This window comes from Neopsephotus bourkii, unplaced genomic scaffold (genome assembly GCF_033783945.1).
Source record: "Neopsephotus bourkii isolate Nb327-2 ecotype Australia unplaced genomic scaffold, CSIRO-AGI_Nbou_v1 NB_1287, whole genome shotgun sequence".
Taxonomy (NCBI): domain Eukaryota; kingdom Metazoa; phylum Chordata; class Aves; order Psittaciformes; family Psittacidae; genus Neopsephotus; species Neopsephotus bourkii.
In genome coordinates, this window is record NW_026901771.1 from 4,832,530 (window position 1) to 4,958,099 (window position 125,570).

Below are 125,570 nucleotides of genomic sequence, written 5' to 3' on the forward strand. Positions count from 1 at the left end.
AATCAGTGCTGTGTGCCCATGGCGTCAAAATACTATCTACTTATTTCTCCCTCCAGCTGCATTTTTCCTGCCAGCATGCGTTCTCCCAAGCTGTTCTTAAAAGTTGGTTCCATTTCCAAGTTGCACATACTTCATATCATTACCAAAAATTGTAGCTCAGACCACTGGATTCTTCCCAGCATCTCTTAAACTTGCCAGAGAACAGTCTGTATGTGGCAATCAGTGGAGTTAAGGGCGTGACACTGGCACTGGGGGGTACATGTGCTTCCCCTATTCTCCTTGGAGATTTATACCCCTCTTCTCAGTCAGGATGAACAGATGCCTTTGTGGTTTGGGCAGATGTGTTTTAGCTGATGTTTCTCTTGCCTTAAATTTTGCTCTGATTCTGGTACTCAGCACCTTTCTTCCCTGGCTGGAAATGTTGACATCTATTATTTTGGAGGGTTTTGTTGCAAGCTCTGACTTATGGGCCTAAAGGAAAACCCAAAACAGATCTAACCAAAGGATGTTCCTGGAATATCCCTCAGGGATACACTTCCTTTTCTGGCGATGGAGGGTTTGGCTCTGGAGGCCAAAAGAAGTAACAGAGTTGGATGCAAAACTGCAATCTCCAGGCTCTCATCATTTAGGCTGCTGTGGATCAGGCAGACCCCTCTGTCTTTAAGAAATCTGTTTATTCCCAGTTCTCCCTGTTGGCTTTTTGTTTGTGTGGTTGGATTTTTGTTTTCCCCTCCTCCTCTGTTTTTCCCTTTAGCTCCATTTGTGTTAAACAAGGAAAAGGAATCTTAATGCAGTCCCTCCTCTGCACACCATTAGGGCTGGGGTTCTCCTTCTACACTGCTGATGTTGTAGAAAGTGGTAGCCAAACACCACAAAAGCACAGCAAAGAAACACGGGGTGAGTGAGAAGGGCATCTGACCGCACCTGCAACCCTATATGTACATGAGCAACTTCTACTACAATCATTGTAGATAGCAAAGGCTTTCCAGGAACAACCTGCTGCTAAAACACGCTCTGGCAGGAATACAGGATTAGGGGTGAGGGAGAACAGAGAGCAGATCTTACATTGCTCCTTGCCACCCTGATCTGTTGCCTGTTGGCATTGCCTCCATGTCTTCTGACACCTCTTCAATGACAGTCCCTGGGGCAGGGCCATGCCACAGGGCTCTGAGCATGGGGAAAAAGCCCAAGCTGGAGGTTGAAGCAGGAGGGACAATTGCTTCCCATTTCCCAGTACAGTACATTACAAGGGGCCGTTGCAGAGCTTGGCTGCCTGACAGCTTCATTTGCAAGAGCATTGGCCCCTTTCCAAGCAATTCTTTCAGGTCTCATTGTTTGGTAGGAAACAAACAAGGGGAACAGCGCTGGGTGGGCACACCAGAAGAGGGTCTAAATATAGCAGGGCAGCATTAGGGAGCCAGGCTTCTTAGGCGAAGCTTACTCTAAAGATAACAAAACCCCTCTGCTAGTCTAGAGAAAAGGCACCATTTCTGCTACAGGCACCCCAGTTACTCAGGAGAGGGCTCCCTACATGTCCCAGTCATATTGGCCAGCTACAACGATGCTACATTAGCCATAAGAAGTTGAAAGCAGCCCATTAGGCTGTTTTAAATCAAAGCACAGAGAGAATATTATTCATTCCAGCCTGAAGTCTTCTGGGTACTTTGTGCTGTAATTCACACCCAGTATAACTTCATCCTGAGTCAGGAAATAATCTGAACTACAGATTTAGACATCGAGGTGTCAGAGTGAAGCCAAGCCAAGCCCTTTTGGCCTGTGATGGAAAGAAGATAACTTGGTGCCACCTCTGTCTGGAGGTGCTGAGACTCAGTAGGATTCAAACTAAGTAATGTTTCTGACAGCAGTGCAGGGCTGGTGACATTTCTGAAAGCAGAGAAAAAGAGAAAGCAAGCGTGCCAAAGAAGTCTAAAAACATCCTTCACAGCCTGGCACATCCCCATAGAAAACACCCCCTGCCAGAACAGCCAGGGCACAGGTAAGGAAATGTTAAAGGAGAAATGTGGCTTTCCCTGGGGAAGTATACAGAGAGCTTTAATATTATACATCCTGAGAGAGAGAGCACTCAAATGCCAGGCAGAAGGAGTCTCTGCATATAGCTGATTTCCCTGCTTCAGCATTTGGGAGCACAGTCAAAAGGCAAGTTGTTTTTCCACTTAACCAAGGCACTGTGAAGAGGGATGTGGTGCAAGGCAGGAAAAGTAAGCCTAGAAGAAAGGGGGGATATGGTCAGCATTGCAGAGAAGACAATAGGAAACCATTAGTACAGACCCACCAGTGCTTTTCCTATGGGGATTTGGCTCAGTGAGTAGAAATAAACAACAAATGTGCTGGAGCCTGCCACTTGCAAGAACACCCGGCCTTGCCTGCCACAGCTGCTAGCACTCTGCCCATCACAGCTCACAGCCTGCTTGTAGAGGTGGTTGCAAAGGGAACATGTGGCTTTTGCAATCTTCTGTTTTCTCTCTTCCCCCTTCCTGACACCAAATCATTCTTTGCTTTGCTAGAGACAGAGAGAAAGGGTAAGGCAGTAGTCTGTCCTCGCTGCAGACCAACATCATAGCTGGTGAGTCTTCATAGGAGCTCCTTCTTGTGGTGCTAGACTTTCTTACACGACAAAAGGAGTCTTAGTTGAAAGCTCATGCTAAAATAAGACATAACTCTCTCATAGAAAAGATGAGTCTCATAAGTGATCAAGAGAAGACCTCAGAATAAAAGAAGCCAGGTTTTAAGTGACTTCTAAATATAACATAAAACAGGCTAGCTTTTATCCCTAAAAAAAGGAGCATCCCCTGAGCAATTTGGTTTTTGGGGGTTTTGTTTTGTTTTGTTTTGTTGGTTTTGATTTTGTTTTTTTTCCAACAAATAAGGTTATTACAAAACAGACCTGGTCTTCTACACAAAGTGATCAAAATAGACGATAGCTGGAGTGAACCCCTAAACTCCCTTCCAGCTTAGTCATTCCTTACAATAGAGATTCTTTCTCAGTTCTTAGCCATTAAATAATGGAAATGCAATAGACTGCTGGGTTTATGCAGGCAGGTTAACCCACAACTTCCTTCTCCCATGGCAACGTGATTAGCATAATGGATGATAAAAGAAGGACATCTGAAGGTGGGAATACAGGAAAGTGGGTTTTGGTGTCAGTGATCTCTGAGTGGTGGTGAGCTGAGCTATTCAGAAATCACACACGTAGTGTCCTTTATGGTAGACTACCTATGATGATATTTGGCAAAATTGAGAGCAGAAGAGACTAAACAGTTTCTGTTTTCACGTTATAGACCTCTGGCTCAATAGAGTTCTCATTTCTACTAGAACAGCTGTTATAGAATAAAGGGTGGATGAAACATCTACAAAACCAGTGGGGTGCAAATGTGGAGGAACAGATACTGGAAGTCCGCTCTCCCTTAGGCAGCGCTAGTGTAGCTGCTGGACACAGTGGTGTCAGCAATGGGTGTCTGAAGTGATAGATAGATCTCCTCAGGATTTTCTTCCCTGATTGAGTTTTCTCACATCCTAGAGATCATGGCTGTGCTTGAGAATCCTGGTTATCACTTGTGTTCACAGGCTAGTAAAACCTGAGAAGAGATGGGCTTATGGTTGAAGCATCTCTCAAGTTCATAGGTGACACTGATTTGGCTTTTTGCTTTGCTATGAAGTCATAGTGTAGTTTTAAGCAGATTGTTTCAATTCTGTAGGTCTCCGGTTACCTGATGAGGAGGAGAAAAGCAAGCAAAACCATTTCCTGGTTTGGTGGGAATCCTTATTGTTATTTGCAGTGGGGCAATATGTTGAAGAAATCACCTCCCTCTCTGACATACTGTCTTGATTGTACTCAGCACAGTGCTCCCAGCTGCCTCTTCCATGTAATCCAAACAGCTGCTGGCAGGATGCTATTGAAAACACCTGTGTGAATTTAGGAGGGCTCCATGGGGTGAGGTTTTCGGCTTTCCTGCCTCACCAAATGGGGTCACCTCGTTGGTAAGATGCTTCCAGAAGGTTCAGAACATGCTTCTGAGATGAAGGAAGCTTTTGCTGGCTGTGTGGCTTGTCTGGTAGAGTTTGTCTCTGGATGTTTGTTTTATAATGGTATTGTATATTAGTGCACTATCAATAGAGTTTTACACTGGGAGACATAAAACCTTTCTGTAACGGTCTTTATATGGTTTAAATAAAGAACAATTGGAGTCCCCAGTCAAGAATTAGAGTTCCTGTGTGTTAGATGCTGTACAAACACAAGATTGAACAGCCATCACTGGTCAGGCAAGTCTGTGCTCTGAGTAAGGGAACTGAGATACATTCCTCATCTCTTTTCTGTACTGAAAACCTGACACTTCTGAAATGACTGTCAACAATGGGAGAAGGCAATCTGGCTAAGAGCACTGCTGCATGTTTTGTGGTTATGGTGTGTGTCATTAGTAACAGAACATCATTAGCTACTTACGTACCTCAGTCTTCATTGCATCTGGAACAATACTCAAGGAGGTGGAATGGGCAGGCATATATGTCTGCTCCTGATAAGTCAGTGACTATATCTCATCCCCCAGCCATAGATCCTCACCCGATGCCCTAACCAGCAAAATGGGAACAAACCCCTTCTATCTGATTCTAGTCCGGTTCCTTCTAGCACATCCCTGTGATGACATCAAATCATCATGCAGGCTCACAACTAGAGCCTTCTGGGTGTAGGTTTGTGGTACCTCCTGGTTACACCAGCGTGTTGTGCATAGTCAGCCAGCAGTAAGGAAACTTGGTAGTGTGCAAGTGATAGGTACCTGTTTCATTTGTAGCTGAAGTGCTGGGATCAGAGAAGTAGCTATTAGAAAGGTTGCATGGGGCAGATGGACACAGAAGAGAGCATGTCATGATGTGGACAAGAGGGTCCTCTGGAATGCAGAAAAGGAGGTTAGAGCTGGGAGAGACAGGGCTTGTAGCTGGGAATGTGTGGAATTAGGAACCAAGAGTGGTGGGTGCCCTGTGCCAAGGGAAGCTGAAGGGTAGCCCCGTAAACTCATCTGATATGTACCCAGAGGAACAAAAGCCTCAATGCCAAGCTTTAGGCTTCACAATACACTCCAGCTTTGACCATGGAGGTGGGAGTAGACAGGAAACCGGGCTGGAGAGGGCAGGAGAGGAAAGAGTATGTGGAGGGGTGGGGAGGGAGAGTGAACTGGCGTGTCAGGGTCTAACAATGAACTGTCTGTGTCAGGAAGAGAGTTGTACTTGGCAGGGCTATTTTTAGGGGTTCAGAGCTCCCCCTCCCCGGGTCTTCCACTCCCCAGCCCTCCCTGCTCTTTTGTGCTGAGTGGCGCCTGGCAGATCGGTGGAGATTTTAAAGCCATGGATAGGAAAGAGCTCAAACACAATGAAGGAAATGCAGTCAGGAGGGGAGAGATGGATGCCCAGAAATAGCCTGTGTGACACCTCTGCTGCGGCCCCCGGCTCTTAGAAGGGGAAGAAACACTTAGTCCTAATGGCCAAAGCTGTTCCCCAGGCTCTCTGACTGCTTCTGGAGTCACTGGCACCTTGTCTGTGAGAACGGATAGAACTGCAAAGTCATTATCCATCCCATGTTCATTCACACACAAACACAAGCTTCCCATATCCACCCTCAAGCCAAAGGCGAGGCACTGCAGTTCAGCAGTGATGGTGTTCCCCCTTCCTGCATGAACCTGTGGCCCTCTCTGACAGGTCCAACTGCAAATCCTGACCTGCTTTAGCAGGTTCAAAGGGAAGGAATTAAAGCATCGTGGGCCATAGCTTCCTGACTTGAGCTGTGGTACTGTGGGGCAGCTGGCCATCATGTTTGTATGGTGGTGGGAACTGGGAAGTAATCTCTATAAGAGCTCTGGCTTGGCTTGGTGTTGCTCTTTTTCTGCACACTCACTTTTTTCTTCTTCTGTTTTCCCTTAGGAGGGAGAGAAATTCCCCCTTCTTTTCCAGCTGCTCCGGCTTTGAACTCCTTTTTGCTTTCCACGCTTCTGGCCTGAGCTCTTTCCCTGTCCAGCTTTGCTGCTTGCCTGTGAAAGCTTTTCCAGGAGAGACCTGGCTTACTCCTTGGGCCCTGCTGCTCACCCTCGCTATTGCAGAGCCATGCCCTGCCTCCCAGGCTGCGCAAATCCAGGCTTCTTATTTTTAATTCCAAGGAGGAGAACATCCCTCCTTTCCCTCAGAAAAAATCCCCTGGCTCAGCACTGATTTCAGCCTCCGATAGGAAAGTGCTTTGTTTGTAAAGCCTCCCTTGTTTGCTGCCCGCTCACCTTGCCTGACCTCCTCCTCCTCCTCCTCCTGGCCCTGGGCTCCCTAAGCAATCCTGCAGCAACCTCCCCTCTGTCCTCTTGCTGAACCTCGTCCTGGCATGGGGAAAGCCAGCCCCATAGCCCAGCCTGCCTGGCAAACAGCTCTAATGGAGCTCCTCACGCCTTCATTCGCTCTGCCTGCCACACCATTTACTTTCTCTGGATCCCTCTTCCCTCCATGGAGTTATTGGCACAGGGCAGCAAACTGCAACCAACACCTGAAAGAGCCTCTATGAATAAAGTCAAAATCCTCCCTGTTGTGCTTCTAGCTCCAATTCCCTGCTCTTTTGCTTCAAATACTGTTTTTTCTTGGCATGGTGGTGGCAGTCTCTCTCCATCCCCTACCATGACACTCAGCTGGCAATGGCTGATCGTGGTCCTGTGTCCCAGCCCTGGACAGGCATCACCCACCCATAGCCTGGTTGGGGTAAGGGCAGCACAGCAAAGCCCCTCAGATAATCAAAATCAGATGGCAGCGCTCCATTTCTGCTTGGAGCCATGGCTTCCAGCGATGGCACCTCCTCAGCAGCTACAGGGAACTGCCACTGAAAGCAATAAGAAATAGTGCTTTCAGCTGAAAATGCCTACTAGGCCAATAGTAAGGAATATTGAGAGGGTGATGAGCTGACCCAGCAGCGCTGCTGAGTCCCCATTCTCTGGGCTCATGGACCACCAAGGCCCCTTAGAGCAGTGCTTTGCAAGGTGTGTGTGGGGTCCCATTCTGCATAGTGGCCATGGCAGGGTGCTCCCTCACTGGTGACATGAGGAAGCTGTATACATAGAATCATAGAATGGTTTGGGTTGGAAGGAACCTTCAGAGCTCATCTAGTTCAACCCCCCTGCAATGAGCAGGGACATCTCCAACTAGATCAGGTTGTGCAGAACCACATCCAGCCTGGCCTTGAATGTCTCCAGGGATGGGGCATCCACCACCTCTCTGGGCAACCTGTGACAGTGTTTTACCACCCTCAGGACCTAGCAGAAGATGGTGTGGTTTCTTGCCATGGTGAACCTGGAGGAGGCTGGCATGTGCAGGAGGACGTGCCTCCTCCCTAAGGGGGCAAGGAAAAGGCTTTCTCTTCCTACAGAAGGCAGGGCAGAAGGAGGATGCCCTGCCGAGACATCCAGCTCTCAGCGTCCTGTTGTCTGTCTGGCCCGTTTGAAGTCTGCCCCTTGGCAGGCAGGCAGGATGCACCGCTGCACGCGATGGGTTTGGCGGGATCCCATGTGCTGACTTGGCATCAGGGTGCTTGAGAAGCCCGTATTAAAGCCAAGGAAGTTTTAAGAGTTTCATGAGCACTGAGGGTCTCTGAGAACAACCATAGATCCGGTGGTGAGAGCTCAGGTCTACCCTTCAGCCTGGCAGCACTTTGCCCCATTTTCTGGCCAGTTTTCCTCCAAAGTAAAACTCCTCTACTTGTCTTTGATGTGACTTTTGGTGCAAAGCTGCAATTTCCTGTTTTTCATTTGTTTGTTTGTTTTCCACCCAGACCCATACATTTATATTTGGCACGAAGCAAGAGGGGGCAGTGAAGCCTTAGCAGAGTTCAGTTTGCCTGCTTAGGTGAAACGTGCAGCCCACCAGCATACCCAGCCCTGTAAAGAGGTCTGAATTTCTGGGACAAAAAGTGTGGAGTTAAGTGCAAGTGACTGCTCTTACAAGCAGAGATATGCATGTACTGAAAGGAAGAGTAGAAAGGTGTTGGGGGCGGAAGGGAGCAAGACTCAAGGCTTGAGGGCAGACCCGGGCCATCTCCCTTCTTGCCTCTACTGTGAGTTTTCTGTTCCTTATCTCTAAACCCCTTCCTTGGTTAAGGGGAGCCTACGTGAATTTAGATGCTCGGACAGCATCTGTTTCTGCTTGTCGGGGAGGAGAGAGCTGAAGGTTTCCCTCCTCCTCCCTTCTTTAGTTTCCCAACTTTCTGCCCCGCTCTTGCCCTTCGGTAGCTCCATCCTGTGCCCCTGTAGAGGAAGGCAAACCCTGCACTGACAGCGTCACGTTCGAGGGCAGGAAGGAGCCTTGCAACAGAGGACTAGATGAAGAGGCAGAGATTTACTGGTCTCTCTCCTCCTCACCGGCCCCTCCTTGGGCCTTTTCAGTGCTAAGCACTGGTAGCACAGGAAGCGTCTGACCGCCCCGCTCGGCTTGCACTGATTCCGTCTCAGGCAGTCCGTTATCTGTCGACTCTCAGGACAGGCTTTCCCCCTTCCTTCCCTCCCCGTCCCCATCCCAGTCCCCCAACTCCCCTCCCTGCCTTCCCTCTCTCTCTCACACACACACACACATGCACTTTATTGCCAAACCTTGTCCTCCGCCCCCCTCCTCAGCTAACTTCCTTCCAGCATTTTTTTGAGCTGGATAATCCTAGGATTTGTAAAACGGGGGGAAAGGAGCGAGCAGGCGAGCGGGAGTCAGGGCAGGAAGCTGGTTTCTCATTCCTCTAACTGTCCAAAGGCAGGAGGAGGGGAAGGGGGGGGAGCCAAAGAGGAGCCTTGTGCAGACTCTTCCCCCGGTCCCTTTTCATTAGTCCGTTTGAACTTCCAGTCTCCTCCGAAAGCCGAGAGAAGGACAAACCACATTGGGACGCTTTCTGCTGCTGGAAGTGTCGACAGTGCGGCTGATGAAACCCAGAAGGTGGCCGTGGAGGGTCCCGGGACCGTGCTGAGGGACTTAGCACCCCCCCCTTCACCATCGCCTGCCCCCAAGTTGCCAACTCCGATGCGGGCACCCGTCCACCACCCACTTCCATCTGATGAGAACCCTTCCGGGCTCAGGCTATGATCGCTGCTGCTGCTGGCTGGGCAGCCTCCTCTCGCCCTGACCGTCCTTTGCCACAGGAGCAGCCCAACATCTGGTGGGGATTCATGTTTACTTCTCTGGCTGGACGCTGCTCGGGACCCCCGATGTTGCTCCTTGGGGTCGGGGCACGAGCGGTGGTCTAAGGAGAAGAGCGAGATTCTTATCGCCCAGCGTGAGGCTGGGGGGGTGGGGGGCAAGGCAGGAGGGGGGAGAACCTCTTTTGGGACTAACCTCATGAAGAACAAGGGAGCCAAACAGAAACTCAAGAGGAAGGGAGCCGCGAGCGCGTTCGGCTGCGACCTGACGGAGTATCTGGAGAGCTCTGGGCAGGATGGTAAATGTCTCTTTATTCTCACTCTGGTTGCGAATGAACAGGGTGTTCTCCCCCTTCCCCCCCCCTTTTTTAACAGTAGGACTACAAACCAGACCTTTCCCAAGGGCTAGACAACCTGGGGCTGGTTATCCCTGGGAAATGGAGTCATTGCCTTGTTACTCACAATGAATGAACAATCGGAAGATTGCTCTGGTGACGCGTCTGCATGACCCTTGCATGAGTAGTGCTGTATGTGGGGAAAGGACTGGGCTAAGGCTCTCGGGATGCTTAAGTGTGGACAGAGGTGGTCAGCCATATGTTGGGATGCCCTCTCCCATCTGCCTGGCAGTGGAAGGGAGTAGCAGGCATTTAGGGGCTAGGTTTGGAAATCAAGCCTGCGCTCAGTATTGCTTCCCCCTGGACTTTGAAATCCTCCTGAAGTCCATGAGTGTTGCAGGGCTGTAGGGAGGAACTGGGAATGTCCCATCTGCCCCTCCTGGACAGCAGCACCGTTCCCATATTGTCCTTTCAGTGCTGGCTGGAGACAAGACAGAGACAGGGGGCTGGAGCAGGTTTGAGTGTGAGGTGTAAGGGGGAAGCTGAGCTAATGTTTTCACTACTGTGCCTGTTATCTCTCCTCCTCTAACTGACTTCCATGCCCCCAACGTGTTGGGTGAGAACATGATAGCTCAGACAAGAGGTAACTCCAATAGGAGAGGGTCCTGAGCTTGGTCAGCCCTTGTTGAGAAAAGGAGCAGAAGGATTCTTCTTGAAGAGGGTTGGATGATGAGAGAAGCAGTTGTGAGCCTGGCATAAAGAAAGACTTGCAGTTTAGCCAGGGGAAAAAGAAATACATGCCTGTGACCATCCCTGATGTTAGCCTTATGTGCCAGGTTTAGCATTATGTTCCAGTTGGAGTTAACTAACTTTTACCAGTGTCAGGCTACTCCAAGCAAATAAGAAGGCTTCTAGCAGCAATGTCAGTTTTACACAGGGAGGGCTGTACAATCAGGTCTTTCATTTGCTGAAGAGCATGGCTGATGAAGTACAGGGTGGAACTGCACTGGCAGAGGGATGGACTACATAACAGTTGTCTTTTCCATTGCACAGTGAAGGGGGCAGTAAATACATCACTAAGATAAAACGTTATATGTGTGCCTTTACTTAGAGGCGGGGGAAATCAGGCATTTGATTGCACTGTGAGTTGTCTATAACAGTTATTGTATCTTTTAACTTATATAGACCTTAACAGCTATTGAATTGAACTAGAAAAAAAACCCCAGGCTTAATGAATTGATACCACTTTGCCAGCATGAGGTACAGATAGATAAATTCCATCCAGTGCTAGCATGAGCTGCCACTGTGGAGGGACTATTTACAGCTGTTTACAGGAACACTGAAAAACAGCTCCGGGAAGGCAGGCACAGGCAGTATATTCAGCTGAAGCAGCAAGAGAGATTTTAAAGGGAGAAACATAATTACTGCAGTTGAAATTAAACCAGAACAGCAACATTTATTACCTGAAATCCCATCGTTTTTTCAAATTGTTTTTTTTTGGGGGCACAAGAAAGAAGAACATTGTCCCAAGTCTCATTTGTGGAATGGTTCACAGTTCCAACCTACTTAGCTCTCTGTGCTAAGGAAAAGTGGGGAAGAATATGAAGTTCCTCTGCCTTTATTTGTTGAATAGCACATCCCATTGCCCAGTGCTGTGGGATCCAGAAATAAAAGCTTCAATCGTTACAGGTTTATTGGGAAGGGTGTAGGTTAGATTGGTACAATTAAATTCTTCAGGACAGGGGGAGAAGAAATGAGGGTATTAGAGCGAGTAAGTTCATTGCTAGTAGGGCTCTCAGAATCAGTAGGAATGTGACTAAGTACTGCCAAAGTGATGTCTTGGGAAGAAATGAAGGTTCAGATGTCATCAGACATTACAAACTTACAACCTGTAATTATGAAACAAAATTAGAGAGCATTTAGGTGATTGATTTGGGACTAGTTGAATTGTCCTGCTAAGAACTATTTCCAGTGATAAGCCAGTGTTCCTGCAAGCAGGGGTTTTGATAGAGATGTAAAACAGTACTTTCTCTCTATTTAGGATGGTACTATGTGTTCAAATGGTGGAACACAGGCTCTGGTTGTTCCCTACTTGGAAGCAATGAAGATGTAAGTTCGTGCTACCTCTGAGTGATGAGGAGCGGGAGAGCACTTTGGCTGCTGTATAGAAAATGGTTTGTTGAGGACCTTTGTGAAAGTGGGTTTTCAAATGCACCCATAAGGGTTAGCTGGAGAAGAAGAAGAGGCTGTAGGAGCACAAGTCAGACTGGTTGTGCTTTCATGCTCAGGTCTTCTTTACACCATTCTGCAGTGCTGATTTGTCTGGCTGCTCCTGCAAACTCACACAAGTGAAGGGAAGCAGAGACCTGCTTTGCTGGTGCTGGGAATGGCAAAGGGAGCACAGGGCACGGCCAAGGCTAGTGTAGAGAATTCAGCTTGGCATTTTTCCCTCTGGAATAGCACAAGACCGTTACAGTTAGGGGGTGCTGCACTACTTGTGTGATGCTTTGTGGAGGAGATGCACTACTTGAGCCCCTGCATGCTTGTGGTTGTTGAAGAGCAGCTTGTGCTTTCTGCAAAGACCTTAGTCCCTGTGTCCTTGCCAAATTCCAGTGGAGAGAATTATATTCTGCTTAAGGTATCAGCATTTCCTCTCCTGTCATTTAACTGTTTAAGAACTTGCTATGGCCTGCTTCAGAGATGGCTGTGCTTCAGTGTAAGGGTGAAAAGATCCCGCTCTCTCCCTTAGCAGACAGATGTACCTAAGCCTCTGTTATAAAGAGCTTTGTGATAATACAACAAAAGCTGCAGCAGAACTACAAAGCATTTAAGAGGAGTGTAGATGTAGCGGGTACAGTGGGGTAGCTCAGGAGACTGAAAATGTGGTACAAAGCCTTTAGCCCTGAGTTGATTCTTCAGATCTGACCCAGGTCAGTGATGACGGACAGATGTTGCTGTCTGCTCGCTGGTTTGAAGCTCAGATGTGTTGAATTTACTGCATTTCGAGTCAGTTCCTGTCACTACTGCATTTGACCCTACTTGGCCTTTTGCTGCTGGCAGACTCTACACATGCTCCTTATGGGGGCAGACTGCTATCAGTGCTCCCAAGCATTTAAAATTGTGACTCAGGCCACAGACATCATGAGATAAAATGAAAATCAGTGTGGGTTCTTTTTCTGCTGTTTTCTGAAGCTGCAGTGTACATCTGAGTTATGTTTTCAAGTCTTTCTCCTGGCAAGAGGGCTAGAAACTTGTGGGGAAATTAGCTTTTCTTCCTTCCCACTAACATTCTCAAACAATGACTTTAATAGCAGTGGATTTGAGGGAAAGCTCACATAAAACATGAAAGAATGGTGGCTGGCAATGCCAGTGAGTAGAAGTAATCTGATTTCACATAGTCCCTCTTCTGTTGCTGCCAGCATTGAATCCACACACAGAGGCAAGTGATCTTTTGGAGTGTCAAAGCTTCACTAGAAAGCAGTGTGAGCCCACATGGATAGGTACCATGCAGGAGGAATTTAGTGCTAATGCCCTTTACTAAAATACTTTCCTGTGTCAAACCTTAATGAAATGTTGTATGGGTGCAATGAAGGTAACAGATACTAGGTATGAAGGATTAACATTAGAGCCGTGCTTTTTCCTCCTGGTTTCCAAAGGAGAGTAGCACATCGTGCCTCTACTGAAGTCAATGGGAGCTGCACGTCAGGCCCCGAGTTCCTGTAATAACAACAATATAGTGTTCTAGTCATGGATGAGCCAGCAGAGAAGACAAGATGCAAGGCTGTGCACAAACCTTAGTTGGGGCAGGACAGTCTGAACTGCTTCAGACAGTCACAAAGAGTAGTCTTGCTTCTGATTATAACAGAGAAGGTTTGGGAGAGTGGGCTGAAAAGGTCAAAGCTGTTAAAGTAAGAGGGTCTAAGTCCAAATAGAGTTTAATATCCCCAGTGCTTCTGACTGTGGGAGTTCAGGTACACAGCCAGGTACAACTTCCACGTTTTAAAATGGAAATTCATCTACAGCAATTGGATTCTGCTGGTAAATGGTAATCCAGTCTTTTTCATAGGAACTGCCACTGATTCAGACCTGACTTTGCTTCCTCTGCTTAGAGCCAGGTAGGACTTGGATAAAAGCTGAATCATTTACTTCATCTTTAGTATTATGGTGTCTAAATGTTGGGATAGGATGTGCTACTAGGACTGCAGAAAGCCAAATCTCAGATTAGACACCTTGTTCTTAGGATATAGGTCAGCTCTGTGGATCTGAGCTTCCCCTATTTGCTGCAGAGTTAATTCAGCTGTTGCTGTACCCGTCTGTGGTTCCTTGAACATCTGTTTCCTGCCTGATGTTGTCTTGTTGGGATGCAGTGAGCTCAGCTTTTCCCCTTAACCCCCTCCCACACTCCTCACATCTCCCTCAATGGCTCTCATCCCGGGTCTCTAGCACCCAAAGCCCTTCCTCTTTGTGCAGGGGTGCTTATTGGCTTTGTTATTTGCTGTAGAAATAGGGCTGCTTTATTTGAGGAGCTTTGAAGCCACCAACTCTGTTGTGCTCTCCTCTTGAGGCTCTTTCTTGCTGTGGCAGAGAGCAGGGATGGCCAGCAGCACCCCTTGAGGCCAGGGAGGCAGAAGGGGCTGTTATCTGCAACCATAGCACAGGGAGACAGTTTTAAGCCCCTGGATACTAAAATGGGGAAGGAGACAACAGTATAGGTAACCTATGTGATATTCTTCTACACCGTGTGGCTGTGCCATGACTTCTTTTGCCTTGCCACAATTGCATTTGAATGAAAGCGTGAGGAAAGCATTAGCAGTGTTAGTAGTCCTAGAACATGGTAGCTCAGGCTTGCACTGGCTCCCCAAGCAAGGTCTTAACCACTTTGGAGAGCTGCAGCAGCTCAAGACTTCACTGTAAGATTGGCAAGTATTTCTGAGGGAAAACAGTGACAATAATTCAGTAGTAATACACTTTGTACAAAGGAAAGGTGGCTTTGGACACTGTCTTGGCACAGGCCCTTAGGATGCTATCTTCTGCCTGATCCTGATGTTATGTGTTTCATTGTGAAGCTACCACACTCAGGTGGATGAGGAGACCTGTTGCTCAGGAAGAAAGTAGTTTGCTTTGAGAACAGACTCCCTTCAGAGCCAGACATTGAACCTGCCACTCGGATGTGAAGCAGCTTTTCTGGGTTGTGTGCCTTTCCTTCCTCACACTTGCCTGTCAGAAAAGGTGTGTGTGAGGGTGCATGCAAGTCCATAGCACATGTAAAAATGTACCACATAAAGATGCATTTGTGTTCACATAGTTTTAGGGTTTCTTAAGCTGTTTTTTCCCATGTTGATGTTTTGAAGTGAATGCATGCCCATAGTTTTGGGAAGGTGCTTTTGGTTAGCGATGCATGCAGAAAGTCCTGGGAAAACTGCTGATCATTCATGGCAATGTGGAGGAAAAAGACAAGGCTTTTTTTTTTCTCTTCTTTTTTGTTTTAGTCCCCTTGGAAAAATGCCACATGCTTGTTTAATGTGCTGCAGGAGAATGAGGAATGCATTCATCCCACTCTCAGAATTAGAAATTGTGGCACTGGGGATTTCTGTCTCAGGAACTGATTGAGCCTGGAAAGAAACCTTTTTCTCTTTCTGTAGCCAAAACTGCTTTCAGTTCAGGTCTCTTCTCTGACCTACCTCACTCTGAGGCTATGCAAACACTTGTCTCCCTGCAAGGAAGGAAATGGCAGGGACTAGGAGGAGAACAAGACAAGAACAGCCTCTTGGGCTGTCTTGCAGTGTTTAGTCCTCTTTTTTTTTTGTCTGCTGTGTTACTGCAGTCTGCTTTACATTTTCACACTGCTGATACACTAAGAAGCCCCATAAACCCTCCGAGGGGTCTATCCTTGGCTGTAGCCATGCAGCCTCTGTGGATGCTTAAGGCTGCATCCCCTCATTGTTGTGATGGGAGCATAAGGGACAGTTGGGCTCTGAAGTTTGAGGGCAGAAGGGGGACTGTATTACTATGCAGTGGAGGAGAGCTGTGGCAGAGGAGCCTGAGGGCTGAACATAAGAATTGGCAGGTGGAGCAGCAGGGCTGGGGCTGGGGGGAAAACAGCAGTTTGGCCTTTCAGAGTCTGCTAAGGCATGTCCAGTGGCAGAAGCTCTGCTGCCAAAATAGATGGTGTGGGGGAATTATTAATGACGTAAAGCTTGCTTATTCTCCACCTGCTCTTGCATGCGGAGCATCACGTTATGAGACCCAGATATCAGCCTCTATGGCAACAAAGCGAGAGCAAAAAGACAACGGGAACAAACAGGAGCAGAAGCCATCTGCCTGCTTCTGTTACTCCGCTGTTGCTCCTTGTTTTGGATGATGTTTGTGTTACTTCCTCAATCTGTTTCTGGTTCTTGGGAGCTGGATTTCTGTGTCTCTGCGGCACAGTGTTACTGCAGTTAAACATTTGTGTTGCGAGCTCAGCTCCTTGTTCTGTGCTGACTTTCCATTGCTAGCGCTGTGTCATTAGCAGAGAGCTCTTCCATGCTGTCTCCTGCTTTCCATTTCCCTCACCCATCACTGCAGGAGGCACACGTGTTGTTTGCATGCACTAAGCCCCACTTTGATCCTGCCTTCTCCCCCACCCCCTGTGAACAGCATGGATCACGTCTTGCCTGCAGATTCTTGATTAGAAAATGTATTTTGATTTAGCAAATGTTTTCTCTGCTGGCAACAGTTGATTTCATCCGATCCTGGGAAACCAAGGAGTTTGGGTGCTTGTGCTATCGCAGCTCTCAAAGCTTTGAGGAAATAACTGCAGTGGATGAGATACTGGCACTGCACGGGGTGGATGTACAACACAGCCTGGTGTACACATGGTGAACAAGTACTCTGGGAGAGCCCACATTGACTGCAGTGCTTGGAGCACAAGTTTTGTTGTAGGCCTGGTTCTAGTTTGGAGAGCTCGTGACATGGGCGCCGTAGTAGAAAGCTTGCATCTGTAGCTTAGGCTTTGCATATATGACGCAGTTCTACAGCAGCAGCGTTTGCTGGCAGTCAGGCTTGTGCCAGAGGTTTATGTTGCAATGTTTCTCCTTTAGCGGTAATAGGGGAAATGAAAACAGCCTGTCAGTAACGGCATACCCAGTCCTGCTCTGAAGGGCCTGGGGTGGGGGGCTGTCAGGCTGACTGCTCATATCACAGCTTGGACTGGATCTCTGATCTGCACGGGATGCAGTTCCCCTAAGTGTGAAATATAGAGGGTGATTAAAGGATGGGGCACCACTAAGAGGGTGCCAGACGCACAGAACTTTGACATGGAAACCTACAGATACCTTATACCAATACAAAGGCTGCTAATTGGCTTCAGTGCTGGTTGTTTTAAGGGCAACAAGTGTAAGTTGTGGACTAGTGTCTACTTTCCATACATTCCCAGAGCCTCAAGCCCCAGCTGTCCTTTGTTCCTATGCCAGAGCCTTCAGCTTCTTTGCTGATCACTTCACTGGATGTGTTTTGCATCATCAACAGCAAAAAAACCTGCAGCATGTTTACGATGGACACAGAGACCAGTGTAGCATAAATTGAATTTAGAGTTAAATTAAATAATGTGGGGCAACTGTGCTGACTGTTATTAACTTTCGTACTTAATTCAATAATGTAATCTTCTGTTTTCCATACTTATCTGAAACCACAAGCAGACTTTCTGGTCTGCACCAGTGTGATTGCAGATATGAAAGTACTTAGCATGGGTGTAAGATCTAGCTTGTTGTCAAATATTTAGGCCCATGATAACTAATGAAGTTACAGATACCAGTACAAAACTTAGCCCTCACTCAAGTGCCAGATCAATGCTATCACTGTGTGTGAGAGTGAGGAGTTCAGTTCCTAGTGCTACAAGTCTTTTGGCAAACACTGCATAAAGAAACAGGGAAGTCCCAGTCCTTTTCTGTCTCACCCTCCTGCCTTGAGCACGAGCATGCAGCTGGGTTAGAGTCCCCATTTTCAGCCTGGTGGAGGCACTTTTGATCATAACAGTGCACCAGAAAGCATAGAGCAAACCTCATGCTTTTTGCTCTTGCCTTCAGTTCCTCGTCTTCAGTTGCTGCCCTCCCACTTGGGAACAACAGCTTGACCTAAGCTCAAATCAGCCTACCTCCATCCTGGTGCCAGCAGCTGATGCTGTGTGACAGCCCCAGTTCCAGGCAATGCCGGATTGGCTGGATGCTTCAACTTAGTGTTTTAATTTCCATATAGGAAGAATTACTTTAACAGCAGTAGAAAATGTTACAGAATCACAGAATTACTGAGACGAGCAGGGACTTCTTGAGATCATCTAGACCAAAGCCAGCTGCCCAGGACTGTGATCTGAGTATCTCCACAGATGGAGACTCTACAATCTCTGTGAGCAGTCTGATCCAGCCTTTGACTAACATCACAGTAAAAAGTATTGTGTTCAGATAGGATCTCACAGGGTTTAACTTGTTCTTGTCCTCTCAGTAGGCACCACTGAGAAGAGTGTGGCTCCGTTCTCTTCATTCCCTCCCATCACGTATTTGTTCACAACAGTAAGATCCCTCCTGATCCTTCTCTTACCCAGGCTGAACAATCACAGCTTCTCATATGAGAGACGCTCCAGCCCTTTAAACATCTTTATGGCCATGAGCTGGGCTTGCTCCAGTAAGTCTGCCTTGTACTGAGGAGCCCAAAGCTGGACACACGACTCCCAGTGTGGGCTCACCAGTGTTGAGCAGAGGGTAAAGATCACCTCCCTCAACTTGCTGGCAATGCTTTTACTGAATCTTCATACATGCTTGGTAATGTATACCTTTCCTATTAGGAATTGGCCTTGGTCTCCCAGCCTAGGCTGGCAATTTCAGTCAAGAACTTACAAGCAAATGGGACAGCGTAAAGGATTCTTTCTGCCCCGGTTAATGCTGAAAATGAATTATCTTTTCACAAAGGGCCCCTATTCTTTAATGGTTTCTGCAGTCTTGCTGCTGGCCAGCTCAAACGAGTTAATGTATGCTTTATATAATACACTGATATGCTGAGCCTTACAAAAGCTGTGCAAACCCTTGGCTCGATAGAAAGCCTACAAATAATGCTGAGAAGTAGCTCATCTTTGTGGTTGTACAGCCTCCCACCAAGGCACTGTGCACTGGAGTGGGGGCTTGTGAATGGACTTGTTTCTTTCATGGTGGCTGTGTTACATGCCCTTCTTCTTGCAGGCACTGGGCAATGAGAAGGAAATGTGCTTCCCCATGCAGGATTCTCAGCTGTGGCTGCTGCTCTCGGAAATATGCCCTGAGCAGCTGAGCTGGATTCAGAGGCATTCATCTCCAGCTCCTCTCTCTGCCCTTTTCTACACTCCAGGCTCAACTAACTAAATGCCTTTGGAAATGCTATTATCTCCTGTGCTCTCCAGGGCCAGGAGCAGCTATAAGATTTATCATCTGGAACAGGATGCTTTGTTTGGTGCTGTAAAGCACAGAACAGTTAAAGGAAGAACAAAACCTAAACCCCAAACCAAATGCAAAGCTCTCTTTACATCTCATGTCCTTTCTTTGCTCTCTCTCATTTGGGAATGTGTGTGTGTTTGGTTTTGTAATGCCGTTAGATGTGATAGTTCACATGGTGGAATGGTTAAAGGAGATGTACCTGCATCTCTACAATAGGGATTGAACATCCAAAGGGCAGGAGACATTCCTGCTATAACTAAACTGTGTGATTTGTTTCCTAAAGAGTGTTAGACGGGAGATCAGTCAGGTTCTGCGGTACAAACTTCATTTAAAGGATGCTGGAGAGGGATTCTTCATCAGGGACTGTAGCAATAGGACAAGGGGTGATGGGTTCAGCCTTAAACAGGAGAGGTTCAGGTTAGATGTAATGAAGTTCTTCACTTTGAGATTGGTGAGGCACTGGAACAGGTTGCCCAGAGAAGTGGTAAATGCTCCATCCCTGGCAGTGTTCAAGGCCAAGCTGGACGGAGCCTTGGGTGACATGGTCTAGTGTGAAGCATCCCTGCCTATGGCAGGGGGTTGGAACTGGATGATCTTAAGGTCCTTTCCAACCCAAACCATTCTATGATTCTATGATACCACTACTGGTTTTCACCAAACACAGCAGCATTGGTACTGCCCTTCTTTCTGAAAGGTGCTGACATGCTTGCAGACTTTGTACATGTGGAATGTAGGACTGCGAATCAAGGCTAGATCTGTGCCTGATCTCACTGGCTCGTCAAAAACTGCTGATCAGCAAACCCAGAACACTGGGAGAAAAGGGGTGTGTGTGTGTGTTTATCTGAATATTTCACTTGGGGTATTTTTGTTGCTGTTGTATTTGTCATCTCAGCAGTGAATGTGGCTGTCAGTCCTGTTACAGACAGGCAGCTTGGCAGCACAACAGGGCCAACCAGCACATGGAGAACTCTTTGCTTCATGTGCAACTGGTGCTTGTTTTTCTATTCATCTCTCAATATGGTGCTGCTGGTGGTGATGGCAGTCATACCTCGGGAGGTTCGGAGGTGTGATCGGGCAGGATGAGTCTCCTTCTGGATCCCTTGTGTGTGAAGTAAGCTGTTGGCAGGACTAAATTTTACCCTTTCCTTAAGCAAAATCATAGATTTGTTGTTTAAGTTGGAAAACACCTTTCAGATCACTGAGAGAGGGGAAGAGCTTCACCATTTTGCTCTTTCTCTTTTCACCTTCCTGGTATGCTCTGCTTGGCATTGCATTTTTCTTACCCTTGCTCTGGTCAGGTAGTTGCAGATACACGAGAAGCTAAATGGGAACAAACTCTCTCGTGAGATTTATTGCATCTTCTGCTTCTAATCAAGCCAGAAAAATAGAGCAACAGACTTCCTTCTATAATCCTGTTCTCTCCCTTTCAGTCCCAGCTGGAAACCAGAAGTACAACAAGATAGAGGAATGCAGCAAAAAAAAGTTAAAACAAATGTCCTGGCATCTCTAAAAGGAGCGTGGGGTTTGGCCTGAGGCAATGGCTCGGGGTTACAGTGGGGGCGTGCGGGATTCTCCCCTCCCTCAAGTGTTTTCAGTTATCTTTACTTATTTGTTTGGGGTTTTTTATTCCTCCTGCCCCTGTTTCAATGACTTTATTGTCAGGATGGCAGTATGCATGTGTTGTCAAAGTCAATACATCAAGCGTCTGTACCTAAGGCAGGCTTAGGAGCGGTAAATGGGAAGAGCTGGTTTTGATCTATTGAGTCCATTATTCTTCCTTCATGTCTTGATAGCGAGCACTAGTCACATACTGCTGCCCAAGGTTTGCTGTGTAAAGACAAATGGGTACTGAGTCAGGAAATTCAGTTCCAGATCCCAGTTGAGGGACTTTTTATCAGGGACTGTAGTGATAGGACAAGGGGTGATGGGTTCAGACTTAAACAGGGGAGGTTCAGGTTAGATATAAGGAAGAACTTCTTTACTGTGAAGGTGGGGGGGCGCTGGCACAGGTTGCCAAAGGAGGTTGTGAATGCTCCATCCCTGGCAGTGTTCAAGGCCAGGTTAGACAGGGCTTGGAGCAACCTGCTATATAATGTGAGGCATCCCTGCCCATGGCAGGGGGTTAGAACTGAATGATCTTAAGGTCCTTTCCAACCCAGACTATTCTGTGATTTTATGATTCCATGAGTTTAGGGTCCCCCTCGAGACTTGTCAGAACCTGGATGAGGATGACATCCTTCTACAACCCCATCTCTAGGGCAGCCAGGCAGAAGTAACCCAGTACCTGCTGTCCTTGGGGTTGCAGGCAGAGCACAGTGCTGGAGGCACCCCCCTGGCACTGCTTGTAAACATGCTTCAGAGGCACGGAAGGAACCAGTGTAATAAATACAAAGAAGAGCTACGAGTTCTAATTAGTCCTAATTTCTAGCCTGCTAAAATACCCATCTGTCACTCTGCTGCAGTAATGAGATTGGAGAAGATTAACTGGATACTACTTAGGCTCCTGAACATGGCAGCTCAGTAAGCGTGCTGCTGTTCAGCCCTAAGCTGTGCTTGCAGCAATTACACCCTAAGCAGGTTTATGTCTGGTTAGCGTTTGCATGGGAGTTGCCCAATAAATCCTGCTGCAGGAATGGAGTGAATGATTCAGAAGATGGCAAGCTCAGTCCAATCAAGTTGCTGCCTTGACATCATTTAGGGGAACGTTGCCATTTGGGCACAGGGTAAAACAACGGCCCCAATCCTTCAGAAAAAGCTCTGTTTTATCTATTTTCCTAGGGGATAAGGGCTTATTTACGTGTGTATGTGCGGCATTTCTTCCTTTCCAGAAGCAATTTCAGCTGGAGTCATTGTTTGCTTTATTGCTCAGTGTCCTAAACTAACATATCGCTGCTCTGCCCAGCTCAAAAGCTGCCACCTTCCAGCATACAAGTAGGTGGAGTGAGCCTTGGTTTTGCAGGTTGTGAAGCATTTCAGGATGCAAGGTGCTCGTTGAATTATTGATCTTAGCTCTTGGGCATTAAAGACAGGCATGAACTGCATCTCTGCATCCTAACAGCTTTGGAGTCTTATCCCTGCCTTAATAATGGTTCCCTGCTTGGGATTTTTCACGCAGCTCTTACTACAGATTTGAACTCACTTCAGGATGGAGGAAGGATTTAGTAGATGAGCAAAGGGTGACAGCGAGACTTTTCTTTGCGACATTATATACCTATGCAGTATATGTAAGTGAGCGTTGATGAAAAAAGGGGAAAGAGACATGCGTGTTCTCTTTGGAAGAATGGGAAAAATCATGAAAATGTGCTCCTTCCTCTTGACGTGTGAATATTTGCAGGATCTGGAAAGATATTGTACAGTGGTGATTCAGGGGACAGTGCAGGTGCAACTGACAGCAATTCTTGTGCTCAAGGGAAGATATTTTAGCTTGGAAAGTGCTTTACTTCTATCCCTTTCCCTACTTCTGCATCCCTGAAAAGAGGCTGATAGCAATAGTGCTACTTGCTTTACCTCACGGTGAAGCCAGTGTGTAGGCTAAGATATTCAGTGCCGTCCTCTCTCTGCAGTGCTATCAGCTCTTTGGTTGGGTTGTGGTGATGAAAAGTGGAACCTTGGACAATGCAGGACTAGGAAGAAAGGCAGCAAGTGTGGCACAGCATGCTGCTGGGATCTCTGGGTGGCACTGGGGACCATCTGGAAACAAAAACCTGGTATAGCAGGAAAACCCCCTCCCATGCTTGACCAATGGTCTCATATTTAGGTTTGAATGAGAAGTGCTCAAGGGGCTTCTCCCTTCCCATCACTTTTCCTGCCTCATTCTCCCCTCTGTGCTTTGGGGTGTTGGGATTGCATGCAAACCTCCTGTTTGTTACGGGGCAGAGGATGGGGTGAGGTCTATATCTGACCCCTTCCTTCCCTTGGCAGTTTGCATATTTAATAGGTTATCCCTACGAGACAAGCCCTCAGCCCAACAGAGCTGTGATTCAGCAGTGGAACAATATCCCATTATCTTGGCCCGAGGAGCAAGAGGCTGGTCCCTGGCATGTGGACTCCATGTCCCTGGCCAGATGGCTCCTTGAACTCACTTGGCTGGGCCAGTAACGCTGCTGGGGGGATTTGACACATGTCAGAGTTTGTGGCTCAGTGCTTTTGTGAGCTACCAGTGGCACCAGTTGTTTGAACTATTGGGAAATGCTGCCCTCTCCATGTCCCACGCGAGGGTGGTATCGCTGGCTAAATGGAAGCATGGATGTTCACATGTGAACACCCTCAGCTTGGCTTCTTTTAGCCTGCACCCTGTTTGATGACCTGGTGGAGATGTAAGCAGCTTATAAGCACACCTTCTGCTTTTCCCTTTATATCCTGGTGTTTGTACATGACTGAAGGGTGAGTTGCTCAGGTTGGAGCCTGAATTGCATAAAGCAAAGGAGGTGGTAGGGGTCACATCAGTGGTGTGCCACAGGCTATGGAAAGCTCTGCTCTTGGTACTGCTTGACTCAGTGAGAGACCTTATTTTTCCACATCCTACTCCCCTCAGTGGTTAAATGATGCTGTTATCACCTTCTTTTTGGTGCAAAGTCCTCAGTATTATTACTGGGATTATTATTATTATCAAATGTGGAGGGTCTCAGCTCTTATACCTGTGGGATTGTCACACTGGATGACAGTGAAGGCAGAAAAGGATGGTGATCACCCAGCTTGCCTGTCTCAGGCAGGTCCCATACCAAGATCCTCAAAGGGATATGTAGGAACACCAATGTGGCATTATATACCTAGAGAGCAAGGTTGCTAGGGCTTCCCTCTGAGTTGGCGAGGTCTTTGCCTTGATACGTGATGTTTTAGCTTTGAAGGGAACATGACAGCCAGTTACCACCTAACCTCTGGGTCTAGGAAATGGAAAAACAATGCTGCATCTATCTGAAATAGCAGAAGAGATTATCCTAAACTGGAATTTGGCCAGGATGCTGTCTTTAGTTCTGTTAATCTTGCAAAAATAAAACAAGAGCTGGGGGGGGGGGAAGAAGGGCAATAAAAGTGCTGCAAAGATTTTCTGTAAGACTGCAATCTTCATTTTATAGTTCCTGGTTTAGAAGGGAGAATATGCAACAACACAGCTTTCTCTTTGAACACCATAGGATATGGCTCATTACCGGCTGATAGAAAGGAGCCCCTTACAAGTCACCAGCCACAGTTCGATTGATTCTTGCTTTTGGACCAGGCCCAACCTTAGGTTATGGATAGAAGCTAGTGATAACGCATCCAAAGTAACAGCTGGAAGGGAAAAGTGTGGCAGAGAAGTGAAAAGAGACCAGAAAGGAACAAATGGGCAAAGGGAATAAGGGCAAAGGTGGAGTGGAGAAAGCATGTAAGCAGATTCCAATATGCTTGAAACAGAGGAGGGGAAGGTTGGAAAAACTGGTCTGAGAGCAAAACTGACTGTATTGGAACAGCTGGAGGCTGCCAATTGGTAGGAGAGAGAATGGTATAGGAGAGAGGACTGTGAGTGGGACTACAGTTCAAAACCCTGGCAGCTTTGCTTGTAGGGGTAGAGTAGATGAAGAGATGCTTTTCTGCGTACAGAAAACCAGAGGACAGACAAGAACAGTGCTCATCACAAACAGTGGAGTGTAAAGGAAGATGGCCACAGTGACAACAACTCATGTTATCCAAAGCTCCTCTTCCAGATTTTTATCCAAAACTGAGCCAGGGTGAGAGGTGAGGAAATTCTGCCTCATTTCAGCCCTTGAGCCAAGCTTGGTTTTGGAAAGTGCAAGGAGATGCCATTGAGTTACTGCATTACGATGCGTTTTTCATCAGCTAATTCCTTTTTTAATTCCCCCTTTGGTGCCTAACTGATGTTAAAATGAGCTTCAGTCTCTGATCAGTTCCAGAGTCTATGGGTGTGAGCAAGAGCAGCTTTGTCTCGCTTGAATAAGCTTCCAATACTTAACATTCAAATGTGCTCAGCTTCATTGCCTGCTGAAGGCATGCAGTGCCTCAGCTTCTTTTTCTTTGGAAGCAAAACTTCTCTGATTTTACAGTCTCCAGTAAATTCCTGCTTTTAAATCATGTAGTTTGTTCCCCTTTGAGATAGACCTGTGCAAGGAGACGAACTCAGCTTGCCTTTTTTATTCTCTGAAACCCGTCAGCCATGTACTGACATCAGGATACGGATCTTGGCGTGAAGTGTGTGGCTCAGCTGTGTTGGCTGCAGAGAGTTGCAAAGGCAAAGAGATGGTTGACTTATACAGCAGTGCTGCAGCTATCAAAATGTAAGGAAGTTTGATTAAGCATGATCTCAACGCCCTTTTCCTGCAACACCCCTCCTTGTGTTAGCAGTGTGTTTGTTAGTGTGTCAAACCCCTTAGTACAGCAAGATCCAGGAGTCAGAAACACAAAAGAAACACATCCCAGAAACCCAGCTCCTTGGCATTTGCCTTTGAAACATAGTGCATTAAAGGATTTTTGTTGTTGTTGTTGCTTCCTCTTTTCTTGCTTCCCCAATCTTTGTTGTTCCCAGCAACGACCATATTTACTTACTTGCCTCTTCCCAAACCACTGGACAGACAGAAGCTTCACCAGGGAGTGGTTTAGCAGGACCGCTGGAGTGGGCAAAACAATGGGGCTTTAATCAGGGCGCCTCCAGCAGCCACTGCTGGCCAGAGGTTTCTCTGAATTCCCAACATGGAACAGTCGCCTCTTTCATGAAGTGCCTGTGGGATGAGCACAGGATTGCTACACCCAAAGCATTTTCATGCAGCAACAGCTCTCTGAAAGGAAATGCTGCCGAGGAGACCGCCTGCAACGCCCCAAGCTACTGGGGTGTCCAGTGTGAGAGCCTCTGTCTTCCAGGCCTGGGCTGTGTTTGCCTTGCACATTGCAATCTGTGAATAGCTCAAGTCTGGAAAGCGTTTAGGAAAGCATCTAACTTTTCTCTTAAAGGAGGGGAAAAAAAATCCCCGTCAGGGGTAGTGAAATAGTTTCCAATGACTTGATGCAGTGTGGCCAAACCATTTGTAACAATTTCCTTTAAATTCCTTTTCTATAGAAAGAATTAAATATGAAATCATGAATCAGGAAGCAGTCATCCTGCCAGCCAGTGACATGTACAGGGAGATCAGAGCATAGTGAGAAAGACACAGAACAGCAGGAGGCTAGCAAAAACCTTTTTTAGCCCTCTCTTTTTCTTCCTCTTTTTGTTTAGTGTACACGTCCATGTAGTGCTAACATTTCTTACCCAAAAGAAGCTGGGGGAATCTCCTGCTGTTCCTTGTCTCTCCAATGGCAGCCCTGAACCTTCCTGTCTTGATGTGTCTCATCTGTCTGTGTTTCCTGATGGATTTTGCAGTCCCCAGATGTTTGGATACCTGATTCAGCTCAAAGACTGTGAAACATTAAGCATTTGAAAATACACAGCTTTATAATTGCTTTGTTTAACTTTGCAACATTCCAAACTCATATAATGCCAATAATAAAAATCACTGCTGTTTCCTTTCAAAGGATTTCACTGTTGCTGCCTCTAAATTGGTTTTTGCCTTTGCGCTAGCAAGGTCATAACATTCTTTTTTCCCCAATTCACACTTTTCCTATTCTCTTTTACTAACCTCCTCTATGAAGACTCCTGTCAGGAGTGACCAGGCTCCCTGTAAAAGAGGACTGAGTGCTACCAAATTGAAGTAGTTTCCCAAACAAAAGCTGAAATCAGAAGAAAAAACCCTTGTGTCTGTTGTTCACAAAGGTGAACAGGTCCACAAAGCTGACCTGAGTTAAGTTCTCAATATCTCAAGAGCCAGCTTGGATTATATTCTGGAGGTCCGGCTCTGGCTTCTGCTGTCTCCTGCCCAAAGTGGGAGATGAAGATGCCCTTTGAAACTCGCTTTGAACTGATTCTTGTCTGATTGCTCTGAAGTACAGATGCCTGAGTTCACTTTCCCTGTTGAGTGTTCATCTGCAGGGTTTTTATCTGAGTCTGTCTTCAGCCTGGCTCCAAGGGAAGGGAGAGTAAAATACTACAGGCCAGGAGACTACAGATGCAAAAAATTATAGGCTTTAAAATGTCACCAGCTGAGTGTATAATGGATATTCTTCACATTTTAAGATTAGCTGTTGTGTGCTGTTGGCCAGTGCTGCCTTCCTGATGCAATTTATAATAAAGTCTCAGGTCATGGTTGGACAAGCCAGATCCAAAAGCAGATTCCCTGGGATTGCTGCTCTCTTTTGCAATGCTTCCTTTGTTTCTTCTGATCAGGACAAACTTGCTGATGTACACCCGAGTGTGACTCCCACTTACTTTGCCATCTTCCCCTCCAGCCCCACAACTCATTATCCACCCAAATATCTGCTTGCATACTGCAAACCCAAGGTAGTTATGAACCAGGCTGAGCTGCTAAGTCATGCTGTTGTGACCAGCATTTCAGGTCAAGGGCAGTGCATTATGCCTGGTATTCATACAACTGACTCCCAGCTCTATCCAGAGACATCCTGAAACCTGGGATGGCCCAAGCGTTGCATGTGAAACTAGTCTATAATCCCATTTGGGAGCAGCTGTGCCCAGGGCACATGAACATAGGTCTGTACTCCATGACTGCTATATCTGCACTTCATGGACTTGTGTTGATGTGTCTCCCTCCTTTCCTGTTCTGCTCAGGTAGGTCAGAGGCAAAACTGGCCTGACTGGATGTCCCACACCCAACTCCCTGTATGAAGCTGTGGGGTAGAAGGGAAAGTACAGGGCTGTGTGGAAAAGTTGGATGAAGCAGAGCTGTCCAAGCCAAGGGATCCAGTTAGGAACACTGGACCACAGACCTTTCCTAGCATGTTGCTCTTGGCACCCCATGTGTCCTTTCAAGTGGTGGACGCATGTCCCTGCTCACAGTGGGACACAAGAAGTATAAGGGATTCACATGCTGGCAGAGAAAGGGTGTCTTCATTTTGTTACTATGGCTCTGAGAAGTTTTTGCAGTACCTTGTAGCACCCTGACACCTTGCCTCCATTTCAGCATCCTGCCTCTTACCATTGAGTTCCTCCAGAAGCGCAGGCTGCATGGCGTTGGTCCAGCCTCTGACTTAAGTGATACTAGTAATAAATCTGGGATGCTGCAGCCAACTAGTGTGGAAGTACTTCAAATCTGCATATACAGCAAGTATTCCCAGCTGTGAAGAGGCTTATGATGAAATAGCAGAACAAAAGCAACGTCTACATGACACGGGCACTTGAGAATCAGCCCTGTGTCAAAGTGCTTCCACAATATCCACGCTTCCCCTTTTACCAGCAGTGAGCCATGAATGAGTTCCAGGGAAGTCCAAGGAAGGCACCAGAACACAACTGGTCTAAAGAGTGAAAAACACCCCCAAAGAACCAAATTTTAGGTGTATTTGTCAACAGCAGGTAGCACTGTTATCATTTGCTGCATTGAAGATGGTGGCAGCAGCAACTCCAACAGAAGTAGTTTGTGTTGGCCCAAATCTTTTGAAGGACAGACTGCTGAGGAAGTATCGGTGAGGTGGGATACGTGTCAGAGGAGCGCTCAAGTTGAAAGCTTCGATGACAGTGCCTGCATGTGAGGTTCTGGAGACCTGGAGACAAGGCATTGTTTGTTTTGAGAGTGCTTGGCCACGGAATGACCTTCCTTAAATGAAGCCAAGCTGCAGACAAATAGAATCTTTTTTGAGACATGCTGCAAAATTCCTCTTTGGCCAGGCCCTTGTCTTCTGTAATTGGAGAAAATGAATTAATAATAAACAGTGGGGAAAAGCACTGTGGTAGGAAAGGATCAACTGAACCTGAGATGTGCAGAGCGCAGAGCAGGAAGAGCCTCAGCTCATTCCTAAGTACGATCACATCCTTAACATCGTATCTGCCAGGGAGGTGCAGTAGAGCAGCTCTACTCAGGCTTTTTAGGCTGGAGCCAAACACAATTTCAGAACAGCAGACAGGCCAGGACGAGCGTCCTGAAATCCCTGAGGATCACCCTTGATGCAAACACTTCAGGTGGGCAGAGGAGTGATGACGCTAAGGCAACCCATGCTGGGCAGTACGGGCTAAAAGCGGTTCCTGTGTTGGGACAGAGACATATGGCCTGTGGTTAGTAGTTGACTCACAGCCTGTCTTTATCCCCATCCCTCGTGTGATGCTGTGACAGCAGGCAGACACATTGTGTGGGTACTTCCCACAGTACATACAGTGCTCCTATAACCTTGCAGGGGACACTGGTCAGCATGGCCAGCAGTGCTGTGTGCCGCTACCCTGCAGTGCAGCCAGTGCTGACCGAGGAACAGCCAGTATCCAGGGACATCCCGGGTCATCTCAAGTGCAGCCCCAAGGTGACAGGAGGTGTCTGTGGACGGACATGCCTGTATCCCCCATTTGGACTTGAGAGAAACCATCTCCACTTGGAAGTGAGCAGAGAGCTAGAGCAGCCATGAGGGCTGTGTGCTTTGACAGCCCTGCAGTCTGTTGGCTCAGGAGGCAGCAGCAACGCAGATGTTTTGAGCCTTCCTCCAGACAAAGAGAGGAATGTCTGAAGGGGTGGATATCCATCCCAATATCCGAGGAGAGCACTGAGTTCTCAGCATGGTTTCCTGTCCCCCTGGCAGCGTCAGCAGCTGCTGGTTTGAAACAAACAGCCTGCGTGTCCCTGTGTGAGCCAGGGCAGCTGGAGGTGGATTTGTTTTCTGTTGATTTCATGGCAGCGTTGCTGCTCCAGGCCACTGCCTTGGTGTGAGGAACAACATCCTAGAGGAGACACCCAGTGAACTGCTGACTGCTCCACGGCTACCCAATCTGCATGGCCAGCGTGGGCAGCAGGCAGACCACCCTGACGGCATCAACAAAGCCAGCGTGTTTGCTGACATTTCAAGGGAGCAGAGAAGGGAACAAAAGCTGGGTACAAAAGCTAGGAACAAAAGTCTTTGATCCCATTTAGAGCTGCAGTTGGAAGATAGGTGCCTGAATCATAAATGCCATATCCCAGTGCCTTTTTGCTGGGGAGGGTTTTTAAACCGCTGTCTAGGTCCCAATTTGGTCTCTATGGGAAGAAAATGATGCTGAAAATAGAGTGCCCTGTGAAATGAAAATGAAAGGTAAAGCAAGAAACCAATGGATGGCTGAGGAGATTCAAGAAGTCAGAAAAGTTGTACCAAGCACAACTTGTACAGTGGACAGACAGGACATCTTTTCCAGTGCATTCAAGCCTCTCTTCTGACCCCCTACCAACCTCTCTTCCCTGAAATGATCAGAAATAATGCAGTTTCTCCCCAGATGGCCTCTGGGTAGCTTCTTTCCATTATTGTGGTATTTAGTTATGAGAGAACCATTCAAGAGGAAAAAGAAAAGAATTAGAAGTGAGACCAAGCCACAAAGCATGGATCCAGTTCCAAACATTCCCAGGCACAGGGGCACTGAAGCCTGCTCTTTTCCTACAAAGCTAATTTTTAGGACAACCAACCCAAAAGGTTGCTCCAAGAGTCTGGTTGGTGATCTATGAGTCAAATGTCTTTCTATGGTTTAAGTCCATGTGCCCAGATTTTGGCTAGAAGTTTGGGTAGGGAGGGTCTTGGTAGGAGCTTTGGAAGAAGGGAGTCTCTCCCAGTAAAGCACATGTGTGTGAAAGTTTCACCTCGCCTTCCTGGGTCAGTGACTATTGCAATCTGTGTGTGTGCTTTACCAACTTCTGAGCTTCTGGAGGAAAGCTTCTATTTGCCAGGAGTTCAGATACAAGAAAACTGGCTGCGTGGTTTAGTTAGAATGGGAACCAGAGCCATGGGCTCTAACCTTAGCTCTTCCCCTAACTAACTCCATGACCTCAAGCTGCCAACCCCTTTCTGTTTCTCATTTTTTGCACCTACAGGACAAGAACCATAGTTATCCTCTGTTAATTCATGACTCCTTGCCAAGGGCTTAGATTTTTGCTGACGGAAGCAAAGCACATTCTGTGAGACTGTGCTGGGTTTTTATCCTAACAATGGGAGACGTGAGATACAAGCAAGATTTAAATGAGGGTTTTCTTGTGTCCTAAGGTTGAACAGCAAACCCTAAGACACTCAGCTCCTTTTTATCTTGCTCATTGACAAGGAACATGCTGTTTTCTGCATTTCAGCTTGCAAGGAACAGTGTTGCCATCCTCAGAAGTGTACAGAGAGGAGCAAACACTAGCCAGTCACTGATGATATCACTTGATACGCATCAGATCCAGTTCCTGTTTTGCACTGTGCTCCATCTTCCCCTACCACAAGGCTTCCTTTTATCAGGAATCAGAAAAAAGAAGTAGAAACTTCTCATAAATACAAATTCCCCCAAAGGTTATATTACATTGAAAATAATGAAATGGAAGTGAACACATTTCACCTTCTAGAAACAATACATTTGAGTGTTTCTTTGGTTAACAAATTGAACTGAATCCCTGAGTTTCAGCGAAGCATTTTGACCCTGTGAAATGCACAGCTCCCCACTGGAAAATCATTCTGCTGGAAGATTTTCAAGGAGCCTTTCTTCCTGCATGCTTTAGGATCCAATTTAAACTCCAGCTGCTGGTTGCGGTTGTCCCTTGTTGTAGTGAGCACTGGCACTACATGCTTTCCTTTGTAATGAGCAGAGCAAGGTCTTCCAGGGGATCTCCCTGTGGCATCGCCTGATAGTGACATGGGAAGGCCAGTGAGATTGTTTTGACCTTGTCACAGGGGCCTGTGGAAGACTATTCCCTTCAGGGTAATCTCCTGCCTGATTTTAAATGCCCAGGCAGCATGGCTCCCACTCCATCCCTTGAGAAGGCAATTCAACATGATGCTACGTCTTGCTCTTAGGAGGTTTTTCCTACCGTTCAACCTAAATTTCCCCTCATCATTTAATTCAGTCACTCCTAGTTACCACCCCTTGATCATCCAGAATTCCCCCAGTGGTATTTATACCCTGTGCAGACCACTATGGTGCATTTGTTCCTCTCCCTGTAATGTAGGCCAGCTGTGCCTATTTGCCACCGCCACTTTGTTCTTCCTTGAGAGTCAATCCCTGTAGATCATTAGAGGTTCTGCTCCTTTTCTCTTCCTCCTCCCCACATGCAGCTTGGTATCCTGTTTTCCTTGTAACTGTAGCCACGCTGCAGGGCTAAAAGATTCAAGGATTTTTCCATTAATAACCCCACACCCTTTTCCTGGTCAGTGCGTTGCTTAAGAGGGATTGAGGTAATTCATTCACGAACAGCAAGCTGTACTAAAGGAGAGTGCGACAGGAAAATGTGAGCTCTGTGGAGCCTGTTTCTCTTGCGTGTTCCATCATCAAAGAGTGGTTTTGCTCCCAAAACGCCCTTGGAAATGGGGTCCCAACAAAGCATTCACAGGTTTTAGCTGGTGCTGTCAGGCACCTTCCAGGAAAGCCACTAGTGCTCTATAGGCTGGAGCTCCTTAAAAAGCACATGGAATTCGCCTCTCCCGGTCCCCTATCCCACACTCATGTGGGAGCAGTGGCACCGCTCCAGCTGAGCTTAGCTATGCAGGGCGCATCTTCTGCATCCAGGAATGCTTATCTGAATATGAGCACTGTGTATTTCAGCAGCCCTGGATAACTTCTGCTGTGAGAACATAGGTGGGCTTTTTTCCCTCGGCATCTCAAACCCGCACACAGCCATCCATGTTTTGCAATTGGACCTTGAGTAAGAATTTCTTCTTGTGAGGAAAACTAAGCCCCAGTTCCCTTGCAACTCCAACAGCTCTTGGCTAGACTTGAGGCCACATCTGCTGCTGGCTGCAGTTGCATAAAGCTGGAGTAATTTTGTATGTCCTGAAATTGGAAGTGTAACCCTTTGCTTAGTTCCTAGAGCGACACAGGAAGGTGACCAAGAAACTGCTAGGAAAAGAAGGGGAAAACCACATTGTAAAAATATATTTTATTGAAATATACATGAAATTCATTCCAGAGAACCATTAGGAGCAGTAGTTGAGACTTTAAGGAACATGTTCTGCTTATTGCTAGGGATGCCTTCCCCATCCCACCCTCTTGGCCATAGTTCTAGATGTGGTATAGAAAATGCTGGGGAACTGTATTTTCCCAGTCATGGTAAACCTCAGAGGAACAGGTCCCAAGGCAAGCCAGCTCCTTGCCCTGGTGTGAGCTTGTGGTACCCATTTGGCTGAAACACCGCAGAGGGTAAGCAATACCACTGCCATGTCTGGCTGTGCTCTTTGTGCTCTGCCCTCTTGTGTGTCCCCACCATGACAGAGCCTGGAATCACACATTCCCGGCTGCTTCTTCCACTGTGCAGTGAATTGATAACCTCCTGGTGGGAGCTGGGATGAGCCCATCAGCTTCCCTAATGGGAGAAATGCAAACCTTGAACACCATGGACCAGGGGAGGTGCGAAATGGTGTCTGGTTTTCTCTTCTCTGGTAGGGCAATGGCTTATTCAATGGCAGTCTTCAACTTGGTGTAAACTGTGTTCTGCAGTCATCATCCAGTTTCTCCACTGTTGATTAAACAGTGCTGGCAGTGGTAGGCTCCTCCATTTGAAAGAGGACAAATGAAGGCAATGGTTTGGTGTAAAGGTCTTGGCATCTCCCACAGCTTATGACAGTGCCGCTGGAGCAAAGGGGCTGTGGCTGTAGCTTTTCCTTTGTGAGCTTACATTCCTTAGCAGTGGGAAATCGGCAGCTGTAATTAGTCTCTGATGTTGTCTGTTAATAAGTGATTTCTCTGGTGCTTGCAAATACCAGCATCCCTTAGACGCAGCTCTATTGTTTTGACCTCTTATCTCTTCTCCCTCCTCCTCATTGAGAGGCTGCCCAGATGTTCTTCAACACCAGCAGGAGGAAAGCCATCCACCCCTGCTCCCCTCCATTATATCCCTGTCTCCACCACCTTCCCCCTCTATCCCCCCCACAGCCGCTGTGTAGGAAAATGGCTCCAGCTAGTCCTCATGGAAAAGGACACAGATGCGGGCAGGAAGCCCATTTGCTTTGGGAGGAAGAGGGGCCTGACATCAACAGGAAGCAGAGCTGCTCCTGCCTCCAAGCAAGGGGGGCCTTGAAAACAATGTCAGCTTGCAGTGTAGGACTCGGAGGCAGGAAACGCATGCACGCTGGTGTTTGCTGTGCAGAGGAAATGATAAGCACTACCTGGCCTGACTTGGAGCAGAGATAGCATGGTGGTGGGGTGAAAAGGTTGTTTTTCTTCACACTGGTTCAGAGCCTGTCCTTTGACAAATGGAAAACAAAGAGCAAAATGTGGAATATATCAGGAATCCATTGCAGGGCTTGGAAACCAAGGAGTGATTGCAAAGTGACCAGATTTACTACTTCAGTAACAGCTGGATATTGCTATTTTTCCACTGTTAGCACTGAGAATGACCCTCAGGTTGATAATCCCTGGCATGTGTATTTATTGAAAGATGAAGGGAGGGAGAGGCCTGTATCCCATGTGGAACTGGGGGGATTTTCTGCTGGGGAAGAAAGCCATGGGAACAACTGCTCTCACCGAGGGCAGGAGGGCCTTGTGAATATAAAGAAGAGTTGTGTCTAGAATCATAGAATCACAGAATGGTTTGGGTTGGAAGGGACCTTAAAGCTCATCCAATTCCAAATCCCTGTCACAGGCAGGGACACCTTCCACTAGACCCGGTTGCTCCAAGCCCTGTCCAACATGGCCTTGAACACTGCCAGGGATGGGGCAGCCATAGCTTCCCTGGGCACCCTGTGCCAGCACCTCAGCACCCTCACAGGGAAGAGCTTCTTCCTTATAGCTAGCCTGAACTTCCCTTGTTTCAGCTTGAACCCATCACCTCTTGTTCTGTCAAGAGCAGATGTAGATAGATATCTATAGATATTTTTCTATAGGTATAGGTAGATATCTCTCCTGACTTGTCCCTGCTAGTTGAGGGGTTACAAGCCTTTTTGGGAAGTAAGAAGATAACATCCTGCTGTAATACTTTATTCACCTTTATTTCTTTTCTCCTGTAAAAGCCATATGGCGTCTCCTTTCATCTCTGAGCCGACAGAACCAGTTTGTTTCTGATGCCCTTAACCCCTCTGGCAGGCAGTCACAGAGGTCCAGTCCCTGCAGGTCAGCCTTGGAGAAACCATGCTGTACGCTCTGGGAGCATCTCAGTAGTTACGTGCCAACATCCTGGGGTGGAGGCAGACACAAACAGCATGGCAGGAAATGTTTTCTTCTAAACAATCCCAGCCCAGCATCAGCCTCCAGAAGGCTGGGAGGCTGTGTGACACCATCTGCAAATGCTGTTCTGCCTCCTCTGCTGTCCTTGATGGTTCTCACAGGCTTTCCAGAGCAGGGGAGCTGCCCTCTTGCAGCATATGTGAAGTGCTGATCTGCCACAAGGCTGGCAGATGGAGCAGTGCTGTGTGTCCTGCTGTTTCTGAAAGAAGCCCTGAAGGTGCAGCAGCACATCCAGATGTTGGAGCCAGGCTGCTCAGCAGCCTCATTTTGAGCTCTTTACCCTCCCTGGTGTATGGAAAAGCAAAATACAGTCCCTGGAGACAAGGCTATAATGGACACTTTAGAGGACTTTACCCTCTGGAGATGAAAAGGCGTAGACAAAATGACCCCCACTTTTAGCTACCAAGTGAGACCAGTCCAAGGAGGCGGGTTCTGGATTTGCTGATGTAGAAATCCATGCGTGCTCGAAGGATCCATCCCAAAACAACAGCTTCCCTTGGCAGAGAGTAAGTACTTCACCCAGAAATGCCTTCAGCACAGTAACAACACACAGGGCAATGCAGGAGCTAAATGCACTTTGCCTGGGGCAGGAGAGCAGAGAGTGTCTGTACCAATGTCTTATTCATGACTGGCAGAGCAAGCTTCAGCAAGCACGAGCACCAGCGTGTACTGATGTATCCCCCAGATATATGACACCAGACTTGTTCAGCTTTTGACTCTGTAAGTGCCACCTTTAGGTATTAGGCTTTGATTGACACCTTATAAAAAGCTATTTCTCTAAGAAGAGCCACCTGGTAATGCACATGAAACCTCTTACACATGCATAGATACATAGATAAATGAATATAGTTGTAGATGTAAAAATACATATGTGTAAAAATACATATATGTAAAAATGTGTTTTTATGCATGTAAAAATACATGTGTATATGTATGTATTTCTCCGTAGATACATATGCACACACATATATACGCTATATATACATTTATTTATATACAGAGGTTTGTGTGTCTGACCAAGGTGCTGCTTCTGGCAGAATTTTCTCCATGCTGCTGGGACACAGAGGCTGTGGTGCTCGTATGCCATGGGCATTACTTAAGATGGGTAGAGCAGCACCTTGTTTCACCAGACAAATACCAGCAATCCAAGCCACCCATAGCTTAATCCTCTGCAAATAAAGACTGACCTGTATTCAGCCTCCTCTGAGCAGGGCTGGGAGGAGCATTTCAAGGTGACCTTCTGCTGCTAGCAGCAGTCTTAGTTCTCTACTCTGTGTTGAGCCTCAAACCAGCCCCTGTAAAGCTGGTGAGGATGCTCCTATTGTTCCTGCACCTAGTATTTGCATGCCACTGGTAAGGTAACAGAGAGCAGGACAGATTCATTTCTTCTTTCTCTTGTGGAAAATCCTGCTGAATTCAATGAGTTTTTTTGTATGAGTGCAATTCTTTGGGTCAGGCCCAGACAGCCTTGTAGTGAAAACACTGGGATTAAATACATGCTCAGCAATTGAGGAAAGATGGAATGGATTTTGTTCTGTTTGGCTTCAAATTATAGTGACTGATTATTTCTAGTGCCTTTGCGTGTTTGTTTTCAATTGGATTGACATCATAAAGGCTTATTTACTTTTTCTCAAAAGTCTGTTTTCATTTGCCTTTCACTTCTCATTTGCAGTTTTTACGGGGTTTTGTTTAGGTTCCTCATCTGTCTGTGATACATAACGATCCTTAGCAATTCTCCTGCTCTTTGCCCTAAGTTGTTGGCTATCCATAAACCAGCCCATTTGGGATAACCTTTGGAAATTGTTGTACCACTCTCAAATAGGAAAGCTCTAGAGGCAAGATCAGAGAGAGGCCTGAGTGGAAGAACATTGCTGCATAACCTAGTGTCAGTCTGCATCAGCCCATCAGTGCAAAATAAAACTAACGGAAGAGATGCAAATGTGTGCTCTGAGGTTCAGCCATGCAATTTGTCATCCATATAGGAACTTGGTCCAGGACAAGCTTCTCAGTTAATTCATACCTTGCTGCTGAGCATTAACCTGAGCTCTCAGTGGGGTGACTGGCCCCTGCTCTCCTTTTCACACACCTAAGCTCACTGGCACTGTCATTCTGCAATAGCTGGCACATCTGGATGTATGCTTTTGGGAATGGCTGTTATATATGCTTGTAAATTACTTGCTAATGCAGCAAGCATGGAAAGAGAATCACAAGTGCTGATGGGCCGCCAGCCTATCCTTGCACCTCCGAAAGGTCAATAGAGATTTCCTGGGCAAGAATGGCAGAGGGAACTGCAGAGCAGCTCACTTTGCTGCAGCACCAGAGCTCTTGAGACAACTTCCCATCTCCTTGCTTCACCCTGTCCCTTCACCAGCAGCAGCATTTTTCCCGAAGCCTCGCAAGAATATGTGTGAGCCAGTTGCTTTGTCACCAGCATGCCATCGCTATGGAAATGGGCGAAGGATCTGTCTAATGGTGACAACGTGACAGAGCAGCACGGAAACCACAGACAGACTCTGTATCCTATAGAAATTGCTATAGATTTCAGTGTATGGAGGTGGTGTTTGTGAAAGGCACAGTACAAAGGACTTCAAAACTGTTCAATCTGGTGTTTTTCAGGTGCATGTCAGGATCTAAGCACCCAGAATTTCTTTCTAACAGCCCCAAAAAGGCTTCCTTATAAAGAGAAATATGGAATCCCTATTGCCTGAAACACTAAACCAGAGTTAAGAAGGAATAAGGAGCAAAGTAACACTGACAGCCAGGTAGGGAGCGTGCATTGATCCACTTGAATTGCCTTTCTCCAGGTTCTGGGATCCCAAGAATCCTATGTAAGAGCTCCCACGTATCAAGGGAGATGTTGGTTTCTACACTCTTTTTACAGTCAAGAAATGGGTGTAATAGTTTACAAGTCACCTCTAGAGTAATTTTGGGATTCTAAGAAACTGAGCAAGTCTGCCTCAGCTAGCAGGATCAGGAGACTGAGAACTGTTTTGCTTTCTAACTTGTTTCTGAAGCCCTTGTAAATGAAAACATAGGTCAAAATCCATTGAGAAGAGAAAAAAAAAACCCTTATGAAGTCCATATATTTTCCTTGCTTTGTTGCCAGCAGTTAAGTAGGTTAGCATGGCTTACATTGGTGTCCATGCTTATGAAGTAAGCAGGGAAAGGAAAGAAAACATCATACAGTGTGACATCTGCAGTTCATAAGCTTGTTTATTGAACTGGATGAAAGAAAGCAGCCAGTCCAAAGACTACAAATGGAGCCTACATCATTGGATGTCCATCCCAGTGCTCAACGTTCAGTCACATTTAGCCACACTCTTTCCTTGCAGATTGCTTCCCTTGTGCTGCAACATTGCCATTGCCATGCTTATTCTTGTACTTTATCAGCGCTGATTAAGACTTTGGATTCTGTAGTGGGTTTTGTATGTGGCATCAGAAATGAGGTTAGCAGCAGAATTCCTGTCTCACAGCCTGCTTATCCTCATAGTATCTCGTCATTTACCAAGACAGAGGTCAATATATGTAGATCCAAAACTATTCTGATCCAAGTCCCCCTTCTGAGACAGCATAAATTGTCCTATTTCTCCTACCTCCAGAAAGAATTACCCCAATTGCTTGTGCTGTGGTGAACAAGATGCTGTACAAAATGCTGTGGATGAGAGCTGTTAGGATTCAAATGGTTAGCTGAGGACGTGAACAGCTCATTGCCTGCAGAACCAAAGTCACTCTTTTCTGTGGTACCTGTACCAGAGTTATAAATGTTAGGAGTGGAAATATCCTGTTCAGTTATCTGGTCTTTTTTTGCAGGAAACCCACAGCAGGATGTTTTCCTAACAAAACTATTCTCTTATTTAGTACAACTTCTTCCCAAAAGTGCCTGCATGACAGAATTTACCAGCAATGTCAAGGTACTCGTGAGGTTTCAGAGGGGCATGATGACCACTGGGGTTGAGAATCAGCATTCAATGCCTGCTTGTGCAGTGCTTTCTCTTAGGTCTGCGATGGGCTCTTTTGTTTCTCCCTGGAACTTCACAGTTGCCAGATCTGCTTTGGAAAATGGGGTGTTCCTATATGTTTTATTTAGGTATGTGTGATGTAAGCTGGGTATCATGTCAATGGGAAATAAACCCCTTGATAGTGGTGCCATTGACTTCATTCAAACTCGGGCTGGGCTTGCAGGCTGTGCTGAAATGCATCAGTGTACCACATCCCAGTGTGCTCAGCATTTCCTCTTCCCACCCAGGCCATGGAGAGTGATGGCTCAGAGCATCTGACGGACCTGAAATCCATTTTTCCTATGCCTTTGCCTACCAGGATCACAATGCGTTCAGGACAGTGCTTTCATCGCAGGGAATGGCACTGTTGTGCTAACCTTTGTGACACTGCAGAGACTTTTCCCACAGAAGCAGAGGGGAAAGCAAATATGAAGTGTATGACTTACATGGTGATTCAGTTGTGCTGTCCATGCAGACAGGATCACCTTGGTGCCGGCTGTTCCTCTCTTTTTAACTGTATTTATGGCAGCTAAGGGGGATGAGGTGAGGAGGATTTGTTTGTAAGCCTGTTTGGTATTGTTTAGCCATCTTATGCTACTCAAACACAGGTGTGTGTGTGTGTGTGTGCATAGGGGGTTGTGGTAGCTCAATGCTAACAGCCAAACTAAACACTGGAATCTGGTGTTGGGACAGTTTATTTTTTCTTACTCTATGAAATGAATTTAGTGCTGGTGAAAAGTTTGTGTGGACATCCTGGAGACTGAAGCCCTCTCTTTGTCCTTTTGTAGCAGTTACATCCAGGCAGGGCAAACCCTCCTCTTCCCCACCTCCGCCAACTTCATCTCTGAGCAGTTGATTCTGGATGCTGTGGTCCCTTCTATCTCTGGCCACAGCTGAAAAGGAGGAGATGGAAGGCAATGGACATGAGAACAAGGGGCAAGGGAGGATTTACCCTTAGCTTCCATGGGTTAAGGCTATGCGCTGGGAGGCAAACTGGAATTCTGACTGCTGCATGGAGGAGAGCACAGTTTGATCTTCTCTGGAATCTTTCTCCGCCAACCTTTGGCTTAAAAATCAGACAAGATCAGCAAAAATAAATAATAAATCTAATGAATCAGCATCAAAGCTCGTGATTTAAAGTAGGAAGCATCAGGAAATACAGAAAAATGTCATATCAGAGATGCTGACTCTCAAGTATGTTGCCATTCGTACAATGCTTTTCCTTTCCTGTGATTAGAAGGCCAAGTCGATCTGTGAGTATGCTCCATAATGTGTACTGTTTTGTTGGTTTTGTTTGTACAAAATAACAGCTCCTGCTTGGTACAGACTGAAACACTTCTTTTTTTAGGAAGAAGTATTTCCTAATTTAGTCATTTAAATTGAAACAAGGGACTGGTTTGACCTTTATTGTCATGCTATTGACATAGCGTGAGAGGAAGCATGCACTGCTATTGAGGGCAATGGAAGACGGTTTAAAAAATACTAATATGCAACAAAACCAAACGTTCACTTACTTTTTTATGGCACAGGATTCATATTTTTTTTGAGAAATAAGAAAATCCAACCAACAACCAAACTATTTCCTGCAAGTGAAACATCAAAAAGCTGGTATTTCAGGTGAAATGGAAAGTCTGCTTTTATCCTCCCTTCACTTGATCTAAAATTAAAACAAAATTAGACAGGGCATGAAATATCCTCCATGTGGCCTAAACCAACCACTAAGGAGGACCTGAGTAGCTCTGTCACTCTTTTTTACCCTTGCAAGGAGCCCTCTGGGAGAACAACAGAAGGATAAAGTAAACCAAACTGAACCTGCTGCTATTGAGTCCAATTCAGTACAATGCACCCTGAAGACATGACCCAGTCCAGGTTAGCTAACTTTAAGCTCAGTCTTACTAGGCAGTATTCACATTGACTAGTTATGGTAGCTGATTTAGCAACGCCCTCCCTAGGTTCCTTCTGTAGCCCATGGAGACTCAGTTTCCTCTAGAAGGCGGCACTAAAATCTGTAGGGCATTGCTTGCATCTCCTGTTGGAGCAGGGTCTTTCTCACTCTTTGATGCTTTGGTGGGAGGCCCAGATGGCATCCTCACACTGGTTGTTAGATGAGGGGACTCCCTCCTACTTGGGTTCTTGGTGGTTTAGTTAGGTACATGCTTAAAGCTGCAATCCAAAACGCTCAGTCTTGTGCCAGATGAAGCCTTTGTCAGTCAGGCAAACAGTGAGCTCCTTGCTTGCTGATGGGGAGGTCTGCTGGGTGGTAGCACCATGGCTGGGAAGGACAGGAGAAGGGAGAGCGCTCCCGCTTCATCCCATAATGCTGGGAGGAGAGATGCTCAGTGCCATTGGTGACACTGGAAGCTGGGGGAATTGGTAAGAGGAATGAGTCATAGTCACAATACCTGACCTAGCAGGATCAGCACATGTGTAAAGGAGGTGGCATAAGCTGTGGTCATGGAAAAGACTCTGGGGAGGGTGAATGTCTGCGTACACCGAGGTGCTATCCAGTGAGAGTGGAACGAGTTACTGTGACTGCCCTTGTGGTTTATTTTTGTCTAGGGGAAGAGTATTGTCTTTTGTGCGCAGTGTGTTTATAACTCAATTTCCCTTCTGACTGATGCCTTGCTCCGTGCTCTCTCCTCCTCCTCCATCTGGTTTCTATTGTATTTTTAAACGAGGACAGTTTGGCTGTCTGGCAGAACAAGCGGGGTCTGTGTGACACCAGCTGCCTCTTCCAACTCCTAAGCCTCCAGCACAGTTTTAATTATAGAAGTGTTAAGATTGGACATCCCCCGACCCACCCCTTTCTGTGCCTGCATGGACACACACAACACCCCTTGCTATAACCCCCATTCGTGCCCAATCTTAGTTCAGGAGAGACCCAGCTCTGTGATTTATGTGTGTAACTGATAGAATCCCATTGTAAAGTACATGCTAGAGTCTGTACATCCCCACATTCAGGGTTGATCCCAGCCTTTGTTCTGGCTCATCAGGAACCATGTCTGAAATAACCAACCCACCTCAGAAACCCCCTGGAAATGGAAGGGAGCTGCTCACTGCTGCTCTGACCTCAGCTTCCCCCAAGTACCCGAAAGACTCAGCTTTGCAGGAGATCAGAGCTGCTCAGGAATTTCAGGTCCTGCTCAAAGAAAACATTTATTGTGCTCCAGTTTCACACAAGTTCTGCATTTAGGGGCTCGCTTTGGAGGAAGCCAATAGAGTCCCTTCACCTCCAGGGATCTGAGGTCAAAGCCTGTGATTTTCGGTTCCAAGTGAAATGTGTCCTATGTGGGGTTTGGTTTTGACATCACAAAACCACCACGCATTTTGGTGTATCTGGCTCTGTGTCTCTGTGTGTGATGAGTGAAGAGTACTGGCAGAGATAGGTGAGAAACTCAGGGCTGAAAAGCAGGGAAAACTGCAGGGCTGGAGTGACAGATGCTGTCAGAGCTCAGTGCATATCTGCAGTCTATAGGTTGTCTGTACTGTGGAGTCTTCACCCACTCTTAAAAATGGGATGAATCTTACACATTTGTGACAGATTATTCCCCTCACGCCCCTTATTTTTTCTCACCAGTCCTCAACAGATGGATCTACCCTTCTCTGCTTTGTGTGGAAGAGGTTTGCTTACCTGCCTGAGGCCTCTTCACCTCATTTATCCCAAGGAAACTTCAAACTCAGCAAAAAACCCAGTGTGATTTAATAGGTCTTACTTTCAGGAGGTTAATTCAGTCACAACAAACATCAGTCCATATAGTTTTAGATGGTGTGCTTATTCTTAACATGGAGGTTTCCACCTAATAAAGGGCGCTGTGAGCATGGACCCCATTTTTATAACAGCTAGGCACCATCGTATGAAGTTTGTCCATAGAAAGATTGTTTAATTTTTCAACAAACCTTTTCATGGGGCTGCCCTGATCAAATAGGTTTCCTGTTCAATTATATTTTCTTTTCCGAGGCAGCATAGTGCATTTCACCCATTCTCCCACCCAAATAGATCTGAAGTGAACTTGGCTCTGCCTAGCTTTCTTTTATGCTGTTTGCATTAGATTTATTCCCAGAGACCCCTACCAAGAAAGAAATCTTAACATGCCATGTATGCATAGCTCCTGCCACAAAGATGGTACAGCCTGACCACCCAGAATTGAAGATGCCTGAGGCCATTTGCCTATTTTCTTTATGTATTTTATTTCTAGTATGTTCATCATCATATGATCTGAGTTCCCTACTGCAGTTACAGATAATCAGGTCTTTCTCAGAAATAGGAAGGTCCTTTTGCTTGGTGTGTCACTTGGGCTTTTCTTGGAAGGATTTTAAGGAAATGCCATACTTTTATTTTACTCTGTCTCCTTCCACATTGTCTAGTCCTCTTAGGAAGTAGGTGCTCTAGGCACTGAAAGGAATGCTCCCCATGTTTCTTCTGGAAGGCATTGATGTGCCTTCTCAAATGTCCTTGAAGATCATATAGCTCTATGACTGCTGTGGACAAAGCTCTGACTGTGTAGACTTCACTTGTTCTCTTGGTGATTTCATGAGCATTGTTGTTGTAGGCTGGGTCCTGTTAGTCTTAGAGCAACAACTTGAGGGTCTTAAAAATCAGCCCAAGGCTTTGGCTGTGACCCATCACGACTAATGTACCTGCATTATGAGTCCCTGTTCAAAAACCATAAAGTCAAAATTTCCCTGTTGTTTTGGGGGGGCTGCTTTATCTGAGGATTATGAGTCTGTTTGCATCATTCAGGCTCCCAAGTAATCTCTGTCATTTCATGTATCCTTGACAAAAGAGAAGGGACACATAAGAAGGACCTCTTTACTTCCCTTGGTAAGAGTCAGGAGCAGAAGGGTAGCACTCCCCTGACTCACTAGGCTCAATAATAGTGTGTCAATAGGTAGGCACCTGCCTGGGAGCTCTCCTCACCAGAGCCTATGCCCTGGGCTGCTTAGCAGGGACAAGTCCACTTTTGAGCTGGCTCTGGCCTCAGTGGTATCCATGAGAAATACAATCATGTACCAGCTGTTTTTTGTTCAGGCTGTCCTTGGAGTGTTGTCTGTGGATGCCACCTCATGAAACACATGTTAATATGTATGATCCTGAACTTCGAGCAGAAGAGCTCAGGGAAGGTCCAGGCAGGGGCATTATCTTTGTGCTGTCACAAAGATGTAGCAATTGCTGTGCCTGGCTTTCCAAATGTATGGCTTAGCCTGTTTTCTTCCATACAGCTTTCCAAATGCACAGAGCAGCAGAGTCAGCATTACAGCAGGGAACTTTAACTATTGCACTTACTGACTTTTGTGCTTATGGCTGTGTGAAGCATTGCATTAAATACACAGTAGTTTCTAGCACCTAATAAGGAAGGGCTCTCTTACTGTTATTGTTACAGCAAGGGTTGTTATAGTAGTGGGGACAGGGAGGCTTGGTCTGACCAAGAGAAGAGGGTTTCCTATACCTATATAATAGGGAAAAAATAAACATACTTTGGGTCCAGGCCTGGATGTAAATGTTGTGCCTCAGGTTCCTCTTGGCTTTAAGACTGGTTAAGTCTTTGACTGGTTATGTTGATGAAGTTCGTTTGAAGCTAATGTCAGATCTTGTCAGTGTGCAGATCTCATCAATATTTGAACTCTGTACCCCCTCTGTGAGGGTTTATGAGCACTGAACTGTGGGTTTGTAGGCTTATATGGAAGTGTGAATGCTTCTCTGAGTTTTATCCAAGCCCATCAGACCTTTTGGCACAATTCAGCGAGGCTGGAACTCTATCTTGGGGAGGGGGGAGGTTCCCAGGACCTCAGGCTTTACCTCATGCTTTCAATTAGAATGAAACTACTTCTTTTTCTGGAAGAAAAAGGAAAACTGAGAGCGAGAAACCCTACCTTTCTTCTGACAGGTTTCTGTGACTTCAGGGTTAGTCATTGTCATATGCCAATGAGTGTGGCAAGGCACAACCGTAGCATATCCTTACTTTGCAAATTGGTTATGGCCAGTTTGTGGGGGTTATTTTTCGTTTGCCCTGTACTTCTCCCATTGCAGAGGACCTCTGCTGTTGTTCCATCAAACTGCCTCATCGGTGGTGACTCGTGGAGGTTCTCAGTGTGTATTTATTGGGAGTCTTGACTTGCTTTCCCCTCCTAGTCCCCTACGTGTTGAAGAGCTGTGCGGAGTTCATTGAGACTCATGGCATTGTGGATGGGATCTACCGCCTCTCAGGAGTGACATCCAACATACAAAAGCTGAGGTAAGGGCAACCTGTCTGCGTGCCAGAAGGATTCAGTCACATTGCATGGTACATTTCCACATGGTATGTAGTTGCCAGCTGGATTTAAACCATGACGTAGTCCCCCAGGCATACACCGAGGCCAACAGAGCTCTGTGCTGATGCAGAAGATGAACTGCCTCTGAACCTGGTAACACAGAAATATGTTTCAGTTATTAATTCATGACACAGGAAAAATATCTCCCCTTGCATGGGAAAGGCATGGAGGGTCTCGGCACAAATGCTGAGTTGTTCTCTCTCACTTCAAGACAAAGCAGTGTCTTTATATCATTTGGGGACTACTCATGGGACTATGTTAGTGAAACCAGAGACTAGTTGAAACCTCAGGACCTAGGAGACAACCTGGGCCAGGCTGCAGAAACATCTCGGCTTTCCATATTGTGTTTTCATTCTACCTGCAAAAAAGGACTTAGGGTGGAACAGTGGGATGCTACAGCTCTTACTGCTTACATTGTTATGTTTCTGTATTGTTTCAGACAAGAGTTTGTTTCTGATCAATGCCCGGATCTGACAAGGGAAGTTTACCTCCAGGACATCCACTGCGTGGGGTCACTCTGCAAGCTGTACTTCAGGGAACTGCCCAACCCTCTCCTCACTTATGAGCTCTACAAGAAATTCACGGTGAGACCCTTTTGCTGTTCTTATTCCTCTCCAGCAGTGTGGATGTGCTGCAGGTTCCTCCATGATAGCTGTTTGGGGTTCACTCCAGTGTCCTGGCTTCTTGTGCATCTGTATAAACACTTCTCAGTGCTCTTCCCTTCTTGTCTTGTACTGGCTCTCTTTCCCCATCCTTGTTTCTTTCCAGCATTACATGTTTATTTCTCAGTTTCTCTGCTGTTTCCTCTACTTCATCTTGCTCATTTTTCCACTGCATCGCTTCCCTGCTGTTACTCTTTCTCCCCACTGTACACCTCCTCCCAGAATTACTCATTCTCTTTTTCTCATTACTGTCCATCACTGAGAGGCTTCTGGATCACCTGGGGCTTATGATCATAACCACAAGGGTGAGGTTTCCTCGTCCCTGTCCCTCCAACAGTCCCTCATGCCTGTACAAACTGATTGCTCAGCCCATGTGTAAAGCACCAACTTTTCTGCATCTGTAGCATTTTCCACAGTTTCTCAGAGTACAAATGATGACATGGGTTATGCCAGCTACAGCATATCAGGTCCATCACGATCATGTCATAAATACAAATGGCAGAGGAAAGTGGCAGCTGGCCAAGCAGACATCTCTAACCTTGTTTAAAGAGATTATAATTCAAAGAGTAGTTACTCAGTTCTGCAAAACAGCAAGATTATACATGGATACAGTTGGAGCCTAGGAGCAGACTGCGGGGGAGCTGAAAAATAAGAGCACAAAGCCTGTGTTTTATTTAAGAGAGCTGGCTAATTTTGATGACAGTATTTTATGCAAAGGTGGTGCAGCAAGTTCTGCTTGTTGTTATAGTCTTCTGCTTCTTACTGCTCTAAATCCACTTTCAGTTGTTTATGGCACCAACAAAACTGAATCCAGTCATTCAGGCTGAAATCTTTTGTGCCAGAGGAGTGGATTTTCAGCTATGAGAATCCACCAACTTCTTAAAACAACTGGGATGGATGGATGGGAATGTTTCCTCAGTTTTAGAAACATCCGTCCTTTGTTAGGGATTTCTTGTCATCCTACTCTTTCTCATTTGCTGGGAGGGGAAAGACATTGCCAGTGATGTTGTAGTGGAGTTTTGCAAACTCATGTCCAAATGCAAAGGGAAGTGGCAGCCAACCTTAGCTTCAGGTGGTGCTGTCTGCACTGCCTCTATCCTGAATCAAGTACTTACAAGTGGCACTGCTATGACATGGAAGGCACCGAGAGAGATCCATGGGATCCTTACAAGAAGAAGGCATTCTCCAAAAGCTCCCTATTGCCTGCTGTGGGAAGATGCAGGCAGATCTGTGCAAGGGGGCTTGCTTTAGGGCAAAGACAGATGGGTTGAGCCAAACAATAACCTACTGTAAGAAGTCAGGTAGTTGTTAGGGACTACAGCTGAGCTAGGGAGCGTGGGCTGGGAATTGGCTTGCTGTGATGCCTGACAGATATGCAATAGTCTTAGGCATCTTGCTGTTTCAATGACAAATTTTAAGTAAGATTGGTCTGTGTTTCAAGGTGATGTATAGTCGAAACTCCAGTCAAAATTCTGAGCAGATATGAACAATTGACCTGTATCCTTAGGATATAGATATCCTGAGAATATCAGATACGATCTCTATCCTAGAGACATTCAGGATGAACAGAATCTTGAAAACCTGGGTATTATTCAACCATTCACAGTTACTGATGAGCCTCATTCTTGTTGAAGCTATTTGGCTGCTGTCTTTCTGGCTATCGCTACTGATTTATGAAAGAGAAATGCTCGAAAGGAACCATGAAGATTTAGATGGAAACTTTTTTAGGAAAGAATGTTTGCTGAAAAGTGCACTTTGGGAATGATGATGACTTGCAGATTTTCGGTAGATACATTTGGTAAATAGCTTTATTCAAAAACAAAAGGGAAGACATTTCTGTAGCTGTCCAAATGTTTCTTTTACAAATGCTTTCTAAAAGAAATGTTTCAACATTAAATCAACACATCTAACTCTTAAAGAAAATGTCCTTCAGGAAAGGGTTAAACGGCCCCACATTTAAATGAGCATTTCTTACACTTATGGTTGAGTGTGATGCTTTGGTCAACCTGGAACAATTGTGTTTTAACATCTTGTGCCAGCTCCCCAAAATGTTATCACTTTGGATTGACCTAAAAGGATGGTTTTTTTTAATCTCTGGTTTTTCAGTTTGTCTGCTCGGCCAGAAAATCCATTATTCACTAAGTCTGCTCGGTAGGGATTTATAATGGGTAACCCAGCTGACAGGAAGCACAGTCAGATACCAGTAGGAAAGAAAGAAAGAAGACCAGTTCCCCAAGGAGCAGCAAACCTGCTAGGAGCGTGTGTATGCGTGGGGTGTCTGAACAGGGGACGGTGGCAGCTGTGCCTCGGCAGAAGAGCACTGGTAGGAGTAAAGGATGTATGCTAATCCCAGCCTGACTCAGTTGGAGCTGTCTCTGAGATAGGATAGGCTCCACTTTGAGTCACCAGAGTGATTCAGACATTTGTGGCTAAGGAAAGTCAAGTCCTTAATGACTTGGGGAGGGATTGGCCTTTTGGTCATCACTGTGTCGAGTTCATGGATGGAACATCCCAGTCATGACCTCACTGGCTATTAACTTTTGCAAAATGATGGCCTCTCATGCTCTCCAGCTTGCCATTCTAGTGATGGGTGCTTGTTTCACAGGAGAGACAAGTTGACTCTGCTTAGCTTGTTCCAGCCTAAGGCATAAAAGGACCAAGTACTCCCTCAGCAAATCAGCTATGGGAGGCCAAGCCTACCTTCTCTCTGGACTTAACCAGTGCATATGAATTGTGCACTCCCAGCATCACCAGTGGAGTACATAAAATCCCAAGTTACATAACTTCATACTCTGATTAACAGACATGTAATATATGGAGTTATTGGTTCTTCCTGGAATTGTATGCTCTCCTGAGTTTTGGAGGGGAGCTCAGCTTTCAAATGCACAACATGTATGGGTCCGAAATGTGTCTCAGAGGTTTGAACGGGTCATGACCTCAAAGAAGCTGATATTCACTTGCTGTCTAAGCATTAGGTTTTTGAGACCTGGAAGTCAAATATGACTGTGAAAATTATCACTGGGAGAGAAAATACCATGTGCGATCTAATTGAAATCTAATGTTTCAGATGCAACACCAGTTGAAGTTTATATTTCCATCCATATCCATCTTTGGCTTGGCCAGGGCCATTCAACTGGAAACCTTGTATGGAGATCACAAGGGTTCTTATGCTTAGGATTTCTGGGCTGATTGCAATAGGTTTTGGTTTTGGTTTGTTTTTTTAAAAGGAGCTGTAGTTATGGGTAAGAATACTAGAAGGAATTAACTTACCTTCAATTTGGGTAAAACAAGTGCATCCACATGGGATGTACACCAAACCAGTGAGCTCACTAATATTCTTTTGCCAGCATACCAGTGAGAAGGTCAAACCAGAGGTCATAGTTCTCAATTCCCAGTGTTAGGAAATAAAACATGATTCATATCCATCTCTGGGCTTTCAACTGGCAATGTTTGGTTTGCTGGTGGTTGTACATGAGAAGTAGTTTGCTGGGAAAAGGACAGTGACCAGAAGAGAGATGGCAGCCTTATCAGTGTGGATGTTGTAGTGACTGACACAAGATGCTTTTCTCATTGTGGCTGATAATTTCAGGTTCATAATGTTTAAGCAAGGGGTGGTTTGAGATGGGTTATTTCCTACCTTTCCTGTCCTAGAAGTGCTGACGTCTGTTTTTAGGCAATGCTTCTGCTTGCAGCGTGGGTCCCAGCATCTTTCTTTGAACTCGCTCCAAACTCCAGTGGCAGTAGGGTAGGCAGGAGCTTCCAGCCAGCCATGCATTGGTTGAACTCACTGGTGGTTTGTCCTTCCCCGCACAAATATTGAAAGGGAGTAGCTGAGCAGATGAATACCAATGCAGTAAACTCCTAGGAATGCAGACCAAAGCTTACTGTGGCTCACTAAGCTCTTGGTCTGTAGACACTTACTCAGTGATGTATAACCTTGAGTCCATTTAACTTAGTCTAACCCTGAGTGTAAGAACGTATTAATCCACCTGGACAGTGATTTTGCTAAGGCTTCACCCATTCTAAAAGATTCAAACTCACACAATCCCTACAGCTATCTTCATATGACAACCAAAATACTGCTTCTTTTGAAGGATATGAAACATGTATAATCGAGTTGTTTTCATAACACAGGGCTTGAAAGATCTTCTTTATTTTTAACACAGTTTCAGGGAGGAAGGGGTCACAATTATTCAATTTTCCCATTATTTTAATTTCTCTCTTTCCTTCTATTCCACACATCCCTGCCCAAGTTAAAAAAGGAAAAAAGAACAAGAAAAGAGAAAGAAAGGGAGAAAGGGAGAGAAAGGGAGGGAGAGAGAGAGAGAGAGAGAGAGGAACAAAGAAAAGAAAGAAAAGAAAAGAAAAGAGAAAAGAAAAGAAAAGAGAAAAGAAAAGAAAAGGAAAAGAAAAGAAAAGAAAAGAAAAGAAAAGAAAAGAAAAGAAAAGAAAAGAAAAGAAAAGAAAAGAAAAGAAAAGAAAAAAGAAAAGAAAAGAAAAGAAAAGAAAAGAAAAGAAAAGAAAAGAAAAGAAAAGAAAAGAAAAGAAAAGAAAAGAAAAGAAAAGAAAAGAAACATAACTCCTAATTGAAGCTCAGTCCTTAAATGCCCCTCTCCCCAGAACACTGACCACCATGTCCCATTGTCTGGGAAGGATGTGATTGATGGCTTGGCTTTGCGAGCGAAGATTTGGGAATGGCTTTAACCACGCTTGCTCCAAGCACGATGACCAAGGGCAAGTGGGATATGCAAATCTGGTTGGAAAAAAGGGTGCTTAAACAAACAGGAAGTGTCCGACCAGGACTGCCATCTCCTGAGTGATTTTGGGCTACCCATGCACTGGTCCACCTGCATGCAAGGTTGGATCTGCAGCTTCCCATGCACCTTGTCACCTACCGTTTTGACCCTCACCTGTCCATATAGACAAGCGAGAGTAAGCCTTTCCAGCCTGAGCAGTGGATTCTTTAGGTGAAGCGCAGGTTGTGCAGAACTGGCCCCACAGGTTTAACTGACATGGCCTAGCTAGCTAGGATGGTGACAGCAAAGTCCATGGGTTGTAGGTTGTGTAAGTGTCCTTCTCTTTGATGGAAGACCATGCAAGGCTAGACGAGCTCCATCAGGCTGGGTTTGGAGATAGGAATTTTCCTTCTCCTGTGAGGAAGGCCTGACTTCGCTAATGAAGATTCAGGAAGACCTCCACCCACGCATTCTGAACAAGACTGTCATCTCCAGGGTCTGTCACAAGCAACAATGACGCAGTAGCACAAGCAGCGTCTAGGTGGTATACTTATCGAGGTGCTCAGTCATAAGCCCGCAGATGGTAGCCTCGCACCAGTGGCTCCTCAGCTAAGCGCACACACCAGGGGTCTGAACCTGCAGTTCCTCTCGTACTGAGCAGGATTACTATTGCAACAACACAACATCAGTAGGGTAAAACTAACCTGTCTCATGACGGTCTAATCCCAGCTCACATTCCCTATTAGTGGGAAGGATGTACTGAGGCATGAAATAACAATGCAGCAGATCTCTCACAAGCTAGCTTCTACCAATAGCTCTGTAAGATAACAAGAGAGCATTCCCTCTGAGACAGGCTGTCTCATGTGACCCTCCTTATCTCTCTTCCTTTTCCCCTGAGTGCACTGCCAGGGTGGACTGTTTCCTTTATCTCCGCAGGAAGCAGTATCCCGCTTCCCCGAGGACGAGCAGTTGGCACGAATTCAGAATGTCATCCAGGAGCTCCCACCATCGCATTACAGGTGAGAACGTGCCCACCCAGCTGCTGAACAGTGTGGTGTCCCCCACCCCAGGGAATGTTGCCTGAAACACCACTGGAGTTCATTTCCAGGAGTCAGTTCCCAAAAGCTGACTCAGTATTTCCAAATCTGACAATTCATCTGGCATTTAAATATCACCGAACAAACTGTTGTTAGAGATCAAACAAGCTCTCCCTGCCTCAGTCTCTCACCTTCCTTCCCCATGTATGACCCCTGTGGAGGTGCTTGAGCAAGAGCTAAGCCTCTGCAGCATCCCATTCTGTCTCCCATCCACCATGCTAAGGAATGTTCGGTTCATGCCCCATCCTTGGCCACACCAGAGCAGAGTTGTTCAGATGTTCACTGCCATCCCCTGTAAATGTTAGTGTTGTAAGTCCTCTCTCTCATCCCATGGCCTGTTGTGCCATTGCAGACACTTGACACACTTTTCTTCACCGCAGAACGCTGGAATACCTGATCAAGCACCTGACTCACTTGGCCTCCTTCAGCAACATGACCAACATGCATACCAGAAACCTGGCCTTGGTGTGGGCTCCCAATCTCCTCAGGTACAGTATAAAGCCCGGAGCACCACACTGAGCTCCAATGCGAGCATCAGAACCTGAGCCTGGAGACCCATCCCCTGAAGGAAAAGCAAAGACAGGGAAAAGCAGAATAACTGAGAGCAAATAGCTTTTAAAGGAGAAAAAAATTCTTTCAGGTTGAATAATCTGAGGTTTTACTGAAGCATCCAAGGAAACTTGTGGGTTTGTGTGTTTCTTATAATAAAAAAGCTGTTATTTGCAAGTTAAGCACATTGATTTAAAAATGAGGAGTTAGCTCATCACTGTGGAACGGAGATGACATTTCTGACAGTGCCAGCGCTTCTGCAGTGGGGTGGTGAGAGACAGCAGGGTTTGGAAGGGAGAGCAACAGGGCAATAATAACACAGGTCTGTGCCCAAATCTGCTTCAGAAGATGTGAGATAAGCTTGGTGGGTTCAGGATGGCATATAGTGTGAGATCACAAGACCACCAGCTAGTGTGTGGTGTTTGCTATGCCTGGCAGTCTGCTGGGAAGAGGTCCAGATAAGATGCAGGCAGAGGCTGCATTTGGGCTGATATGCCAAAGAAATGAGAAAAAATAGAGAAAAACAGAATGAGAAAAAATAGCATATTGGGGGAAAAAAGAGAAAGAAATATTTTGTATTATCTTGTTTAAATTCCTTCCCTGTTCATCCCATACCCATGTATTGAGGGAGAGTCCAGGACTGTAGCTGGGCAGGAGAGGGACAATAGCAGAGCTGGTGGGGGGTGTCCTGGGTTGGGAGAGGGCAGGAGGAACAACTGGAGAGATACAGGCCTGAAATGCATTCTCTAAGGAGTTACCTCATTCTAAATCACAAACCAGGCAAAACCAGGTTCTGAAAATGAATCAGATGTTGACTTCATTGAATATCACAAAGTGGGCCTTTACTGAGGTACTTTCATTCTAGCATCTGTCCTTGTCAAAAAAAAACCCTGAAGTCTGTTTCCTTTTGCAATCTTTAATGAGTACAAGACCCAGGGAGGGAAAAAAGAGAAGCAACAAATACAACTTCAGTCTCCTTACCGGGTTATCCTCTTGGCAATGCCCCAAGCTATTATCTAACACACCAGTCATTAACTTTACAAAGGATCCATTGCCCAGAGATAATTTCTTCAGCAACACTTTGGCATGTCAAGATAAGGAATGTTTCTTTGCTGAGAGCAAGAGTGAGAATGTGGGAGAGCAGGGGGGCAGAGAATAGACTACTGGGGCACATGGCTAAGCATTGACAAAATTGGAGTGGGGAAGACCTGAACAAGGTTCCAAGGGATTTCAGTGAAAGATGATTGAAACATTGAATAGGGATCTGGAGAGAGTGTTTGAAGGTGTTTGAGTGGTGTCTTTCAGGTCCAACTTTGAAATAGCTAGAAGAGGAGTGAAGAATGGAGTTTGAGAGTCAGTTTTACCTGCTGCTGAAGGATGTAAAAGCTAAGTGTAGGGGAAATAACACAGGCAGGAAGGAAAATAACAAATGTGGCAGAGAAAACAGGGAAAATGGTTTTTACTGGAGTTAAAAGTTAGAATGAGGATGAGGGCTTGTGAGGGAAGGAGACCAAGAGATGCAGCAAGACTGGGGCAAACATCCCTGTTCCAAGCCTTGCAGGGAGAAAGCTGGTCTTTCCTTCCCAAGGGCTGTGTGTGGCAATGCTGGGTACTAGTCTACCTCTTACCTCATGCAGGTCAAAGGAGATTGAGGCAGTTGGCTGCAATGGGGATGCAGCTTTCCTGGAGGTACGAGTGCAGCAGTTGGTGATTGAGTTCATCTTGAATCACGTGGATCAGATCTTCAGCAACAACAGGAAAGCCAGCTCTGCAGAGAACATTGGTAACAACCTCCCTGAACTACTCCATGCCGCTCCCCATGTATTCCAGCTTTAACTGTATCTCCTTCAACTAGTATCTCCAGCACATCAACCCTTACTATCCTCACAGACTCCCCCTAAGACCCCTTGAGCCCAATCCCTCATTTCTCTTGTCCTCTTCGTCCCTATCTCTAGCATTTTCTTTTTGAATACCAGCCTTCTTCAGTGTGCTCCCATTTTGCTCTATGGCTTGGTTTTTTGCATGATCTCACCCAACTTAACCATTTCCACAAAAGGAAGGATTGCTTCTCAGTCTCTTGTCTCAGTTTTCTCTCAAAGTCCATTAAGCACAGCCTCAGTTCTTCTTTCAGGCTCCCCTAATTATAATTGCTCATACCAAGAATACCTGACCTGAAGCCACCATTATCCACCCAAGTCAGAGGCCACAATCCAGGATAAAACTTACTCTTGTGTTTTAAAAGTTATGTCTTGTACCTGGAGACATTTTATGAAAGAGATTTATTTCTTTTCCTGGGACACCAACAGTTTCCAGAGATGCTCATTTTGTTGCTTAGTGACAGGTTTGTCAAAATGCTTTTAAGCCTGGGAAACGAGAGGGCTTGGATCCACTGTGACCTCGTATCAATTCAGAAATATGCATCTTTCTATCTTTCACTTTTATGCGCTGGGAGGACTTTTAATACCTTCAGAAGTGAAGGGTTGACCACCTTTCTGCTTTCCAGCCCAGTGTCAGATCATTTCATCCGCCTTGCCCTTAACATGTGGCATTCTCTGCTAGACTCTCACCCGGAGCCTGAATTTCTAGTGTGGTATCCTGCTCAATCCTGCTCTGCTGGTCCCATTCTTATGCCCTTATTTATGCCCTGGCAGAAGGCACGGAGTGAAGAACTGCTTTTACTGCCTTAAGCAGTGTAGCAAAACACTGTCTAGTAAATTCCAAGTCTTCCAGTTGTACCGCAGGTCACTGGCCTAAAACTTGTCCAAGTTTGCTAAGTGCTGAACATTGCTGGCCTTTAACAGCAGTATGGAGTCAAGAAAGGAACATGCTGATGGTCCCAGTTGATTTCTTAGTGGGAAAGTGCCCTTTCACATAGCCCCTCTGCACAGTCAGTAGTTCGCACTGTGCTTCAGCTGTAGGGCTAAGTACTGAGTAGATTCAAGTCCACTGTGCTTCCTTCATACACGTTGAGGTGGTCTGTTTAGGACAGGGTTGTTATGGTGGTGGCATATGGGAAGCTGGATTTGCTAGTGCTCATGTAAGCAGAGAGGACTGTTGGTCACACTGCTTTCCATAGCCCTGAAATGCATTAGGAAGATGAAAGTAATGCTAATTTTTAGAACAGGCCCCCATTCTGGAAGAAGACAAGGAGAAAGATGTGGAAGTGAGAGAAAGAATCAATCGTCAGGTTTGGATTGGGGACTGAAGTGCCCCAGAATCCAGGGAGGAAGGAGAAAGGGGATTATGTATGAATCCTGGTGGTTTTCAGCGGTGCCTCTTTCACACTATAGCATCTCCAGCAGAGGCAGCAAGTCCATGCAACACAGCCTTTGGCTGGCAAGCATAGCCCCTGCTGGGAATGCACTCAGATGTATAAGGTTGCTGGGGAGCTGGAAGACTTATCTGACAAAGAGTCTCTCTCCCTGCACGTGCCACTCCTTTCCCCCCTCTGCAGGAGATATTCCAGTCAAATAACAGCGTGAAGCTCTCGCTCCCATCTCTCCTCACCCCAGGCTGGAATGCATGTCCTTGCTTTTCAGAGAGTGCATCCGTAGTGAAAAGCCTGACCCTCCCCTCAGCCTCCCTGCCCATGAAACTGGTGAGCCTGGAAGAAGCGCAGGCACGGAGCCTGTCTGCATCCCACCCTGCTCGGAAGGAGAGGAGGGAGAACAGCTTGCCTGAAATTGTGCCTGTAACCGGGTCTCTCTTCCACACAGTTGTTGACCTCCCCGACAGCAAGTAAGTGCCAAGACGAGTCTAAAGTGCAAACAGAGAAGTGCAGGCTCCCCAGGGTGATCAGGAATGGGCCTTTTATTAGTGTGATACCCTGGCACCTGCACACATAAACCTACATACACCATTGAGACAAATACTGTGCCCTTCTCAAAAGAGAGAAGCATTGCAGTTCCTGGGTTCATAGCTCCATTACTCCTCTTCCCTCCAATGGGCCAGAACCTCCTGCAGGAGGAATTAATTGCCTTTGCATCCTTGTGTCAGCTCAGGACTTGGCTAAACATGGGCTGAACGTGAAGCAGGTCCAGACACAACTCTCCTACGAGTTCCACCTGCTGGCGGCTGGTCCATGGCACGCCTGGTGGGATTGACCTGCTCTGCTTCATCGCTCTCTTGTGTTCTTCTGCACCCACAGACAACCAATAAGGCAAATTTTCACTCCTAGCATGGAGAGATATTTACCTAGTGGCACCTATGCCAGGAGAAGGGTCTGATTTCAGATGAGGTTGCTGCAGTTGCTGCCCAGCATAAGTATTTATCTATTTGATCTATCTGTTAATATATGGCTCCTCTACTGCCTGGTTCTGAGAGATTATAGCCTCTGCAGCAGGAAGCTTATTAATCTACAGACCCATAAAGCACTGAACAAAGATATTTATTTCCACCTGATATATTAAAGCAAAAAGGAGCCATCTAACAATACTAGCAAGAAGATAACCAGCTTAAGACAAAGGGTGTATTGCCCCTCTAGAGTTCATTTTCCTTCCTTAATTGAAGAGAACAGTCCTATCCCCAAGATACTAATCCTTTCTGTAGTGCTGATTTGTGCTGAGTACTGATCTGAAAGAAAAGTAGAACTACAGGGCTAAAAAGCCCATTATGGAGAACAGGGAGACAGAGAGATAAGAGGGCTCTTGTTCTGGAAGAAGGGAGATTGAAGAAGGAGTCAGAATGGGTATGTGAAGGAACTGAAACAGAGCATCATGAAGTAAAGCATATAGAAGAAAACAGGTTTCAGAAAGTAGCAGTTTCTTTCTATTTAAAGCTGGGACTTCTAAAGAGACCCAGGGAACTGGTGTCCCACTTCCTCTGACAGTTGCGAGAGATTCCTTTAAGTCTCTTCCTTTTTGGTTAGTACATTACACTTGCATATGATCATGTAACATTTATGATTAAATGAATGTTGGTCTGAGAAGCATTAATAGCTAGTTTGCATTAAGGGATCCTTTTATTTCTACAAATTCATAACAACTAGGAGAAACATTGACTTTAAAGGATCGCTGTGTTCACTGAGCATTAGCACTAGTTCCATCACTTCTCTGGAATTTATCTTACATTCTGTCATTAAAACCTGTTTAAAAGGTAGTTTTTCTTTACTGTGTTGCAAGGTAGTTCGAGCTTCAGAAGTCTCTCTTCTGAAGACAAGCATGGTTGATTGCTCAGTTAATCACAGTAGATGTAGATGATGCCAGAGTCAGCTCTCTGAAGAGATGGCTTAGGTGTCTTTCCATCCATGACATGGTTTAATCAGCAATACAGATAAATCACTTCCAGAAAAGTAAGACTTGGATCTAAGAAGAAAAGATGGACAATGTTGAAGCGAGATAGCTCGGAGGCTTTTGTAGATATTAAAAAGACAAGAGTCTCAAGGGTTTGGTAACCTCCTGAGCCCTTTTTCCTTCCAGGAGAAAATTATCTACCAAGTCCAAGAAATGGAAGTCAATATTTAACTTGGGCCGTTCTGGCTCAGAATCAAAGTCTAAACTGAGTCGGAACGGGAGTGTCTTCGTAAGGGCACAGAAGCTTTCTGGTAAGAACACACTTTTCAGTCCAGTATTTCTCTCTGCAGCTTTCTCCCATGGTAGTGATAGCATGGGGCAACCTGTATCCACATGACACTAATGCCATTAGACTTGAGATAGTCTAATGGGGTCATGTTTATTGCCTGGGTTCTTGCAAGTCTAATTTCCACATCATGGTGAGAAGCACCCTTTCAGGAGGATATTTCAGACAATAGACAAAAGAATATAGTAAATATTCCATTTTGGTATGAGATAAACAGGCTCTTGTATCTCAGATGTCAAGCTTGGGGACTAGGGAATACTATGTAGGCTTGGATTAGTCCACTCTTCCAGCCCAGCTAGCCCCTGGCTCCTAATGGTCCTTACACGGTAGTGGGTCAATGGCTGTCCTTCCACTAAAGGGCATTAAAGAACCAACTGTGTTCTGTCTCTTTGTGAAAAACAAGGCACCAGGAGTTCCTATGGCTCCTGGCTCTCAGGACTTTGAGGAAAACTATTACTTTTGGAGGCGGTATTTGGAGGAGCACTACCAAACATTGCAAGACTTAAAGTGAAACAGTTAATGTTAGCAACATTACCTACCACCACATATGAGAGAGGCTGTATTTATCTCAGTAGTGAGTGTGAATCCAAATGCTGGATCCAGCTCTTTTTGGATCACTGCCTTCCCCCATTTTTTGCATGTACAGATGGCCTCGCATAGGGTGCCCCTGGCAGACCTCAAAATAGCTCTCCATCCTATTTTGACCACGGGATCACCTTCTCACTTTGATAAGGAATACTCCTTCCCAAAATAGTGCTAACCCAAGGATGCCCAGGAATGACTGGAGCCCAGTGATGGTGGGGGCTGAGTCTTGTTCCAAGCACAGTACTGAGTGACAGGAGGTTGTACATTTTCACCTGCAGGACACAGGAATGCACCACTGTGTGCAGAGATTTAGGCACTGAGGTAGTGCTTTGGAGAAGCACTGATTTAGTGCTGCCATGTTGTATTTCTGTGTGTTGTCAGCTTACAGCCTAATGTGGGGAAACAGATGAACTTGCTGTTGAAACTCAGCACATGTTTTAACACAGTTTGTGTCCGTGCACACAAGTCTGCGAGTCACATAAAGCACAAGCTCCACAGCTTGAATTCTGTTCCTCCAGGAAAGCGGAGCCAATGCTCAAGACATCATGCCATATGAATGTAAAAGGTAGCCAGGACTCCATATAAATGCAAAGAGTAGCTGGAGTTTCTCCTGTGCTCCTGTGAGAGTCAGTTCCAGAAGCCTTATTTATATAAACAAGTGAAGCCCTACAAGCCTGCTCACTTTCTGTCTTACCTACTATGTGCAACATCACAAACAGCAAACTTTGCTCCCAGACATTTTCCAGACCCTTTTTTGGCTCCCGAATACTAACTTGTCTTCCTTGCCAGATACGTTCCGCCCCTCATCTCCCCCTTTTCTGAGTGGTAACAGCTACACCCTTCCAAAACCTTCCGAAACAGACCTGTAGAGTGTCTGGTGACAAATGGCATCCTTTTTGCTGGACAAGCAAATCCAATGAGGATGACCAGGAAAAGAGGTTGTGTTCTGGCCTCATGCATTTCACAGGGTTTTGCTCATGCCAGCAAAAGAGCTTGGGAATGCAACGCGAAAAATAACCTACCATTTGCTATCAGGAATATAGAGAGGTGAGAAGGCATTTATGTCAGTTTAGTAAGAAAGCCCCCACGACGAATAGCCTGACTTGATCGGGAAGTGGCCCATAACAGGTTTGGGGATGCTGAACTGCTTCACAGTGGAGTTGGTGTTGACTGGCTGGGTTAAGTATAGCTCTCCACATGTCCGGCAGGTGCAAAGCTGTTGTTAGCACTAGCAGATCCCCATCTGTGTGCACAAGTGTTGTGGGTAATAAGCTGTGTGGTGTGGATACAGAGGAAGAATGCTTGGGAATGGAAAATAACTTTGATGTCTGCCTGGCATGCTCGTCTATATGTGGCCTTTGGTCTTTATGGGCAAAGCTGCAGGGTCTGAAACCTTCTCCTAAAACTCATTTCCACAGAAAAAGCAACTATTCGGCCCGCGAAGAGCATGGACTCACTGTGTTCCCTGCCAGTGGAAGGTGAGACATCAAGAGCCTATACTGTAAGGGTGAAGGATTGCACCTCTGCATTCTCAGCTTTTCCCCATGCCTGCATGGCTGCAGTGTTCTGTTTGCCTATCTCACCATGTTGTGTATCTTCGTATGCTTATGCCATGGCTGCTGACACATGCTCCACCTTTGTGTACATGCATTTTTAACCCTTTTCTGTGTCTTTTATGTTGGTGCTTGCGCCTGAGAGTTACCACTGGGTCTAGCTGCATCTTTATTAGTAATGGGATTCCTTCAATTTTGTTCTTGGTTACTCTGGGCACAAAATTCCCATTCCCAAAAGTGCTCACAGTAAGCTAACAAAGCCTAGAGCTGTGGCCTTTGTGGGCAATGCGAGCTAGCCCAAGACTTGACTACATCTTATTGACAGGGCCTTCTAATAAAAGTCTTAGGTGATTTCCACTGGAAGGCATCCTATACAGCCCTGCCTGCCCAGTTTGGAGGAGACCTGAAGGCTAGAGCTTGGAAGGTCTTCAATACCTGCTGTCCCCACTCCTTTGGGTTAGTCTTGGTGTTCATCAGGGCAGGATTCATCCCTGGAGGGAATGAGGAGGGCTCCTTACAGAGGAAGGTTATTTGCTAGTCCTTTGCTTCCCACTGACTTCCTGCTCTCTTCCCACCCCTAGGGGAGGATGAGAAGAGCAGATTCAAGCGGGCAGTGACTACTGGAGGGTTTTTTGTTCCGGTGATGAAGATACGCACAGGAGGCACAGGCAGCTCGTATGACCTCAGCAAGGAGAATGAGTGGGAGCGGGAAGGATCTGCCGTGGTAGGCAGAGGAAGCACAGAGCTGAGTGGGGAGAAATGTCCTCCCCGGACACCACAGGCAAAGTCACCCCCTGAGCAGCTGAAGGTCTTCCGGGCAGCAGAGGATGCTGAGAACGAGCAGACTTCCCCCAAAGGCGGCCGCATGTTCTACACTTGTGAAACAAGCACCAAGTCGGGCTTCCCAAGCAGCCTCTTCCCCTTGGAGGCCTCCCCTCGCCACCAGAGGAAAGCCCTGAACATCTCAGAGCCTTTCGCTGTCTCTGTCCCGCTGCGGGTATCTGCAGTCATCAGCACCAACAGCACCCCGTGCCGTGTGCCCACCAAGGAGAAGCTTTCCCTCTCCAGCCTAGAGGAGCTGTCTTCCCTCGTGGCTGAGAACACGAGCCCCTCTGCCTTGGAAGCAGGGACCCACACGAGGACAGAGCAGGTGCTGGAGAGGAAGGAGAAACAGCCGGGGACCACTCTGCCAGTGGCAGCATCCAGAGGTGTGTTAAGGAAGGGGATGTGGAGCCTCTGTTGGGCTTCTGGAGGTGCCCTGAAGGTGTGGAGGTTGCTACAGCTTGGTCTCTTTCTTACAAGAGCAGTGTGGGTTTTGATGGTAGCAGGTTGGTTCTTGTTGCAGTAATGACCTCCCGTATGAAGATAGGCTGAGAAAGCTGGGGCTGTTCAGCCTGGAGAAGAGAAGGCTGGGTGGAGACCTCATAGCATCTTTCCAGTACCTGAAGGGGGCCTATCGGGATGCTGGGGATGGACTCTTCATTAGGGACTGTAGTGACAGGACAAGGGGTAATGGGTTAAAACTTAAACAGGGGAAGTTTAGATTGGATATAAGGAAGAAATTCTTTACTGTGAGGGTGGTGAGGCACTGGAAGGGTTGTGAACACTCCATCCCTGGCAGTGTTCAAGGCCAGGTTGGACAGAGCCGTGGGTGACATCACAGTATCACAGTATGTTAGAGATTGGAAGGGACCTCAAAAGATCATCTAGTCCAATCCCCCTGCCAGAGCAGGAACACCTAGATAAGGTTACACAGGAACGTGCCCAGGCGGGTCTTGAATGTCTCCAAAGAAGGAGATTCAATGAGATGCGGACATGGTCTAGTGTGAAGTGTCCCTGCCCATAGCAGGGGGGTTGGAACTTGATGATCTTAAGGTCCTTTCCAACCCTAACTATTCTATGATTCTATGATTCTATAATGAGACTATGGAGGTGTGTGGCCTCCCAGCAATGTCCTCTTGCACCCAGAGGGAGCTCTTTAGCTTTGTTAGTTGGCATTCAGTTGAAACAGCACTGCATAGTCTCAGTCACGTGTTAGTGACATGGTTTAGAGGTGGACTTGGCAGTCCTGGGGTAATGGTTGGACTTGGTGGTCTCAAAGGTGTTTTCCAACTGAGCTGATTCTATGATTCTAAGTAGTTGCATCATTCATTTGTGTTTCTGATCCAGGCTCTCCCCCTGAGGAGCTGGTGGCAGCCAGGAAACCCGAGTCCTTAGAAACTCCACAGCCAGCTGCAGAAAATGAGGAGATGTTATGTGGGCAAAGCAGCCCCCATCAGTCCTCAGAGCAGAGTCCCACCTCGGAACAAACACCAGCCTCAGAGGTTCATAAGGGGCCGCTGCCTGCAGACAAGGCAGAGCGAGGACAGCTCAAGACAAAGGATGTCTCCTCAGAAGGCAGCTGTGGTCAGCAGGAGATCAAGACAGCCAAGACAGAAGAAGGGTCATGCTTTAGACATGTGGTAAGGAAGAAGGCATGAGGAAGAAATGTGGTGGACAATGTCATGGTGGTGACTGGGAGGTTGTTTAGAGTTTCACTGTGTGTCCATAGTCATGAAAACTCAGCCCATGACCTAGACTAAGCAGGGTCAAGAACTGGTCATGTACTGATTTCCCTTCTGTCCACATCACTATGTGGTGATTTACTTTTACACAGCTACCTTCTGTCCCTTTCTTTTCTTCTTTTTCTGTAACCATATGATTGCAGTCATTGCAATCTGTCTGCCCTGAGAATCTCCAGATGTGAGACTGTCTGGATGTCTGAGCGTTTTGACCGATGGTCTCTGAATTCCCCTTCTATTTTTGCTGTCCCATTTGTCTTGGACAGCCTGAACAGTCCTTTTCCATTCTATACACACTATTTATTGTTGTTATTATTATTATTATTGTTACTATTATTACTATTATTATGATTACTATTACCTCCTCTCTATCTCTAGCAGAGCTTATTCACCAAGTTTCTTATAGCAATACTCATCTCTGGACAGCTATTTAAAGATCTGTTGGCATAGCTCCTTGAATAGATTATTCATTCCAGTTTGTGTGCGATTTGGGAATGCATATCCTCTGGCAAGGCCAAGAGAGCCTGAATGGGAAGAGCTGAGACATTCCAGCTACTCATTCACCTCACTCTTTCAGCACATCTGTCCAGGCCTCATTTGGCTGCACCTCACATCTTCCCCTCTATAAACCCACTTGTTTATAGATGTGTTTCCTTCCTTTGACTGGTAGCAGTACAAGCGTCTGTGTTTCTGTACCTGTAAGTGTGCTCATCCGGGAGCCTGTCTGTTCTAAGAGGGCTGTTTGAGGAAGATTGAGGGGTGTTTGTTGGTAAGATGTGAGCTGCCGGCTCATGGCATTTCTTCTGTTTTCCAGACTGAGGAGGACCCTGCCAATGCCCTTCTAGAACCGCTGTGGCCAGAGATACAGCAGGAACTGAAAATCATTGAGCCTGAAGAGGAGCTCTTGCTCTTGCCAGCTGCTGTCCCCAAGATGGGACTGATTTCTGAATCCTCTTCTTCAACACAAGCAGAGAGCTCTTCCTCTGGCCCAGGGCAGAGTCCAGCTCTGTCTGAGCAGAAATCTGCCAGCAGAACACCACAGATAACAACTCAGGTGCCTTTATTTGGTGCCACCAGCATGGAGCAAGAAGACAGTCTCCACAAGGGTCAGTCTGATGTGGTTGCACAGCAGAGCTGTGCTTCAGCCCTACCCAAACTGGGTACTTCTTCACCTGGCACAGGCACTCCAAAGAACCACCATGCAGTGGTGGACAGCCCGAGTGAATGTCTCACTCCTCCCTTGGACTGGAAGCTCTGTGGTCAATCAGAATTTAATGAGGTTGCTCCAAGTGATGGATTTTCTTGTTCCAAAGGAGCATGTCCAGAGTCAGGGAGAGAAAAAGATAGCACTTGCCAGCTGCAGAGGGAAAAGGATGGTCTTACCAGAGGCCAGGCTCAGAAGGAGAAGCCTGAAATCATGACTGCTGATGAAAGGGACACATTCTGCTCCAAGGCACTGAGTGCAGCTGGAATCCAGGAGCTGAAGGAGGGCAATGCTGTTATCAGAACCCATGATGTTGGTGACCAGGATGATGAGGATACCTGGACAGATAATGTGCAGAGCTTAGAACTTGTGGAGCCATGGGAGGATCACCAGTGGGTTACAAGCCCACTCCATTCCCCCACCTTTAAGGACATTCAGGAGAAGATGATACAGGAGTTCCAGCCACAGAGCCAGAGAGCAGAGACAGGCCTTTCTCTTAGACCACGATTCAGCCGCAGCCTCTCCCTGGACAGTAAAGACACAGTGATGAGTCTGTGGACTATCCCATTCTCTTTCATAGATGCCACTGACCAACAGCAGCCATGCAGTGACATTTTGCCAGCGACTTGTGAGCTGCCCAAGACACAACGCATCTCCTCGTCTAGTTCGGGCAAAAGTAAGCAAGGTGAGAATGGCACAAGTCCTCCTGAAGAACCTGCCAAAAAAGATGAGATGAGGTGCCCCCTCACCAGGAAGGAAGCACCAGCTGAGAAGGAAACACCTTCCAGAATCCTTCTTTCACAGCCAGAGGAAAAGAAAGGGGGTGTGAGCAAAGAAAACCCTTGGAGCTCAAAGCTTGAACTGCCTTTACCATACCAAAATAGCTCAGGCAGCTCTTCGCAGGCAAAGAACATAGAGGAGAAGTTATCCATGTCTCAGGACACTGCCCTGGGAGGAGAGACTGTTATCAAAGCGTTGTGCTCTGCCACTGACTCACAGCTGAGTAGTAAAGGTGAAGAAACACCTCGCAAAGTGAAGACTCGGCCATCATCCCTCAACTTGGATTCACTCCTTCCAGCCCCAGATTTCTTCACATTCGAGAGCCTGTCCATGCCTTCTGCCCCTGGGAGCCTTCTGTGTGGACAGAAGGAAGTGAAAAGCAGCGATTCTGTCCCATCACTGCCCACTGCCTGCCCTGCTGCCAGTAAAGGCATTACCTGGGGGTCTCATTTCAATGCCCATGTGGATCTAGACTTGGATTACCTAGCGGTAGCCCATGCCACCACTGGCCGTCGTAACTCTGCCCCTGTCAGCGTTTCGGCGGTCAGGACCTCCTTCATGATTAAGATGTGCCAGGCTAGAGCGGTGCCTGTGATACCACCCAAGATCCAATACACCCAGATCCCACAGCCCCTGCAGGCTCAAAACGCTGCTCCTCCAGCTGAGAAGAAGGAAGCAGAGCCCAAGCAGGCAGTCAGGCAGACTCAACGGGTGGCATGGAGCCCCTTGGAGACCCCCAAGAGCCCTCTGGCAGAGAAGAAAGCCAAAGCAGAGAAAGAAAACAGTGACCCAGCTCAAAAGGACTCAGCCTGCCCTTGGCACAGCAGCCTTGGATCTCCTCTGGAGCCATCTCAATCCAGTCAGTACCCTGCTACAGATGCCCCTGTTCTGCGCCGAAAGCGCACCTCCGAGGGGGAGACAGCTGGAGATACCCCCCAGTCCTCAAAGATGGAGAGGCCATCAGGGTTCTCCAAGCCTTCCTATAGGTCTAGGCCTGGGAGGCCCCAGAGTCTGATTCTCTTCAGTCCCCCTTTCCCCATCATGGACCACCCCTCCTCTTCAGCAGACTCCAGGGTGCTGCTATCACCCATAAGGAGCCCTACTCAGACCACCTCTTCAAGCCCCATTTGTGGCGATCTGTCTGAGCCTTCGCGGACAACGCCTGAGGGGGTGACGCTGCGGAACAAAATGACCATCCCCAAGAATGGCCAGAGACTGGAGACCTCCACCAGCTGCTTTTACCAGCCCCAGAGGCGCTCTGTGATTCTGGATGGACGAAGTGTGAGGCAGATCGAATAGCAACTGCCTCTCATATTCCTTTTTCGTAGTGGATGGGACAGGAGTGTCCATGACCAACTCTGCTGCCATTTTGCTGTTGTTAGAACTATTTTGTGCAAGATGGACCCGAATCCTTTAGGGTTTCCTGCAAAGCATTTTGCTATGGAGGTTCATAGTCTTTTTGTCTTGCTTCTCCTTCCCTTTCTCACCCCTGCCTATTCCCTCACCGTCTGCTTCTTTTGTGCAAGCCAGTCCCAGGGAACTTGCATTTCCTCACAGTCATTGTCTAACAAAGCCCTGTGAAAGTCCCATCCTCCCTATGAAAAAACAAAAAGACAAATAAATCTTAGTATAATTAGAAAGTAGGGCTGGGGGGAAACATTGTCCAAAGCAGTGCAGCCCATGGTGCAGGGTCACAGCATCTGCTGAGGAGGTAAGTCCAGATGTTTGGGACATTCTTCCATCGTTTCCCAGCCACCAGTGAAGGACCGTGCCTATCCATCTCTGTTGTCTGATTTAGACAGTGTAAATCAACAGTGCAGGAGGCTGGGCATAGCTGAAGAGGAAGGTAAAGCTGGTATGAGCAAGTCATACAGGGTGTAAAACACCCAAAGATGTTGCAGTGACAAACATACAACCTGAAGGTGCTGCCTCCAGCTCTGTCCTTGCATCAGAGATGTGCTCTTTCCAGCATGTGCAAGGGCTGGAATGGAAACAGCTGGGTAGGAAACACCTAGCTGTTCCTTTAATCTCCCAAATACAGCTCATGAGCTCTGTTGTGCTCCACCACACCTCCCTGGGGCAGACAAGGTCTATGTGGCTGGGGAATGAGCGTGAAGCCGACTGTTCAGTGATAGAGACTTCTCAGGCTGGTGTCGATGAAAGCAAAGACACAGTCTTAACAAAGGTTAGAATCAACTATTCCCATCATTGCTTAAAGCCAGATGACACCTCTGCAACTATCTCCAGCTGTGATCCACACTGCCAACAGCAGGGAAAAACAAGAGCATCTTTTGATCCACATGGCCTTGGGCTATTGCCCTCTTGCACCCTGATTGACATATCTTTGACCCTTGGTCTTTCATTGCCACTGTGTGGCATGTCCCCATGTCTTCCTTTAAACCTCTTCTTGTTGTGGTTTTACACTGTTTCTTTGAGACCACAGCTGGTTGTCACCTCCCTGGTCTTCACTGCTTTCAGATAGGTTAAGATTATGGCAAAGAGGATGACGTGTAAGATGCGGAACAGATAATGAACAATACAACGAGAGGGGGATTTGAAGTGAATTAAACTCTCTCCTGAAGGGTTGTTATTGTTACAGGCAAATACACATTCATATAAGCAACAGATGCCACAGAAACAGAATTAAAGGTTCCTTTGTAAAGCCTCTAACTCTACATTCACAGCAGGCTCTCTACTGCCTGGTATGTGACCGGGGGTGATTGCAAAGGCACATACAGCCTGTGCTGTCTCTGCAATTTAGGTGCCACTGGAGACTACAGAGGAGATGGGAACACAGGTGTTGCTGCCAGCACTGAGCTTGTCCCTGTAATGGTGCTTGCAGGGGCCATCATTCATGGGGAGGTGTGTGTCTGTAGGCCCTCGGATGGGTATTATGGGCTATAGTTTATGAAGTAACTGAGCATCTGGTAGGAAGTGCTATAGCCACCACAATGAGTGTCAGTCAGGATTTCCTGAGGGATGTATGTTTAGGGCTTTTTTTGTGAAGTACTGGCATTTTTAAACTGTTAGCAAACCCTTGAGCTCCTGGTGGGTACTGGATGTGTCACTTCATGTGTCATTGTGGCTGGAGGGCTCAGAGCCTGTACGGTGCTTTCTGTGCGCACTTTGATTGCTGAAGCAGGGAGATGCCAGAGTACTTCTGAGAAGTTCTGGTCCCACAAGTGAAAGGAATGTATCTTCGGCAGGATTTTCTCCTAGAATCCAAAGGGAGTGTAAAAAAACAGGAGGGCTTTTCCCTGTCAGTGCTTGCAGCTTTTGATCCTCCCTGCTGTACTCCTCGCTTGCGCATAACGCCATGTGAAGGGGAGCAGAGCAGAGAATAAAGCCCATGCTGCCAGTGTTGTGGAGGGAGAATATTACCCCAGACAAGAGCCTGGAGTTCTTGTTGCAGGTCCGTGTTCTTTCACAGATTGCAGCCTATGCTTTACCTGGGCACGCCGTGGACGGCAGGTCCAGAATAATCAGCTTCATGACAATGTGTTTTTCCTTCTCCTTGACCAGAAAATGCCTGTGAAGCCTCCCATTAAAACTAGGGGATTGCCAGTCCTCAGTGCACCTCACAGCACAGCTCTGCTCGGCATTTACGTGGCACCCAAATTCCTTTTTTACCTCCTCATGGGAAAGCTTTCAACCACCATGGCTGAGTTAATGGCAAATGACATGAGAAGATGTGATATGAGGTATTGTGATAAAGTATAGAGAAAGTAAAGGTATGGAAATGATGCACAGGATTTTTTGGCATCAACAGAACAGTTTACTTTGGACAGGGATTTATATTCTCTCAGTTCCTAGAAGTTTTATCTGCCAAGGCACCTGGAATGGGGCCAGCAAAGCTCACGGAGTAATGTGGAAAGGAAAAGAGAATGTGATGAAACCTTGGCACCTTAAAACAGTTCTTCTCTCTTCCCCCTACCCCCCCTTATTCTCATATAAGCTGATCTGTGAACAAGAAATGAGGTCTGGCAATTTGTGTATAACACACTGTCTTAATTCTTAACAGCGTTCCAGTAAGTAATAGTGCTTTTGGCGTAAGTGGCGAAATTCCTGCGAGAGAAAATGACTCTAAATCTTTACTTAATATTAAAGATCACCCTCAGCTAAAATCTGTATCCAGACTATACTTTTTGAGGGTGTTTCAGAATTCGAACTCAGAGCCAGGTCCTGGGTTTTAATGAAGCAGAGATTCTGCAATGACATCTCTATTCTATAGCTTGATCCCATCTCTATCTACAGTTATCTGCAAAGCTGAGAGAGTACTTGCTGAGAGTACTGTGCAAGGTGCACCACTGCACCAAGGTCACCATTCCCAACTCCAGACTTATGCAAATGCTTAATGGTGGGTCCATGTTAATACTGATAGTTGCAGGACCAGAACTTGATAGTTAGAGAGAGCCAGGAGATAGGAGCCATCTCCCATTGAATAGTGCTGAATGTGTGGTTGGAGCTTCCTGAGATCCAATCTTATTAAGAGATTCCTGAGGTCAGTTTCAGGGTCAGACCCAATCTCACCTTTGCTTCAGAGCTATTAGCTTGCTTTCTGCTATCCTGCATCAGCAGACTGAACCTGTGACTGGAAGCAATCCTGAAGTTCAGGGTTTTGCAGTGGTACTTTGTGGGTACCAAACTCCTGCCCTCCAGCACAAGCCTGCAACACTAGAGCCTTTAAGAAAGGGTTTGGGTTCTTTTGCTCGATTTTGGGTTTGTTTGGGGGTTTATTGTGTGTGAAGTATTATGGAGAGGGACAGATTGTTTTATGGGAGATGGGTCTGCCTGGAATCTGAGGTTTTGTGTACAGGAGAGTTCAGTCAGGTGTTCTTAGCATTATGGAAAGGACCTTCCTGAACAGACTGGCACATCATTTGCAGCTCTACAAGGATCATTTCAGGGACCCTGCAGTACATTTTGAAGAGTGTCAAGGCTGCAGATGGCCCCAATCTGTCATGATGTGGTATCACCAGCATATGTTGCTTGGGGGCTTCCACCAATGGGAGACAAGAGACACTTATTCTTCCCATGTAGTCAGGCAGTTTGTACAGCTTCTGTTAAGAGTAACCCAGAGTGAAATGGCTGGGCTGTCAAAGATGAGAATCCCCTGATGGAAAGGAGGGGCATGGAGAATGTTAGCTCACGTGGGAGCTGCTTTATTGGCAGGAGAGTAAACAGGAGGACTGTATTTTACCCTATAAACCACATTCCTCTGGCCTGTCTATCCCATGCTATCACTTCAGGAGGACTGAAGCACTTCTTTTTTTCACCTTTATTGCTTCAGAGGAATTTAGGCCTGTATCAGAGAGCATCCATAAAATCCTGCAACATATTCCCTCATCCACAGTCCAAATGGTGCAATCAAAGTATTGTTTCTTTCTTTATGAATTCTGAAATGCCTGTAGTGGTGAATATTGTGTTGAATTTATATATATATATATATATAAAAAAGAACATTTTATATATATTAAAATGGAATTTAATTAAATGAAGGAATTGCCTAAATAGAATCCTGCACATCTGTGAAATGGGCTCATGCATGGAACTGGTTTCTGCTATAAGTTTTGTAGTACTGAGGGTATGAGATTAACTGGCTTTTTGCCCACGGAGGAGAAGCTAATATGTGGTGGGCAAAAGGCTTGAATCTGCCTTCCTGATCAGGATCTTGTCCTGAGAGAGAAGACATGAGATCAGCACAGACAAGAGTGCAAGGACTGATTTAAGTTGCCACCACAAGCATCACTCCAGTCCTCAGAGATGCAAGCAGTCTACTGGAGCATGTATTACACTTCAGGTATGCCCAGGTTTTGCAGTTGTCCTTTTGCTTCCTTCCATTTCTAGGGAAAACTAATCTCTAGGGGAGGGGAGAAGGTGTAGCTGATGCCTATTTGGTTTAGTTTTGGCTTGCTCCTAATTGATGTAAAGGCTCGGTGATAACTAATCCTGCTCCAAGCAAGGAATGGAAAGCTTGCCACGGAGCTCAACTGGAGATGGAGCAGGACTTCAACAGCCCTGGAAAGGAAGGGTGGCAGGAGGCAAGGGCTTCCTGAGGGCTCCATGCAGCAGACCAGACCTTAGCTCTTGTTCTTGGAGGCACTGGTCCCCTTTGAATTATTCTTTGCTGCCAGGTCAAGGGAAGGGCTGGAAGTCAGACACTGTGAAAAGGACTGTCCCCATCCCACTGGCCCCGCTTTGGGATTACTTCTCCTGCTAGCTCTGAAGGATTGTATTTTTGTTTAGCTTTGTTCTCTGTGTGGACTTGCCTGCCTTTGCGCCTTTGCTTTTAAAAAGAAAGAAAAACAACAGACACAAAAGAAAGATGTTTTGCCAGGTCTCGGCCATGAGATTAAACTGGAGTTTTTAAAAAAACAGACCTGTGCCCTAGTGATGTTTTGGAACACTTTCCTTTGGATTTGGTTTATGAGTGCAGTGCGAATGCATTTGTGTTCCTCTGACGTGGAGTTTGAGTCCTGTTTTCGTGTGAGTGGCACTAAGCTGTGTTTGTGTGGATGAAGGTTAGAGCCTGACCACACACTTTTCTCACTGTAGAATGACCAAAACATCTGAAATGCTTTCAAATTTCCAAGGGTAAAATTCATCTTTCTTCTTACCATTTCCAGCTCTACCAGGCTGAAGTTTCAGTGGTGCACAACCACATCCTCCTATCTAGCGCATCTCCTGCAGAATTCTGCCTTGCCTGCAATAATGTAGAGCAGCACCGAGTACATAAATACTCTGGGATCCCAGTTCTTGTAGAGGGGAAGCCAAGATGGAACAAGAGAAGCTACTATGAAGCCTCAGGTGTAGGCACTTGTGTTGACTTGTAAAGGACAAGCAAGAACTTAAGTATTAATTAAGTTCCCTGGTTCTCTGGGTTCTTACAGTGCCCTTGACCCAATCTCTGAGCTGTAACCTGGAAGTGAATTAGTATTAGTATATATCTGTTATTCTACCCTGGGGTTGTAGCCACAGTGGACATATCTGCAGTTCAGCCTGCTCTTTGTTCTTCCTTAAAAACCAGATGAATCCTTAGGTTACATGGAATACTTCTTGTTCCTCCTCAGCAGCTGAATTCAGGGCTTGACTCCCTTTCCTACCTCTTTCATGACTTCAATTTCCATTTAGGAAAATGCCTGGGTTGTGCTTCCTTCTTACCATGGCAACTGGCACACAAAGTGAGGGAAAACCATGTCTGTTGCTCTGAAATTGTTGTTAGTCATAGCCAACTATTATTGCTGTATGAAAAACAGTGTTTTCGTACTCTTTGTGCCACAGAGTCTAGCAATGACTTGGCCATAAGACAAGTGGAGAATCTCAAACTTCTCCCCAGCATTCCCATGGTTATGAAAATCAAGTAAAAGGCTCCAGTCAGCACTATTCCCTAAATAAGGGTGCTTGAACACATGGAAGTGCTTGAACACAATTCCAGCCAATTTCTTTTGCCTTCTTTCCCACCACCACAAGTGTGAAAGTCTGACTCAAGACAATCTTTTGTGTATGTTGCATTGGAAGCAACAGCTATAACATCTTGGATACTTTCAGCTAAGCCAAAACCAGGATTAAGCAAGTTCCCAAACTGGCTGTAAACCAGGGAACAAGCAACCTAGTGCCAAAGAGCATTTGATACCGGTGTTTCATGCATCCTCCTTTCAACACAGGAATCCAGCTATGGGCAAAAAACCCATCAAGCTGGTGTCCCACTGGATGGAGCTAAAGGCCAGTTGAGAGCAAAGGGAAGGCAGCCAGTGCAGTGAAGGAGACTTAGGCCAAGCTGGCGCAAGGTGTCAACAACAACAAAAAGAACAGGATCATAATAGCCAAGATAAAGACATTGACCTCTCCAAGTTCACTTTCTGTCAGAGCAGAATAAACTACAAGGAATAAAGAACAAGTCTCTCTACAAGGGTAAAAGATGAACAGTTTCAGAGTTAAGGATTAGAAATGAATGGGAGCCGCAAAGCTCAGACCTGGCCATGTCCTGATGCCCCCAAAAGTTAGATACAGTATGACTGTTAAAACACGAAGGTTTGGTTGACTCCATACCAAAAGAAGGTAGCTATTTTCTCATGTCCTATTTGCAAACTGCAGTGAGAACTGAACTATGTTTTGCAAATGTAGAAAATTCATAGGAATTATGTTGTGCACTTTGGGTCCAGATCCATCTTAAAACTGGACCTGCTTTCTTCCATAGCACTTCTGCTAAAGGGGGCACATATCTCTCTATCATTTAAATCCCTTATCTGGAAAGAACAGGAAATACCTGAATTTAGTGAGAGGAAATAGTTTCAAAGAAAACTTAGTAGCTGCTTAAGAAAGAACCACAAGGAAAAGGAACATGGGAACAAACAGGGCTGGAGAAGGAAAAATAACACACATGATGATTATTAAACAGAAAAAGATTCCAGGTAAGTAAAACCCAAAAAGGGAAGGAAAGCCCACAGCCAAACAACTCCAAAACCCAGCCAATAAGACAGATATGAACCAGTGTGAAAAATACCAGATAACTTCTTTCCCCCCTCCTTCATAGGAGACAGGAAAAAGTTTACATCAGAAAGAACTGCTGCTCCCAAACTGCTTTACTCACCTTTTTGATTGTATTGTGAGATAATTTGCTTTGAAGACTAAGGGTCGGACAGTGGAAGCCGAAGAGGGGTGTAAAAAGGCTTGGCTGGTTATTTGCAGGGATTATTTGAAGTGTCATGGCTTTACCCTCTCCAGCCTCTGTGCCAGCCACGGGACCCTTCTAAAGGTGACCATTGCTTAGGAAAATATATAGACAGGGATGGTTTTCAGTCCTGCATTCACTCACGGTCTGTAACAGCCCCAGGTAGGCAGAGCAGCTCACTGCTCATCACTTAGCAGTCTTGCAGAGCTTACCTCAACTATTGAACGTGCAAGAACTGCAGATGACCTTACCCATGCTGGAATTCCACCTCGTGTGCAAACTAACACATCCAGAAACACCCTCACCGTTTATTCCTGTTGAGGATGAGCTCTCATCACTCATCCTCAACTCCTTGAGCAGCAGGATCTCCTCAAGATAGATGACTGAGATTACAGGGAGAGTTCTTGCAGGAGGTTCCCAGCATACCACACGTTGCAGAGGCTTTCCCCAGTTGCCAAAGAGGGCAGGGCTGCCAAAGGGTGGGAGAAGGAGGCTTCATTTATGAGCTAGTTTTAGGCCATACTTGGTCCCAATAAACATTTGCTTGGCACAAGTCCCTGTTAAGGAATGTAAAAACCCAAGATGCCAGGGCAGCGAGCAGGATGAGGGATAAATCATCTGAGTCAGAGGATACCAAACACCACCGACAGCCTGGCTGATGGTTTTCACAGTAAGGTGGGTAGCCAGATGCAAGCATGGAGATAGTATGTTGTATATATTATATAGTGGAGATAGTATGTTGTACATGAACCAGTAAGGTATGGAGAAACAGGGCCTGAGAGAGTCTGCGTAAAGAGATCTCATGCAAAAGAAGAAGTAGTGAGAACAAAGGAGGAAGGGGTAGGAAATCCTGTTGGAAAAATACACAAAAGCAGCCCCATTGCCTGAAGGAACAGACACATTCAGTCCTGCCAGCCACAAGCATTCAGCAATGTGAAAGACATCAGGTTATGTCTGTGCGTGTATGGGAGGGAAGCAGATGAGGACTTGGGATTCTCGTTGGCTTGGAGGCCCCGCTGCTCTGTCATGTCTGAACAGAGGATGTTTCTCAGCAAGGCCCCTGTTTCTCAGAGCTGGGATTGTTACAATAAATTAATAATCTAAAAATACAGTTGATAACTCCATGGGAGAATCAAAACATGCTTTGTTTGCCAGGAGAGAGCTGTGAATACTCACACCTACAGAGAAGAAATGCACAGAACAAATCTGCAAACAAATTGCACAGCTTCCACCTGGAGAAGTCACTCTGTCTTAGCCCAGCAATTTACATTCACATATGCATATTGCCTGTGTTGAGGACCATAAAACATCCATCCGTACCTCCGAGCAGCAATTCAAACAGCTGAGAATGACCAGGGTTTCTTTACAAGCCTCAGCCAACACATAAACCAGTTCACCACCATTCCTATCACAGACTCCATCCCTTCCTCACCTTCCCCTGGCATCCCAGGTAGGGAAGTTGCAGAGATTGGAATCAGCCTTCAGAAGCTGAAAAACCTGACAAAGTTGGGCAGGAGTTTTCACAAGCATGCTCAACATTCTGCCATCAGTCCAGTCCTTTTCTTCCTCCTCTGTTCAGGTGGATAAAACCGGACTTTTCTGGATGCACTGGGGCACGCTTGGCTCTCCTGCATAGATCCACCATTGCCAGGGTCAATCACAGCTTTTGTGTTTTAAGGACATAAATCACAAAGTGCAACGTGAGGGAAAAGCTTAACAAGCAGAAAGCAAAGTGAGGAACCGAAACTTCATTAGCTTAAGCTGCTGTTTATGCAATAGGTCAATGGTATCATTTGCAACTGGTTGGAGCAGTTAATACTGCAACTTTTTGCAGCTGATCGTGCAAAACCTCTTTGAAAAGTAATGTAAAAGAAATAATCTCGGTTCCTCTTCTGCAAAGTCTTGCAGCATTTTCTCTACGTTGAGAGCAGTGCTATCATCATACAACAGTTAGATGCATCGGGAAGCAAGAGACCTCTGGATCTGAAGCAAAATACCAGAGGAGGAACACACTACTTGACATTGCCTGCTTCTGTGGTCCTAAAGTCATATCTCCAGCCATATCCATATGCAGAAGGCCTTACTAGTCCCACAGCCAGTCAATGCACCCACTGGAGTTCCAGAAATAATTTGGGCAAGAGAACTTTAAACAGGAAAGCAGCTATCCATGAAGGGTGCCATGATTGAGGAGGTATTGGAGGGGTTTGGTCAAGCAAGGACAGAGGAACTGTGCCTGCACTGGTCCTTCCTTCCCCATTTCTCTTCTCACTGCTGTTATGGTTGATGCAGATTTGGAGTTGTGGCAAGTAGCAGAGAAACCAGTCTTTGCTACTGCTGCCTAACTTAGGCAGACAGTGGTTCCCTTTAGACTTCTTTAGGTTTAGGTATTGCTGTAGCTTATACAGCAACATACACAGAAAAATCCTCTACCACCAGACTCCTCCCCAAACACCCTGAGCCCACTGACATGCACAGTCCACACACTATCAGTGCCTTGAGTCTCACAAAACAGTGCTGACGACTAATTTCCTTATGGAAATTGCTAATAGTGGCGCATCCCCAGGACAGTCACCATGCCACTGAACCAGTGAAGTGGCTGATCCATGGGATGTTCCTTTCTGAAGGCACACTCATAGAGAGAAACCCTTCTATGCTGCAGGGGCCTAGACCTTCCTCAAGCTATTCACCCTCACAGCTGCCTCTTTCTCTGCCCCAGCAGCCTAGCAAGGAGCTATTCAGCTATAGAGATTCTGCAGCACCATGCATAGTGGCACGCTGATTTTCAGGATACAGGATTTTAAAGCCTGCCTTTGCAGTGCCCCACATGTCCCAGATACAGACATTTTCCATTTTCCCTTCCCAAACTCATATAATAAAATATAAAGCAAGAGAAAGATTTCACTTCCACTTCTTTTTAATTGGTGTTTTGGTGAATATACAAAAACAAAGAATCAAGGCTGATGGCCAGTGTGAGGACTTGAACCAGTGCACCTTTGGAAGAGGCTTCACCTTAAAACGCTCTATACAGGAGCATATTTCACATGACACATGTAACTATTGAAGTGTTTACTAGGAAAGACACCAGATCAGTCTGGGCCAAAGTAAACAGCCTCTGTTGAGCAGAGCAAGAACTGTAGCTGCTGATGCAAGGACTGGATTTGGTTCAGTGAGCTCCTTGCTTGCATTATTCACAGGAGTTATTCCTTGTCATTATTTACCTTTTGTTCTACCCGATCTGGGTATGAAGGAGAAGTACATAGGGGATGTGACCATACACAGGTAGGTAGCTGAAGCAAGAAGCGTGGTAACCTAAGGGCTTGAGACAGCCACTTTCACAAAGCCAACTACAGCACAGGTCCCCACTTACTCTGCATGAATCTTGTGTAAAGTACATAAGAGTTTTTTTGAAGCAAGTGGAGCTTCTCCTGGACTGGCACTTCTGAGGGCAGGAGCACATGCAGTGGTTCCATCAGTGACAGGAGGCAGGCTTGGATTTAGGGCTTAACGAGCAGCAGATTTTTTATCCCTGACATTGCTTTACTGCTGCCACACTTAAACTCTTTGAGAATCTGCCTTATTCTAAGGCAAGGGGTGACAGAGACCAGGAACAGAAGCTGAACAATAAGATAGATTAGAGAGGTCTGCACTTTTCTCCCTTGCAGCATCTGTCTTTATTGGTCACAGGAGGTTACAGCTTTGCTCACATAGCCCTTGCTGGAGCCTTTAGCATTATGAGTTACATTCAACATAGTTTTAGAGAGACGTTTTTCTGAAGCAAATGTGTATGGACATTTTCCTTTCTGATGGTATCATAGAGCAAATCAGATCACTTCTTAATCTGATGCTCCAAGGATTTCTTGCACAAGGATTGTGCCTCAGCCAGGAGGCATTAAGGCTGGAGAACAAGGGGCAAATAAGGAACAAGAAGATTCTTTCCTGGACTTATCAGCAATATGTGTCAAGTTTTTAGAGGGCAAAAGTGTATATGGGAGAGGTAGTGGGAAAACTTCAAATCCTCCATGGCACAAGGGAAATGGAGCAGGAGACAAATGCTGTTTCACATGGTGCTCCAGGGCAGCGCTGAGGAAACCGGGCCTTCAGTAGTCAATTCTGCTCCAGAAGAACATGGTACCAAGGAGGACGAAGAACTGAAATGACAAGACCACTGGGTTTCTCTGCTCCCCTTTTTCCTTCTCCCCACCTCTCCCCCAGCCCCATTTGGTCCTATTGGTAGGAGAAAGCAACAGAAATTCTTGATAAGCCAAGTCTGTTCAGGCAGAGGAAGCTTAAAGCTTTTAATCTGCACAGAAGTTTCACAGTGAACAAAGAAGGCATGTGCAGCCATAACTACTTGAGTGGATCACTCAGCTTGTTGGGGATTATCCGTCATGAAGCTGCTGCACCCTGAGTACTTAGAACACTCGTACAAAGTCTTTGAACTACAAACTGAATTATCTGTCATGACTGCTGTTTAGATGATCCAATACCTTTCACAAACAAGTACCTGCAAGCTGTGTTGGCTGTGTTGCATTACTGAGGTGGCCGCAAGCCACAAAAGGCTGGAAGGCCATCTAGCTCCTCACATTGTGGAAGCCAGAATGGAGTGGAACTCGCAAATGTAGCCCTGTCAGTGAAACAGGCTACAAGCAAATTGGTGACGAAAGAATAACTATAATCTACAGCCCCTTTAAATGAGTCAGCCCTGTCATCCACCTCCACCCAATTGGGTGTGGATTAGAAAGAAAAGAGAAGCGGAAATAGAGGCAAATATTAAGTACTCACAGTCCAGCAGAGGATGGCAAAACCAAACCAGGCAACACCCCAGGCTTGTGTGTTTACAGGCCCAGAAATAGCGTCATAACAACCCTGTAAGACAACCGTGAATGGATGAATCAGCAGCAGCTCTGAGCTTGTGTCACAGGGAGACGAGATTATCCACCTGTGAGGGAGACTGAGGTGACAGGCTCCTCTCCTACTGCAGCTTGGGTAGCTCATAAGGTCTCAAGAAGACAAGCTGGAGCTACATTGCTTATTGATAACTTGCAGATAGAGTACTGTTTCTAGTTTCAAATACAAAGTAGGCCCATCTCAGACACTTCAAGGACTGGCACTCCTGTGCTATCCACTTGCCAAGTATATATACATAACCAAACTTAGCCAACACAGAGCTGACCTCCAGAAGCAAGAAGCTGTAAGCAAATTTGGAAGCTTGAACACCTTCTAGAAATGCTTACTAGTGTGGCAGTTGATGCTCGTGACCCATAAGACTGAACAGGACAAGCTTGTCTACTGAAAAGTTCTACCTTGAGGAGGAGAGCTATTGACTTGCTCACTTATACTGTGTGCACTAAACTTTGGACTAAGTTTGATTTAGCTGCTGTCCATCTACATGTTGGAGGTGTCAGTTCTTACTGATGGCATTAGGCAAGTTTTCTTAATAGCTCTCTCTCCATAAGGAAAGCCTTTTTACAACCTATCCTGGGTTCAGCAACATGGATACTACAGGTGTTGCTTCTCCTCCAGAAAGCTTCTGAACACCTTCCCTTCCAGCAAGGTGGTTTTGACCAACGTATGTTAACTGTGAAAAGCTGAGAGGATCTTACGTTGCTGTTATAGTAGCCAGGGACTCCAAGCTTGCAGCCATCGAGGTTGGTGGGTGACCCTTGGTCATCCAAAACACAGCAGTTGCGTGGCCAAGGGTAGTCAGCATCATTGTGAGTGGCGCGGAAGGCGGACGTGTACTCCTGCCAGTCGGAGGGGCCATGCACCCCGCAGCACTGGTTCTGCAGGGCAAGAGAAGGGAATGGTCTTTATGGGAGCAGGTCAAAGCCCTCCACACGGCTGGTTAGGCATTAACCACAGATTTATAGTGGACATTTCTGGAGTGCCTGCATTTGACAGTCTGCCATCTGATAAACGAGCAAAGCAGGGAGGGTGGCAGGACTTTCTCTAAGGTTCAAGGCAGATGCCGTCCTCTTTCATTACTGAGTGGCCCCAAGGAGGCCTTGAAATTCCAGGGCTGCAGAGGATTTAGCAATTAGTGAGATATTTCTGTGTTATTATTACCTGAACCATGATTTTATCCCATGTATCTGTGACTCCATCAATCATCCATTTGTCATTGTTATTGTCTGGCTCTGACTTCTTATACCTCTCCAGCATTTGCTTCAGGAAGAGATTTGGAGTGAGCTATAGAAAAACAAACCCAAACGGTGAAGACTGCAGAAACTATTTGAATAAGTGACCATGTAAAGCAAATACAGTGTTATTTGGGGTGGGTTTGTTTGCTTATTTCAGTGTCTTCCTGGAGAACAGGAATGCTGCTTCTCTCCCAGTTTTACATAAAGAGCAGGATTTGAAGCAGAGGAGCAACAAAGACATAGATCTTGAGCATGACTCTTAAACAGGCTCTACCAGATGTTGTATCACAGGAGATGTGCAGAATATAGGGGTTACATTTGATATGTTGCTTGGAACTATAGCACCACAAGTAATTTCCCTCCCTACCAATATCTCCAACAACCCACATAATCTTTCCCTCACCAGTAACACTGCCTAGGGCAATGTTGAAGATTTGTCTTCTGCATATATGATAACTAAACAATGCATCGATGATTCAGCTAATTCACACTGGTATTTCCTTAACTACAAGGTTGCAAATGTTTTAAAGTGTTAAAAATAAAGCTATTTTAAAAAGAACAAAGTAATTTCCTTGATTAGAATAATAATGTCGGAGAGTTTCTTCGTGGGGTCTTATTTTATCTCAGCAGTTCTCTGCATTTACACTGTACCACCATACCAGCCATTTACTACACTGAAAGGGACCACTGTGTGCTGTGGAACTGCAACATTACCCAATGTGGCTTGCAAGAATACTTGAGGAAAGAAATACTCACAAAGTCCCTGTGAGTCGCTGCTGTGATGCAAGAAGCCATTTCAAATGCATAAGTGATCAGCATCAGAATGATGTACTGTGGGAGACAGACAGCAGAGTTAGGGGGAACAGCTAAGCAGTCTTTTCAAGATTAAGCATGAAACTAATCTGAAAAGTCTTTTTCAACCTAGTTGATTCTATGATTCTACAATTTAAGGCAGCAGAGGCCAGGCTATCCTACCTTCAGTCCTCTATATGCCCTGAACATTCATGTAGCCCTTCTCTTCTGCTTTCTTGAAGGTGTATGACTGGGCTTGTTCTACCTCTCCCAGACAAGATCTCATCAGCAGCTCATGGCATTAATATCACCCTGCCTTCATGGAAAATGTTTTGTCTGATATGCCCTAGAATAACGTTTGCCCTTTTCTTTGTTGCATCTCTTTAGCGACTTATGCTTGTGCGATGTCTCCTCCTTCCTCTTCCACTTGCCAGCTATAAGATTTTTAGCAAGAAGCCATTCACTCCTATCAGGAGAGCTCCTACTTTGGAGAAGCAGAAGGTGCAATTTAGGGTGTCTTTCAGATCCTCCTGATTTTGCATCGTGAGATTTCCTCAGCATTGGTACTATGCGAACAAAGATCTTTCATGAAAATAGATCCTTCATGAAAAATATCCTGACGATCAGCTTAGAGTCTATTCACTGTTTCTCTTCCCTTCTCAGCACAATCCCTTTAACCTTTCCGATTTTCCTCTTCGTGTTCTCATGTCTCTATTTCTCCTTCCACTATTTACAATGTTCTTCTTGGATTCAAGCCATTTATTTCCTTCTTACCCCGGCTTCTGCCCCTTGTACTCTCTCCTGTACCACAGCCTTGGGTTTCAGACAAGACACCAAAATTCAGACGTAAGAGAATTCTCTTCCCTCGTTTGTTTGCTGGCCAGTTCATGGCACAAGATTTCAGATCTCTAAGTGTCTCTTGGTTAAAACAGCCTGCCATCCCACATTAATCCAAGAGAGAGCCGATTCCAGAGGTTTCGGCTCTACCCTTCATTAATGAAAGCACCAATCACTGCCAACCTAAGGGACTAAGAGATAAATTGTACAGAGATTTGTTCACACCTTAACATTGTTCTTGGCTTAGCCAAAGCTCTCTGTCCCCACCCCTGTAATTTCTGCCTGCCTGCTGATGTCTAGTGTTCTCAACTGAACCCTTATTTGGTATACTAACACATACTAATGCCTTGTACAGAAGTGATTACTTATCAGCTCCTTAACTGAACGGTGTAGGACAGCTGAAAGTCAGTAACTGGTGGGGAGAAAGAAGAATCTAAACCACATCCCAGCTACATCTGATTGCACAAGTGCTTCTGCATTGCTTCAGGGCAAGGTCAGAGTCAAGCCAGTCAGCTTAAACCTCCATTGTGGCTGCCACCATTCATTCCCTCAGCCTGATTTAGGATTTTCTCAAGCACGTGTCCTCACCATGTGGGACACTAAGCCATGATAAAGAAGAACCTTTGGCTCCCTACCACTAGTAGAAGCTGTCTTTGCTCAACGTGTGATTACTAAGGTGAGCAGGGAAACTAAGGCAGCATTTTGTCAGTTTGCAGCAATTAGGTAGGCAAACATTGCCACACTTACCACAAGCAGCAAGGTCTTGTTGGACTTAATGACTCCAACGATACCAAGGATAGACAGAACAAAGAGTGCAAAGCCAACAAAGATGCCAATCCAGGCAGCAGCATAGATGTCATCGTTTTCTGTGGCTTCCAGCAGAGGGTAGAGACCATGGGGATCAGACACAAAGAAAATGCACTCTGCTGTCAGGGCAATGCCGCACATCTGAAAAGTGCAAGTTCAGGAAATCCATTAAATGGAGCTTCCCCAAAGAAATAGAAGAGATAGAAAAAGATGGAGACCTCTTTTCTTTCATTCAACTTCCTGTCAAACAGGAGCTACTCAACTCCTCCTCTGCCCAGCTCTACAATATCTTGTATTGGGCCTTCACAGAAGAGATGCAGACAAAACTCAGCCAGCCTAGACCTCAGAGACCAGACCTAGGATTTGAGGATGTTAAGAATCAACAGAACCTTTCCCATCACTATATGGATGGAGGTGGCTGGGAAGATGTTGGTCAGCAGCAAGAGATTTTCACCTAGAACTCATGTTGGTCTTGTGGATCAGCCCCTGCTGTCCCCTCACCACCCAACTCATGAGCTAACAGAGCTCTCCTTTACCCCTCCTCTCATGCTTTACTGGTGTACTTATGTGTAGAATTAACGTATGAAGAAGGATTTCATGGCTGGGAACTGCTGTTTTAAGAAGTGTCATACTAGAAGGAAGCCTCCACCCATACTTGTTCCACTTCACTTACCCCAATGACCACATTCCCAAAGACTAATAGACCCTGTAAGATGCGTATGCCATCACTTTTTGCCATCCTCAGTTCTTCATGCAACCTGGGAAAATCCAAAGACAGTCTTCAGTTAGACCAGTATAATAGGCTTCACTCAGAAATAGATATTATCCCTAAGGAGAAGGACAGGCAGAACCTGCCAGCCTTTCTGTACACCTCCCAACCCTTGCTTCATAGCAGCTACAGAGGAGAAACTTCCCCAGGTGTGAAACCGGTAACTCAAACTCCCTTTGAGGTTTGAGCTACAGAAGATTGGGACCACTCAGGGACAGTATCTTTGGCTTCCTTTTGGGTAGGGTTTTCATCACCACAACAGCACCTATGCAGATATCAGCCCATGGAGTTGCATTTCCATCTGGTTAGAAACACCAGCTACACACAGATGAACAGTGGACAAGTTCAGTGCCTTCATCTTGCTTCTCTTCCAGAGGAGCTGGCTTTATCCAAGGATGTGCTGTACACCCTCCTGGCTGTTAATTTTGGCCGGCACTACCAACAGGACCAAACTAGCAACCACAGTGCTTTAGCAGTACCCTACACATGTAACTACAGCACACAGCTTGGCAACAACTTAGTGTAAGAGTAGCCCCATCTCCCACCCATGCCAGGAACTAGAGCTGAGACACCCATTCCCAGTCAGGTGCAAGGGAGGGATGGAGCAGCTTAGGCTGCAGCTGGCTCATGGGACCCAGGCCAAATAGCATTCCCAGCAAATTCCTGAGAGTGCTATATCCTGCAGGCTGCGGCCAGGCACCCCACATTGAATTCACCCCCTTCCACAAGGAGCAGCATAAAGGCACTAGTCAGAGGTGTCAGACCTCTTGGAGAAACAAGCCCAGATGCCAGCGCCAACCAAGTCCTTCTTTCAAAGGGATGGAGCACATGTGTGCATGGAGGCGGGGGGGGAAACCCAATCCCAAGACAGTTGCATTTGCTGGGTGGTTAAGAAAATACAAGCTGTGAAAGAAAAGCTAAAGTGGGCTTGACTTGAGCAGACCAAAGGACAAGCAGCTTGAACAGCCGGAGTATCTGCACTAGTGCCTCCTCTTGCTGGGGTTACTGACCCAGGGGAGACATCTCCAGTGCTCTCCCCATTATACAAACAGAAGACCACATAAATGTTTTCCCATGATAATGGGACTGGGGATGGCCATTATTTCCAAGGTGAGAAGACATTTGTATTCCTAGCCAAGCCTTTGGAGGCCAGCCTAAGATGCCTGAAGCTGTATTGCTCTGTATCTGAAAATGACAGGCTCACAACTTCAACTGAAGCTTTGTCCCTAACAAACTTGTTCACCAGCCAGCATGCTCAGGGGGGAACAAAGAACAGCCTTGCAGGTCAAATCTTGGTTTGGGCAATGTCTGGTTACCTGTGATCTACAATACAACACTGTGGAGTCTGCCAAACCTGAGATGGATGGTGGTCCTCTACTCATCTTGAAGCTGGGGACACCATTGCCTGGTTCATGGATCTTTTGCTGCAAACTCAAGAGAATTTCAAAAAGCCTTTACTTATTGCTAACTAAGAGACACCCCAAGTCAGAGGTCAGTCCAAAAAGCAAGGAAATCTTCCCTGTTTGAATGCAGGCATGTGAACCCTGACTACTACATGGAAAAGCAGGTGAAGACAGCAGGACTGAGTGTGCCATGTGGCTAGCACGACAGATCACAACAAGAGTGATTACCAAACCCACAACCCTTTCCTTAACATTGCAGAAAGCTCTTTCTCCCTCCCTTTTTCTCCTACAGACCCCCCTGCAGTGTAACAACACCTTGTATGTGGGCTGTCCACCCACTCCATGTGCTTTCTTCCCCACAGGCTGGCCTTCTTCTCCTCCCTGGCAGGCAGGACCTGGTTCACTCTTCCCTTTCGTTGGGCAGGTATTAATGCAGTCACACCAGTCCAAGTTAGCAAACCTCTTGTCCTGGGGCAATCCCATCTCCTAGGCTACTGTAGCTGGGAGGAAAGCTGCACACAGTCCCCATCACACAGATATCAGCTGGATGGTGACAAGCTTCTAAGGAGCTTAAGGCATTCAAGTACCTTACTTATATCCAGTGGAATTGTGGGGTGGGGGAAGCAGAGTCCAAGAAGAGGAAAAGGGAAGGAAGAGCCTTTAATGTAGATCTAACAATACACACTGTAATAGATCTGGGTCTTTCCATGGGCTGCCTGCTCCTTATGACTCTGAGCTAAGCTGTGTTAAGCAAGAGCATCTCGCACAGTACTTGGTACATGAGGCAAACCCTGGCTGGCTTGCCCAAGGCGAGCTGCATGCAGGTATGACTCTCATCCACCCTTGGGTGTGACAAGAGTTGAAGTCCTCCTCCCATCCCCCGAGCGACAGGAACCAGCAGCTCCTGCCTGCGGACACTGATCAGTTGGGAGGTGCAGAAGACTTCCTTGAGGCTGGTTGGGATCAGTTTTGCCACTCAAATACAGTTTCCTGGGGGCTTCTGGGAAACCCCTGAGAAAATCAGAGCTTTGGATGCAGTCGTTATCCAGAATCTGCACTCAAGAAGGTGACCAGTTCCTGGGATTTCAGCCTCGAACTTGCATGGACCTAGTGTTCCTCAGCACATCTTGTGTACCTTGTAATTAAGTCATAATCCGTCTAGTTCCCAGGTATTCAGTTATCACTGCCACACACTTTGCTCCATGCTACAAGCAGCTCTGGAAAGATGTCTGTTGATCCCATTGTACCAGGAAAACCTCTGTCCCTCCTCAAGCACATAGTTCTTCATCTTCCCGATGCCCTGGTCAGAACTCAGACTCCAGCATCTCCCCTATTCTCTCCCCTCAAACCCTCAATGCACTCTTGATGCCCATAAAGGTCCAGCTGAGCTCATCAGAGCCCAGGAGCAGCAGTAGCCCTCTTTCCCCCTATTCCTCCACAAGTTGCACAGGATCTGTTATTTTCATGCCCTTGTAGCTTTCTTGATCTCTCCTCCCTTCCTCTGCTCAGAGTGGCTCTGCATGATATGCAGCAGAACTTTGGGAGCTGAAAGGGACTCTCCTTTCTGCAGAGACTTGTATTTTAGGTGACAGCCCTAGTTAAGCTCTCAAAGGAAGCCCTGCACATGGCAGTTCCTGGATTCAAGCAGGATTCAGTCTCTGTTGTTCATCCCTCACATGCATTGGGATTGTTGATATTTTGAAGCTTCCACACTCTTTCTGCAGAGTGGGACAGGTTTTCAATAGCCTTAGAGGTGAATGCCGCCTGCTTAGCTTAGTCCTACTCCATCTCCATCCAAAAAACCTTAGTGGGTAAGAACTGGTTTGGCATTGTCCCATGCAGAAGTGGGTTGCATTTTGAATACTTTGTGTTTTGTATCAGTTTTCATGGTGGTATCACAGCACTGTGACTAAGGAGTGTCCAAAAACAACCCTGTGAGCATCATTTGTCTCTGCACCCTGCTTATGGAGGTCACAGCACATCAAAGGGACTTAACAGGGGCTCCCCTCTGCTTCAGCGCCCCTGTGCAGGGCGTTGCATTCACCTCCTTGTGTAAGGAGGCAGAGACAAGGGCCACATTTGTTTTATTACTCATGTGCTCCACACACCTTGGCTGATGGGTTCCACTCCACTCGAGCGCAACTAAACAAACCCATCCAACGGCAGAAACCTCATCCCGCACCCACCTGGGCCCCACACCTCCTGCCCCTTGTGCTCAGCTGCAGAGCATGTTTCTACAGGCAGGAGCAAGATGAGGCTGGGGCACTGATGGAGGGAAGCCAGTGGGGTGGAACTGCTGCCGGAGGTGCTGTGCCAGCATTGGTGCCCATGCCAGTGCCATGGGAAGCCTCTGTGAGACACAGACCTGACCTGCTCTAGACACTGATGCACAGAGGGGCCAAACAGCAATAATAAACCTTCCTTTCCCCCCCTGGTTGTTTTAGCAGAAAATGTATCTATTAAAGGGCTTAAAGAGAAGATAATTTCCAAGTGCCTGGGCCATCTTCAGGGTTACACAGTTTTAAAGAGGATGCAATTAAATATGCTATTGACGAGTTGCTTGGACACTGCTGTAAGAAGCCAAATGCTTTACAAGTGTCGATTCATCACTTGTTTACCTATTGGAAAGCAAACAGCTCCAGAGCATACAACCCCACACATTCCTTCTGCCCTGCCGGACTTCCCCCGTTGCTCTACCTGTATCAAAATGCAGCCACCTCTGACAGAGAAGGGCTTGTGCACTAGGAGTCAAGCACGCTCAGGAAAGGAAGAGCCAGCCAATTATTCTGTGCTACCAGGGGAGAAAAATAAAGCAAAACCAAAGCTCGGCATCAAGCAGGGGTCAGAAACTAATTAAGTTTCCTTTTGAGAAAGATTGCTGTGAAATGAAGCCTGTGTGAATGGTGGAGTGGCTGGTAAATCATCATCAAGCATAATTACCTGGGAAATAGAGCTGGGAGGTAGGTTTTTCCTCTCTCCCTTATTAGATCAGCACAGCCAAAACAAGCTGAGTGGGGTTTTTTTTGCCTTTCCTATTTTCACAAGTGAAGGGGAATGACAGGGATCATCTTTCCCTGCAACAATTCCTGCTTTTTTTACACTCCTTGCAACACATTTAATTTTCCCATTCCCTTCTCCCCAGTCTTTAGGAGAGAAAATATGAAACAGATTAAAAGAGCCGTAGAGAAGACAAAGCCTGAGGTAAGAAGGATGAAATATATTATCTTCTGCAGTTAACCTTATCCAGGTACCAGACTCCCACATACTAAACACAGCCCAGGGGTTAAAATACCAAACATTAAACCTTAAAAGACTCCTTTCCTCCTAACAGACACTTACAGCTCATTGAGAGGAAGACGATGACCAAAGCAAAGCACTCACCCCTCTCTTCTTGTGATGCTTCCCAACAGCAACCCCGACCCACCTCCAGAGCTGAAAAAGCCCCTTTTCTCACCCCTCCACTGGGCTTTAAAGAGCCCGGATGGCTTGAGGAAAGTGCTTTGTGATTGGTAGGGTGCCCATCACATGAGGAAAACTATTTTTTTCTAGCCAAACCTGTTCGCCAGTGCCTCTGGGACCGGAGGGTGTCTCTGTGATCCTTAGATCGTATCGGAATGCCGTCGTGCTGAAAGCACAACGCTCCAAAAATGTCTATTATTACACTCTCCAAAGGGTGGGTGAGTGACTCACCTGTACGAGACACTTGAACTTTAAAGAGGATGGGCAAGTTGGAAGGACGTAAGTGCAAGTATTAGGATTGCTGGAGTGCTACTTGAACGTGGGTATAAGAAGAATGGGCTGACGAGGAAAAAAGAAAGTGTAAAATAATGCCAGTGTTTTCATTTCATTACGTTGCATGGGGAAAATCCAGTGGGTTGGGTTGGATCCATTTTCATTTCATTTAGGTTGGGATTTTCTTTGGAAACAGAAGTGTAGGCGTTGGCTACCCTGCAAGACAACTGTGGAGAACATGGAAAGTGGGGAGACTATTGCATTTCCTTGGCAGTTTTAACACATTCAGGCTTCTTAAGACAGAGCAAAGTCAAGCATAGACATATTTAATATACGCCATGTATTAATTGGCCTGTAATGAACTGAGAGGGGCTAAGGCTGAGGCACACAGCAGAAAAGTAACGTCTCTCACCTTCTTCTCCCTCACTGATTCCTCTACAGGTCTGCCAAAAGCCATAATTCACATTACTGGAGCCTTGAGCACATCTCTGGCAGAAGTGCAGGTGGTTGTGCTTGGGGTTCTTCATCTGCTGGTGCAAAAACCAGCCAAACGAATAATGGCCTTAGGAAGGGTGATGTTTCTAGAGCCCTTCATAAGTCAAAAGCAAAAGTCAGAAGAATATCTATATATCTCCTTGGTAGCCATCGTTGTAACTATCTTGTGGGAAATCAGTGAGAACTTTTTATGGATCTCCTTGGTATTTGGAGACAACTGAAGAGAGATCCAGCTCTCCTGTAAGATCCCTATGAGATTTCACCCTGGCTTTTGGCATTTCCAGCTCCATGAGGTATCACAGCAATATGCAAAAGAGGATATAGCCATTGCAGCCAACCTGATCGAGTAGACAGGGACAATAAGCTTGTCATTTGGGTGTTCAAGAGTAAGGGTGCAGATTTGTCTGGATGTAAATAACTCAGACCTGTTTGCCCATTGTTTGTGCTCCCTACAACACGTGATGTCTATTTCAGTGCATTCACCACCCCATCTTTTGACAGCCGTGGTGTGGCTGAGACTATGAGCTTGCATGAACGCATGTGCAGAGCAGAGCATCAGAGACTTGAACAAGGGCATGCAGTGGGGTGACCAACCATGCAGTGGGAAGCCCAAGTGCCACCATGGGTACTTCCAGTGAGGTGCCTGTGGCTGCTTTAGCCTCCCCTGTAGGTCTGTGCTTGCGCTGGCATACTTCAGACGATCTGTGGCAACACCTCTATATAACAGACCCATACATCTGTGCAAGCTCTTGCACTTCCAAAAGTTACAGACTCAAGAGTGCACACCCATTCCCCCTCACAGAGCCATATGTACATACACACACATGCACATATACAAATCCATTAATATATGTGCTTTCCTCACATGTATCCACACATAGATCCACATGCACCTCTGTTTATATGTGAGTTAAAGGCAAAGTGCTGGCTCAGGAGTGAAGACACGCTGCGATCTGGGGTTTCACTAGAGGAACAGTCAGATGCTGAGGCCACAGCCTGGCCCATTTTCAGATGGGGGTGTAAAATGAGATTTCTCAGGAGCTCTGCTGCTTAACTATAGCAATGTGCTCTGTGTATGACAGGGCAATGTGAGAACACGCCTGTCACAAAGTATGCTGTGCTTTCTCAGAATTGGCAGGTTGGGGATGCTGGAGGATGCCCAAAGTGAGAATAAAGATGCTGAAAAGGGCTGATGAGATGCTGTGGGCAATTCCAATGGGCTGGCCCTGCTCCTACTCTAAGAATACCCTTCCTATATAGTTTGATTTTTTTCTTCATAAAATAATGGTTTAAGAATGTGAGAGGGAGGAATTAGGGAGGGACGAAGCACACAGGGAGGAAATAGAGGTCACGGCCAAAGCAGCAGGGTCCCAGGTGTCATTCCTGTGACTGCCTCATGCCAGCATCACGAAGGAACCACTCCCATCCATGAACAGGAGGCTCCTAACTGCATTCGCAGTGCTGCATGGGAAGATCAGATCTCACAGTTAGGAAATCCCACATCCGAGCAGCGTGGCTGCAGTGTTGGCCAAGCTCATACAAGACCCATGCACATTCAGCTGGATGCACATTGTTTGGTCGCAGGGGGAGGACGGTTTGGATGATGGTTCCTGCAGCACACAGCAGCAGGGCAGAGCATCACTGCTGGGAATGCATCCGAGCATCCCTACCACAGCACGCCGCACAAGCGTTGCCCATGAGGGCACCTTTCAAGGCAGAGTCCCATCCTCACCACCACGGTCAGTGACCTCTCCCTGACCAGCCCCAATTCCTGCCTGCCCTCCGGCTTCACTCCCGCATTCCCAGGAGGGCTGCAAACAGCTGCTTCCCCCTCCGCAGTTCAATCTTCCTTCCCTCGGCCAGATTTGGGGCTCAGGCTCATGCCTGCCACCCAGACCCTCCATGTGCCATGGCCAGGGGCCAGCTCCTCCATGGAGGAGAAGGGAATTCCTCATGGATGCCTTCTCTCCTGTCTCAGTGCATCCACACGGGGGGGTGAGGATGTGAGCCATGGGGGACAGATGTCCCTTGGGTTTGCAGCTGGCCTGGCTTCAAGCCAGCCTTGCCTGCTGCCTCCTGAGCCACGTCCTGGCTTTTGCTACAGCTGCCTCCCCCTTTATAGAGCATTTTTGCCCTTTCTTTGCCACTTCTATAGCTCTCAGCCTCAAGAGAGAGGAGTAACTGCAGGGTGTGGAGGATAAACAAGTGAACACCACCTAGGGAGATCAGGGGAGAGCAGCCCTGTGCCTGAAATTGTTTACCAAACAGTGCTGAGTGTGGGGAGACAAATGGCATACCGTTAGCAACGACCATGGGCTAATTATAGTGGGTTAGGATAAACCACAGGGTCCCTGGGCTAGGTCTGCAAACATATAGCCTGAAAAAGCAGGACTGTATGTATATATTTAGTATAACGTGGAATGCAGTAAGTAGCTTCTTTCTAAAACTTCATGTACCTTGGTGAAGAGCAGTACAGAAAGCTCAGATACAGGCACCTTTGTGATGCTGGTAATCCTGGGATTTGCATTTGGCAATGCATAATCCACCCTTAAACATGGCATTGCACTCTCCATTCCTAAGAAGACTGCCATAAAGCTCACTTTCTGTGGTTCTATGATTCTCTCAAAGATTGGGGTTTCTTAATCTTTTGGGGAAGGAGAGGGATACACCTTTTTTATCCTCGTTTTGTAAGGTGGATTTATTCATGAGCTTATAATCGTGGCTGTATGTTGGTGTTGTTAAGACTTGCAATTTTGGGTGTCTCCATTAAGCCCAAGCTACTGGAATCATGCGATAGCATGAAAATCTGTACTTTGAGCCTTTCAGAAAGGACTGTTTCTTCTCCTCACAGGCAGCAAGGATGAAGAACTTGGAGGAAGCTGCTCTGTCTGGTAAAGAACTGGGTTAAGGCAGGGAACTGCTTCCCCCTGAAAATTCCACTGCTCATAGTGGAATCTGCACATGTGGTAAAGGCAGTAACAAATGAAATCTCTGTACCCCACTGTTAACAATCAGGCCACTGCTGTGGCTCCCTTTCTCAGTGGTTGCAACCCAGAAGCTTAGAGGAATAGTGGATGTTCATAAAGGTTAACCTCTGCTGGCTGCTACTGCTGTTGAATAATGAAGACCCTCAGGCTGCCTTCTTGTACACATTGAGAGAGATTTGGGCTCTAAATCTTACCCTGAGGATGCCTCTTTTCCTTTGCTGGCTACAAAGGAAACTCATAGGAGAGCATCTTCACAGGCCTGAGGCCAACTTCTGCAAGGGAACACCTAGACCAAAAGATCTGCATCTTCGAGCTGATCTCACCTTGGCCTTGCAGCAACCCACAGGTCACATATTTGTATGTGCAGGGACCAGAAGATAAGCACAGAGGAGCCTGGGGGGAGCGGGAGGTCAAACCCTGCCCTGGTTCTCCTCCCACCATGGACATTCTCCAGGCAGGGGAGGGGAGCCAAGCCCTTCAAGAGTGGCGTTGCCCAGCCAACACCCTTGATGGCGTAAAAAGGGTCAGTAAATGGGACGTGGCTTCCCCTTGAATCTCATTGTGAGATGAGGGCAGGCGAGCTCACTCTGAATGGGAGCCTGACCACATGGAAGGCTCACAGGAGGCTAGAAACGTCACGTTACCTGAGATCTTACAAAATACATTCAGGACATAAGACTTTTGAGAAGACAGAAACTTTCTGCTTGTGTTTTAGATAGCTCCTTTAAAAAGCTGACAATGTCCAGAGAAGGTCTGCTTAGAAAGTATCTCTGTATTGTTATTTTGAGAGCTTTCTGGCCTCTGGAATACTGCATATGTCAGTGTCAATATATTTATTAGGATGTGGTCCTGTCTCCTAACTGGCCTTGCCACTGTGATGAACTTTTGGTGCTGGTGGTTCAGTTGAATTTCATATAACACACTGGGAACAAGCTGTTCTGTCTGGACCTAGTGACTGCATTGCTCTTGCTGATGGTTAAAACTCTCTCCTCCAAGATCCCCTGCGTCAGTCACAAGCCACAACATGGTAGAAAGAAGATGTCTTGTTTGGGCACCTTTACTACTTTGTTTGCAAGGGGGCAAACAAATTTGCTCATATTAATTGTTCCAGCTCATTATTAAAAGGTACCTGGGGATAACTCATCCCCCCCAAATCCATACTGCTTCCCTCCTCTGCGTTAGCTGCTTCTGGTGTGGGAGGCTGTAGCACGCTGGCAGCAGAGCACTGCCATCTACATACGCTTGCCTGTCACTATCCACTTTCCAACATGCTGCAAGGCAAGTGCTGCAAGCATATGTCTCATCTCCACCATCCATCTTGCCATAGGGATGGAGCATCAAAGAGAAAGAGAGAGGACAGTCAAGCTACAGCCTTATCGCAAGAACCTCAGCAGCCAGAGGAAAGGGGAATAGCAAAGGGGTGTTGGCTGGTGCAATGTTTAGGGGCACTGGGATGGAAATAAATAGCATGTGTGTCTTGGCCAAGTTTATAGTACCCATGGGGTGACAGCCTATGCTTTGGCAAGGGTGTGGTTGATGTCTCACACACATGACTCATTGCTTTGATAGAACTGTAGGCATTGTCCAATGCTCTTCCTCTCAAACGCTCTTCTAAGGTTTCAGTAAGGACCTGGAAACTTTCCTGAGAAGCCTCTGAGACTCGGACCCTGTCATGTACCTGGGGTTTGACCCACTCAGACCTGTACCTATCCGTAACTGGGTTTTGGTTTCAGGTGCGAGATGGACGCATCCAGTCGTTTTACATGGACCTTTTCTCCTTTACTCCATGGCTGGACGTACACTCTTTGGAGTTAGCCTCCCTGCCTCTTACTAGACTTTAGAGAAGACTCAGCCGGTCTGTGCTGCCCTCTCATGGGCACACATGGGAAAGGTTAAGTTTCACCCTCCTTTTTCTTCAAGATGCTTTTTAACCTACTACTCCAGCGCCGTTTTTCAGCAGGAGTTCTGAAAAGACAGGAAGGCTTATGGACAACTGCTAAGGTACCTATGAAAGGTGCCTTAGACAATTAATTCTTCATATAACTGTGCTGGAGCCTGCTCAGCTCTTAACTTTTGTGAGGAGCTTTGCTCTTCATTTGAAAACATTTAGACATCTAATAGGGCAAAAAGTAGGGAGCTGTTGCTCCCAACAGCAGGTGAGCTTCTCCCATATACACTCCTATCTGCCACGTCAAACACATATCAGCATGATGGCATCATACCATGGTCAAGGAGTCTCTCAAGATAGCTCTGTTATGCTACCGTGGTTTCAAACAACAGGACCAAAAGCTGGGTTTTCCAATAGGCAGTACTTGGTTTCAGTACTGTGGGGATCCAGCACACTGCCCTTCCCTGCAGCTCCTTGCAAAGAGGCAGGATATTATGCCAGACCAAAGGGGATGCTTAAACAAGAGTGGGATAGAGCAGGCATCGCTCTGCTCTTCAAAGGGACTCCTGTGGTGTTCATGGTGTTTGTGCAACCTGGAGACACTGTTAAAAGTTGGCTCTCTGATCACTTGCCTGCATTTAATATACCCTTCTCCCTGATGTCTACTCATGTCCAACACCAGAAGCTACTCAAGGTGGGAACTGGTTTGCTTCAAGGGCTGGTATGATATGCCTTTTTCCCAGTAACAAACAACTGTGTTGTTCCACATGTCTTCACTCACTTCTGTTTCCTGTTTTATACTAGAAGCTGAAGGATGGGAAGGAGGAAGGTCGGAGGTGACCTCTTGTTCTTACAAACTCCCTAGCCCTAATCCTGTCTCCTAGTTTGTAGGAAGAATTAAGTGTGATTCCAAATAAGATATTTGCCTTAAGGGCTTGTAAGTTTACAGTGAAGCTTTTATGGACAGCATAAACTGGGTGCTGCACTCCCTCAGTTACAATGCCCACCTTTTTACTTGTGAACTGTGCTAGATATCTGTGCACCTTCACAAGTCTGGCTCTATGTAGCCTCATATTCCTCCATCTCTTGCCACTTTAATGAGTGACAATGAACAAAAGGCTCATTTTGGTCTCAAATTAAATAACACCACACACACAAAAAAGTGAGCCCATCTCATAGTGTGTTTCTTCTCTGGTATTATGTCACTGCAGTTTAGGAATTGAGATTAAAGCCTTAAGGGAGAAAGGAAGAGCCACTCCAGTCATTCACACCAGCTCTTTCTAATACAGATCAACTACTGCGGTGCCTGCAGTCAATTCCCAGTCTTGAATTATGTATATATTATGTGTATAGTATGTGTAGGGATTGCTTTGCCTAACTTCAGCTGCTCAGCAGTGACATTCCAGCCCACTACCTTTCCCCAGGAGAAGAGGCAAGTGACTGTTCATCCAACCCATGTCACCTCAGCAACACAAAGTTCCCCCTTTCAGTTGTTTATGTTGAGGCATGGCCTTTTTGATGCTGCTACAACAATGCTTTCCCTGAAGGCAGTCCCAAAACAGAAATGCAGCCATGTGTATTGATGCCTGACCTTAAGGGAATGTTTCTTCTTCTATGTTTCATCTGGCTCAAAGAATGGTTAAGAGAAGCTTTTCCTTGAATACAACTGAAGGCATGTCAGATGGGGTTTGATCAATCTGCTCTGAAGTATTCCCTTTCTAAGAACTCCCACATTCTCCAGTCATCAGCTTGAGCTCTTTCTTGAGCCTTGTCAGGCTTTACAAACAAGTGGTTAATTTCTTCCATTTCAGACGCGGAAGCCCTGAATAGTTGTTGCTGCCTACTTTGAGTTTCACATGCTTGTGAAACTTTGAAATCAATGGCATTAAACTAACTTCAAGTTGGTGTTATTTAGCAATGATTCATACCCAGTGAGTCACAATGAAATGTCTCATGCTGTAAGTAGCTGGCCATTGAAGAGCTATCTTGCTTGTGCCCTCCACCTAACTAAGAAGCAGAGCAGGGTCTGTGTGAACTTTTCAAAGGCTCTTTAATCAGCAGTTACAACATCATTTTGTTTCTCATTGGTTAGCAGCAGTACACAGGCAACTTAAGTATTGCTCAGGGCATCTGAGACATTTTAAGCTCCATACAGATGTGGCAGAAAAAGAAATGGATGTTTTGATCCAAGACATGGTGACTACACTTTCATTCTGGTTGGCTCTTCTGCACCCTGCTTCTGGGTGAGTACAACACAAAGGGTGTGTGCACCATAACACCATGCTCTTCGGCAGCTGAACTGGATGTCACACTTCTGTGACAGTCCATGGATCAACAAAATAATCTTGCCTGTGAAAATACTCCACTTTCTCAGTGCCCAGCTTAAACTATGGAGGAAACATCCTTGGGAATTACTGAGTACCTCCAACCTCCCCACCTCCCACTCCATGACCTACCCCTGTCCATTAGAAGCACGCAGCCATACACAGGTGTGGACAAGAAACCCAAACCAGCCTTTTAGAAAGAATGCACTTCAGTGCACAGGCATCTCCCTGGTGGAGAGGAGAAAGAACAAACAACAGATGTTAGTCACGTTGCTTAGCACACTACTGGAGGGCATTCAAATATACTGTGACTAGTGTGCTATAAGGACTTATATGGAATAGTTTCAGTTAGACACAATGAACTGTTAATTCCTTTGGAGCACCCAAGGCAAGAAATTTAACGACAGTTTAATGTCACGTTGACAAATGTCCACTTATGAAGAAGAAACACGGATCCAGTGGTTTGGGAAAGAGATTATGGAAAAGGCACTGTCACTTTGAAATTAAGACTACGATAAATGTCTCCATTTAAAATCTAATCTTTCTCCTTTTCTTCACCACAGAAAAGCCTTCATACACACCAACAGTGTGGTGCATTAGTGCCTTCATGTGAGGTAGAATTTTTCTAGAGAGGCCCTCAGTGACATGGGTTAGTGATGGTCTTGGCAGTCCTGGGGTAACGGTTGGACTTGATGGTCTTCACAGATCCTATGATTCTAAGGTGTATTTATCAGCAAAACTGAAGCAAATCAACAAGGACAGCTCTGTGTCACTGGTTTAAACACAATAATCTGCACACCTGCTGCAGGATGCTTTTTAGTTGTCATAAAATTGAGGTCCTGGACTTTTTTCCTTGGAAAAAAAATGCACTTCAAAATACAAACAAATCATCTTAGAGGCCTGAGAAACAGAGAAGGCAGTTGCTCTCTCTTATGTGCACTGGAAGGACTTCTTGCTACCACTCAGCAACTTTGTCAGTGTGAGATAAGGTGGTCAGCCCACCAAAGGAAGATTTTGGTCCTGAGATTGCTGAGGAGCACTGGGTAGGGCCTCTCTTGCAAAAGAAGACTGCTTTCAGCTCACTTCAACTTATCTGACAGAGAAATTAAGGATCTTTCCTTGCGTAACTCCCTTAATGCTGAAAGGAGGTTGAAGGCATACACCTATAGTCCCAGAATATGTTACAAGTCAACAGGTTTTCATAAGTAAAAGAGAACAACAGTTCTCAGTACCTGTAATACATAAAATACAGTACACAAATGATAGAAACAGGAAATTCACAGCTAAACCTGTACCCCAAAGCACCCTAATCCTGTTCCACCACAAAATTCAAAGACACGCCAACTTCTCCATCTCTTGTGACAACATGCTGACAAGTGACCATACACATGAGAAGTCTTCTGCCACTGTCTCCATCTTCCATGCATTTCCTGGTTTACAGGCCTGAAATAGCACTTCCCTTACATTCACAGTGCACGTATGCACATGGCTGTCTATAAATTCCTGATCAAAAATATATTAGGTTGAAAAACAAGCTGTCTCTCAGTTTCATTCAGTGTCCAATTCTTCCAGGTGCTGAAGTAGGGCTTTCAAAAGCATCTCACTGCTCCACATGTCAAAGTCTCCATCAAACCTCTTATAAAACCCATGAAGACCTTAATTGAATCTTTAGACTCACAATAACCTTGAAAACCTTTTTGCCCTGTGAGTGACAGGGGTGCTTACCTGTCTCTAAACTGGGAACACATGAGTTAACTTATCCTGTTTGAGAACCTTAGACTGAAAGGCAGCTCTTCTTAGACACAGAATTTGCATGCCAAATGCTTGCTTCTGTTTTCCCCAGACTTTTTGGGCCCAAGCTCTGCTGTGGAGTATCACACAACCTAATCATCAGACTTTTAGCTGAAAATAGATAGATGGGAGATAAGTTTCTATGGTGCTCTCTTCATAGCCATAGAGACAGTCATTTGGGAATACACTACCATCCGTCATGAAATTAGAGCACTTGCCTAAAAAAAGAGAAAAGTCTGTAGTGACAAAAGACTCCCTGGCATCTACTGCACATACACATTAAATGCAGCCAAAATAACAGTATGCTCTGCTGCACATTTTCAATAATCTTCAGGCAAGAGACAAGAAAGACAGAGTTTCTTTAAGGGTAGAAACAGTCACTGGGGAAGTATGAAAATGAAGACTGTGTTTTGAGACTCCAAAGCCGTTCAGCTGACACGTTTGCAAAGTGTACCTTGACTCTGAATCCTCTGGGCTGCCAGAACTTGGTTTTGGTTTGTTTCGTTTTATTCACCTCCCACATTCCTGAGCAGTAATGTCTTCTGAAGCCACAGAGCGTGCAGGCAACTGTTGCTTTACTGTTCTGGTTATCAAAATAGACACTGTACTTGCAATGATACAAGCAGGCTAACCCCCAAAAGCAGGGATGGTTAAGGGTAAGGCAGCTGTGCCCAGTGTGTGGAAGAAGCAGACAGACAGCTTTTTGCATCAGAGGAATTTTGGGTGCAGTGAGAAAGCCACAGACCCAGCCTCCCAAAGTGTTAGATGGGCACTTGCGCTGCTGCATAGCTGGAGACAGTAAGCCAGCAATGCAGCATGAAAAAGGAGAGGACTGTGGGTCATCCAGGGCTGCTTTTTAGTTCTACTGGCTTTTATGCTTCCGTTGTCTGTGCTGTGAGGCTTCTCTGGATGGAAGACCAAAGTCTGGGCATGACCCAAATGTGGAATTTATGTATTTGTATGCAGAGACTGCATAGGAGTTCAGCAGACCTGCCTCCTTGAGATGTGCAATATGTGCATGCAGGTCCGTGCACATTGTAGGATTAGGGTTTGGGCATCCAAACCAATACTTGGTTTCAGGATTTAACCCCAAAGGGAAGCATAATGACACAGAACAGAAAAATCAGGAGTCAGAGACAGAAGCAGACCTGTTCCAAGTTACTGCCAATGATTATAGGAGCAAGGTGATATGAAGGCCCCGGGCAATACCATAATAACAAGGTCAGTAGCGGCCAAAAGATTCACAGGACCTCTTCCAGAAACATCTCATCTTCGTCCTCCTCCAACATTCCCTCTGATGTGCCTGCCTCCCTGGCACTTATCATAGACTGCACCTGAGCAAAAGGAAAAGGGTCATTCGGGAGCCTATTTCCTTACCACTGGTGCCCAGAACTGACCTTGTCATTCCCCTGCAGGTTCTGCATTCAGTACAGCACAGCAAGGTGCTCCCCCTGACTGACTAGAGAGCAGTGAAGGAAAAGACTCTCTTTCTCTGCTCTTTCCTCTAACCTCCTCCTTTCCCCATGGAGCTCCCCACAATTCTAACTAACCCCTAGACTACTGCCTCACTCCACTGACCGAATTTCCTGTATTTTAATTTAATGTTGCAGGATCAGCAGACAGATCTCCTAAATAAGGATGTATGATATATCCCAGTGTGGAATAGAGGGAGATAAAAAAGGGTCACCAGGGACACAGAGGGGCCTTATCTCTGTCCCTAAGCTTCCTTCACATCTCAGGTAGCAATCATCCAGATTCTTCCACCCTCCTATACCTCTCCTCCCCCTCCTTTTAGAGCACATGTGGTCCCTTTCACCCTGGGCACTCTGCTCCTGCCCTGTGCTTCTCTTCATCTCAGACAGGGCAGACATGGAGTGAGAAAAATAGTCATGGGTGGACCACGTACCTTTCTGCTGTGGCCCTAACAAGAGAGTCCCCACCGAGCCTCAGCAAGGCACCATACCTGAGCCAACATGAACTGCAAGGGGTCATCGGGCTTCTCGTACACCAGTTTTTCTGTGATCTCCTGAGACAGACAGAAGGAAAGAAGAATTGATCTGTGGGCAGATGTGGTCTGCATTTCTGCTTCAACACTGGCATCTCTTTCACCCTCCAAAGATGGTCAGGAGCCCTTTTTCTACTGTATTTCTTAGGTTTACACCTAAGAAAGCACAGGGCAAGGAGAGATCCAGGGAAGGGATAATTTAGTCCAAGCTAACATTAGGCCAAACTTCTCAAGCCAGCCTCTGGAAAGAGGAGAAGGGAAAGAGAAATTTCACCTGAAATATCTTCTGGATTTTGTGTTTCTCCATGTACTTAACAGAGACTTCAAAGGGGTCTTCGTACACCTTTGGCTGGTCCGAAGTTTCACACATAGAGGATGTGGGAAAATCAGTGCCAGGTGACCGGTCCTGAGAAGCTGGTAGTGAAGGTGGGGATTCAGCTACAGGTGCCCGGTCCTTAGATGTTCCAGCAGCTGGCGGTGTGCTAGATTCCTCCATTTCAGATTCAGCATGACCTTGCTGAAGTATTTAACAGGTAAAGAACAAAAAGTGTTTTAAATGCGTAGCCCCACAGGCCAGATACATCCCATTACTGCACCTTTCTGTTGCAGCCCCTCTTAGAGCAAGCACTAATAGGCTTTAATTTATATCTGCCCTTTGCCCATGAGCGTAGGAGCTTCATTTAAACTCACTGAAGCCCAAGCCTTAGACACGGTCTGAGCGACACAGTGGGTGTAAAAGTGCTGATCCTCACTTGCTCACTGCTTTACTTCAAATCACAGAACCAAACAGGTTGGAAAAGACCTTTAAGACCATCAAATCCAACCGTTCCCCAGCACTGACAAGGCCACCACTAACCCATGGCACTTGAGGACCTTCTCTACACAGTGTATGAACACTTCCAGGGATGGCGACTCCAGCAGTGACCTGGGCAGCCTGTTCCAATACCTGAGCACCCTTTGGGGAAGGAATTGATCCTCATCTCCAGTCTAAACCTCTCCTGATGCCGCTTGAGGCTGTTACCTGTTGCCCTAGGGACACACTGTGTGTATATTGCACCCTCCCTGGGGCAGAGGAGGCAGAAGCCACATCAGCCACTCGCTGCTGTTGGGGTTCCGGTTGCAGCCGCATCACCTGAAGCAGGGTGCAGGGGGGCAGGCCGCATGCCCCGCACCCTTCCCTGCTACTGGGAAAGGGGGTGTTCTGCCTGCGGAATTGATCCCCGTGCCTGGAGCCACCTCCGCCCGCCCTCCCCAGCCCCGGGCTCTCCGCGGCAGGGCAGGGTTGCGCTTCACCTACCCCCGGCGCCGGCCTCTTGTGCCGCTCGTCGCTTGCCGTAGGCGAAGGAGGAGGCGGAAGACGCCGAAGCGGTTGCCAGGGAAACCGCCGGCCTTTGTCTGCGGCAGGCGGGTGCTGCCGGGGTCACGTGGGCAGCGCGGCCATCATGGGTGAGGGCGGAAGTGGGGCCGGGGTGGCGCGGGGTCCCGTTTGGTCTTGGTACTGGCCTTGGTCTTGATCCTGGTCTTGGTCCTTGTCCTGGTTTGGTCTTGCTGCTGGCCTCGGTACTGGCCGCCACCTGTGTTATCCCCCTCCCGGCAGCAGTTTAAGAGGTCTCCTGGTGCGTGTCAGCAGCCAGCAAGCCCTCTTTGGGGCCCTCTGGCTGCCTGGGGCTGGTGGAAGCGGGGGCTCCCATGGCGGAGGGTCACTTACAGCTCAGCTTGCACTGGCCTTTGGTTTTGCAGGGAGTTGAGTCACTTCACCGTGAGTTTGAGGGTCTTTTTGGCCTTACCCCACTCTATGAAGGATGCAGGGGAGCATTTTGCTCGTGTTGGACCTGTTAGTAATTCCACAGTAGTGAGGAGACTTAGAATCATAGAATCACAGGCTGGTTTGCATTGGAAGGGACCTTAAAGCTCATCCAGTTCCAGCCCCCTCCCACGGGCAGGGACACCTCAAACTAGACCGGGTTGCTCCAAGCCCCTGGCCTTGAGCACTGCCAGGGATGGGGCAGTCACAGCTTCTCTGGGCACCCTGTGCCAGCACCCCAGCACCCTCACAGTAAATAACTTCTTATATCTAACCTGAACTTCCCCTGTTTCAGTTTGAACCCATCACCCCTTGTCCTGTCACTACAGTCCCTGATGAAGAGTCTCTCTCCAGCATCCTTGTAGGCCCCTTTAGACACTGGAAGCTGCTCTGAGGTCTCCATGCAGCTTCTCTTCTCCAGGCCCAACTTTCTCAGCTTGGAAGTGAAGAGCAGAGACAAGCTGTGTGTGTTGGGTCAGATGGAAAAGGATATGTCTATTAGCTTGTAAAGAGAAGCGGAGAAGCAAGAAGTAGGGTGGCAGAGTGCTGAAAGAAATATTTACATACATGTCCATGTGAGAAGCACTTTCTTCTGTCCTCAGTTCTCTGCAGATCTTGACAGTTAGTGTGCTGCTTGATGAGCTTCGTCAGAAAAAGCAAATAAACAGGTCGCCAGTTTCCCCCAAAGGAGATGAAAGGAATAAGGATAAAAGCTGTGCTGGGTTTCCACAGTAACCATCTTCTGAAACACTCTGGTTCATGCTTCTTGTGTGACAAGAGCTGGGATTGAAACATGAGTGGCTGAAATTGCCATGGGGAGTGAGAGGGAGGGAGATACAGGACTTCAGACTCTGTGCTAAACTAACATGTCACTTCCATTCAGAGCAACTCAGTTTGTGTGTGTTTTTCAGGTTATGCTGTTTACCTTTTAAGAGAAACAGCTTCCCCACTGCTCCAATAGCAGGTTCATGACAGTGTTGCCTGTATCCTCAGCTGGGCTGACCATTGAGATCATCTTGCACTGAGGCACTGCTGTTTGCACTCATGGGATGCCAGGTTATTACTCAACCACTCTGAGCCCAGCTTGCCTTTCCCACTTTTCCATGTCACTGCAGTGGTTTTGGACAGCATGGCACTGCTGGCTTTTTTAATGTAGGTTGTTTGGGGTTTATTTGGCCTATGTTCACTTGAACAGAATCATAGAGTCACACAATAGCTAGTGTTGGAAAGGACCTTGAGATCATCTAGTTCCAACCACCCTGCCATGGGCAGGGACACCTTGGCCTTGATCTTGGTCTTGAAAGATGCTTGGTGAAATCTGTAACATCCTTGAAGGGTGTCAGGCAGTTAGTTGGGTGGATTAGTGGGGAAATTTCAGGATCTGACTTCTTCAGTATACTGCATGGTGTTTGGGATTGTGAGTCTTTGATTTGTGGACCCTGACATGTTTCTTCTAGGAGCTGTGGACCAATGGAGCAGGCTTAAGTCTGCAAGCAGAATATTCACTGGTTTTTCTTGTACAGCCCTTAGAAATACTCTGTTTAGCAGTGATCTGTGCACGTTTAAACTCACATTTGCAATCTTTGTAGCTGTGAAGAAGTTTTTGCTTGATGAAGCCTTGCTGCCAGACAGTCTGGAAACTAAGACAGCAGTGTCCAGAAACAGTTGAGGTGTGAGTTAGGAGACATTCCCTTCTCTATTCCAGGGAAATTCCTAGGTATTTCTGAAAGGCAAGCTGTAAACTGTTACATCCCTGTCATACTTCAAGGGGCAGGTGTTTGCTCCAGTAACTACAGTGAGTTTTAACTGAAGTAGGCATTTGCTTTCAGTTGAGTGTGCTGAACCATCCCGGTGATGTTTTCTCCACAGCACGATTCCCTGTAGAACTTATCCCATGGGTTTCTGGTCTCTATCCTTTATTGGACGGGACTAAGCAGTTCTCAGCTGCCTGCTGGCTTCAAATAGTGTCCTGCTGTGGGTAAATCTTGAGCCCTATGTCTTCCTTTCATCTGTGCCTCATTGGTAAACAGCAGATCTCTCCATTTCCAACCCCATTGCCTATTGCAGGATTCTGGCTGCTGAGGCTGGAAAGCTAGGATTTTGTACAAGAAAGTAAGATGAATGACTCCATTAAATAAACATCACTGCTCTGTTTATTCTTTCAAAAGAACAGATTACAAAAAGCAGAAGATGCATTTTAAATGCATTAAAAATTCGGAGGAAAATAATGCCTTAAATACAATGCTCATGTAACATAAATCACATGGCTTTTTTTTTCTAGCCAGGCACATGGAAAGCAAAACCGTATTATTATATCATTATTTATATGGCACCATATGCTAAGTCTGGAACTTAAGGACTTTGAAATAAATAAGAAAACACCAGCTGCAGATCAGCAATACGCTCCTTTATTGGGAGTCACTGTGTAACTATGGCTATCATTCGTGCTGTTAAGTTAAAACTTACATAAATTGTCAGAGAAATAAGATAGCCATTAGAGATTCAGTGTCTGTCTCCTGGGGACACTTTTTCTAACAGCTGTAACAAAGATCTGCTGCTGGTTATGTCCTATCTGTGTAGTAACTCATTGCATTTGTTCCTGCAGTATCACACAGTTGTTCAGTAGAGATGGTTGAGCTGTTCACTATAAATAATATTGGTTAACAATGCGGCCCCTTTTGGGTTAATAAATTACACTCAAACCACTCCTGAGCCTCTTTGATTGGTTTCTTGCAAGTCTGCAGTGAAGAGTTTGAACAAATCACTTTCTGCAGTCTGTTTGCTTTGAATATTTCTTCTCATGTTATTGAACTGTATATATATATATTTATAAAATAGCCAAATCTTAAACTCCTGTCACCTCATCTGGTACTTGAAAATCTTAATGGGATGTGTGAGATGAAACACATTGGAAAATTAAACATCATTGCTTAAAGGGGCAGAGGGCCTTGGCCAGCACCAGGAGAAATGGTCCCCCCCCCCTTTGAGCTGGAGCTGTTGCCAGGGTTCGAGTTTTCTCCCAGACTGAGGTTGCTGGAGCAGACTGGTGAGCAGGTAGCTCACTTGCTATGCGACCCATGAGGACAGATCCATGGCCACATGGTTCCTTGCATGCTGTGGCTCCAAGAACCTCGAATCTGTGGTCTTGCACAGTTTGCAAATGTAGTTGAAGCCTTCCTGAGGTTCAGTAAGCAAAGAGCAGCTTTCTGGCACAGAGCAATGACCAGAAAGACAGGGTGTGAGGGAGAGGCTGAAATGCCTTGCCTCGTTCTCACGCCAACCTATGACTCTGGGGGGGTTGTGTGGTTACCCTTCATGTTGGTTCCTTACCTGTATGGTGGGGTGGCTTCTCTGCCCTCTGTTCCTGAGAATGTGAGCTATGTTACAGACTGGGAGGAGAGGAGATGTCAGTGCATCAGAGCAATGTGAGGAAGCCAGCTCCTGCACGAGGTAGAGGGCTGCATGAGAGGGGAAGAGAGGTGGCCGGCGCTGCTGGCTTGCACCCAGACTGCTCCCACACCAGCAGCCTTTGATGGGGGCCCACTTCTGACAGTGATATGTAGGAGGAGACTGCACTCAGATGTCTTCTTTTGTACAGGCTGCTCTGAGCGTTGGTGTGCAGAGACCAAGCCAGACCCCGCTCTTCCCCTGGTATGGCCTCTTGCCAGGGCTCTGCCCGCATCTCCCAGCAGAGAGCAGCAGAACCTCGTAGGTGCTCGCATGGGCTCCCAGCGCATCCTCTAAGACCGGGCAGTGCTCGCCTCCACGAAACACAGCAGTAAACCTTCACTGAGCTCGCAGGAGCACGTCAGACCTGTTCAGAGCGTTCGGTGTGGGCAAACAGAAAACACGTGCTCACAATCCTAAGGATTCAGTGCTTTCCTGAGAGCCAAGGTCCTTGCAGAAATCAGAGATACCTTTCTTGAGGGAATGCTTTCCAAGTTGCCTTTGTGCTCAGTGACAAAAGGGAGTGCTTCAGGTATGGCTTCAGAAAGTGGGGAGACACCTGTAGATGCTTAAACAAACGTCTTTCACAGATGCCTGGCATGGACTAGGTACCCTTGAGGTCTCCTTGAGCCGTATCTTTGGCAAGGCAGAAAAGAATCATGTTATTAGCTTCTGTGCTTGAACAGATTTGCTTTGAGAACCTGTTTAGCCTACTTTAGATTTAACCTTTTCTATTAAAAATAAACTGTCAGCTGTTCCATTCTTGTTCCCTCACTTTATAATGTTATCACAAATGTTACTGATGGTGAATGGAAATGTGAGATACTGCTTCTTTGCCAAGGTGTCAAAACTAATTAATCTGTATCTAATTTAGACAGCACTCTCCAAAAAAACAAGACTTAGTCCTCTGTTTGGAAACTTGATTGATGTTCTCTGGGAGTTTAAATAAGCCAAATTTGGGATTATACTTGACGCTCCTCTGTGGCATTAACTCGGGCAGCTTCTGTAATTCCTTGATTGTCCCATTCCAATTCCTGACACTATTACGGTTTTATATATTCCCTTGGGAAATAACAATAGACCTCCTAGGAGTCCCAGTCCTTGTGAGGAAAAAGGCTTCAGTTTGCTCTCACCATCACATGGCATGAGAGGGAAGGGAAGCTCTGTTCTGATTGAGTCCACAGCGAGACTTCATCCAGTCCTCTCCCCATCAGCTGTGAGATCCCGGAAGGAAGGAAGACTGCAGGTGTGATGTTCACCTGAGGGAGTGGTGCCTGTGGAGGATGCTGGGGATAAGGACACATTGCTATGCTCCCTTCTGCTGCAGACCCATCTTTTGCCATGAGATGGGGAGGAAGGCATGGTACAGGCAGGCTTTTGGAAGGCAAATGTATCACGCAGTGACAGCAAGACCCTGGGTAACCCTGTCAGTAGGTCCCCTTGAAGAGGCTGTAATCCACGGATGGTTGTGAAAGTTCACTCCATTCCTCAAAGCCTTGTGGCCAAAGTGCCCCCTCTGTCCTCACTTCCCTACACCCCTATTTGGCCTGTATGCCAAGCTGATTTAAAAGGTGATGCAAACCACCTTGGCCCTATGGTCACAGGGCTGGTCTCCGCAGCCTCCTGCCACTCACCCTAGGTAGGCTCTGTCCTTCTTTATTGATGTACACAATGCTTCATCTTGGAATCATAGCTGCACATGGGAAAGGTGCAATTAGCTGCTGGAAGGAGCTGGGCCCGTCTGCCTTGCCTTGTTTAACAGAGGCTTTAATTAAAGACCCCCTGATGCTAGAGAGGCACATTAATTATTCATCTGAAAACATTTACATAGAGTCCCCCGTTTCCCTTCTTCAATAAATTATCAACTTCACGTCTCCATAATTCATTGAAATGACTAAAAATACATTGTCTCAGCCTCCATCACCTCCCTCCTCACTCTGGCTTTGTCTGTTCCAACTGTGATGGGTTCAGTGTCTTAATGTGAAGGTCTCCTACTGCTCTTAAGTAAAAAGGGGAGGGTGTGTGGAGGAAAAGAGGCAGGGGGAAAGGTTTGTCCCTGCATGGGAGGCATGCAGATGGCAGTGATTTTTCTCTTTTCTTTCCCACACAACTGGCATGATCCCGAGGTTTGAAGAAGCTCACTGACTATTTCTGATGAGGAAAAATCCACTGAGGGAAGGAGAAAAGATGTTTCCAAGGGAGCAAAAGAGGCTTGGGTTTAGGCAGTTTCTAGGGTCAGCTGCAGATATGCTGTGTGACCGAGAGCCTAGCAGTTAATCTCCCTGGCTCACCTCCATACCCCACCTGTAGACCAGGCCAGCAGTTCCCTGCCTGGCAGAGGGATGCTACTAATTATAAGCTGTTTTAATATAGGTGTTTCAAAGAGGAAAAAAAGCAGACAAGCTCAGGCAGAGGGAGAAGTCCTGCAGCAATTCACAACAAAGAGGTCACTGCAGGCACAAAGGAGGGAAAATTCACTGCAAACGGTGTTCTCCAACCCTATTCACTTTGTGATAAAGTGAACTGTCACATGAGAGAGTTAAAAATAACCCCAGTCCTCTGAGGTCTTGTTTACATGCGGAGTTAAGACAAATTAGTGCGAGGTGTGAGTTAATGTGCAGAAGTCGAAGTGCATTAAACCACTGTGTGGGTCCTCTGATACAGAAGGAGAACGGCCTCAGTTCACTATGGTGACAATTAACCAATAGCAAAGCAAGGTCACTTTATCTCTGAATATCTGTGCAGGACTTAATCTGCTTTAATTCATGTGCATTCATTTCACATCTTTGGTTAATTTACCTTAACTTTCATGACTGTTCTAACCTGCAGGGCTTTGGACGAGTGCATGCTCCTGCTCAGTCTGAATAACTGCTGATCTCTCTGGAGCCAGGAGTAGTCTGGTGCCTACAGAAATCAGAGCTGATGTGCTTTCCTTGGAACACAGGGATCCAGTGCATAGGAAGGGGTGGATGGCGGATGGAAGGGGGCAGGATGGACACTGATGAGTTTCTTGGGATGTGGTCAGAGAAGGCATTAGAGAATCTAGCAGGAGAAGGGAGCAATGACCTTTAAAGACATGGGTTCAGTGTTTTTGGAAGGAAATAAAGAGGTTTCTGTGTTTGGACCTGAGCATGGCCAGGGTCTGAATCTAAGACTAAAATAGGGGTTGAACTGATTACAAAGAGAATGATATACATATCCAAAGCCTTACTCTGTTGTCTTCCGTGTTTTTTCCCTTCCTTTGCCCCTGTTGCTCTTTTAGATGAGCTGTGTCAGCTCAGCAGTGAATAGCATAGTGACAGAACCCTTGTCCAGCCATGACAATGTGCCTAAATCTTGGGCACTGCTATCTTGGAGCTGAGAGACTAGAAACACTTCCCACATCTGAATCCTGGAAGACAATCCACTGAGGTATTTTAAAACATGAAGATGCCAGCTCTGATTCAAGCTGGTTCTCACGAATCGGTGGAGATTAGGGGGACATAGGAGGGAAGTATAGATATGTTCTTCTTTTCACCAAATACATGTTCTGAAAGGTGTGAACAATTCTACACTATATTCTCACTATAGAATTAGAGTAATGGAGAGGAATGTGTGAGGGGACATACTAAATGCAGAAATTTCAATACACAGGAGTGGTATCTGTGGCATAGAGGGAGAAATAGGATTGTCAGCTGGAGGATGCTGGCTTTTTAGAGGTGTAGTTTTGGAAATGGGTCAATGTCTGTAAGATCTCTTCTGCTTCACAATTAATGGCATGCAGTAGTACACTCTAGTTTGTTAGCACTGGCCCAGCTCTTGAATTAGGAGTGTATTTTAGTTTGGTGTGCTCTTAGCTCTGGGTATAACCTCTTCCCACTGACCTTTGCCTTGGAGACAGGAGGTACCATTTCACAGGGTGTTCTGGAAAAGGACACCACAGAGGTCATTCTGCTACTCAGGATATCTCTGGAGGAATCTAGGCAGCACGGAACTCAAAGCTTTCTAGCATTTAAATGGAGTCAGCTATTTAGAATTAAATTGACAAAGTTATAAATATCATAATTGCTTACCAATTCAATTATAGTTCTGACTAAGTTATTAAGGGACCTGAACTAATATTCTTCTGAATGTAAAAGAAACATCTTTGCAGGCATTAGGAAAATGCTCCCACCCTTCTCTGCCGTCTATGGAAATTGGATTAACGTTTTCCAGAGTGAAGTTTTTTATCTCTTTATACTGTCTATGGAGACGCCTTAAAAATTGTCCAGTCTGTGGCTTCCATCCAGATGTACATAAGTATCAGTCTTTGGATAACTCACATTCCAGTGTTCACTGTTAAATTTGTATTGGACTTAACATGCTTTCAAGTAAGAATCAGTTCTGTGTCTCCTGGGAAATAGGACAATCTGTAATTGGCTTAAACAGAAGGAAGATCGGGTCAGACATTAAGAAGCCTTTAGTAATGGTACAGCAATAATGCACAAGAATAAATGGCTTGGGGCCTTCTGCCTATAGAAAAGTTTAGATGAACACACTGAAATGACTCTGTCTTCTCCAGAGATCATTCTTTGCAGTTTCTTTCAACTTTATTTTCTCTGATTCTGCATATGCCCACAAAGTTTTCTTGCCAAAAGCATCAATAGCATGATTTTCATTGCCACTGTGCTGCCATTGGAAACACTACTCCATCAGTGCCCCAAAGGAAGCACAAGCTGAAGCAACACAACGCCAGTGAGAGCATCCTCTTTCCAAGCTGGCAGGAGCAAGCTGTTTTGGAAGGTGACGTACATCTCCCATAACCCGTGCTTCAGCTTCCTTGGTTGAGCCAAATTGTCTTCCCAGCTTGTCAAACAGAAGAAGTGTTACCACTGTAATTAGAAACATTAAAGCAATCAAAATGAGCATACAAGCATAATTAAGGCGCTATTGGTTTATGTTCCCTGCAGGCATTCTTTTAGAATAAATGACTTTTTGGTTTAATTTAAGCCTCTTCCAAAGCATCACTAAAACAAAGGGGGAAAGGAATTTCCACCCATCTCTTCACCAGTAAAACTACTTAGTTTTCAGTCTCATAACCTTGTTTACACTGGTAAAATTGCCCCACACTGACAAAATCTAGACGGTATTGGTGAATAGAGTGTAGCTTTAGAAGAATAAGTTGGACCTATGCAACAAGAATCAAAGAGGAGCAAGAGAGATTTCCCTGGCTCTGCATCAAGCCTTTCATACAAGAGAATCAGCTCTGCTGTGCCAGAGCCAGTGCCAGACATGATGCTATGAAAATGCCATTTTTCCCTGTGAAGGAAAAGTACACAGAATCTAAGGCTGGAATCGTGTTTTCCAGCCTGGGTCGATGGAAAAAGGAGAGGTGAAGATCAGGAGTACTACAACTCTTCTGTGCCTCTCTAAGACTGGAGTAGGGTTGCACTGTGGAAAAGGTTGAGCTCAGTGGCTTAATCCTTGGAGATGTGGATGTTCACCTTCAGCTCACAGGAAGGTTGCATGACTGGAGAAATGGCAGATGGAGTTTATTTGAGGTTTATTGCTTACCTCCCCATGGCTGGGGCATCATGATGTCTGATGGGTACTCCTAGCGGTCTGGGAAGAAGCTTCAAATTTGACCATCTCTACAGGGATTTGAGGCTATGGTATGCTCTCAGAAATATCTTCCTCATGGACAGATTTCCCTGTTTTATTGAAGTTAAGGTCTTTGATTTATTCTCTGATGAGATCCCACACAAAACCCTCAATCTGACTTATGTAGGTGAGAAACATACAGAGCCAGATAATGTTGGTGCAGATGGGAGGACATGGCCATTTCCTTTGATGCCTTACCTTTCTAACAGGGCTAACAAGGCCCTTGTTAGCACTGTAGGGTCACTGATTCACTCATGGCTATTCCAGACCCAGCTGTTTGCTCACAAAACAGAAGAGTGACAGCTCTACAGATGCCATCTCCCACTGGACTTACTCAGCTGCTCAGAACTTTAGGCTAGACTCATCACACGTGTTCCTTGATTGGAAAGAACCTTAAGATCATCCAGTTACAGGCCCCTGCTATGGGCAGGGACACCTCACATTAGACCATGTCACCCAAGGCTCTGTCCAACCTGGCCTTGAACATTGCCAGGGATGGAGCATTTGTCACTTCTTTGGGCAGCCTGTGCCAGTGTCTCACCACCCTCACAGTAAAGAAGTTCTTTATTATATCTAACCTGATTGCTAGTTCTTCATGCTAAACATAAGCCATGGAAGAGTCAATGGGTGTACCCTTCCTCCCCAAAACTGACTCAGCAAGAGGTTCAGAGATGCAAGGGTAGCTCTTTGCCTGATTCAGGCACGGACATGAAGATGAGAACAGTGGGGATCACATCTTTGCCCTCTCTGGCTAGGATATGCAGCCTTAGAGTGACTGGAGTGAGCAGCTCCCTTATCCCAAAGCTTTGCCCTGTTAGTGAGGCTGCTGCTTCCTCCAGTTGCCGTGCTTGGGGCTGCTGCATCTCCTGGCCAAGAAAAGAAGCACAGGAGAACCCTTATTCAGAGTGGCACAAACCACAGCTCCTCTTCATCACTTCTGGTTTTGTCCCCTGTCCCCTCAAGTATTGCCACAGCTGATGTGCCATCTGTACAGAACAGACTGATGGCTCTTTCCCTTGCCCCACATGCTCTCTGGAGGCGAAGGACTGGCAACTGGCTGCGACAGACGTGCAGAAGGACAAGGTGAACGTCACAGGCAGCACCAAGAAAATCCATCCGAAACCCTGCTCCATATGGAGAAGCACAGTTCCAGCTGTTCAGCCTTTGGAGTAAGCTGGCTCTGAAGCTGCTGCTACCCTGGCTTTAATGCTAGGCAAGCACAGACCCATCAGAGCTGGTGGCTAGGGGGAAAGTAGCGGGGGTAGCAGCACCACGCTGGTACAAGGAATCTCGTGATTCTAATGCTCCCCATGATTATGCTGTTAAAAGCCAAGCCGGGTGGAGTTTAATGAGCAAAGGTAGATGAGAAAAGGAAAACAACTGAGACAAATGATGTTTAAATGTGATGGCTCATTAAAGAAAAGCTCTTTGCTTTGTTTCTTTCCTTGGTAGCAACAAAAGGGACAATGGTTATAAGTAAGAGGCAACCCACTGACAACAGGAAGGATTTATAGAAAGTAACACACTTAATTTAGCAGCTCCAGTGCCAATGAGCAGACATGTCTTGCATCAAGTAGCTCACGTAAAGGGGTTTGCTGTGTCTTTGCATGAGGCAGAGAGACTTTTTAAGGCCAAATCCTAGGAGCATCTGTTTGAGTATCAAGGACCAGTTCTGCTTTCTGCACATCCGAACTCCTGCTGTCTCCAGCAGATGTTTTGGAATGCAGAAGTGAGTGCAGTACAGGCCATGGGTCTCATACTAATGCATCTACAATCCTGTCTAGCCTATCTTACCAATGCTTGCTTGTGGAGCTTTGATCCTGACCAGATCCTGTATATTTTAGTGAACTGTAGGCCTTAAGAGACTTTGAGAAGTTATCCTTATCAATCCCCTCCAAAAGGCAGGAGCAGTTTAACCAGTGTCCTTTCTTCCAGCTGTTCACAAAGCATCTGAGTGGTAGAGTCTCTGCACCCCACAAGTGGAACAACTATTCCAGTGTTTCATTATCCACCTTGTCATTATATTGTCCTGTCTAGCCAGGATATGGAGGACAGGTTATTTACTCTCTCTTTATTGAAGCCTTGGTATTGATTTTGTAATAGACTGCCTCTCAGCTTTCCAACAATATGCAAGAGAAGGTCTCCATAATGTTCGTCTGCCTTACAAGGCAAATGTCTACTCTGCGTTTGTATAAATCATGAAACTTCAGGTGATCTGATTGAAATAACTAGATAAAAAAAAGATGCAATCTATCATATTGAAGTTTCTCTTGTGTTATTTATGGGAATGGTAAAGGCAATAAATAGTCTTCAAATAGAAAATACCCGACTCTCCAGAACCTTCCACCAGTAAACTCTGGAGCTGAGAAGATGGCCCTGCAATCCAATGGGAGTGGAGGAAGGGGCTTCAGGCTTCTTTGCCAGTTCAGAATGAGAAAGCCTTAGTACAAGATTACTTCCAATGCTAGGGCATCTTGGATAACAAGGGAATAGTATCTGTACTGCTCTTATCTGGGTTTCTGCATGGGCACCCTAGCCTTATTGAAAATGACATTGTCCAGAACTGGAAAATTTAGCCACTTGGATGCTGTAGAAATTATACTGCTAGCTCTCTCCATAAGACATAAATCTTAGGAGCAGATGCAGAGATAAGAGATTTAAGCACCCTCTTCATTGTCCTTTTTGACAGTGAAGCCCAAGGAACTAACTCATATCCTAGTGTTCCTGCTGAAATGGTGATCAACAACTGCACTGGTACAGGCCCATTTGTCGATGTGTTCTGCACATGACTGCTGACATCGTAAACCACAGTGAAACAAATAGCTTCCTTCTAACTGCGCAACAGAAGGCCTTCTGTCTCCCAAACATCACTTGACCCAAGAGGGATTGAGCTGGCTTGAAAGCAGCTTTCATCAACACCCTCTCTGTTCCGAGTGAGGAGCTTGCACCACCAGAAATGCCTATTCAGAAAGCTCATGGGAAGACAGCCTGCAGAATACAGCATCCATACAGAAAGTACTTACTGGCTAAGAGATGACTACTCTGGGGACAGGAGAAATGTTGCTGAGACAATTTATCTACAGTGGGGAGGTTAAACATCCAGTTCGCAGTTCCATGTCACCGTATCTACTGTTTGGTGAATGTCAAAATGTTGCAGTTGAGCAACATCTCATTCTGTGCACACAAATCAATGGTCTGATTGATTGTCCTCATACTGATTTTTGTTCAGAACTGCTGAAGCCCCATTACCTGGATGACATGAGTCAGAGAAATTAAAGTCTCACTGATTATGATGTTATAAAACAACTTGAGTCTGAAAAAGAGTAACCTGTGTATTTGATATAGGGCCCCCAGTGTTCGCAATTGATGCTTGAAGGTAGATACCTAAAGTTCAACACAGCAACTTGCAAGACAAACAGGACACAATGGTACCAATGGACATGCAGTGGCTGAAATGTGCTCTACCTTGGCCTCTGGCAGTGAGTGAGTTTCCAAAACAACATACTGACAGCAGAATTTAGCTTCAACTCCATTGCTTAAATGTGTGTGTGTGTGCAAAGCTATGACGCTGCAGACAGCAGAGATCCAGTTGATGCAGGCAGTGCAGTTTGGAGAGTCGTGCTCCTCTTGCTGAAGGAGATAACTGGATGGTTCTCCAAGTTCTGCAGCCTGCACTGACTCCTATTTTTGTTGACTGTAAGCAGATGTTTGGACCTTAATTCACATGTAGGTACGGGCAGTCCAGACACTACATCTTGCACTGCTGTAAAGTGTGAGTGTCCTAAGCTGCAAACCTCCCCTTGGTGTGCACCTTGACAGCAATAACAATAGCAAGCTCCAGAAAAAAGTGGTTACCAAAGCATAATCTCTGATTCCCTTCGGAATATCGGCTTAGTAGTTAAAACCAGTCCTTCTGCTTCATTTCATGCGATGAGGATGTAGAAAGTAGCTGGAAACTGAGTCCTGAGCTGGAACGTCTTCTGAAGGATGTGTTAACAAAACATTCAGTCCCAGAAGTCAAGAAAATATAACTATGTATTTGTCTCAAACCTTTCACCTACCATGCCTATCTTGTTATAAATGACCTCTTCTCCTGGGTTTGCTCTGATGGATTTTCCTAGAGCTTTCCTCATTCTTTCCATGTGGCCTCTCTCCAGTTTCACAGCTACCAATGACCACGTTTTCTTCCTGTTGAAAGCAGTAACCACAGTATCTGTTCCAAAACATGGACAGGCCCAGGGGGCTTCTGATGACAATTTGGTGCTTATTCATGTTATGCTGACACATAAACCCATCGAGTATGACCAGAACAAATGGGACCTGACTCTCTTCATAAATTTCCTCAAGTGCCTGGTGGGAGGCAGAACATGCTCTTGCCAACGACCTCTGAGACTGCAGTGTAAAAATAACCCAAAGCATTTAAAAAGCAACAAGAGGGGAAGGATGCATTTTATGTCAATTCAGTCAAAAAGTCCTCAGAATTAGTTGCCTGGAGTGTTTGGGAAAGCTGACAGAGTATAATAGCACAGAAACTATTTTCTTGCTTCTCAGCAAAGACAGCATTAATCGTCTGGGCTTAATATAGCCTTCCACATGCCAACTGGGTGCAAAATTATGACTGGTATTAGAAAACCACTTACCATGTGGACAGGCTTAAAGTGCAATAAGCTGCGGGGTGTGGATGCCGATGAAGTATGCCTAAGGACATATGGTGACCTTGAGAATTGTGTGCCATGTCTCCGGAGACATAGTGCCTCTTCATTATGGACCCTGACAGAGACAGAGCTCTTCATCAGTGGTGGGGCAAGGAAGGACTTGGATTTGGAGGCAGGCTTGTATTCTGTGATCCAGGTATATCTAGAGATGTCTGAGCACTAGAGATTTACTGGAATTGGTTGTATACACCATTATAATATCTATATATGCATAATGCATAGACCAGTATGCATCATGACTGTGCCAGGGAGAGAATCCATAGCTCTGGGTGTTTGCAACATCATGTATAGGAAGGAACACAGACCTGTAAGCACTCTCCACCCTCTTCTATACCCAGCCTGGCTTGATTGATGCACCTTCTGCCAAATAGCTACACTTGTTTTGATAGAAAGGGAGCAGAACTATGTCTGAGTATCTCATCTGAGACTTTTGTGTTAGCACTTGAGGAATGCAGAGTATGACAAATAAGGCTGAACCTTTTAACACCCTCTATTGTAACATCTGTACTACACAGCTTAGAGATTGTTGTTCTAGTATCACTAGCTCGTGAAGTGGGCTCAGTCACTCAGTGCTTATGCAAGGCTCTTTTCCTTGTACATGAGTTGTGTCTCAGCCCTGTTTTTCATCCAGTAGCTTTTCTCAGCAGTTATTAATGAACAGTTCTGACTGATAAGTTACAGGATTTGCAGTGAATTTGTGGGCCTGTCTGCCATTGGCCTCCTTGGTTATGCAGCGATCTCTCTCTGAGGTCTCTGATGAGAGAATTGATTTTGAGAGCACGGTAATAAATACACTGTTGGTGAAGTCTTTTGGACAAACATAGATCTTTGCTAAAATTAGAAGACATTCAGCCTAGCATTTCCGTGGTTGTCCAGATACTGACATACAATGGCATCATGCAGAGTGAGTCAAGCAGAAGGCTGATTCATGGATCGGGGTTTTTGATAATCAACCAACACTAGTATTTAGTTAATTATGTCTGTACAGGATGTTATGACATGCCTGTTCTACAAGTAGCGTCAGTTTCCATGACAGCTTCTTTTTATTACTCAAATATACCTTTTCTGCCTTGAAACATTATGGCAATTGTGGGAATTTCTCTTATTACTGAGCCACCTCCTGCCTTGTTGAGAGTGGCTGGCCTCAGTGTGAGTGAATTAATGCTGAACTGGAAGCACAGAGACTACCCACAGCTCCTCATCTGACTGCTGAAAGGATGAGAGGTTTGGCAGCAGGGCTGGCATTGGGACGACCATAAAGAAGGGGAAGCGAGGCTATCCCAGGCATTTCCAGTGGTCATCTAGTGGTCTTAGTAACCAAACTGAGTGCCACTGAGACCTCCTAAGCTCGAAGGCTGATCCACACATTATTTTCCAATGGGGAAAGGGGGCACAGGGAAATGGCTGGAAACTGTGCCACCACTTGGCTATTGCAGCTACCAAGAAGTATGAGCATCCTTTACTCCTGTGCATGTACTCCTGTGCAAATCCTTCTCCTGCTCACAGCCAGGAAGCGAGAGCTGACTTCATGATAAGCAGCTGGTATGGACTTAATGGTGTTGTCATCACTGGCTGTGTTGGTTGTTAGTGATATTGGGGATCCACTTCCCTTCCCAGCCTGACACTGGGAAGCATAACTGTGCTTCTTAGCACTAGGCCACTGTTTGGGCTGTGCATGGACGGTCAACCCTGTCTCCAGACCACAGACACACATCAACCTCTGTCTCAGTGGAAATCTTCCAACAAACTCCTGTCCCATGTTCAGATCTGGGGAGAAATGACCTTAATTTCCTGCTAGACCTCTAATGCACCCTTGCAAGAACTACTGGAGCCTGTCTGAAGGGCTAAATAAGAAGAAACAAGGCACTTCTCTGGGTCTGGAGTCCCATAGCCATAATGGGGTTCATCTGAACCCTGCCAGTTCAAGGCTGCTCACTGTGCTTCCTCCGCTGGAAGATGCCTCACAATTCCTGTTTCCTTCTCCCTTTCCTTCCCCCCTCCCATGCCAGGGAAGGCTCCTTGGCTTTTAGGTGGGGGCAGATCACAGCAGATGTGTGTTCTCCTTTGAGACTTGCCCACTGTTTGGCTTAATTAATCCTGACACGTTGCAGTTGCTGTTACAGAAGAAATGTCAAGAGAAATTAGACCAGCTGGTAGCATGAAAACCTGGGGAGCCAGGGCTGTGCCATGCCTCACTTTCCTGGGGAACCTTGATGTGCTTTCCCATAAGGGGCGGTGGAGACTGGATGCCTGTGAGCAGCAGATGCTGACCTGTGTCACCCACGCTTGTCCTCACGGATAGTGAGGAACCATTCCTCAAACAAGCCCATCAGAAGATCTAGCCAGCAGCAGCCAGCATGGCTGGGCTTTCATGACAGCTAGGACAGCCCTGGGATTTAGCTTGGTCCCTGTTCCCTGAAGCATAAGGCTGTGAGGAGCTCTGGGGCTTAGCTGGGCTCCTTGGGGAGGAGAGAAGCACTGCTGAGCATTTCTTCTTTATCTTCTTATATTGTATCTCCAAGCACCTTCAGCTGCTGTTTCTCACCATTTCCTTCACCTTTTATATCTATTGACTTGAATGATTTCGTACCAATCAATTTTGTGGGATTTATCAGCAGCTTTCGTGCTTTTCTTTCTTAAAGCAAACGACCTTCATATTTCAATGTTCCATTAGACCACCGCATCTGAGCTCTTTCATCTCTGCAGTGATCTGGTTTAATAAAATGAGAAGCTAGTGTAATAATACACAGTGCAGCTGCACAATGTGGATGCATTGCAAATACATATTTCCCCCTATATGAGCATCTCCTCCTCTGTGCTCTCCTGTGGGACATCTAGCTTGTAAGTCTGCAGATGCCACAAGCCTGGAATAGAATTGCACTTAGAGAGCTGGCTTTGACACTTAAATATCGCCCGAAGTTCAGGAGTGTATTTTGTGTTGTCTTGGGGATGCGAGCAAGTAAAATATTGCTTCTTCTTGATGCATTGGCAGAAAAGGGGTCTTTGTTCCACCACAGGCAGGCACTTACTTGCCAAAGGGATATTACTTACATTTAAATATTAAGAACAAGACCTTGCCGTGGGATGGTATCTCTGGCTTGAGAAGCTCAAGAAGTAAGTTTGGCTTCTAGTAGTGTGAAAGGAATGTAATTATCCTGCTTTGAATTCACAGATGGCACATCCTGTTGCAGGCATTGGCGATCTTGCTCCTGATGTATGCACTGGGTTCAGTGCAGGAGTGCTTCTCTTAAGGGAGCAGACCATGAGCTGTGATGCACTAAGAAGCAGAGAAGAGACCAGGGATTCAGAGAGGAGCATGGAGAGCAGGAGGAAGTAGGATAGTTTTGTGATGCCTATTCTACTCCACATGGGACAAAGGCCCATCTCAACAGAGGGGCAGAGCTCAGCTAACCCCTGTGAGAGCAGACCCATGGCTGTGTGCATTGTGTCCCTCATTCGCATCCTTCTCCATGTTCTTCAAAAGACCACAGCATCACTTGTCCTCCCTCTGTTGTGATCAGGGCAGAGAGAGGTGCTCTGTTGTGCTGTACAAGACCTGGTCCTGTGTGAAGGTGTGTATGTGTGATTGTGTGGGGCTGATCATGCTGCACAAGGTGGGTGCCTGTGTCCATTTATATATATCAGGCCACTGCTAGAGTTAGGGCTGCCTTCTGCTGCTCTGCCTAGATGCACCTACCAGGGCTGCCACACAGCGTGGCTGCTTTGCTGTCTTATTGCACAGATCAGGTGTATTTTACAGCCCCAAACTGCTCGCCCCTTAGAAAGGGGCTGCACTAAACTAAAGCTGCCAGTTTAAGGCATTTTAGCACAAGTGCACATGGAGCTCCTTGGTGCTCTCCAACTGGGCTTCATCTTGTATTTTCCATAGAGCAGGTGAGATGCAGAAGTCCTGGGAGCTCAGCACTCAGAGCTATCTCAGGGCTTCTCAGCCATGTCAGCAAGGTTGCCTGCTTTGGGGCTGTCATTAGTGGACTGTTAGAAGTATTCCTGTTCTTGTGACCTGCATGTCTGTAAGTCTATGTCCTACAGGTCCTCTGCCTGGTTCAGCACAGCAGTAGCCATCCTGGCACAATGATTTGGCTTAGGTGAAGCAGGCAGTGGGGTCATTGTCTAATACTTTGCACCCCTTGATCTAGCATACTGGGCTCAAGAGTTGGGCGCTGCACCTAATGGAAGCCCTCCTCCTTCCCTTCACTCCTGTTGGGTTGGGCACAACAGACCACTGCCGCACATGTTATGGGCTTCATTGCCATCCAAATAGGTTTTGTTCACGGGGTGATGCACTCCCAGCAATGCTGTGTATGTTCTCCATGCTCTCAGGGACAGTGAGAGCAGGCTGAGGTACATCTGCTCTTCCACTGGCATGGATGAACCTGAGAGAAGGCTCCTCTCCAACACCTGAGGCCTTTCTCACTCCCAGCCTTTCCCTGAGTTAGTTAAAGCAGTGCAATCTCCCCCCTGAGCTCTCTCATGTCAGTATAAAAGTGGCTTACATCTGCTTTTTAATTCATAATTTCCTTACTGACTTAACTTGGATCATCATAAGCTGTTTCCAATCCTATAGAGTGCGAGTGAAGGCGGGGGGGGCTTCAGCTAAATGCATGTAACACCAACACAATTTCATGGGTGGGGAAGCTCGGAGCAACATGACTGAAGGCATGTGAATATTCACAGCCATTAAAGTCAAAGTAAATACAGTGTGGATGGCCTAACAGATTCCAACAGTGAATTGCAGTAGCAGAAGCTGCTGTCAGTGTCCATAAGCAAAGAAAGACAAAGTTCATTCAAAGAGATAAAAAAGTATATTCACTCTGCATTATTCACTCAACCACAGCTTCTCCTCAGGGAGACCAAGATGTTAAAGGCTGGAATGGGAAGGTGAAGAGAAAGAAGTGCAACAGAAATGGCAATAGAAACCAAGCAGGTTTTCATCTTTCACCTACTGGGGCTAAACTGTTAAATGTATTTGCTCAGAGTGAGAAGATGTGGTCTCTGTGGGGTGTGAAGCCCTCAGGCAGTGATATCCCTCGGACTTTCCACATCGGCTCTGAAGGGTGCTCCAATGATGGTTTTTAGCTGGACCTCCTCAAAGGAAGGAGAGAACCCCACATCCTTCACTGTGGCACTGCAAGGTAGTAGGAATGGAAGGACTAGCACCTGGCTATGTCGGGAGGGAAGACCTGGTGTTGGTTCTCCTGTCCTTATACTCCCACTCTTGATAAAACCACTAGAAGTTAGGTATCATTAGTGTCTCAACAAATTACGATAAGGTTTGGGGACCAGCTCCTCTGGGTGCTTCAGTAAACCTGGACCTTATTAGACATCATCCAGAAAGTCAGTGGAGTCTTTGCACATTTCCTTCAGTATTATTAATTTACAAGGGTTACTCAATTAGGAGAATCCACTAACTTGTAAAACGTTACTTATTTACACTGTTTCTTGGAGAGGGATTTTCTCAAAGCATGACGATGATAAGCTTAGGCATTACCAATCCTCTTGCACTTTAGTCAACAGGCAGCCTGAGAGCATTAATCAGAGATGTGGTAGTTTTGCTCTAGTTCCCTGCCACTGGCCATGGCCCTGTGTGGCACCATCTTCCCCCAAGTCTGAAGGAGCCCTGCACACCAGCATTAGCTTTTCCCAGGGCTGGAAACCCCATTGGAAAGGCAGCAGCAAATCAGGATGTTTCTCAGAACCTTCTTTATAGGCACTAGGCAAGACAAGGCTGTCTTTGCCTTAAAAGCAAAGCACTCGCCCTAAAGCAGCTCTAGGCAGTTTTCTTGCATCATACATGTCTACTACATGAAGCTTCATCAGGGTAAGATGCAGGGTACACTTGGGCTTCAGAGCATGCTCCAAACCACTTTCCAGGCAAGTGGAAAGCTGCTGTTCAGGTTGGAACACAGGGTGAGGAGGAATGTGAGTTGTGACCCCCAAAGCTTCAAGATTGTCTTGATCACCTTGAGGGGTGTCCTAAATGCTCCATGTTTGTCTCAAAGCCCCCAAGTGACTTCAGTCCAAGCTACTTATGTGGCTCTTTGTCATTCACACAGCAAATGTGGTAGGTAAATGTGCTAATGTGCTGCTCCTGGGAGGTGCTGGTATACACTGACAGCATGAGGAGCTTGGCATGACGTCTGCCCAGCCCCAGGCAGGGGTGTTTTGTATCACTGCTGCAAGTGGGATTTAACAAAGAGGAGTTTCTCATTCCTGCTAACTACTGAGATTTTGCGCTGGGCACTTGGAGAATCCTCATATTCCTGGTGTGCAGACACTGTTGGTGCAGGAAGGGTGATGTCTGAACCTAGCTCTCGTCACTGAGATGGCGCTAGGGAAGGTGAACCCATCCACTAGCTGGTTTGGGCAAGAAAGCCACTGTTGTGGGCAGTGAGAACTAAGGGTAGCATCCAGCTGCCCAAAGAGGTAGGTATTAGACACATGGAGGGTTTGACATTGGGTTGTGTAGCAGTGAGTTACTGTTCCTCTTGACCCTTTGTCCAGTGCCTGACTGTCCGGCTACTCTAATTCCTTTATGTGTTATTCAGAGCATCATCCTGTGTATTGATATTTGCCACCTTTGAAAGCTGCAGGGAGAGGATAACTCACTGCCTTTTTACATGAAAAATGCTGATAATGAAATCGGATGCAGTGGGTTCCCCCTTCCCTAAGAAGTCCATGGTTTCATGAGGGTGTCACAAGTGTGTTGGTAGCCTGTGCTGCCTTTAAGGTATTTGTTTCTTGAAGCAAATTGATTTTCCCTCAGAATCAACATGAAAGCAAAGTTTTTCAGCTCTGACTGTTCTGCAGGTACCAGCACAAGATCTAATATATGTGTTAAAGTGCACGCAAGGATGTTGCTAGGAAACTTGTGAAAGCTAAATGAGGAAATGCTGTTCATCTGGGCAAGCACCAGGGCCTCAAAAACCTCCCTTTGCAGTCTTGCTGGTGGTCATTAGTACATAAACAGGGCCAGCTGTGGAGCTGGGTTGGGTCATTCCCATGTGGCATTGGGTCTGCTTAGATAGCAGTAAACTATAAAGGCTTAGCTTTGGGTCAGGCTGGGCTTTGGATGTTGTTTTATCCCAGGTGAACTTCTCTTTGCTATCTGCTTCTGGAAAGGGTAGGTAAGTACCTTCTGTCTGGATGTGGACTCTGCTCTGCCTTATTTCACTGTACCTGTTTGGCATTTGATGGTAAACAATGTGAACCAGCCTGTGCAGACCTGAGCTCTGACTTGGGGCAGAGCTTGGCAAAGCCCCAAGCTCTGACTTGGGGCTTTCCCCAACATGTTTTGTGGTGTTTAGGGCACTGAGAGAGGTGACTTTTTGTTGTTAGCTCTGTCTCCAGTGGGCATCTTAGAGTTCAACTCAGCTCAGAGGCATTCTGTAATGAGTTTTTCTTTCCATCTTTGTGGTTTAAGAGGGCTATAGAACCCAAGAGATGCAAAGTTAGCAGGGACTGCTAATATCTTACATTTGGAAGAGGCTAAAGTTTTGGCTCAGGCTGCCTGTAGGTACACTTAATACATGAGCTTCCCAAGTTAACTCCCCTTGCTTTCTCCTCCTAAAGGAGTACTATTTCTGTAAGAGGTATTGTTCTTCCTGCCATTACTAACCCCCAAAAGCACTCCTTTTTGCTTATTGTGAAGGGTTAGGGGGTGCTGAGCTTGCCTTCCTTTGGAGAAACATTGAATTATGTATATTGGGTGCTTTCCCGCTGCTGTAGATGTTAGGCTAGCAATCCTGGCTTGCTCCCAGCTGAATCTGTAATGTGGTACTTTAGCTTCTTTTTGACCTTTTTCAGTACATAATACTTCCCTTCATGGTGTCACTTGTTGGATTTCATTTAATTTTTGTTTTATAAGCAGCTGGAAAACAAAGCCATAAAAGTCCCCAACCAAATGAAGCACCAACAGCAAAGTTTTTCTCTATTTTCCCTCTTAGCCAAGAGTGATCAAAGAGTCAGCTGGAGGAAGAAAGTTTGCTGTGGTGTGATGTGTGGATGGGAGCAAGTGTTATGCCAGATAAGCTGCTTTGGAGTGAGTTGGGGATGGAGTTGTTCCTCATGTCTTGAAGTACAGCTTGTTTATGTGGCTCATCCTGAAAGAGCCCTTATGGTAACTTTTTGGTCCATTGCATGCCAACTGCCACTGCAAAAGAGCCACTGGAATTACTTAGTGAGCTGAAGAATGATTCTCTGCTCCTTGGTTCCCTAGTGTTCAGACCCAGAAATTGACTTTTTAGTCCTGAAATCTTTGCATGCCTAAAAGATTGTCTGGGTTTGGGTTTTTTTTCCCATCTCTTAGCTGATCAAATAAAAACTAATTTCTTTCCCTGTAACCTTTGTCTCAGCTTCAGCCTAAAGCCTTCACAGCTACAACAGTGCTACTACTGTGATCAAAGTTGCTTCCATTTCAATGAATCCAGCTGTGCAGAACTCAAAGGGAATTAGCGTGCAACCATTTAAAAATGACTCAAATGCATTTCTGTGCACACAAAGTCATAGCATTAAAATCTCAAGTCTTTTCAGGATGTGTGTCCCCTTTGTGCAGCTGAGAACTGCCCTTCCCTAATAGCATGAAGCTCCTATTTCTATCCTTTCGGGACCATCAGGCATTAAAGATGAGAGGGTTTTTGTTGTACAGGGGTTTTATGCCTAGAAAAGCATCACTTGCCCAAGGCTGAACCTGAATCTTGTCTGTCCTGAGTGGGGATAGTTTGGGGAGAAATGCCTTTGAAACTGATGAGTTATTTGTAACACTAGAATCCATCTCAGGGAAGATGGATTAATGGGCAGAGTACAGCTGAGCTGGCGAAAGGCACATGATTAATTCAGTTTTGACAGGACTGTATAATTTATAGCCTGGATCACACCTCCAATTAGGCATATCGCATTCTTTATTTCTACAGCTCCAGAGTCTGGGAATACCATACCTGAATGTCAGTTGTAGTGTGCTTTGTGCTGTGCAAACAGGATTAAAGATACAATGTGAGAGAGGGAGAGCATATACCTGAAAAATGTTGAGATCATTTTGGGAGGCAATGCTGCTCACTAATATTAGACTTTGATGCTCAGTGAATTCCTATTTCCATAAATGTCCCAGTTTCTGTCTTTGCAGCCGTTCCCTCATGGAGGCCAACTTTGATTCCAAGGAGATAGAAGCTGAGGAAGGCAATTTAAGGGGACAGAGGAAGCATTGCAAAGGTGGATGTCTGGTGATGTTGTAGATGAAGTGGGTTTTGGGTGCCAGTGTCACAAGAGGCTGAAGCTTTGATTGCGAGTGATGTGTGGTATCCTGCTTTCTGGTGGGCTGAAGCTAACACAGGACTATGGAAAAAAAAGGGGAATTTCCCTGTAAAAGAAGAGGTCTGCCCAGAACAGGTCCCTATGCCTCATTATAGGCATGACCAAGGTGATGAGGAAAGCAAACTAGGCTGGAGCTCATGGTTCCTGTAAGGGCATTGGCTGCCCTTGCTATGGGCCCATCTCTTAGTATCAAGCAGGCTTTGACTGAACTGCTACACTGCTAAGAAGGACTCCTGCCAGATGATTGTAAGTGGTTGTCAGTCAAAACCTCATGTTGCTCCTGCTGTACTGAAGAACTTGCTGTTGCACCTCTACCTGTAGGACTTACAAGGCTGTTGTAGGGCTCTGCTGTCCACCTCCATGTCACGCCTTGGGGCTACTGTTGATGTCACAGCTTGTGTTCCACTTGTTAAGGATTTAGGAAGTATCACTGCATAAATCAGTATGCAGGGATATAACTCGGCATCTCTTCCAGGCATCTGTTTTCCTGTAGCCTTCCCCAGTATTTCAGGCTAGATCGGTAATGAGGAGAGAGCTATATTTGTATGGAAGTGAGTTGCCAGCTCCTTAAGGATTCATTTATTGGGCTGCAGGCCAAGGCATATTCTGGCCCTTGATTGCATATTACTCTCTACATTTACTTAATCCAGTGGGGAAGGCTTTAAATTTTCAATCCAATGCCATGAATGTAACATTCCACAGTCCTCTGATTTTTCTTACTAGTAACATGTGAGTAATGAAGAATGGGGTTAAGGAGGAATGAATCAACAGTGGTGTTTGTCTGAAGAGGGTCAGGGTCTGCTCTATGGCTCTGGGCTCCTTCTGGTACAGGTAAGATGGGGACTGTGCTCTTGCTCTTCATAACATGAAGATCCATTTTGAGATGCTTCTGAAAAACCCTAGTTTATAGTTGTCTTTGCCTTCTTAGAGAAAACTGTCTGCTTGGTTCCCCTGTAGAAGGATTAATCCTTAGAGATGACACCTCCTGGAAACCATTATAGAACATAGTATCCCTGGTAACTGGAGCTGATATTTCTATACTCAGAACAGAAATCTGTGCCATCATAAACTGGGGGTTGAATGGGTGGAAGAGGATAAAGTCAAGAAAAGCTGCCCTGAATCCATCCAAATGTAACCTTACTCACAAGTGTAAACCCAGTCCATCTATCAAAAAGTAGTATGTCCAGGGAAGTCTCTTAGGCGTCTATTTCCTGTCCTGCATACATTTTAAATTGCTGAACTATGTTAGTGCAGATACCACTCTGAGAAGCTTGAGTTGGTTAGCATGCCCTGTTACCAATATGAGCTTGGCGTCATTCT

General features: G+C 46.2%; 2 protein-coding genes across 7 annotated transcripts; one reads left to right on the top strand and one right to left on the bottom strand.

The window, feature by feature from the left end:
- The first annotated feature begins 8,687 nt into the window (after nucleotides 1-8,687).
- ARHGAP31 (Rho GTPase activating protein 31) lies at nucleotides 8,688-68,821 on the top strand. 2 transcript variants are annotated; one of them, XM_061365565.1, is made up of 12 exons: nucleotides 8,689-9,451; nucleotides 45,215-45,317; nucleotides 45,833-45,977; nucleotides 51,728-51,810; nucleotides 52,269-52,376; nucleotides 54,075-54,220; nucleotides 55,977-56,175; nucleotides 57,855-57,979; nucleotides 60,018-60,077; nucleotides 60,734-61,360; nucleotides 62,322-62,614; nucleotides 63,528-68,821. In XM_061365565.1, the coding sequence occupies exons 1-12, from the start codon at nucleotides 9,352-9,354 to the stop codon at nucleotides 65,994-65,996; spliced, it is 4,458 nt and encodes a 1,485-aa protein (XP_061221549.1). In that variant the 5' UTR covers nucleotides 8,689-9,351; the 3' UTR covers nucleotides 65,997-68,821. The 2 variants fall into 2 exon arrangements, with proteins under 2 accessions (XP_061221550.1, XP_061221549.1); XM_061365566.1 differs by lacking the exon at nucleotides 52,269-52,376 and having other exon boundaries at nucleotides 8,688-9,451.
- Nucleotides 68,822-76,771: 7,950 nt separating this feature from the next.
- Nucleotides 76,772-100,769, bottom strand: UPK1B (uroplakin 1B). 5 transcript variants are annotated; one of them, XM_061365570.1, is made up of 11 exons: nucleotides 100,632-100,769; nucleotides 99,613-99,855; nucleotides 99,297-99,359; nucleotides 98,543-98,667; nucleotides 82,618-82,702; nucleotides 81,885-82,085; nucleotides 80,265-80,339; nucleotides 79,435-79,557; nucleotides 78,972-79,151; nucleotides 78,151-78,234; nucleotides 76,772-77,516 (listed from the first exon to the last, which is right to left on the bottom strand). In XM_061365570.1, exons 5-11 carry the CDS (start codon nucleotides 82,681-82,683, stop codon nucleotides 77,466-77,468), a joined length of 780 nt encoding a protein of 259 aa, XP_061221554.1. In that variant the 5' UTR covers nucleotides 82,684-82,702; nucleotides 98,543-98,667; nucleotides 99,297-99,359; nucleotides 99,613-99,855; nucleotides 100,632-100,769; the 3' UTR covers nucleotides 76,772-77,465. The 5 variants fall into 5 exon arrangements, with proteins under 5 accessions (XP_061221554.1, XP_061221551.1, XP_061221553.1 ...); XM_061365567.1 differs by lacking the exon at nucleotides 98,543-98,667; XM_061365569.1 differs by lacking the exon at nucleotides 98,543-98,667 and having other exon boundaries at nucleotides 99,613-99,752; nucleotides 100,632-100,738.
- Nucleotides 100,770-125,570: the final 24,801 nt, after the last annotated feature.

Bases quoted from the DNA above. Each gene is read 5' to 3' on its own strand.
- ARHGAP31 (XM_061365565.1), top strand. From the start codon at position 9,352: ATGAAGAACAAGGGAGCCAAACAGAAACTCAAGAGGAAGGGAGCCGCG. The intron at 51,811-52,268 runs GTGAGAACGTGC...TCTTCACCGCAG, and splicing joins CTCCCACCATCGCATTACAG to AACGCTGGAATACCTGATCA. The intron at 61,361-62,321 runs GTGTGTTAAGGA...TTTCTGATCCAG, and splicing joins GCCAGTGGCAGCATCCAGAG to GCTCTCCCCCTGAGGAGCTG.
- UPK1B (XM_061365567.1), bottom strand. From the start codon at position 99,325: ATGACCCCTTGCAGTTCATGTTGGCTCAG. The intron at 82,703-99,296 runs GTATGGTGCCTT...GGATTTTCCCAG, and splicing joins TGCAGTTCATGTTGGCTCAG to GTTGCATGAAGAACTGAGGA. The intron at 79,152-79,434 runs GTAATAATAACA...CTTGCCCTGCAG, and splicing joins GGGATAAAATCATGGTTCAG to AACCAGTGCTGCGGGGTGCA.